The sequence below is a fragment of the Triplophysa rosa genome, linkage group LG2, assembly GCF_024868665.1.
Source record: "Triplophysa rosa linkage group LG2, Trosa_1v2, whole genome shotgun sequence".
Classification (NCBI taxonomy): Eukaryota; Metazoa; Chordata; class Actinopteri; order Cypriniformes; family Nemacheilidae; genus Triplophysa; species Triplophysa rosa.
Window position 1 is genome coordinate 15,869,860 of NC_079891.1, and position 120,444 is coordinate 15,990,303.

The 120,444-nt window shown below is 39.5% G+C and overlaps 5 protein-coding genes across 8 annotated transcripts; 3 read left to right on the forward strand and 2 right to left on the reverse strand.

Moving 5' to 3' along the window:
• Positions 1 to 40,246: 40,246 nt before the first annotated feature.
• On the reverse strand, positions 40,247 to 45,895 carry mob1ba (MOB kinase activator 1Ba). Its single transcript, XM_057357499.1, has 6 exons — positions 45,709 to 45,895; positions 43,892 to 44,058; positions 42,619 to 42,712; positions 42,394 to 42,527; positions 41,863 to 42,026; positions 40,247 to 41,617 (listed from the first exon to the last, which is right to left on the reverse strand). The coding sequence occupies exons 1-6, from the start codon at positions 45,720 to 45,722 to the stop codon at positions 41,540 to 41,542; spliced, it is 651 nt and encodes a 216-aa protein (XP_057213482.1). The 5' UTR covers positions 45,723 to 45,895; the 3' UTR covers positions 40,247 to 41,539.
• Positions 45,896 to 46,243: 348 nt separating this feature from the next.
• grsf1 (G-rich RNA sequence binding factor 1) lies at positions 46,244 to 48,849 on the forward strand. Its single transcript, XM_057357383.1, has 9 exons — positions 46,244 to 46,552; positions 46,681 to 46,822; positions 46,937 to 47,092; positions 47,212 to 47,346; positions 47,436 to 47,574; positions 47,893 to 48,017; positions 48,113 to 48,213; positions 48,430 to 48,565; positions 48,720 to 48,849. The coding sequence occupies exons 1-9, from the start codon at positions 46,337 to 46,339 to the stop codon at positions 48,770 to 48,772; spliced, it is 1,203 nt and encodes a 400-aa protein (XP_057213366.1). The 5' UTR covers positions 46,244 to 46,336; the 3' UTR covers positions 48,773 to 48,849.
• Positions 48,850 to 49,258: 409 nt separating this feature from the next.
• rufy3 (RUN and FYVE domain containing 3) lies at positions 49,259 to 90,993 on the reverse strand. Of its 4 annotated transcripts, XM_057357261.1 has the most exons (19): positions 68,034 to 68,655; positions 59,398 to 59,457; positions 57,347 to 57,520; positions 57,048 to 57,165; positions 56,861 to 56,962; positions 56,640 to 56,763; positions 56,394 to 56,458; positions 56,225 to 56,290; positions 55,260 to 55,329; positions 54,993 to 55,085; positions 54,703 to 54,786; positions 53,753 to 53,920; positions 53,323 to 53,420; positions 51,144 to 51,263; positions 50,866 to 50,989; positions 50,674 to 50,750; positions 50,540 to 50,579; positions 50,383 to 50,454; positions 49,259 to 50,025 (listed from the first exon to the last, which is right to left on the reverse strand). In XM_057357261.1, the coding sequence occupies exons 1-19, from the start codon at positions 68,209 to 68,211 to the stop codon at positions 49,882 to 49,884; spliced, it is 1,977 nt and encodes a 658-aa protein (XP_057213244.1). In that variant the 5' UTR covers positions 68,212 to 68,655; the 3' UTR covers positions 49,259 to 49,881. The 4 variants fall into 4 exon arrangements, with proteins under 4 accessions (XP_057213244.1, XP_057213234.1, XP_057213226.1 ...); XM_057357251.1 differs by lacking the exons at positions 59,398 to 59,457; positions 68,034 to 68,655 and adding an exon at positions 90,532 to 90,993 and having other exon boundaries at positions 50,555 to 50,579; XM_057357243.1 differs by lacking the exons at positions 59,398 to 59,457; positions 68,034 to 68,655 and adding an exon at positions 90,532 to 90,993.
• Positions 90,994 to 103,012: 12,019 nt separating this feature from the next.
• Positions 103,013 to 103,925, forward strand: LOC130568569 (C-X-C motif chemokine 11-6-like). The gene is made up of 4 exons (XM_057357524.1): positions 103,013 to 103,164; positions 103,267 to 103,393; positions 103,492 to 103,575; positions 103,684 to 103,925. The coding sequence occupies exons 1-4, from the start codon at positions 103,107 to 103,109 to the stop codon at positions 103,706 to 103,708; spliced, it is 294 nt and encodes a 97-aa protein (XP_057213507.1). The 5' UTR covers positions 103,013 to 103,106; the 3' UTR covers positions 103,709 to 103,925.
• Positions 103,926 to 110,101: 6,176 nt separating this feature from the next.
• Positions 110,102 to 111,025, forward strand: LOC130568578 (C-X-C motif chemokine 11-6-like). Its single transcript, XM_057357534.1, has 4 exons — positions 110,102 to 110,197; positions 110,320 to 110,443; positions 110,563 to 110,652; positions 110,753 to 111,025. Exons 1-4 carry the CDS (start codon positions 110,140 to 110,142, stop codon positions 110,763 to 110,765), a joined length of 285 nt encoding a protein of 94 aa, XP_057213517.1. The 5' UTR covers positions 110,102 to 110,139; the 3' UTR covers positions 110,766 to 111,025.
• Positions 111,026 to 120,444: the final 9,419 nt, after the last annotated feature.

A 120,444-nucleotide genomic window follows, 5' to 3' on the forward strand; every position in this document is an offset into this window, starting at 1 on the left:
GGTATAGACTGAATTTACTGAACCGAAACGTAAATCCGGATGTGATCGTTGAGTAAATGAAAGTTGTATTGTTGAGATTATAACCGTAGGTGAATTGTGAGGGTCACCTTAACGAGGTTTGTACACGTGTTTGAAACGCTTATGTTGAAGTGATATTGATCATTTAAGTTCATTCCACTGTAAGTCGTGTATTCATTCCAGAGGGTGTTATAAACAAGGTTGTGGTGCACCACGAGGTAATGTACAGAGACAAAGTTGTTGGAATAACATTGTTTATTTGTTTTTTTATTTTTCATATGTTGTTGATCATTTGTCTTTTGCTGAAACCAAATCTGACATCCTGCAAGAAAAGCAAAGTCAATGATTAAATGTTACAGAAAATCTTACAAGAAGTTTTGTTGTGGAACTTAATTTGGAGTAGGGGCGTCTCACTTGCTCTGTTAGGAATCGGTGGGTTGGGAATGTGACTTAAACTTGTAGTATTGCATCACATATTTACACTTCAGATAGACACGTATTGACACAGACATTTTAACTTACCTGAAGCCATACACATCGGTCCCTTTGGTATTTTATACAGCAGAGTAAGGTAAACCGTGTACGCAAAATACACTGAGACTAAAAGTACTAGGGAGGGGGACCCAGATCCTTTCCTCTTTGAGTCTTTCAAAGTAACCTAGCAATTTCCCCTACAAGGCGGGCCGAGTACGCGCCCGTTACATAAGGATTGAGGGTTTTGCTCGAGGTGCCACTGTTACACTCTCGCCGACTTGGTTAGGGAGAAGCGAATAGTCAGCAGAAGTCTGCAGTAGTGCGTAAGTCTGCTATTTACCCTGTTACCTTGTTTTAACTGTTGACTCGACTGTTGCCTGTTGTTAGTTAAGATTATTTGTGCTTGTTATTTAATCTACTCCTTGACTGAGTGCTAAGGTGTTAACGTTTTTCTTCCATTGGGTACTGTGTTACTGAAGTCACATTAAGTTGCCATTAGCTGCTCATTACGGCTAGACATTATAGTTTTGCACCTAACAGCACGGAGCTAGTTGATCGCTGTTTGATCCGTGGCCCATTCAAGTCGTTCAGGCTTTGTTTTGCTAATCAAGAAGGCGTGTTCAGCTGTATTCTGTGCACGCTAATCTCAACACATACTTAAGCGGTGTCTCTTACCGCACCAGCGGTAGCGTCAGCCCTCGTGTGCAGCCCTCCACGTGTGAAGATCGTTGAGTGTAACAACCTGTGACTCTACCTGCGCGACTCCACCTGCGCGACTCCACCGAGCAAAGACACCGGCAAGACACTTTAGTCAACATTAGTCAATTAACATACCTTTGCTTTCATTTAATTGTATACTAACATCATGTGTTTCCATTTTATTCTTGTACTCCACCGCAGGCAGTGTTCTCACCCAAGGCACAACGCACTCACTCTCACGCACGTCCCATTCACACCTCCCCTTCTACACATCTGTCTCTCTGTGGGTCTCTGGAACTCTCAGTCAGCTGTGAACAAGACTGACTTCATCCATGCTTTTGCTAGCCAGTCTGACATTCACATTGTAGGTCTTACTGAGACATGGATTCGTCCTGAAGACTCAGCCACACCCGCTGCTCTCTCTACAAACTACTCCTTCTCTCACTCTCCCTGCCAAACTGGAAGAGGAGGAGGCACAGGTTTGCTTATCAACAATAGTTGAAAATATTCCCCACTACCTTCTCTATGCAACAACTATTCATTTGAATACCACGCTGTTAATATCACTTCTCCCACTCAGCTCAGTGTTGTTGTAGTTTACCGCCCCCCAGGTCCTCTTCACAACTTCATTGAAGAGTTAAATGGGCTGCTCTCATCATTCCCGGAGAATGGCGGCCCTCTTGTAGTCTTTGGGGACTTCAACATCCACCTGGAGAAACCCTATTCTTCTGACTTCCACACTCTCACTGCCTCGTTCGACCTCACGCACCTTGCCACAGCCGGTACTCACAGATCAGGAAACCAGCTTGATCTCATCTACACCCGTAACTTCACCACAGATAACATTAAAGTCACACCTCTTCACATTTCTGACCACTTCTTCATCACTTTCAATATGCTCCTTCCTACATGCACTACACCTACACCACCACCACCAGTTTATATTAGACGGAACCTTCGCTCTCTCTCCCCTTGCACCCTCTCTACTGAAGTGACATTCTGTCTTCCCTAGCATCTCTAGATGTTGACACTGCCACCGACACCTTATGCTCAACACTTACATCCGGTTTATATAACCTTTGTCCTCTGTCCTCTAGACCAGCTCGTGCCACCCCCTCCTGCCCTTGGCTGTCTGACATCCTCCGTGAACAACGGAGTATACTCAGGGCTGCTGAAAGGAAATGGCGCAAGACCAAGAATCCTGCTGACCTAAGGTACTAACAGTCACTACTCTCCTCTTTCACTGCTAGTGTTACCACAGCTAAAACATCTTTCTATACCACCAAGGTGAGCAATGCACCTAACACTCGGCAGCTTTTCAAGACATTTAACTCTCTTTTTTGCCCCCCTCCTCCCCCGCAAACTTCATCTTTGACTGCAGAGGACTTCGCTGTATTTTTCACTGAGAAAACATTGTCCATCAGCAAACAATTCTCAGCACCTCAGACCTTGGTACACACTACCCTCACTTCAAAAATTGAACTCTCCTCTTTCGCCCCACTGACTGACACCGAAGTCACCAGACTTCTCTCCAGCCACCCCACCACCTGTCCCCTTGACCCAATCCCCTCCCATCTCCTTCAGGCAATATCCAGCACACTCACACCTGCACTCACACACATTATCAACCTCCCTGCTCACCGGCACTTTTCCATCCACATTCAAACAGGCTCAGGTCATGCCCCTACTTAAGAAACCCACATTGGAACCCTCTACTACCGACAGTTACAGACCTGTCTCTCTCCTACCATTTATTGCAAAAACACTTGAAAGTGCAGTTTTCAACCAGGTGTCTTCCTACCTATCCCAGAATAAACTACTGGATGACATGCAGTCTGGCTTCAAAACAAACCACTCCACTGAGACTGCACTGCTATCAGTTACAGAAGCACTGCGGCTATGCAAGGCGGAATCTAAATCCTCAGTCCTGATTCTGCTAGATTTATATGCAGCGTTCGACACTGTCAATCACCAGATACTGCTTGCAACCCTGGCATCACTAGGAATCTCAGGCACTCCTCTCCACTGGTTCAAATCCTACCTCTCCGGCAGATCCTTCAGGGTGTCATGGAGGGGCTCGCTGTCCACTGCTCACCACATGATCACTGGGGTCCCTCAGGGATCGGTGCTTGGACCGCTGCTTTTGCATCTACACGACATCCTTGGGACCCATCATACAGCTCACGGCTTCTCCTATCACCGTTATGCTAACGACACCCAGATTTACATCTCATTTCACCCAGACGATACCACTATAGCAGCTCGCATTACAGCCTGCCTAGAAGACATCTCAGCTTGGATGAAAGAGCATCACCTCCAGGTGAACCCTGCCAAGACGGAACTACTAGTGTTTCCGGCACACCCAACGGTGCAGCACAATCTCACCATCCAACTTGGCAATACCACAATCACTCCTTCCAAATCATCCAGGAACCTCGGAGTCAGATTTGATGAACAGCTGTCCTTCAATTATCACATTGCAAAGACAACGCGGTCATGCCGATATGCCTTAATCAACATTAGAAAGGATAGACCTTATCTCACTGATCATTTTTCACAACTCCTTGTCCAGGCCCTGGTAATCTCAAGGTTGGACTACTGCAGTGCTATCCTTCCTGAAGTCTTCCTGAAAAGGCAATCAAACCACTCAAACTGGTTCAGAACGTAGCATCACGCCTCGTCTTCCAACAGCCCAAAAGGCTCTTGTGACACCCCTTTTCATCTCTCTCCACTGTCTACCGGTTGAAGCCTGTATCAGATTCAAGTCACTAATGCTTGCCTACAGGACTATCACTGCATCTGCACCGGCTTACTTTCACACCCTCCTACACCCCATCAAGAACCCTGCGTTCAGCAATCGAGCGGCATCTTGTATTGCCTTCTCAAAACGGCAGTAAATTGCTTTCCCGCTCATTCTCCTTCACAACTCCTTCCTGGTGGAACATTCTTCCTAACTCAGTCTGGTCAACCACATCTCTCACAACATTAAAAAAACTACTTCTTACCCACCTCTTCTGTGAATACAAGACAAATGAACACCAAATGAAAGACAAATGAGTGAAATGACTAACCCTCTCTCTTTCTCTCAACAGGTATTGGTCTGGTTTTTGTTGAAACTAGTAACTTTGTATTAGCACATATTGTAGTATTGCTCCTGTATGACATATCGCTTATTGCTCCCTGAACTCTCTGTAAGTCGCTTTGGATAAAAGCATCTGCTAAATGACTAAATGTAAATGTAAATGTTAACAACCCCGGAACATGAGTCTGGGCTTCCCTTTTATAGGCAAGACTCCACTCTCTTCTGGCAATCTGGCAACCATTACCAAGTAAGTATCACAGTTAATTTGACACTTTTTGCATTAACCACCTTTAACATCATGTAATAACCAACATTGAATGTTACTCTTTGTTAGATTTAATTTCTGCATAAATAAATACAAGCCCACAAAATCAAGAATTGTGAAGTGTTAAGCTCACTTTACATTACTGGCTATAGGGTAGGAGGAAGGGATGCCTTCTGGCTATTCCTGGGAGGAGGGGATTCCTTCTAAGCTAATATACCTTATTTGGTGATTCTGTGAATCCCTGGACATGAAACCTGCCAGATGTCTTTTGGCACCGTATATAAAGACTTGTAGTTTCTAAAATAAATGAGTTCAAAAGCTTGATGCCTCTCTGTGTCTTGTTTTTGTGCTGCCAGATCTGCAGAAGAATTCTCTCACAACATCCAACCTATTTATGATTTGATTTTACTGGTGATCCAAAACACAGAAAGAAATTTAGTGTTCGTAAGGAACCAGAAATTTAACACACCTCAATAATAAATAGCACATACATATGTTATTCAACAATAATAACATAACACTCAAACTCTTCAACACAGAATTCACACATAAACCCCATATACACAATGCTATGGTTTCACCGGCTGCACTGCGCGATCACACCTTGGCGGCCGCTCTCCCTTCGGCCGCTCGGTTTGGCCGCAGCGTGTCCGCCGAGAGACCAACTACTCCCAGACAACAAACAACTGCACAAAACAAGACAAGATACAAGTTATGTGTATGTGTGAAGCGATCGGTTATAAAACTGATAAAACTGAGGGGAAATGTAGTGTAGGGGAATGTCCATAAGCCATCGGACCAGCGTGTGAACCCGCTTTGCCTGTGGCAGAAACAGCAGGTAAGGAGGGAATGGAGAGTGAATGGGGCATGTATGCATGTGTGTATGTGTGTTTGTGCCAGTGCTGCTCCCTCAGCGGTGACAAGCAGACAGGTTTGTTACAAGAAGCTTTGGTCCATGTCCCTGAAGATTGTCAACAGAATTATTTGGTTAAACCAAATGGCATATTAGATTTATACGTGCTGGAACTCACAATCATTCAATTAAAAGGTAACATGTTTACATTTATACTGTATCATAACAATTCTTTGACACACAAAATCAACTTTTTAGTTTTATGAGAAATATGCATCTAATTATGGGTTTATAGTATTCTCCCTCCCAAAGTAGACTGATTTCCAATTGACTACATCCTGCTGATGCAACCACAAAGATTGTATTTTTTCCGGTTTACACGTGATAGATCATAGGATCTGAATTTCTTAAAAGCAACCTGTTTGTGTATTTTCTAAAGAAGATGAAATTCTGACTTGAGAGTACAGACATGCATTTTGTGTTGTATTTAATTTCTTTATTATAATTCTTTACTATTTTCCCTATGTATTTACTTTATTAGTTATAGATTATATTCATTTCAATCTAGTTATTATATATATTCTATATTACTTTTCTTAATGCTATATTCTACATTCTGTTGGATGCGGCATTTGTATTGTCTTCACAAGTAGATATGAGCGATTAAAGTTTCAAGATTTTTTTATTTGTCACATACACAGTTATATAGAGTATGTACAACCAGTAGTGAAATGTAGGTCAGGTCAGCTCCAAAGACAATGCAATTATTATAAAATACAAACACAAAATGAAAATATAAATAATATAAAGACAAAGGTATATGTAGTCTATGATATAAGTAAACTGTAAATATTTACATCAGCAGGAATGTTCAAGAGAATGTGCAAACAGATAGTAACACAAGGTGGTTACTTGGCAGCAACAAGCAGTCAGTGCTGTGTGCAAGTAGCAATTTCACTATATTGGATGTTGAATGTTCTTATAGTACAATGAGTGAGGTCAAATGATGTTTAGAGACCGTTTAGGAGCCTTAGGCAAAAAAAGCTTCTCCTAAGTCTCTGTTTTAACCATCAGGCTACGGAAGCGCTTACCAGATGGCAGCAGGGAAAAAGACAGTTACCATGGTGGTTGAAGTCTTTTATGATTTTTGCAGCGTTTGAGGTAGATGTCCTGCTGGGATGGTAGAGCAGACCCTAAGATGCGCTCAGCTAAGCGTACAACTCTCTGCAGGGCTTTGCAGTCTTGGCTGGAGCTGTTTCCATACCACACTGAGATGCAACTTAACTAGTTAAAACACTTTCTATGGCCCCTGAATAGAACGTTTTCAGGATTGTTGGTGAAACCCTGAATTCCCTCAGCTGTAGCAGATGGTACAGTCTTTGCCTGGCTTTATTCACCTGGTCCTCTGAAATGTTCACACCGAGGTACTTGTAGCTGCTCACCCTCTCCATAGGGGTCCCTTTGATCATAAGGGAGTTTGCGGTGGTCGTATTCTCAAGGTTCATTATAACTTCACAAGACAATGTTGTGAAGCAGCAATTTTCCACTGTCTATGTTGGTATAATAACACCTGCTCAATGTGTTTCTAGTCTGACGGAGATGGAATGAATTCTAGACAGAGTTCTAGACAGAGTTAGAATGGGCATCTGAATGCAACTATGTTTTTCTCTCTACAATAACTTTGCTCTTTTTATTTTTATATTTTTGTCTCCTGCCTGCTGTCCTTCCCCTCTGACATCTAAGTCTGCAGGATAGTTAGATCTATCGGTTTGGGCATATGAACAAGATGAAACAGCACTACGGTATAATTTTGGATCAATAACAAGATAGATTATACTATCAGATCTACCATATGGCGTTGTCGGCAGGATGGTATCATTTGGAACCATCACACGTTTTAAATGTGCAAATTGTCCCATATAACATCCTGTTCAGAGGTTCAAGGACAATGGCATCTCTCCCATTAAAAAGTAATACTTAACCAACAGAAGGTGTAAGCAAAAATCGAAGATCCATCTTGGTGCAATGCTCTATATACTCACTATCGGCCCATCGATTTTATACTTTAGACACAGTAGTGGGGATGTACAGTAGTTGGACTTGATGTGTGACGGCCATGAGAATGGCATAAACTGCTTGGTTTATAATAAATGTAAAGTTTTTCTTCCAAGCAAGATCTTCCCAATAAAGTCATTTTTTGAGTAGAGCTTCCAACGCAGGAATTCGTAACTATTTTACGAGGTGGCTACTTCATATGAATTCATGCAATGTTATTCGTACTGTACGTTTAGTATAATTTGCTTTTGCACTTGTGACGTTAAGTTTAGGGGTGGGGTTAGGGGAGGGTCTTCCGTATCGTTTTTTATAACAATCATATGTTTTTGAATGATTCACATCATATGAATTCATACAAATTAGCCACCTCGTAAACTAGTTATGAATTCCTGCGAGTTCAGTGTGGTAGACAACCATTTCTGACTCGTAGATGGTAAAAACCCACATCTTTTTTCCATCCCTTGTGAAATCTTGGGCAAACCCATCTGTTCTTCTCAAAATTCTGCATTCTATAAATAGACCTTTTACACAACATGAGTCACCATCAAAGTTGGCAAAGAGTACATGCAAATACACACAAAAATTCAGAAACAGCTTTTCCAGAATGCAAGGAAAACAACAACAGAAAAAATAACATTTAAATACAAAGATAAAAGATCAACATTACAATTAAAAGTAGGCATGCACGATAAATTATCTGCCATATAAATTATAGGAACAAAAAAATATTGTTTGAATCAAACTGTTGTCTGAATGCTTTCTATCTTGAGACCAGTTAGACTTGTGGCTATTAAGAAAACTCTGGAAGAACATCTATATTTTGTTTATTAAATAAAAATGATACCAGAAAAGTTTAAAAGTTAAATAATCTTTAACTAGTATAAAGTAAGCAGTTGTCCACTTTTTGCCTTTTGTTTCAGCCTCTTTTATATTAATATTTAGATATGGTATATAGGCAAATATTGTCAAGAGAGCAGTGGTAAGAACCCAGATGCAGGCAGCGGTACGGGGTAATAGACAAGACTTTAATTTATATACACAAACAAAAACCCACGATGGAGGGCAAAGACAGGATATACTACATACACAAAACTAGTAAAACAAAACTTCTCACGTGGGAGACAAAACCAGACAGGCACCTGAAACAAAACTAAATACCAAACCATAAACGAGACCAGACAAGGACCATACACCAAGGTAATCCTAAAAACAAGTACTTTGGGAGGTTCGAGGAACTAAATACCACCACAGCAAAAAAATCCATTCCTCGCCCAGAAGAGCAGACACTCTGCCTGGACCCAGCTGATGTCCGGATAACCCTGAGGAAGGTCAATGCCCGGAAAGCAGCTAGCCCTGATAATATACCAGGAAAGGTGCTTAAGGAATGTGCTGATCAGCTGGCTGGGGTTCTCACAGATATTTTTAACATCTCCCTGCACCAGGCTGTGGTACCAACCTGTTTCAAGACTGCCACGATTGTACCGGTACCCAAGAAGACCACTACCTCCTCACTCAATGACTACCGCCCAGTAGCACTAACACCTATTATGATGAAGTGCTTCGAGAGGCTGGTAAAGGACCACATGGTTTCCAGACACCCCCCCACATTCGACCCGTACCAGTTTGCTTAACGTCCCAACAGCTCCACAGAGGACGCCATCTCCTCCACACTCCACCGGAGCCTAGAACATCTGGAAGGGAAAAACACACATGTGCGGATGCTGTTCCTGGATTTCAGCTCTGCATTCAACACCATCATACCACAACATCTGATAAGCAAACTGGCCCCCCTTGGATTTAGTACCCACCTGTGAAATTGGCTGCTTGACTTTCTCACCAACAGACCTCAACGTGTGCGGGTGGGAATAAACGTCTCCAGTGTCATCTCCCTGAGCACCGGTTCCCCCCAGGGCTGCGTTCTGAGTCCGCTGCTGTTTACGTTGATGACCTATGACTGCTGCGCCAAGTCCACTACTAACCACATCGTGAAGTTTGCAGACGACACGACAGTAGTGGGCCTCATCAAGAATAACGATGAACAGGCCTACAGAGAGGAGGTGAAACATCTGGCAGACTGGTGTGAAACCAACAACCTGGTCCTGAATGTCTCAAAAACAAAAGAGATGATTGTGGACTTCAGGAAGAACCAGCATAGCCACACTCCTCTCATCATCAATGACTCAGCAGTGGAGATTGTCAGCAGCACCAGGTTCCGGGGGGTGCAGATAACCGACTCTCTCACCTGGTCAAACCACACTGGCACTCTTGTAAAGAAGGCCCAGCAGCATATGCACTTTCTGCGCCGGATGAGGAGAGTGCACCTACCCGCTCCCATTCTCACCACCTTCTATAGGGGAACTATAGAGAGCATTCTGACCAACTGCATCTCTGTCTGGTCGGCGGCCTGCAGTGCCTCTGACTGGAAAAGCCTACAGAGGGTGGTGAGGACAGCTGAGAAAATCATCGAGACTTCACTTCCTCCCCTTCAGGACATCGCAAAGAAACGCTGTCTGACTAGAGCTCAAAACATCGTTGGGGACCCCTCCCACCCCCACCATGGACTGTTCTCACTGCTGGCCTCTGGAAGGAGATTCCGCAGCCTGCGGAGCAGAACAACTCGACTCAACAGCAGCTTCTTCCCATATGCCATAAGACTGCTAAACAACATATAACTATTCCCCCTTCCCTCCCCCTCCTCACTCACACACCTACCCTAGACTGCTCTTATAGGATCTCTACCCCAAAATGAAACTGTGGAATATATTTTATTGTATTATATATATATATATATATATACGTATATACTGTATATTATTTTTATCAATGAAAAAGTTTTTTATACATAGGCAACTACTCTACTAACTATTATTTTATAGGTTTTATACAAGGTTTCTGTCTCTTTTATATTGCTTATCTTGTGTTTTCTGGGACTGTGTATACTGCCTTTTTTTATTCCTGTTGTGCTATGTGTCAATTGCAACGAAATTTCATTTTTGATGAAAATCTAAAATGACAAATAAAGTCAAGTCAAGTCAGTCAGTCAATCCAAAATGGGTATCCACAAGAGCAGGTAAAGGACCCGCACACGACAGTACACAAGAAACACCATATACAATGACCAAGCACAGGACAATGAAACGAGAGGGCATTAAATAGGGAACACAAATGAGGGATAATAACACAGGGCAGGTGAGGGTAATGAAACACAGCAGGGAAGCAATACAGGAAATGAGAGGGGCGGGGCCAATGACAGGACACGAGAAAACACATGGAGTGTCAAAAGATAAACACCCCATGGCTTTCTCACACTAAACCAAAGGCTTTGTCACGACTCTGCCACAAGACCAAGAAAACCATGACAAGATGAGGCAGAGTCGTGACAAATATATTGGTTATTGGCTTCCAATGTTAAATAATTGTCGGTTAACCCGCCAAAATTTACACATCCCTATACATAAAATGCATCCCTAATTAAAAGGATCTCTCTGTCTGTTAAATAATGAATTTGTTAACACTTAATTATTTTAACTCGCATTTGTAAAATTATAAGTCACAACATGGCTTAAAGATATGTACTTTATGGGCTGGACTGTATGGGCTTACATCCTGTGTATGTGCCGCGAAAGTGCAAAGAAAATCTCCTCGAATGTCCTCAATTTGTTTCTGACATTCTCTAATTACATTTACATTTAGTCATTTAGCAGATGCTTTTATCCAAAGCGACTTACAGAGATTTCAATGAGCAATAAGCAATATGTCATTCAGGAGCAATAATACAATAGGTGCTATTACAAAGTTACTAGTTTAAGCAAAAGCTAGACCAATACCTGTTAAGAGAAAGAGAGTTTTTTTTCTTCATTTGTCTGTAAAGTATTCACAGAAGAGATGGGTTTTAAGTAGTTTTTTGAATGTTGTGAGAGATGTGGTTGACTGGACTGAGTTAGGAAGAATGTTCCACCAGGAAGGAGTTGTGAATGAGAATGAGCGGGAAAGCGATTTACTGCCCTTATGAGAAGGCAATACAAGATGCTGCTCGTTTGCTGAACGCAGGGTTCTTGATGGGGTGTAGGAGGGTGTGAAAGTATGCCGGTGCAGATCCAGTGATAGTCCTTGTTACGGCCCGGCTCGTTCAGACAACATAAAAATTGTCAAGACTGCAAGGTGTTGTTGTTAACAACATTTATTGCAAACATCAAATGTCTATAGGTTAAATGAAAACAACAACATCGACTAAGGCGGGAGAAAAACACATAACAAATCTTCGGGGGAAAAAGAAATAAAAATAAACCCAAAATAGTTTGACTAAATCAGTCTCTCAGTATTGTGTGTGTCTCTGAGTATCCATGAGTGAGAGCTAGCCAGAAGGTACACGCAGATCTTTATTTCCTTAGCCACGCCCAATCCAGGTGACAATGATTTACCCCAGGGCACCTTCCTCCAATCAATTTATGGCCAGTACACAGACTGGTAGGAATGCAGAGGGTCGTCACAGTCCTGTAGGTAAGCATTAGTGACTTGAATCTGATACGGATTTCAACCGGTAGCCAGTGGAGAGAGATGAAAAGGGGTGTCACGTGAGCCCTTTTGGGCTGTTGGAAGACGAGGCGTGCTGCTGTGTTCTGAACCAGCTGGAGTGGTTTGACAGCCTTTGCAGGAAGACCAGCAAGGAGAGCATTGCAGTAGTCCAACCTTGAGATTACCAGGGACTGGAAAAGGAGTTGTGCCGCATGCTCAGTGAGGTCTAACCTTTCTAATGTTGAATAAGGCATATCGGCATGACCGTGTTTGTCTTTGCAATGTGACCATTGAAGGACAGCTGTTCATGAAATATGACTCAGAGGTTCCTGGCTGTTTTGGAAGGAGTGATTGTGGTATTGCCAAGTTGGATGGTGAGATCGTGTTGTACCGTGGGGTGTGCCAAAAATACGAGTAGTTCTGTCTTATTTTAATTTTTTTATTTACTTAGTCCACATTCCTGTTAAAACACGTTGTGCACCTTTATCTTGGCTGTTGTCCATGATCCTTAGTTGTCTAAGTCAGGAACAACAATTGATTTAAGCTTGAACACATAACTCTGCTTTAGGTTAATGTCTGAGGCTCAACACTAAAGTCTGAACCGGTTAGCAGATCTAAGAATAAGTGCCTATCCTCTCCTTTTCCTGTAACTGCATTGATTTCCTTTTGTTTCCTGCCTTGTTTGCTATCCTCACTATTCACATGCTTTTCAAAGCTCACTTAGTAATGGGCTCAGTAGTCCATTAATATTGGGAGACAACGTAACCATTCAGCCTTACATTTTAAAAGGCGCTTGTTCATAGACAAAAAAAAAAACAGTAACAGATGTAATGCTAAAGAACACAATTCAAAGGAACTTTTATATAACAAATCTTTTACAGTTATGTTTATACACTAAAACTAGACATTGAGACACAAACAAAACCTGAAATCCAGGTTTTTCATTCTAGTAAATATTTTTGCTCAATTTACACCCACGTCTGTGTCACGGTACTTAAGTTGAATCTAACTTAATCTAATCTGTCTTGTTGGTTACATCTTGCCTCGTATTTTTAGTTCCTTGTTGCATTTGGTAATGTATGTTTATCACTGTTTCATTGAAACTAAAAACTGGCAGGGTAACATTTATTCTCCAGAAACATTCCAGACTTTAGGACGCCTACAGTATCTCTGATATTCTCTTTATAACATCTGCAAACACTTTTACTTTCTGATGACTCTAGATTTAAGTTTTATTGAAATATTTTATTTATTTTTTATTTATTTCAAATACATCTTTTATTATTTCTCACAGATTTTTTACAGGTTTATTATATTGATTATTATATTACAATTGTTGATTTGTTCGATTTTAAGATGCATGAACTATTGAAGCTTTTATCAACTGGATGTGCCCATCAACACTAAACTGTCAAACTGTCAAATCATAGTGCATCTAAATATCCATAGTGCCATTTAGTCATTCTGCCATATTAAATGTCCCAAATGAGCATGAGGGAAACATTATAATAAGTGCAGCCGTAATGGCTTCCTTGATAGCCTTGACGAGACTCTTGGCCCTTAAAGGTCCAGTGTATGAAATTTAACAGCATCTGTGAAGTTGCAAATTTCAACCAATGGCTCACTCCACACAAGACTTTAGATGACATCGCGTTTTCGCTTCTTTCCAAAAAAAGATAACGTATTTACTGCTGTGGAGCAGTTTGTACATTTAGGGCTATTGTAGAAACAACATGGAGAATTTCAAGGGAACCTGCAGTGTATGTAGATAGAAAAAGCTCAGTCTAAGATAATAAAAACATAACGCTTCATTAAATTCTTTATACACCTCTGAAGAGATATGCATATTTTATTGCATTTCTGTCAATATATCCTGCAAAAAAATACACATTGGACCTTTAAAACACTTTCTGGATATACAAACAGTTTTTTCAATCAGATGTTATATTCATAGCTTTGTTAAGTATGCATGTCACATTTAATGTCAAATGTACATTAAACGTACATTAGCAATAGTATGTGTATAAAAAGTTGACTGTAGAATGTCAATTTCTATGGACGTCAAGATGTACATTAGCAGCAGTAACTGTAAATATAAGTGTCTGTGGGATTGTAAACAGATTTTTAGGCATTGCCTAAAATAGGCAACATCATAGTGAATGCCAAATGGGCAAATCCATGCATGCAAGGAGTCAAGGATATACTGTATGTAAGAACGAAACTTGGAAGGTAAGAAAGCATGAGACATCTACAGTTTAATATATAAGAATAAAATAAGATTAAAAGTTTCTATAGTACACTAACTCCAGTGGTAATGTGATTCAGCCACTGATACCTTTGCAGTAATTTTCATACTGTAATTCTTATTATTATTAAGACTTTACAATAAATTTCATTAGTTTATCCATTATCTGACACGAACTAACAACTGTCATGGCTCTGCTTCCTTAGTCAGGTTTTTCTTGGTCCTGTAGCAGAGCCATGACAAAGTCTTTGGTTATGTGTGGAGAGAAACATATTGTTGTCCGTTTGACAATAATATACGTTCTCTCCAGTGTCTTGTCATTGGCCCCATTCCTCTCGTTTCCTCGTTATCTTTCCCTGAGTGTTTAATGTCTCACACCTGCCCCATGTCGTTATCCCTCGTTTGTGTTTCCCATAAATACCCTCATGTTTCTTTGTCTTGTTGCTCGTGTATTACATATGTGTGTGGTGTCCTTGCGTTCAGTGTATCCCTGTTCTTGTTTGCCTCCCTAGCCTGCTGTTATTGCCTGTTCCTGCTGTTTTCGTGAGTCTAGTAAGTGTCCAGTTTAGTTTATGTCAAGTGTGGTTATCTTAGTTTAGTGTCAGTTAGTCTTCGTCCTGTTTATCCTGTTATTCTGTTAATCTGTTATCCCCATCGTGGGTCTTTGTTTTGTTTCTTTGTTTTGTACCATTAAAATCTGTTTTGTTAACCCCTTCACTGCCTGCCTGCGCTTGGGTTCCTCTGCCAATCCGTGACAACAACGAGCAATGTATTTTTCAGCATTTATTAATCATTGTTAGGTAAGTAATGTTAACAAATGAATCCTTATTGTAAAGTTTCAAATTTTTTACCCCACAGAACACTTTTTAATGAAAACATCAACACGTTTCTCAAAAGAGTCAATGTAGGACTCACAAGATTAGTAATGTGAAAACTTTTTATAAAAGTATTATTTAAGCAATTATTTATGCAATTACAATTAAGTACAATAATAATTAACATTGTTGTGGGAAATTTGACATTTGCAATCTACGATCTCATCTGTACGTTTTAGTACAATATGCCTTTGCCCCTAGCTGTTATGTTAGTTATGTGATCGGGGTGGGCCTTTGGTATGTATATTGAAATTTTATTGTGATGTCACAAACTACTTGGTTATAAATTTTATGCTAAAGTGAACAGCTGTTTTGTGTAACGGCATAGATTACATCAATTTTCCTTCAGTCTCTAAAGAATGTTCCAACATTCTGTCACTGATGTCAGGATTGAATGAAGTGTTCCTGGAAAATGTTTTCAGAGAAGATACCTGAATCTGGTTCACGAACCAACATGTCAGAACAATGTTTTCAAAGTGAATGCAAAAGCAGTGTACAAAAACTGATCCTAAAATTCCAAATCATGTTCCTAACATTTCACCTGTTTAATTTTCTTATTTTTTTTACCCACAGATCAACATGCATATATGTTTATGTCGAGCCATTCTATTCAATTGCGTATAAATAACACACGCTGTTGCAATATCGTGTAATACGTCCGCCAAAGTTCAATTGTGTTAAATTATTTTTGCGTGCATTTGATACGCTAATTTTAGCGTGCGTGCATGTTAAACACCAATTTGTTGTATTAACCTGCCCAAACCCTAAAGTCAAAGTCAAAGTCTGCTTTATTGTCAATTCTGATATATGTACAGTACATACATATAGAGGATTAAAATTGCATTACTCTAAGACCCATGGTGCATACAAAAACACTAACAAACAGAACACAAATATATAAAAAAAGATAGATAAATACAGATTATTATTTATATGTAAAATACAACTTTACAAGCAGGCATATTTAAAATAGAAAAAGATGGCAGGTAATGGCAGATAGAGTGCAAACCAGTGAAATATACAACAATGCAGATGTGAGGTAGTGCAAAGAGCTTATTGGTCTGTTTAAAGTGACAAAGAGAGCATTCTTTGTTTAACCTATCAGAAGAGGTAGTTGAAGAGGGGCAGACCGATGCTGAATGAGGTAGTGAGCAGTCCAATGCTGCATAAAGTGACTAGTGCGGATCGGTTGTATGTTGTGGTGGGGGGAGTGGATGGACCTGCGGATGTGGTCAGAGTTTAGTGGTGCATGGGGCACGAGAGGGGGTGGGGAGGGGAGGGAGTTTAGCTTCCTAAACCTTATGTTAGTGTGCGTGCCTATTATAACCTCTACCCAAACCTGACAGTATTATTTTAATTTATGTAACAAGAAAAGTGACCTAAGATATTTAGTCTTGTTTTATGAAAGAAAATATAAGAACTAGGTAAGTTTATGTTTAAAAGAAAATTGTAAATGAGATCTACAGTAAGTTACTGGCAAACCTGCTGCAAAACTACAGCAATGGTTTACAGTGTACGACTGAAAATTAAATACAGGATATTTGGAGTTCCAAGAAAAGTCCCTCTCTTCCTAGAGAGGAGATGACACATGACACAACACGTTCAAGGACATCAAGACCTGCAGTTTACAGAAACATGGCTGACTATAGGCTGGTGACAACTCATTCTAAATGCATTGCAAAATAATTAATCTACTTTTCTTTGTTCCTTTTTTATCTAATAAACCGAAAAGGAGGTAGTATAATTTTAATTGATTTTTTATGTCTTTAATTTCATCTTCCGTTATTGGTCTAAAGTTTTTTTTGTTTATAATCAGTGGCCTACCTCTTTATTTATTTTTCTCATTTAAATTTTTTTTACAATACAGTATAATTGTATATGAGTAAGTAATGACTATACTATTAATGCATCATTTCCTGGAGCAACTTTTACACATTGTTTTTATAAGGTCTATTGTATTTTGCTAACATGCAATTTGTATAATATGGACATGCAGCAGTACTCTTTGGGTCCAAATTTTACTTTGGAGATTAGAATTGAATGACATCATCTTTGTGTAATAACATCCAGCATGACTAAAAACCACAGTTACTGAAATAGTGACAATTTCCTGTGACAACTACATTTAGTCATGTAGCAGACGCTTTTATCCAAAGCTAACCCCGGTGTCAACCACTCACTCAACGTCTTTTTTCGGGTTTATTTGTAAAATCACAACAAACAAACAAAAACTTTCCTATGTTCCTTACAATCAATATGTTCTATGAATTAAACAATCAGAGGTTGGCCTGACAACTATTGTAAAAACCTCTAAAACATATTGATCAATATACTGACGTTTGAAAGGAAGAGGGTTAATATTACACTTTTACTCGTATCTCTTATCACACCCCTTTCAGAACTTCTTTCTTGTTTTTTCTTTAATAAGGTGAGGCATAATAATGAGAGCATATTACAAAAACATTGCCCAATTTCAGTTCAGACCGCAAACCGCAAACTCACTCACAAGTGGGCATGTTTACAGACTCACAAAATAAAAAACATAATGAACAGCAGATGTTATTCTGAGCGTATGAGCAGGCAGGAGGTTTTTCATCTTCCTTTAATTTGAGTAAAGCGGATCTTTTAATCACTTGTCTGTTGCACCAGGGGCGATTCTAGGTTTTCAATATTAGGGGGGCTCAGCCTCCAAAGAGGATATATATATATATATATATATATATACTGTATATATACGTGTATATATATATATATACACTCACCTAAAGGATTATTAGGAACACCATACTAATACGGTGTTTGACCCCCTTTCGCCTTCAGAACTGCCTTAATTCTACGTGGCATTGATTCAACAAGGTGCTGAAAGCATTCTTTAGAAATGTTGGCCCATATTGATAGGATAGCATCTTGCAGTTGATGGAGATTTGTGGGATGCACATCCAGGGCACGAAGCTCCCGTTCCACCACATCCCAAAGATGTTCTATCGGGTTGAGATCTGGTGACTGTGGGGGCCATTCTAGTACAGTGAACTCATTGTCATGTTCAAGAAACCAATTTGAAATGATTCGAGCTTTGTGACATGGTGCATTATCCTGCTGGAAGTAGCCATTAGAGGATGGGTACATGGTGGTCATAAAGGGATGGACATGGTCAGAAACAATGCTCAGGTAGGCCGTGGCATTTAAACGATGCCCAATTGGCACTAAGGGGCCTAAAGTGTGCCAAGAAAACATCCCCCACACCATTACACCACCACCACCAGCCTGCACAGTGGTAACAAGGCATGATGGATCCATGTTCTCATTCTGTTTACGCCAAATTCTGACTCTACCATTTGAATGTCTCAACAGAAATCGAGACTCATCAGACCAGGCAACATTTTTCCAGTCTTCAACTGTCCAATTTTGGTGAGCTCGTGCAAATTGTAGCCTCTTTTTCCTATTTGTAGTGGAGATGAGTGGTACCCGGTGGGGTCTTCTGCTGTTGTAGCCCATCTGCCTCAAGGTTGTGCGTGTTGTGGCTTCACAAATGCTTTGCTGCATACCTCGGTTGTAACGAGTGGTTATTTCAGTCAAAGTTGCTCTTCTATCAGCTTGAATCAGTCGGCCCATTCTCCTCTGACCTCTAGCATCAACAAGGCATTTTCGCCCACAGGACTGCCGCATACTGGATGTTTTTCCCTTTTCACACCATTCTTTGTAAACCCTAGAAATGGTTGTGCGTGAAAATCCCAGTAACTGAGCAGATTGTGAAATACTCAGACCGGCCCGTCTGGCACCAACAACCATGCCACGCTCAAAATTGCTTAAATCACCTTTCTTTCCCATTCTGACATTCAGTTTGGAGTTCAGGAGATTGTCTTGACCAGGACCACACCCCTAAATGCATTGAAGCAACTGCCATGTGATTGGTTGATTAGATAATTGCATTAATGAGAAATTGAACAGGTGTTCCTAATAATCCTTTAGGTGAGTGTGTATATATACAGTATATAGATATTTAAAATATATATATATACAGTATACATATAAAATAATATATATATAAGGACCACATACTGTATACATTCAAAAATAAATAATTAAGATAGAATATACAGAAAAGCATACAAGATATTATATATCACATTAATCGATCAATCTGCAACATTTATAATTCAAAGTGACAACAACAGCCACAAATCCATATAATAAATGTCACAATCAACTCCTGAGTCATTATTTAGTAGAAGGAATAACTTGATGTGATGTTTCCCTGCCATACACTCTGATTAGCATGAGTGCTGTCACTCCTGCGTATGACTGCATGTTCATCTATCACATCCATACGTTTTAAATTAATAATAAAAATATCTGAAAATCGACAAAGAGCTTCTAGGTACACTTTTGTTTCATCAGAACTCAGAACAATGAATAACACAGCCGCACCAGTCTGCAGGGGCGGAGCTACATGGTGGCCATGGGTGGCCACGGCTACCCCTGAATGACGGATGGCCACCTATCTGGCCACCTCTATTGTGCGAAGCAGTTTTAAGATGTGTGTCGGTGTTTACTGTGCAGATCATTTAGCGTATGCACTGAAAGTAACGCGAGAACATTACTCTCGTGTTAATATGATGTCATACGCTGACGCACTGACGCAAACAGTCTGAGCGCTATAGCTGAACAGCTGCTAACCGCTTCTTGACAGTGTACTGTCTGTGTAACATGGAAGTTCTTCACGAGCAGAAGGATCAGGTCAGTAAAATCAGTTTTGTTTAACTGGATTTCATTCATTAATTACATTTTCGCCAAAGTTTAAGTTGTGGTACTGCGATGTTTATTTTCTATAAAAAATGCTAACTTACTGCAAACGATAGCTAGCAAATTATTTTAAAATAATGTTAGCACATGAAAGCATTGCAAATAAATTGTTTACTTTACGTTCTTTGTGTATGTTTTTGACCAGCAAACTATGTGTAATGAAGAATTGGTGTAAATTACAGTAGAAGTTAAAGAATTTATGTCTGTAAGGATTTTTTGGTCACCCTAATAAAATCACTGGGTCTTACCTGGCCACCTCTAAAATAAAGTTCTGGCTACGCCCCTGCCAGTATGAACTACAGTAACTCTGGACATTTTCCAAATGGCATTTATGCGCCCTTGAAGGGCCCTTCGCGAAGGGGACGCCATTTGTAGGGGCGTTCCAAACAAAAGTGAACACCTGAATTCCTTTGCGAAGGGTCCTTTCAGAAGTCCGTTAGCGAAGGGCACATGCCATGGTCACTTCAAGGAAGTGGGTTTCGTTTGTGATCACATGATCTTGGAACGCGAGTTCTCGCAACGCATTTTGAAGCAATGATGCGGGATTTTGAAGTTAACTACGAATGTAAGTACAATCATTTAGTTTGTATTTGTTTTATACTATTTTTGTCAGTGATACATATGATTTAACATAGTTAGAATATAGTAAAAAGATAATTTAGTTTATAGGAAAGTATGTTTAATATGTTAAAACATAGCTACTTGTTTATAGGTTTCCTTTATCATATATTCCCTTTATTAATACCAAGTGGAGTAAAAAAACAAAGTGAAATAAGACATTACACAATATTTAACAAGAAGTATTAAAAATGTTGTCTATTTTCAACAAACGAGCGATGGATTCAGAGTGCACGTGCGGCATTGTCAAGCTAACATTTGGCCAGTCATTCCCTTTGTGAAGGGAGTTCCAAACGCATACACGAGAGACAGTAATGCCCTACACCCTTCAAAGAGTTAACTTCAAGGGCTCAGCCCTTCGAAGGGAGTAGGGCATAGGGAAATGGGCATAGGGCTCTCAAAAATACAGTCAGCTCTTTGTAACTAGGTGCAGAAAAATAAAACATAACATCATCATGAATGACACATTTCTGTGCGCTACAACATCATCATGATCGTGTTATAAAGTATGCCGTCATTGGAGTGAAGTGCTTTCATTTTGCTGGAGGTAATGTAAATGACAAACGTTAGTTAACGAGGGGTGAACGCAGACAAAACTTTTTACAGTGGATGGTAAAGGGTCTTGTATCGCTCCCGTATCATATTCAGCTGCAAAGAATGGCAAAGAACTATAACAAAGAATGGCAAAGATGCAGATGTCATGTTAATGCACACACCTTGTAACAGACAAAACTTTGTACACACCTTACACACCTTGTAACGTTACTCTGCTTATGACGTTCACTCCACTCTGTGCTGTTGTGTACTGAAGAATGCGCTTGCTAAATAATGCAGCTACGTGGACTCAGAGTCCACGTAGCCTGAGAGGTGAGAAGCTGCGCCTGGAGATGTAGTCGGTTAGTTCTCTAGAAGACCGCTGACTGTGATGACCACTGACCGGAGCGCTGATGCAAACTGCTGGGGAAGACAGATCAGAAGGAGAAGCGAAAAGAACAAGGAAGGTGAATCATACGAAAACACGAGGGTGGGGCAAATGACGCAGACACAAGCACGAGGCCGGCCGAAGCTCGGTGACAGCCATGTGCTCGACAAAAAACAAAACAATCCCCGTGCCAGGTGATGACCCGACCAAACCGTAACATAATTCATCAGTATATGTAGTACAGCACAATATCAGTTTGTCCTTCTTATCTTGTGACATGTGAAACATTATTTATTTATTAAACACCCCTGAGTAATCCAAACTGCCTGGTTTCATTATTAGGAAAATAATCATCCAGGGGGGAGTTGTCATCAGGAGCATTAGCTCCGAGAACCAAGTCCGGTTGGGCCAGTAAGGCGCAACTAGTAGCACTTGATGCTCCTCTTCCCTGACCTTGCATAGGACCTGTGCAATGAGGCTCACTGGAGGGAAGGCGTACTTCTGCTTGTCCCGCGGCCAGCTGTGCGCTAGGGCATCCGTGCCGAGGGTGGCCTCGTACAGGGAGTACCATAGCAGGCAATGGGTGGTGTTCAGGGAGGCGAACAAGTCTACCTGTGCCTGCCCGAACTGCACCCAAATGAGCTGGACTGCGTAGGGGTGGAGTCGCCACTCTCCGCGAGGTGTCGACTGACGAAAGAGCGCATCGGCAGTCTGGTTCAGGTCGCCCGGGATGTGTGTGGCTCGCAGGGACTTCGTCACCTGTTGACTCCACAGGAGAAGGCATCGCGCGAGTTGTGTTAACTGTCGTGAGCGAATTCCACCCTGATGGTTGATATACGCCATGGCAGTTGTGCTGTCCGACCGGACCAGCATGTGCTTGTCCTGCACGAGAGGTTGCAGCCTCTTCAGTGCAAGTAGCACAGCCAACAACTCCAGGCAGTTGATATGCCAACGCAGGCGGGGGCCCGTCCATCGACCAGACACTGCATGCCCGTTGCACACGGCACCCCAACCCTGCAGGGAGGCATCTGTCGTCACCGCGAAACACCTCGAAACCTGCCCAAGGGGGACCTACATCCGTAAAAATCCGTAAACAGAACCCGACTCTGTAACCAGTGCTAGAGTGGTTTCATGTGCAGGTCGATTGCCATGAACCAGTCCTGACATCTGACAGACATCAGGATGCGCTTCTGCGTGAGCATCCTGAACGGCAGCTTGTGTAGGTGCCTGTTCAGAGTACGCAGATCTAGAATGGGGCACAACCCCCCGCCTTTCTTGGGGACGATGAAGTACGGGCTGTAAAACCCGCAGAGCATCTCGGCTGGAGGGACGAGCTTGATCACTTCCTTCGCTAGAAGGGTGGCGACCTCGGCCCGAATCACAGGAGCATCCTTACCTCGCACGGAGGTGGAGAGGATGCCCCGACACTTAGGGTGCCTGCGTCGAAGAGGGCCGGGGCAGCTGGGGAACAGACGCCGCACGGGACCTCGATCGCCGGAAGGCGGCTGGGTCGCAGCAGGGCAGGATGTGTTTAATCGCCTCCATCTGCTTCTTCACTTCCGAGAACTGCTGTGAGAAGTCCTCGACAGTATCGCCAAACAGCCCACCTTGCGAGATGGGTGCGTCGAGAAAGTGAACTTTCTCAGCGTCACGCATCTGTGCAAGGTTTAGCCAGAGGTGCCTCTCCTAGACCACTAGTGTGGACATCGTCCGACCCAGGGCCCGCGCCGATTTTCAGTTCCTCTAAATAGCAACGCGCCAACAATGCGCCTGAGCACATCTCTTTTTTAGACCAACATGCCCATGAGCGCACAAATGAGCGCAAATGCATTTGCTATTTAAACAACGCGGCGCAGGATGGGAAAATGAGAACTGCGTAGGGCGTAAACTAGCCAAAACACTTGCGTTGCAAATTGCGCCGGGTGTACAATATGGCCCTGAGAATATAAGCACAGGGAGACAGAGAGAGCCGTTGTGGCACTGGCTCTCAAAGGAACATTTCACCCAAAAATGAAAATTCTGTTTTCATTTACTCACCCTGAAGTTGTTCCAACTCTGTAGAAGTGTCTTTATTCTGATGAACAAAGAGAAAGATACATTATTTGGAAGAATGCTTGTTAGTTCTTGGCCCTATTGACTATACTATGGTATAGTCGGTCCAGTCAACCACATCACTCACAACATTCAAAAAACGACTTAAAACCCATCTCTTCTGTGAATACTTCACGGACAAATGAAAAAAAAACCTAACCTTCTATCTTTCTCTCAACAAGTAGTGGTCTAGCTTTTGTTGAAACCAGTAACTTTGTATTGGCACCTATTGTATTATTGCTCCTGTATAACATATCGCTTATTGCGCCCTAAACTCTTTGTAAGTCGCTTTGGATAAAAGCGTCTGCTAAATGACTAAATGTAAATGTAAATGTCTTTGCTCTGTTGAACACAAAATAAGATATTTTGAAGAATGTATAGGACAGCAAACAGTTCTGGGGCACTTTTACTACCATTGTCATTATTCCTATGGTATTCAATGGTGAACTGTTTGGTTCCAAGCATTCTTCCAAACATTTTTATTTTTGAGCCTCAGAAGAAAGACATTTCTACAGATTTGGAAAAGCTCGAGGGTGAGTAAATGAAAACAGAATTGTTATTTTTGGGTGAACTGTCCCCATGTGTTTTCTTCCACAGTTTCTTGTGTTATTTATGATTTAATGAGGATTTAAGTCTAACCTCACAGTAAAAAAAGGCTTTGGTTTTACTTCCCTTCAGAAACCTCCATGGGTCTGTAATAGTAATGCTTGTTCATTTAATAAATTCCTACAAATTGTATTTTATAAGTGAGGAAAATTGTCAAAAAAGTTTTGTATGCTTATTTTTCTTTATATATATATATATATATATATATATATATATAGTATATACAGTATATATATACATATACATATATGTATATACACTGTAACCAGGGAACTTAGTGGTTAAGCTGAAATACATTGCAAATTAAGGTCTATATGAAACTGATACAAAACAAGGAACAAAAAATGTTTATTCTTGTTCTATAGCGTTCTTATAGTGTTCGAAGTGCACAGATGTGGTTTTAAACTCTTCCTGAACCCTGTCAATATATACATCACGATGGCTCATGCTGGCTGTTAGTTCATGTGTTCAACCTGGGGACACTCAGATTGACAAACTCAGCTTCTGTTTAGTGCCTTTTCTAGCTCATTATTGCAGTGGATCATGCGTCAGCAGCTGTTACAAAGATCCAGATGTAGTCCGTTGGTAAATGTTAGGCCCAGAATTTATTTGATCTTGCTTCTCCAGCCTCTTCTTTTGAAAAACAATTTGTGTGTTATTTAAAAAAAGGTGAGCCAAAATAAACTACTGGGATGTCAAATAAAAACCCAATAACAAAAAAGAAAGCCCCAGTAAACGTGAAGATCAATCTTGTCTATAAGTTTTTTGATCTCTTGGATACTTTTATCCTCTGGCAGGCTCCGAAAAATCTGTTCATTGCTGTTTTCTAGAACTGAAATGATTTGTGGGGATTTCAAAGACAAAAGGAGACATAAAAGTTTTCACCTGTTGACTTTCCTATTGAAGAGGGAAGAACAATCAAAAACATCTTGGCTGTATTACCATGGAGATTCAACAGTCAAACAATAACAGAGGAAGAATGATATGAGGTATGTGGCTGGTGCATATCTTTAAGTCCAAGGAAAAGTACATGTGCAGACTTCTATAAGCCAATAAACATCTATTTTAATGCACACTATAAAAAATGTCATCTTCAGGGCAGAGTAATTTTTTCCTACTTGTATAATATTTATACAAAAACATCAAAATCAAACACGCACAGGGTGTATTCTAGTGCTGGTGGCATAGTGATGCCTCAATAGTAGTTCCTGCACTTGCTTGATGAGAAATAAATAATGTTTATGCTACAAATGTGTCATATTTCCTGTCCATGTACTGAACCCTATCCCAGATTTACGTGTTTAATATATACATTTGACTCATATGCATGTTTAAAATAAAAAAGTAAGGCAAAAGATTTAACTGTAAACTGTTCAGATGTATATAAAATACCATTACTGGTTGACATACATCAATTTGAACTAAATTTTAGAGAATATAATAACATTTTAAATAAAATGGGGATTGGATATTTTGGAGAAGCATTTTGTCTGCCTAGCTAGCTGTAGATGTAGTGAACTTGCTGTGTATGCTTGAACTGGACTATTATTATTATTTGTTTACTGTCATCATATCGATCCCAGGGGATTGCACTTACTCAAAAACAAATGTATAGCACAATGCAATGTAAGTCGCTTTGGATAAAAGCATCTGCCAAATGCATAAATGTAAAATGTAAATGTAAATGTAGGGATTTCTGAGTATCACTTAGACAAGGTAGACTGTCTATTTCACAGACAGAGACATGCCGTGCAATGATTTGTTTATTACTGCAACAGCTCTGGGATATGTGCTATTTCTCAGTCTGTTTGTTTTAGCTTTGATTGCCCTACACCGCCAAAAGAGAGTAACAGTTCAAACAGATGATGTGCTGGGTGAGATGGGTCTTTCAGGATGCAAGCTTTCCTATAGCAGCGGGACCTGTACAGCTCATCTAAAGAGAGAAGCTCACATCAAATAATCCTCTGAGCTGTGTTAATTATCCTCTGAAGTGTTCTCTTTGCTCTGGCCGTGTAGCTAGAAAACCACACAGGGATGCAGTATGTCAACACACTTTCCACAGAACTTCTGTAGAAGGAAATCAGTAGCTCTTTGGATAGAGAATTATTTTTCAGGACTCTTCTTGAACGATATAGTAGTGTTGGTTTTCCAAGTTAGATCCTCATCCAGGTACAGGCCCAGAAATTTAAAGGCTGATACTCTCTCCACACTGTCCCCATGCGCATAGGCAGAGGGACAGACCTGTTCTTCCTAAAGTCCACTACTATTTCCTTAGTTTTCATAGTATTAAGGACCAAGTTGTTATCGCTGCACCATGCAGACAATTTGACCACCTCATCCATGTATGCTACCTCATCTCCCCCAGTGATGAGCCCGAACACTGTTGTATCATCTGCAAACATAATGATGGAATTGCTTGGATAAGTGGAGGTGCAGTCGTATGTGTAGAGAGTATACAGCAAGGGACTCAGCACACATCCCTGAGGGGAGCCGGTGTTAAGGCTGAGTGCTGAGGAAAGGTGGGGTCCCACTTTGACTCTCTGTACACGATCAATGAGGAAATCCTTTATCCAGTGGCAGGTGAGGTATGGAAGACCCAGATTGTATAACTTTGTTACCAGTCTGTTTGGAAGGATCGTGTTAAATACTGAGCTAAAATCTATAAAAAGAAGCCTAGCGTAACTGTCCTTCTGTTCCAAGTGGGTTGGTGTTGTATGGCGGGCTAAGGCTATAGCATCCTCTGTAGACTGGTTAGTCCTACATGCAAACTGATGTAGATCGAGTGTAGGAGAGAGTCTTTGAGTAATGTGACTTCTGACCAGTTTCTCCAGACACTTCATAATGACTAAAGTAAGAGCCACTGTCTGATAATCATTTAGACTGTTAATGGTGGACTTTTTTGGAACAGGGATAATGGTTGATGATTTCAGACAGTATGGAACCGTTGCCTGTGCTAAGGACCAATTAAATAGTCTGGTAAAAACCACCATAAGTTGGTCCTTTAGCACCCGCCCTGTAACACGGTCATGTCCAGCTGCTTTCCTGGGGTACACTGTTCTAAGAACTCGCCTCACATCCTGCTCTGTCACCATGAAGAAGTTGCTGTTGTCAACTAGTGGATGTACTGTAGAACATTCTGCCGTTTTTTTTTCCGAAGCAATTCGGCTCCTCCGCCAGCGCTGTGTCACCCCTCACAGCGTAGGATCTGGTTTTGTAGTTGGTGATAATATCGACTCCCTGCTACACCTGCTTTGCATTGTTGCTCTGGAGGTGGTCCTCAATTTTATTTTTATAGTGCAACTTGGCTCGTTTTATGCCTCTTTTCAGATTTGCCCTGGCTGCACTGTAGTGATTCATGTCACCAGATCTGAAGGCGATGTTTCTATTCCTCAGTAAGATCTTTACTTCTCTTGTCATCCAAGGTTTTTGGTTGGCATACACCCGGATTCATTTTTCAATGGTGACAGAATCTGTGCAGTACTTGATGTACACATGTAGTGTAATCTTCCAGGTCCTGGGCTTCAAAGATACTCCAGTCTGTGTTATTAATCAGTCTTGCAGCTGTGAGGAGGCACCAGCAGGCCATATTTTGACAGTTTTTGAGGTGGGGGGTTCTCTTTTCCTGATAGGTATGTAGGTTGGTAACATGAACAGGGACATATGATCCGACTGACCCAGATGGGGTAATGATATAACTCTTGGAGCACCTTTTTCAAGTCTACGTGATTAAAATCCCCCGCGATTATGTGTACTGCCTCCGGATGTTTATTCAGTTCAGTGTTAACTGCGCTGTATAGGAGGTTAAGGGCTAATTCAGCTTTAGCATCCGGGGCTATGTATACTCCTGTAATCAAAACAGCCGATGACAACTCTCGGGGTAGGAAAAAAGGTTTGCATTTAACTGTCAAATATTCTAGATCCGGAGAGCAGTGACTGTCTACAGTCTTGGTGTTAGTAGCCCATTTTTCGCTAATATAAATACAAAGACCCCCACCTCATTGTTTCAGTGATTGTTGGTTCCTGTCATGGCGGTGTAGATCGAAGCCCTTTAACTCCACAGCTGCATCGGGTATTCCAGGGTGAAGCCACGATTCTGTTACTAACATGGCACAGCAGTCGCCAATAAATCTGTACTCCAGCTGAAGCTGCAGCTCGTCCATTTTATTCACAACAGACCTGCCGTTTGTGAGAAAAAGGCTTGGGAGTGGAAGTCTGTAGTAACTAGTAGCTAGCTGCTGTAGACTAGTAGCTGTTTGTTAACAAAGGATTATTGAACGTCCTGCACTGCGTTTAAGGTAACTGTTGTTTGTTAAGTAGCTGTTGTTAGCACCTAGCCATCTAGCTTGAGCTACTTTTCACCTAGCACTTTTAGTCACTTTAAAGCCTTGAGCTGTTAATTGAGCAAGTGGGCTCAGCTCTGAAGCAATCACTGACCCATTAAGCAATCAGGGAGCCTGTATTATATTAGCAGTGATTTCCCTAGTGTGCAGCAATCCTCGTGTGAAGACCGACGAGGTAAAGACCTCCGACTCTACCTGCACGACCGATGAGGTAAAGACCTGTGACTCTACCTGCGAGACCGACGAGGTAAAGACCTGCGACTCTACCTGCGCGACCGATGAGGTAAAGACCTGAGACTCTACCTGCGAGACCGACGAGGTAAAGACCTGCGACTCTACCTGCGCGACCGATGAGGTAAAGACCTGAGACTCTACCTGCGAGACCGACGAGGTAAAGACCTGCGACTCTACCTGCGCGACCGATGAGGTAAAGACCTGCGACTCTACCTGCGTGACCGACAAGATAAAGACCTCCACCGAGCAGCGACACCGGCAGGGCATGCCACGCTAAGCTTTCATTTATTTTTTCTTTCCTTTACTTTCCTACTGTCTATTGTTTTGTAATGCTACTAACATGTGTTTCCAGTACATTCAGACTGTCCACCGTAGACGCACTTACAAACGTACACAGCGGAGACCTCAGCACCATCTTCGGTCACTCTGCACTAGCCCTCCACAGTCTGCTTGTCTGGCTGTAGGGCTCTGGAACTGCCAGTCATCTGTCAACAAGGCTCACCAGTCAGTCTACTCTCAATGTTCTGGCACTGGCTGAAACATGGATCTGTAAAGAGAACACTGCTACTCCATCGGCCCTCTCCAACAACTTCAACTTCACCACACTCTTTTTCTTTCTGGGCGAGGAGGGGGAACAGGTTTGCTTGTTTCCAACACTTGGAAATTCACTCATCTGCGTTTTCCTTGCAGCAACTCCTCATTCGAATACCATGCAATCACCATCACTTATCCATCCAAAATGCATTGTGTTGTCATCTATCGCCCTCCAGGTCAACTGGGAAACTTCTTAGAAGAGCTTGATACGCTGCTGTCCTCTATCCCTGAAGATGGAACTCCTCTGGTAATGCTAGGCGACTTCAACATCCACCTAGACAAACCACAAGCAGCCGACTTCTTAGCTCTCCTCCCCTCGTTTGACCTTCACAGGGCCAACACCCCTCCCACCCACAGAGGAGGACAACAGCTAGATCTTGTTCTGACTCGTAACTGCACCGCTAATAATATTCTATTTACTCCCCTGCATGTCTCTGACCATTTCTTTATAAAGTTCACTGTAACACTCCCTGTAATCTCACCTACCCCCCAACCCTGTTTCTTTCCGTCGTACTCTTCATTCCCTCTCTCCCACTTGCTTTTCGTCCATGGTGTCTTCCTCCCTACCCACCACAACCCTTTACTCATCTCTCAACGTTGAGGAAGCTACTGATAAGCTCTGTACAACCTTAACATCCTGTCTTGACAGTGTCTGCCTTCTTACCTATAGGCCTACACGTGCTACACCCTCTTGCCCCTGGCTTTCTGAGACTCTTCGCGACCATCGGACCAAGCTAAGGGCTGTGGAGAGGAAGTGGCACAAGTCTAGAGACCCTGCTGATCTCTCCAAGTATCAACATCTTCTTATCTCCTTCGCTACTGATATATCTACAGCCAAAACCAAGTACTTTCAAAACAAAATCCAAACTGCATCTAACCCGCATCAACTTTTCTCAACGTTCTCCTCTCTTCTCTGTCCCCCTTCACCTCCTGCCAATACATCGCTGACTGCTGATGACTTTGCCAACTTCTTCACTGATAAAGTGGAGACCATCAGCAGGCAATTCTCTGCTCAACACATCCCTGATCTCTCTCTTACCCCTTGCTATCCTCAACTCCCTTCTTTCTCTCCCCTCTTGAAGACTGATGTCTCCAAAATACTCCTTTCCACCCGGCCTACTACATGTCCCCTTGACCCGATCCCTTCCGACCTCCTACAGGCTATCTCTCCGTCTCTACTGCCTCAACTCGCACACATTATAAACACCTCCATCACCACTGGTACTGTCCCCACCTCATTTAATCAAGCCCTGGTAACACCTTTACTCAAGAAACCAACATTCGACCCCTCAGTGATCAGCAACTACAGACCAATCTCACTCCTGCCTTTCCTTCCCAAGGCCCTCAAAAGGGTAGTATTTACCCAACTCTCTGCCTATCTCTCACAGCACGACCTTCTGGACAGTCAGCAATCTGGCTTCAAGAAAGGACATTCTACGGAGACCGCTCTCCTGTCTGTCGTTGAAAACCTACGGCAGGCAAGGGCTAAATCCTTGTCATCTGTCCTTATTCTGCTTGATCTCTCTGCTGCATTTGACACTGTTAACCACCAGATCCTGCTGTCCACTCTCTCCAAACTGGGCATCTCTGGAACTGCACTCAACTGGTTTGACTCTTATCTCACAGGCAGATCCTTTAAGGTATCCTGGAGAAGCGAGACATCCCGATCTCACCAGCTGACAACTGCACAGTAAAAACGACAGTGTTAAAAAAGGTCAAATGAACACTTACAGTGTATATATAATCCACACTCTCAAGTGTGGATTATATATACACTGTGAGAGTTAATTTGACCTTTTTTAACACTGGCGATTTTGCAGCGTGGAGTTCCTCAGGGATCAGTTCTTGCTCCTTGCCTCTTTTCTATATATACCACCTCCCTGGGTCCAATAATTAAGGTACATGGGTCTCATACCATTTTTATGCAGATGACATGCAGCCTTATTTCTCTTTTCAGCCAGATGACCCCACCATCTCTGCCCGTGTCTCTGCCTGCCTTCTGGACATCTCTTCTTGGATGAAAGAGCATCACCTACAACTCAACCTCTCCAAGAGAGAACTCCTGGTTATACCGGCCCAGCCATCAAATGAACACCCCCTTACCATTCAGCTCGGATCCTCAACTATAACACCAACCAAGTCTGTGAGGACCCTGGGGGTGATGTTCGATGACCAGCTAAAATTCCCCTCCAACATCACAGCAACCTCTCGAACTTGCAGATATGTGCTCTACAACATCAGAAAAATCAGGCCGTTCCTGTCGAAGCATGCCTCTCAGCTGCTAGTCCAAGCTCTGGTCATATCAAGACTGGACTACTGCGATTCTCTACTGGCCGGCATTCCAACCAATGCAGTCAAGCCCTTGCAAATGATCGAGAATGCAGCTGCACGTCTAGTTTTCAATCAGCCTAAAGGAACCCATGAAACACCCCTCCTGATTTCACTTCACTGGTTGCTAGTTGGCGCCCGAATTAAGATTAAATCTCTGACACTGGCCTTCAGAACGATAACTGCAAATTCGGCCATTTCCATTAACTCAGTGCTCCAGGTCTACATCCCCTCCAGTCATCTTCGGTTTGAAAATTAGCGACACCTGGTTGTTCCATCACAGCGAGATCGCCAAATCACTTGCAAAAACCTTTACTCATTCGGTTCCCCTGTGGTGGAATGAACTACCAGCCTCCACCCGAACTGCAGCATCCTTCACAACTTTCCAAAAAAAAAGCTCAGAACATACAGTGAGGGAAATAAGTATTTGATCCCCTGCTGATTTTGTAAGTTTCCCTACTTACAAACAAATGAAGGGTCTATAATTTTTATGGTGGGTTTATTTTAACTGATAGACACAGAATATTAAAAAAAATCAGGGGAAAAAAAAGTTATATAAAGGTTATAAATTGATTTGCATTTCAGTCAGTGAAATAAGTATTTGATCCCCAAGCAAAACATAACTATGTACTTTGTGGAGAAACCCTTGTTGGCAAGCACAGAGGTCAGACATTTCTGATAGTTGGTCACCAGGTTTGCACATGTGTCCGGATACATTTAGTCCACTCCTCTGTCAATCTTTAAGGTTTCTTGGCTGTCGCTCAGCAAATTGGAGTTTTAGCCTCCTTCACAGAGGTTCTATAGGACTAGGGTCTAGAGACTGGCTAGGACATTTAATGTGCTTCTCCTTAAGCCACTATTTGGTTGTCTTGGCAATATGTTTTGCGTCTTTGTCATGTTAAAGGCTCATCCATGACCCATCTTCAGTGACCTAGTTAAGGGGAGGAGGTTCTCGTCCAAGATTTTACGGTACATGGGCCCGTCCCTCAGCCCCTCAATGCGGTGAAGTCATCCTGTATACCTGTAGCAGAGAAAAAGCCCTAAAGCAGAATGTTTCCAACACTGTGCTTCTCTGTAGACATGATGTTCTTGGGCTCATAGTCAGCATTTCTCTCCCTCCAAACACAGGAGTCCATTTTGGTCTCACAGCAGTGCCAGCACTTTCGCCAAAGCCTTTTCTGAATCATTTTTATGTTCATTGTCAAACTTAAGACGAGCCAGGCGGGCCTTCTTGGGCAGGAGGACCTTGCGGGTGCTTCAGGATTTCAGTCTACTGTGGCATAGCGTGTTACCAATGTGTTACCAATGTTTTGCTTGCTAACTGTGTTCCCAACTGTCTTGAAATCATTAACAGGCTTCTTCCGTGTAGTTCTGGGCTGATCTTTAACATTTCTCATGATCATCTTTACCCCATTGGGGAAATATTGCAGGGAGCTCCAGAACAAGGGCATTTGATAGTTATTTTGTATATCTTCTATTTCCAAATAATCACACCAACAGTTGTCTCCTTCTCACCAAGCTTCTGTCTGTAGCCTATTCAAGGTTTGTGCAGGTCTCCAATCTTGTCGCTGACATCCTTTAAAACCTATTTGGTCTGGACCATGGTGTTGGAGAGGTTGAACTGGAAGATACAGATTCTGTTGGCAGGCATCTTTTATATACATAACAAGCTGATTTAGGAGTACTTTCTTAAAGTGACAGGACTAATCTGTGGTCCATATAGGCACATAACCAATCTGTGGAGCCAGAATTCTTGCTAGTTGGTAGGGGATCAAATACTTATTTCACTGACTGAAATGCAAATCAATTTATAACCTTTATATAACATTTTTTTCCCCTGATTTTTTTTAATATTCTGTGTCTATCAGTTAAAATAAACCCACCATAAAAATTATAGACCCTTCATTTGTTTGTAAGTAGGCAAACTTACAAAATCAGCAGGGGATCAAATACTTATTTCCCTCACTGTACCTGTTCCACATTTATTTGACTAACCAATAACTTTGTCTGTCTGTCTGTCTAAAAAAATCTAGTTGTTCATTCTCTCCTTTGCATACTCCAGCTTTAATCCTCCTAGTAGCATGGCCTTGTAAACTAAGGGCGTTTTCACACCTGTGTATCGATTACTTTGTTCCGAAACCGGGGGTTAAATCGCTACAATATTTAAATTTATTTTAGTTCGGTTCGCATTCACAAGGCAATATTTCCAAATGGACCAAACTTTGCTAATAAAAGTCACGTGCGAGTAAACTCTCATTCGATTGGTCGGAGTGCATCTGTTTATTTTCCGGCCAGTAACGCGAGTGATAATGAGTGTCAGCTGCGCGTTGTCTCGTGTATCTCACAGCGGAGCTCGGGAAGCATAAAAGGAGGAGAAGGACGAGAGAGAACCAGGCCTGGATTTTATGTTATGTTTTATTGTGTTTGTGTGGCCGGCAGTCGACTGTGAGGGAGCTGTCAGCACTTTACTTTCGTTTTGTTGTTTGTTTATTTTATTAAAAGTTTGGTTTAACGTTCGCCGGTTCCCGCCTCCTTCCTTTGAACATTGTTACAGGGAGCCATTAGCAAAACAATCCCTTTTGTGTCACGCAACTTTACATAATTACCCATCATACATTGTGATACAATCTGGTTCGTTGGTCAGTTGGGTCGGATGGCTTTCACACGTCTACCGAACCGCTCCAGAGTTCGTTTGCAGCCGGGTCGAGACCACCTTGTTCAGGCGGTCTCGGAGCGATTGTTTTGGGGCGGATCCTAGCGCGATTGCCGTGTTCACATATGCCTAAACGAATCGAACCAAGAGAGAAAACGCACCAGGTTCCGCCCTAAGGGTACTGTTTAGCGTGTTAACAAAATGCATATATGCTCTTCTACTTGTAAATCGCTTTGGATAAAAGCGTCTGCCAATTGAATAAATGTAAATATTTTAAAGCGGTACAGAATAAGTCACCAAACTCTGGAATGCTCATTCACTTTTGAGCAAAAAAAGAACTGTCTTCCACCCTATAACTAAACATTCTTACGTGTTCTCCATATCACCCTGAGAATGAAAATAAGTCATCATTGCACATGAGTTAGCACAGCATTTAATGATAAGAATGTATTTATTTGTCTTTGCAAATGAGATTCTTGATAAGCACTTGAAATGATGCCAGTTCATTCCGGTCAAACAAGTCCAGCTCTCAGAAAGAGAGTCTGTATGAACGTTAGTAAAACTTGGCTCAGAGACTTAAGGAGGATCTAACTGTCATGTTCAAAGATACGTCAGGAGATGTATTAGATGGTTTAATTGCCTATTGAGAACATTACACGATTACAAAACATAGACACTGTGTATTCATTGTGCAGCTGATAAAAAGGAGGGCCCATTGTATTCGTGTCAGATCCCATTCATCACAACAGATCCCTTAAATTCAAACAAAATCAGCTTGTCATATCAGAACGAAGCAATATTACAAGGGTGCTGTTGTACTGAATATTCTCACAGCTTTAATTTGACCACATACTTGTGCCTTATTACAAGTGTGCTTATATTCAGTACAACGGAATTTGAAACTGAGAGTGTGATTTAAAAAATATATACTATATAAATAATAATATACGTATATATATTATACACGGGGCTGTGAATGCTTCATTCTGATTGGCTGACGAACATTCGATGGGTGTGCATTATTTTTCAGTTAAACGCACACCTATGAAGGTGTTCCAGGTCTGCTGACCGCATTACAGTCCTATCACTTCGCCAAGTTTAGCCATCTGTCCGCCAGTGAATATGTATCTAACAACAGACAAATGACTGGCAAATTCCATTGTCTGAGAAGAAATAAATTAATATTATGGACACATGGACATTTGAACAACAATGGCGAGAGCACTGTACAGGACTGTTCAGACGAAAAACTAAAGCATTATCAAAGTAACGGCAAACTACATGTACACAGTCAGCGGTTAAAGATAAAACCACGAAGCACAAAATAACAACAACAACTACAAGATGTTAAATCCGTCTGTAGGGGATGGGTAACAGGGACTTAAAACACACAGCAGGAAGCTTTCTATGCCACTGCGAGAACCGCAGCTGGCGCAGAAACCTCCATGTCACTTTTTTCTCTTAATACTTTTCTTATACGACAGGGGTGTTAAATACGACGAAAACAAATCAAATATAGATACTTGTCTTTTCACTCTCAGTGAAGCAAACGCGTGTGCATGTGCACTGTCTGTCTTCCTCTCGCTCTCGGAAAACGGCATATGCAGCTCAAGCAACGCCTTCAGATGAGATGCGTAAGAAATTAGTCCTACCAGCAAGAGCATTCCGGGACAAATACCATACAAATGTCTTGACATAAAACATCGTAACAACGTCTTGTGGTATCGGAACAACGTCTTGTGGTGTTGTGACCGTGGTATAAGCGGAATAATTGACTCCGGTCCGTTCAATTATCGAAAGTTAATGCACACCCGAGGTGTAACGGCCACATCTCGGGGTGTGCATTAACTTTCGATAATTGAACGGCCCGTCGTCAATTATTCCTTACATATATACTGTATATTATATTTATTATTTATATCTTTGACACATTTTTTTTAACTTTACTCCATCAACAAGAACACTAAAAATGAAAATAGGATTGTGTAAAGAATTTGAGCACCATGCTTGGAAACAATGTAAACATACACAAGCAATACAACGTTTAGGGAACAATAAATTATTCAGTAGCCTACTGTCTAGTAAGACAAAAAAAAAAGATGTAAAATCAAATCTTTATGAGGTAATATCTCTTCTAAAATACCTATACAAAAATAACCGAAAACATGATTAAGTCCTGATACAAGTACATATCTGTTATGAAACTAAACCTTCAGACAATAAACTAAAGAAAGGGGAAACATACCTGAATGTAAAAAAATTGCCAAGATGTCTTTTGGAGGAGGAGGTTTGTGTGGTTTGATGAAATCATTGGAAGATAGAGTGGAAATGCATGCTTTAAAGAACACAGAACATACAGAACAGGGATGTCAGACATACTTCCAGCAATGCATCTTCAGCGTTGTTAAATTTCTTGTTCCTTACGAACACTAAATTTCTTTCTGTGTTTTGGATCACCAGTAAAATCAAATCATAAATAGGTTGGATGTTGTGAGAGAATTCTTCTGCAGATCTGAGAGCACAAAAACAAGACACAGAGAGGCATCAAGCTTTTGAACTCATTTATTTTAGAAACTACAAGTCTTTATATACGGTGCCAAAAGACATCTGGCAGGTTTCATATGTCCAGGGATTCACAGAATGACCAAATAAGGTATAGCAGTTCGGACAAAGAATGTTTATCTTAGAAGGAATCCCCTCCTCCCAGGAATAGCCAGAAGGAATCCCTTGCTCCTATATAGCTAGCAATGTATTCAGTGAGCTTAACAACTTCACAATTCTTTATTTTGTGGGCTTGTATTAATTTATGCGGAAATTAAATCTAACAAGCGTATTCAGTGTGTTGAGAAATCAGAACCAGGTACATTTGCACAATATTGCTCCTTTCAGCTGGGGAGTTTAAAATGATAGATTTTAATACATTGACTTGAGACATGCATTAAAAACCAGAAATATCTCAACCTAATGATGATTCTATGATGAACTAAATATTTGTTTAGCATGTTCAGAGTTTTGGGCTGATCTTACACAATTCAACTCTATTACATTTTAGCAGTGTTGAAGTCTCGAGACTCGGACTCGGTCTTGAACTCGGTCTCGAGACCCTATTTTAATGGTCTTGGTCTTGTCATGGACTTGTGTGCATTTTGACTCGGTCTCGACTCGTACTTGAACATGTTCGGAATTGGACTTATGCCCGAGTCCACTCGAGTCCCATCAAAAATATTAAATACATTGAAAAGACGTCCCTTTATGGGCCAAAAATGAAAGTTGTTTCTATAGCTTTTCATGGCGTCTCCTGATTGTCTAATATTGATGTCCAGTCTGTACAAAGTAAAAACTGGTTGAAATTTTGAGTTTACAGATGGAAATAAATTAAGTGAGACTCTTTGAAATAAACTGAGTTGAATGATTTGAGTGCAGTAAGATAGCAAGCAACCATTGAATCAAGGTTAAAAATTGATGATTTGTCAATGTTCATTGCAATGAATCAGTATCACTTTTGTACCTGCAAAAATCACCATTATTGTGATCTTTTTTAGCTTTAGTTGAGCTCTTGGCTCTTCTATTTTAATGTTAAATTAGGTTTCCTTCAGCCATAACTGTGTTAAAATAAATTAGTTGTAGCAAAGAGATGATTACTTCTGAATGGTAATGCATGCATTTTAAAATTGTTTAGATCACTGTTAATAATTGGGTTTGTTTTATTAATGTGTCAGCTCTGTGGATCTGTAGTTTGATATACTGTGATTTTTTAGGAATTAACATATTCGCAATCTGTTAAACCACTTTAACACACAACGACATCAAGAATCTGCATATGAAACTCAACAATGGTGACAATCAACAAAAGAAAGCTTCATGCTGCAATGCATGCTGGGTGATCTGTTTATCTGAATTATTTTGATGATTGTCATCATTGTTGAGGGTTGTATGATGAGGGTTGATGTCAGTGAAATATGTTTGTTTATTTTCTCTCAATACTTGTGCATTGACTAGCCAGAGCACTCAGACCAGTCATCAATTGATCAATAATGTTTAAAACTAATACATTTTATTACAGTCTGACAATTTCCATGAGAACAACCCCAACTTTTGTAAAAGCATGTCACAGTGCACAAGTGTTTTTATAACACTATTACATGACCTGAACAAGTTAATTTAACAAAAGTCAAGGATCAAGAGCCCAACTAAAGCAAACACTGATCATAATAATGGTTATTATTGTGGGTACAAAACTCATTTCACAGAGTCTCATTTCATTTATTTCCATGTGAAAACTGAATAAACTCTAGATTTGAACCAGTTTTTACATTGTACCAAGGTCCCCTGTAAGTCAATATCAGACGTTCAGAAAACGTAATAATGGGCCAATGGGGATGTCTTTTTCAACATCGAAAGATGCAGAAAAGACGTCTTTTGGACATATCTTTGGTCAGGGGGAAGTCATAATTGTAATAAAATTACCTTTACAACACTTACTATGTGACCTTTTTTACCCTCAACTAATAATATTTTTAAACTAATATCAGTCTAAGTAAATAAAACACAGTGTACATGCCATGGTATATTTAATGCACTGAGCACTCTATGAGCTAGCTGATTGATGTTATGCTAACCTCGTGTAACACAACAGGACACAAACAGTTTTATTGTTTCCACCAAACATTTAACATATTCTTGAAGATTTCTATAGGTCTCGTCTCAGATCTCTTGTCCTAGGACTCGGACTTGACTCGGACTCGACCCTCTCTGGACTCATCTTGACTCGAACTCAACCTACTCTGGACTCGGTCTTGACTCGAACTCAACCTACTCTGGACTCAGACTTGACTCGGACTCGAATGAGCTGGTCTCGACTACAACACTGCATTTTAGGTCAAGATGTGACTGGATTGATCCTTAATGGCATTATGCTGCTAAACCATTGTCTGAGTCTAAAGTCTGAGCCATTGTTTTTAAACAAAACAGTGGAAGAATTTAATTATTTTGTCAAAATTATTCAAAAATAATTTTCATATCTACTAAAATAATCATCACTACTTCTGCCTTAAACTGTTTACTGTATATTAGATTTGGAATTCAATCTCTTCAGTGAAGCACATTTCAATCATAGATGTTCAGTCTCCCTCTTCTGGGAACCTTTAAGGAATGCAACTGAAAATGTTCATTTGGATTGAGCAATAGAGGTAAAAAGGCAAACATTTCTTCATTTTAATAATAATGCTGTACCATATAAACAGCTCAACAAAATATGAAACAATAATAAATGCATCCTGTAAATGCAACAAGAACATTAATTAATAATTTCATCTCATTTAAACAACAATTATCCGAGACGTCAATACCATCAAAATCATTAAATGGAATAACAAGGCAGATATTGAATAAAGTGCAATTTTCTAGTCATAAAAAGCATTAAAAAAGCTGACATTTCCCATTACTCGCTGAATCATTTAAACCTGGAGTAGCTATAGTCTTCCAGGCATTTCTCTAGGCAGACACTGCCCACACCCGAAACATGACTACCATGGCCACGTGCTCTTTGACTTCAGGTGTTTTCTTTAGGTAGAGGTGGAGTTATGGGAAAGAAAATATGGGAAAGGCTAGACAAGTATACTTACAGGAAGTGTTATGCAATAGAGAAACTTAATTTGACTCAATGCTTGCTTGCTTGTTGATGAACTGTTTACAGTAAATAAATAGATATCTGAGGCAAATAACATTTATAATGCATTGTTGTTGTGACTTTTTTAATGTTTGTGGAGTAGTAGTCTAAAAAGATTTGTACAATATGTTGTGTATTGGCATACTGTATTTCTTTCCTTCGCATATGACACTGTATAAAACAGATTATTGCATTTTATTCTAAAATAATATGCACAAATTTAAGTTTGAACAGATTTACCTTTATATAAAAGTAATAGTCATTTTATATAGCCTAACTACTTGTATGAAAAAATGGAAAAAGGCTAATCTTTTTAAACAAGGTTTATTATCCTATAAACAGTATTCAGCATTGTACCACAAAAGTTCAGCAAGTTAAGCATTTCATGTTATTCCAATTGCATACCTTTCTGTTTACATTATATACATCTTGCGCTCAAAAATGTGTAGTACATTTGTCTATGATCAATCTTGTACTGTTTTAAAACGGAGTGGTTTAAAAATCTTTTAAGCCATTAATTCAGAATAATTACATTTTCAGTAACATTCATATAAATGAACATTCATGGGGTGAAACTTCATGAAGACCAAACATATACAAAGTTTAAATTATAGCAGATTGTAAAATTTACACATTTTAAATGACATGAAACGGGTTGAATTTTCATTCACCTCATAAATTGTTGTTAAAGATTTTATTATGGATGCTTGAAATACTTAGGTCACAGAACAGCTGGGCAAAAAGCAAGAGAAATGCATAATTTTCATTAGGTTTATTGTGGGCCTGTGTTTGGAGTAGCCACTGACATCCATGGAAAAACTGTGAAAAGAATTCAAATGCCTGGTATATAAGGGGGTATCTACAAAAAAAAAATAATAATAGGAAATACCAATCTTGCATAGTCAGCTCATTTTATCCCAGCATGTATCAGACAAACCTTGAAACACTGGGAGTCTGGCTCATCAATATACAAGTACTTTCCAGAATAAACATAACAGTATAAAAGCATTTTGACATAACCGCAGGCCCAAAGGTACATTTCTTCAGTGAATGGTGTCACAACAAGCAAGGGGACATTCACTGAGGGCTAGATAAAATAGGATGCAAACAAAGCTGTCCCACTACGGAAAGTGAAACAAAATTTCCAAATACCTAATGAGACACAAGTAGTAGTTAAAAAACAGCCAAGACTTTTACTCTTCATATTTGTGAAAATTAGTGTATGCTTCATTCAGTATTTTTATCTATAAACATCTAAATAAATCCATCAAGAGAAAACAACATAACACTAATTATCATCAATACGCATGGTACTCCTAAAAAGTCAAAAGCATAATAAGTGGTGTTTTTTTGTACAAATGTTAACATTTGAAAGTGGACATATCAGGCACTTAGATAGTGTTTGAGACAACGTCAAAAAGACTTTAGTATAATTCCACTGTGACCTTGACCTATGGTTGAGTTGTAGCTTGTCAAGGGATTTTTTGAGTCAGCCTATTTCCAACTCTGAGGAAACTTTCCCACACACCTGTCAAAAACAGAGAGTAAAGCCAGGCTGTCTGTACACAGAAATGGGAAAAGATGTGCTGACAGGAGCAGATTTATCTGTCCTTGGATGTGAGCTTCTCAATCAGCTCCTGAAGGGGTGCAAGTTCTTTCCTGTCAATCAAATTAAATTCCTAAAAAAGAGAAATTAAATCAGTAGTCATTTTAACATTTAACATGTTCAGCATTAACAACATAAATCAATTACAAGACTTGTATTGTAAATATTTACTAATTGTTTAAAATGTAATAAATATTATTTAGCGTAAATATATAAATGAATATGGAGTTGTTTGGTCTAACAATGTAAAAGACCAATCACAAAATAAACAAAAGCATGCAGCAAAACACAAACCGGCATGCTTCACACATGACACACCTGAACAAAGAAGATAAAGTGCTTGAAAGAGGTGTTGAGGTGCGCCTCCTCCTGCAGCTGGATTACAGAATCAAAGTGCTGGTGGTAGATGTGAGCGTAAACACGGAACAGTCTCTTCAAAATCGTCTTGGCCACCGACATGAAGTTCTTTGGGAAAGGAACCCCTGTCAGTCACAGAGTTAAAAACACTTAAAGCGTCACCTTGTGTCCAATTCACTTATAATTCAGTACACAGTTCCTTCGACGCGCCTTTACATATATACAGACACAGTTTATCTTTAGGCATGGATTCTGAGTTTCATGCTTAAATATTTACTGAAATAATAGCTATTAAAATGTGATTGGCTGTTGGCTTGTGTTTGGTTATTTGTTCAACAGATATTTTAGGATGGGCTATTTTTGGACCATAGAAAACTGGCATCATGCCAAATCATGAATACCAAATGTCATGATAAATTAACCAAGAGGCCCAAGAGTTTTTCAAAAATGAAAAACAATGCTTGTAGCCCTACAATGAAATTAGTATAATACCTATTTTTGAAGGGAAAAGTGTTTCATCGTCAAGCTGATCTTGGACCCAAGTCATCAGGTAATCAATGTATTTCGGAGCTGAACATTTGATTGGCTTTTTGATGTTGGTGCCATCTGCCCAGTGATATTCATACCTGCAGATAACACACAAGAAACACATTTCATTTACACATGTACACACACACAAACACAATGTTTGCAATTATTTATTGTGATAATACTTACTTGGGTCCAGCAGACATTAACGGGCAGCTTTCCTCAGTGCAGAAGTCTGTGATGGTCCCATACAGCATGTTGATCTGGTTGAAGAAGTCAACAGCTATAGGCAGTAAACACATGCAGCATTACAGTATGAACATACAAGATCAACTTTACCCGTGGATAATTTTTCCTCACACAATAACTGCACATTTGTAAATGTATATACACACACAGGGCCAAAAGCCATAATACTTCATTACTCTGTTTCTAATGGTAAGTATGAACTGCTAGTCGCCAGCAGTTGTCTGGTGGTCTTTTCATTTATCATGACTCATAAATGGTACATTTAATTTATAAATTCATTATATGAACTTTAGGGTATTGTTTTGTGTATCGATCACAAACACAAGTGGCGCATCATTTCAATGAAATCTTTCAAAAAGACAGAACCAAAAGACTTCTAATGTCAAATCAGGTAATGCACTAACTGTGCTAAACAACAGCCAATACATTTATAAGCACACCACTTGTTCATCTACTACAAAATCCCTGAAGTTTCATTGATTCATTACACACCAAAAGGGGTTGAGAAACCCCCGACTGGGACACCCTGCAAATTATACAAGAGATTCTGGGAAACACCCACCTTTACATGAGCCTCAGTAATTACATGAAACCAGAAACTCTGGCAACATCAACATTGCCAGAGTCTGTATTCACTGAGGCTAATGAATAGAGATGGTTCCACTCTTATATCTCTATTGTTATAAATAGAAGAAGCCACGAGCTCTGAAGTTAAGGTCGCAATGCTGTTCTTGTTAAATGGATTTCTAATCAAGTAGATTTACTTCCAAACGAACCAAAGGATTCAACATGAATACATTCCGGATTTTGCTCCCACTTTGTATTATGCGTCTTAAAATACTGCATACTTGCATAATAAAAAGCATTATAATGCATACAATACATTTGTATCAAATAAGTACACTGTTGTTATGCAGGAACATAGTATTTAAAGGAACCTGATATAAAGTGGGTCAGTGATTTTTACTGCAATTTTTTATAATCTCAGGTAAGTATGCAGAATGAACATCAGTTCATATTCCTTGGTTTATTTGCCAAAGCTAAACAGGACATTAAACCACGACCAAAAGAACTGCAAAACAAAAATGCAACTACACTCAACTGGTACAGCTAATCAAAAACGAGCAAGACCTTCCTTCTAAACTGAAAACGCTATTTTGAGAAGCTTCCAGATTCGGCTAGCGTGTCACACCGATGAAAGTCACATGCTTACTGTTGACTGCCACCCATTCATTAAGATCTTCTCCATCGGGCAGCATGACAGCCATGCGAAGGTTTCCACTGCCCAGCGTGGCCTCTGCATGCTTCAGGAGCTCGTACTGGTGCGAGCCCTCTGGAATGTTCTTCTTTGGCTTGAACGTCTTCGACGAGCGGCTTCCACTGTGGAACGACAGAAAAGTTTGAAAGCAGCAGTTTTAGATGTAATGTGGGGTATGAGCTTGGAAGACAAATGATATCCTTGAACTAATGTACTGTATTTGAATCTGACGACCGTTGTTAAGAGATTGGTTATATTGAAGATAACTCTAAACCACTGATTCAGTTGCCCTCTTTATGGTCATTTTTTATAATATTGCAATTTGGTCTGTTTGGCTCTCGTGTAAGATTTTGTCTGGATTATTAGTTTAAAATAGGGGAAGCATATTACAGCACTGCAAGCAAAACTCCTGAATCAGCATAAAAAAAGAACACATTTTTCTCAGTGCAGCCAACTCATGATATAAAATAATTAAATAGCATAAGAACAGATAACTTATTTGGTGAGTTCATTTACAGCATTTGCTTATTAAGTTAAAAAAAAAAAAGCGGCTACCAAATAGTATCGACCTTTCGCTCTCAGATGACAAGGCACAGCTTAGTAAAATCTTTGCAAAAGTCACTGCTCTTTCAACAAACAAACTACTCGAGAGAGTAGAAAGCTACATTGAGATTGTCAACCGTCCTCCTTAAACATCTATGCCCCCTGCTGAACACACAGATTCAAGTCTACAAGCAGCTTTATAAATTGCATAATGTGATGAACAATGGATGGATTAACTGTAGCTGAGTTACTGCTCTTCATAAACTGACTCAACATGTATCACACATGAGGTCTGGCCTATGTGCTTTTGTTTTTCTATCAACACCACAAAGCCTGTCTTCACCGGTTAAACAGCTGCTGTTTAGCATGTCCACCTGTTCAGACAGAAAAACACAGGACAGGGTTTGCACAGTAAGTGATGAAACAGGCGCAAATTAAGCCTTAAGATCAATTGAGCATTTAAATTCAGCGAATTATCTTCCCTTGTGCTTTATGTGGGTCCTGTAATGCATTTCTTCTCCGGAAACGCAAGTGATGCATTTTAATACGCAACTTAATGTTAAAAATGACTTGTATCACATCCGATGATTTCTGAATGGCACAGCATAAGTTAAAACATAGCCTACTTCTGATTTGTATGGAAAGCAGAAGAGATTTGTACAATGTAAACTGCTGACAAGTTACGTTTTTGCTTCTGAAGACATTACGCCAACAGACAATATTTTAGCTAGTATCACCCAAGTTGTTAGTATATACCGGGTACTACTTATCTAGACACTTGTAGGTGTCGTGAATGCGTAACAAAATAACATTTATTTAACTCCCAACTCTTTTGGGGTCACGTTATTGAATCATCTGAGCAAAAATAATTGTTTCTATCACTTCAACGAGAACATCCGATTTACACACATGACAGTCAGATCACAGAAAACTAAGTAAACAATTTATGCTTCACGCAGCTGTTTCATGGGCTCATGTAATGGTCAAGTATTCTTCAATAGCCAGAATACAGTGTCATATGACGGCTACGCACTAACGTTACCATATCGTCCTGCGACAATATTAAGCAGGGTTTTTCTATTAAGTTATTAAGGCGCAGTTTTAACATATCAAGGCTGTGAGTCACGACTGATCATGTACATACAGGTTCTGTGCAAAAGCAGTATTTTCTGCGCTTGCTTGCTAACTAGCTATCAATGTTTCCATGTACACAAGCCATTCATACTCACAATAAAAAGCTCATCTCTCTTTGAAGAAACGCGTTGGGCTTCGGAAATCGATATTGATCCGTTATTTTGACAGTCAGATGATGTAAAAGCCAGATATTTCAGGATCAATGTCCTTAACAATCCAACAACAATGATCCTGTCTGTGCAAAAGTTCTCCTTCCTATCCAAAGTCTCAACAAAAGCCAAATCTCGCGATAATACGAACTGCGCATCCCTCATCCACAAGAGTCATGACTTAAAAAACTGATTGTCTGGTTTATTTTTGTTCGTGACTTTAGAACATTCAAAACATTCATATATTATAAAGATAACAATATTTTGATTCAGCAATTCGACCTCATAAATTGCGATAAACAAACTTCCCATTTGCATTAATGTAGTCGGCATAAAACCATAGCTTTAATCTAAAAACATTTTAAAATATAACTATAATAATGTTTAGTTCACATGAATGTTTATTGGGTTGAGGACTATTATTTTGAAAGCACTGTCGTGTCCAAGTGCGCGCGTGCTTTGTACGTCATTTTGTCCTCTGATGACATAGGTCAACGTGGGTTGAATCAATGCAACATACAAGCAGCTTATGTTGTAGTATAAAGTTAAATTTGAAAGATTTAGACCTTATAATATGTCTGTATTCAGCAGGAGCTCGTTTGTGTTGTCTTTTTTCCGCTGTGTTAGAAGACAGCAGTTTTCCTGCTTGGAGTCTTTTGATTATATTAGAACTGCGCAATCCGCAGCAGCAGCAGGAACTCGATGTAGTCATTCATGGTCAGCGAGGTGTTTAACAAACTATAACACCAAACATATATGGACATCATACCAACGAAATCTGTCTTCTGAGGTACCATTTGTGTAGCGTTATAATTTTTTTTTCAGATCATCTTCAAGCATGACTCAGGAGTTTTTGTTGTGCTATTGCAATTCTGGTTGACATTTTTCTCTGAGTCTGACACTATTTGATGTTTTTAGGCACCATCTAAAGAAGATGAGTACCCACCTTTACCAGAATACTCTCCCACTGAAGAGACCCAGACTAAAGAAGTGTTCGTCATCCGTGCCAAGGGTCTTCCTTGGTCATGTACTTCAGAAGACATAATGAGCTTCTTTTCAGGTACATTCATGATTATTGACAACAGATTTTAATTACATATGTTCTGCCTGTGTGCTGTTTCCCTATTTACAGTATATGATTGATTATATGATTTCCATTTAATTCCTTTAATAGATTGTAGGATCCGTGGTGGAGTTCAAGGAATCCATATTATACACAATAGGAACGGCAGGCCGACTGGACAGGCCTTCATCGAGTTAGAGCACGAGGAGGATGTTGGCAAAGCATTAGACCAGCACAAACAATACCTAGGGCAGCGCTATATTGAAGGTAAAGGGAATTTGGAGGCATACCCAGATAAAGTTCTTGGCTTGGTGTAAAAATGATAGAAACTGTGTGTTTGTGAGATGAATTGTTCGCTGTGCTCAGTTATAAATGTCATGTTTCAGTGTATGAGGTCACAAACAAGGATGCTGATGCCATATTAAAGGCTACAGAAGAAAGTTCAGAGTCAGATGGAGTGATCCGACTCCGAGGTCTTCCCTTCAGCTGCACAGAAAAGGATGTCATTCAGTTTTTCTCTGGTAAAATCCTATAAAACATGTCACATAAATATTGTTGCGCTGATGAAAATCTGGTGTTTAATTTGTGCATTTTGCTGTTTTCGAAACAGGGTTACAGATTGTGGAAGATGGAGTTACAATAATCTTAAATAGGAAAGGCAGAAACTCAGGGGATGCTTTTGTGCAGTTTGCCACAAAGGAAATGGCAGGCAAGGCCATAGAGAGAGACAGAGAGGTCATGGGAAACAGGTGGGTAAATCATGAATGAATTTATAATGCAAAATGTTCAGTATTTGTATATATTCGATATGCTTTCCTGTTGTAATTTTTGCACAGTTGTCTCTGAATGAGAGACGTTTATGCATTTGGCAAATACTTTTAACCAATGTGACTTACAGTGCATTCATTGTGTACATTTGATAAATATGTGGAATCTGTAGCATCCTACTACTGCTGAATTTGCATAGATGAGTGTGATTTTAAAGCAACTGTTTTGTTTTTAAACATATGCTGTGGTTGACTATGTAATGATTAAGTTTGACATACTGTTTTTTATTATATGTACAGGTACATTGAGATCTTCCCCAGCAGAAAAAGTGAGATCCAGGCACAGAATGGAAGAGGGCGTAATGTGACTTCAGAAAACACAGCCAGTGCCATGCACACATCCACATCGCACAAGGCGAGAACTGGTGAGATGTTCATTGAGTGAATTATGTCCTGTCCCTTTACACCCAAACTTGTGTTATGCCAAGTGTAAGGTCCCTGTGTTTCTTTCAATGCTCAGCAAACCCAGTGTCAACAACACATCACAGTTCCTCTAAGCCTGATAACCTCATTCACATGAGAGGTTTACCCTATGGATGTACAGCAGATGACATTGTAAAAGTAAGAGTTCTCTTGATTTTAATTTATGCCATTAAAACTATGATATGAACTTTAAGTTGGTGTATTTTCATCTCTCGTTTTTTGCTTCTTATAACAGATATTTAACTGTTATATATATATATATATATATATTTATTTATTTATTTATTTGTCACCAATGACAATTTGTTTTTTTTCTTTCTACACTGAATGACCAAAGTGGTATTTGTGTTGCAGTTTTTCTCTCCCATCAGACTGGACAGAGTTCTTATAGAGTATGGTCCTGGTGGACGACCCACTGGTGAGGCAGAGGCCTATTTTACAACACATCAGGATGCAGTAGCAGCCATGTCCAAAGACAGAGAGTACATAAGTAAGTGATACAAAATAACGAATTTGTGTTCAATTTATATCAGTGTAATTGTTGCCTAAAAGTATCACTTGTAGAAAACATTGTAAAAATTCTATAAGTACAAACATAACAGTTAACCATGTTTCCTGGTATTTTTGTTTTGTGTGTCATCCAGTGGAGCGATACGTTGAGTTGTTCCTGAATTCACCACCAACTAAGGAAGAATAAGACCAAAGTGAACTTATTTTAAACCGTCCTGTAACATTTTGTGTGATGACTCAACATTAAAAGATAATATTATAAAATTGCCTTGAATTATTTTGGGACAGTAATAGTAAGAGCATGTAGGCATGTAGTTTATGCAAATTTAAAGTAAGTTCTGGCTTCAGCCAAAAATATTTTCTTGTCAAGCATTTTATTCATACCAGCAGTTTGCATTGGGTAAGTTATGCATGTAACCATAAACTTTAATCAATATAATTTTATGTATAAAATTCATATAAATGTGTCAAGGAATGTCTGCATCGTAATTCTTTTGCCTCCAATACTTGTTCCCAGTCTTTTTGTGTTAAAGATGGAATTTAAAAGCATTTGTAGATATAGACTAAAAAATTATAAAAACGAATTAAATTATAATATATTTAATATAATTAAGCATGTTCTTATGTCACCACATGATCAACTACCTATATAAAAAATAAACAGACTAAGTAATCCACATTATAATAAAATTTTATTGTAACAAGCAGGCATAAAACTACCTTTCAACTCTTTCAACCTTACAGTATTTTACAATTAAGATCTTGATTTTGGAACCTGAGCCAAGTTAAGTTATGAGCTTTGAAAGAACATTAACAAGTTTCTTTGTGTACACACCCAATATGTATTATAAACTCATGAATGTTAAATTTGATTATTCAACCTTTAGTACATGTGCTTTGCTTGTTCAAGTGTTTAACAAGCTAAAAATTATATTTTGTATATATCCTCTTCTTTTGATTTTTTTTATTATTATGCTGTTTATCAACACTTGAAAAACATAAATGGCATGGGGATAATTCAAGTAAAAGACCTGCATTAATCCACTTGGTGGACAGCTTCAGTCACTCATCCTCACGAATTAAATGTTGATATACTCACATTAAACAATCTCAAAGCATTTTAAACAGCTTATATCATACATCATCCCTTTTTGGCAAACACTGGGTGCAAATAATTGCGATGTCTGGTACTGATTGATTACCAGAATATTTTTAAATCTAAATTGCACTTAATCAATTAATAACCCGTTACTGGTGCTGATAGAACAGTCTATGCTCTCAGGAGGAGGCGGTGTCTCAGGATGGTGTGGAGGCGTACTGCTGCAGTAACCGCGAGTAGCAGACATCACACACGTGTTCAGGGTTGATGGAGGAAGGCAGAGGAAGTTCTTTAGCCACGCAGTTCTCACAAAACACACCACTGCAGTTCTTACATTGCTTCTGAAATTGTTTAAAAAAAAGCAGAATGTATCACTAATGCACAAAACTGCTATGAGAAATATGACCATCAATAGTGTGTAATAAATATTTTGTAAAATACACAGTGGGGTTTCCAAGTCCAAGACCACATTGGAATCTGGGATTTTAAATATTACATGTATACATAAACATATATTTGTATATCTTATATTTTAAAGGAAACGTCTGACTTTGTTAACTGTACAAAATGACTTGTCTTTGCTTCAATTAAAACCGTTTACATTCTGTTTTAGTCATTGGGTTAAAACAATCCATATACATTTAAGAGGCTTAATAAAATCGTCTTTACATTTGCTGAGGTACAGATTGCGTTGGTACCTTAGGTGTGGTCAGTGAGTTCTGGTTTTCACACATAGGACAGATTAAAGGGTCTATGTCTTCAGACTGATCCTACCAAATAAGAAAAATGTTAAAACAACATTACAAGGAATTTCAGATAATCTAAGGTAAATAAAAAATTATAAGGATAACTGACAGTTAAATGCAGCACCTGTTCGCCGTCATGTGACAGTGTCCTAAGAAAAAGACAGTTTTGGTTTCCTTTTGATAATAATGGACAAGATAAATGTATACAGTTTAGTATCTGTTTCAGCATTTATAAAGACTTACAAACTAGATCCAAGGCTCGACTTTTCCTCAAGCACAGTGCGTAGTGTGTCATTTTCTTTTCTGACGCTTTCTAACTCCTAAATAAACCAGAAATAGTGAATTTCAGGAAACGGTATGTTGTACATATAGAGCAATAAACACGAGAGAAACTTTCAGATCAAAATAACTGAGAACTCACAAAGCAACTCTCACCTTTCTGATCTCCTCCACATGTTGTTTCATATCTCTCTGTGGTGGCGTTTTTCCCAACAGAGAATCAGAACTGTGGCTGCCGTGATGCTCTCTCGATTTCCTGAGATCTTGCTCCAAAACTGATCTATTGCACATAAAATTTCATTGTACAGTATAATAACTTATCTGCATTATATCTGCCATTTGTTAGTTTCTTTAGATACCGGCACTGGCCATCTTAAACCGGTCAACCATTAGTTTTAATGTCTGGGAAACCCCATTAACATCAATCTCTTTACCTCTGTTTTCGTAACTGTTCCACCTCTTGCTGCAGACTTTCAATCTTGTCCCCAAACTCCTGCTTGAACAATCGATTAGCCTCGTCCGCCAGATCTCGCTCTCGTTCCGCCTTCTTACATCTGAAGTTGGGCCACATTAACTTAATGAGGTGAAATGAAAACTAAAACCCATGGAAAAGGAAGATGAATGAAATCATAAAAGCATATTGAAGAGCTAATTGAGGAACGTAAAGGACAGTTGGAACACAGGAGGATGCTCACGGCTAGTGCAGAAACAGTAAACGCTAAAGAAAGCAAAGCAGTCTGACAAGGGTCTGTTTTTTTATTAAGCTATGTTTGTACTACAGTTCACATCTACGTTATGTTTACATACACTTCAGTCCATTCACAATGTAGATGATTTCATCATCCAGATGTTGGTAGATTTTATAAAGCCGGGTGTTAAGTTCTTTTAACAATTGGCATCAACTTCCAGTGTGTTCCAAAGCTTTAACGTTAAGCTTTGAAATAATTTAGGCACGCGATCTTGCATCATTTCTTGCAAAAAAGCTAACATAACCTCCTGAATATGCCTTGAAGAATCATATTCAGTTAGTATGTTCGGCTCGAGCATCTCTCAAAGCACCCAGCATTGTGAAACTTAGGCAAGTTAGTCAAATATTCAGGTCCAAAGTTTTTAAACAAGGGTTGGAACACGGTCAATGAGTGTTAACAAATGAACCTAATAATATGGTGTTGCATACTTTTATCTGTACAACGATTGTATGTTTTTCTTAGGAATGTATCCCCATGCTGTATTGAACTGAGTTATGGTTTTATTAAGGAACCAACATTCTGCCAGCCTCTTTTACAGTATTGAGAAGTAGAGAAACAGTATAATAGATATGCATTTCCATGACTTGAAATGTACATAACTGACCCCAAGCCATGTATATTTGGAAACAGGCCATTTGTAAGATTGGCCGAAACAGTTGCGTTTTACTTCTTCTAAAACACACATAGGGAGACTAGAGACAGGAGCACTGAGTTGACTGTACAATATTGAAAGATGATGCGGGGGACACAAAAGCAAAGTCCGTAGTTTTCAGTCCATAACAAAATAACGGCAATGGATCTGAAACCCAGTAATAAAATAAATACCCTAAGTCATCTATGTTATGCTAAATCAAACTGAAGATCTGTTTTTTTATTTAGGCATTTTGGAAACTATCCGGGTGCAATAAGTTTATTGCTGCCTCTGCAGGAGTTTTTCAGCAGCTGTGTTCAAGTTCCGTGCCTGTTTGGCCATGTCATTTTCGCTGCTCATGGCAAAATGAGTAGAAACAGAAGAAAACAAGCATGGGAAAAAGACCAAATGAAGAAAAAAGACCAAAGAAATGATTCACAGAAGACAGAGATGAGGAGAGAAGTTACTGTAGGACAAGATTATTGCCATCCTTTGGGAGGCAGTAACATTCGTGAGAATTGAAAAAAGAAATGTGAACCTGTCTTGCAATCTTTTTGTTGTGCTGCTGTCCTTCTGAAACCTTGTATCTCCATATTTCGTAATTATTAGTCACCCTTTATGTTTGTCAATGGGTTTTGTAAACATCTCACTAATATAAAGTATTAATAAGTGCTTGTCAACTTTGACGACACAGTATTTAATCATTTAAAATGTGTTTTTTCTATTTCCTGAAAAACAGAGAATTTTTGACATACAAGGTTTCAGAAGGACAGCAACGATATTATGAACGTTAAATACTGTTTAACTAAGCAAAGATAATCTGCCTACCCTAAATAATAATCACCTTCCTAGGAAAGACATTTTACAGTATTTACCGTGGGGTCCTAAATCCCGAGACCACATAAAATCTGAAATTTACAACTGAATTCAAACCTGTTATTTAGTTTGAACAATGCCAAGTCAATGGAAGGTTGTCATTACTGCAAAATAAAAGGTCACTAAGAATATTTTAGCAAAATTATGAAATAATTTGATTTGACTTTGATACTATCATTGATAATGGGAAAAAGTGGAAACAATACATAATTTAATAGATCAACTAGTTTCCATTAGTAGTCTCAACTCTTGGATCTCATTGTACATAGTAAATTCCTCAATGCATAAATGCTTAGTTTAAAATTGTTCCTGGTTTACAGTATGTGTGTATGTGAAGAGTCAGTAAGATATTCTCACCTGCTCTCCAGCTGTTTAATGGCATTTGCCATCTGGTTTGTTTTCTCCTCCAAGCGGCCGATGATGTCACTCTTTTGTTTTGCACTACCCTCAGAACTCTACAAGTCAAAAACACACCAATAATACATGACATTTCACATAAATTACATAATCATGGTAATAAGCATGGACATAAAATACACAGGGGAAACATTTAATCAAATGAAATTCATCCCTCACATTTTTTGAGCAAGTGTGTTCACATGTCTGATGGCTTCACCCCGGTACTTACAAATTTGAATGTTTTTAATCTGACTAAACTTAATGTGTATTTGACTTGTAAATACATTAAGTAATCTTCTAATAGCAGGCATGTTGTGCTGGGACTGGGGAAAGAGGTTCCATGCTGTGTTACAATGGAAGGAGGCTTATTTATGAACGTCTCTCATACCTGTGACTTGACAGAAAGCTCATGGTTGAGTGTACGCATGTCATCCAACTGCTGTCTGAGCTCCACCAGAGCGTCGTGTTTTTCACAGATGTCTTTCTCCAACATCTTCATAGACAACTCCATCTCCTGCTTCATCCCTATCTGCAGCTCTAGCTCCTTCTCAACATCCTAAACGATAAGGATACTAAAGGATTTAGCTGATCAAGAATTTTCCTTAAAGAGAACAGTAAATGTTTTAACATCCCCAATGACAGATGACAGAATTTCACAGGCGCTGTACACACAGACAGAAGCATCATGCTCTTTCATTTTTTGTAGATTTCAAATTTAAAGGGACAGTTTACCCCCCCCCAAAAATTCTGTCATGAATTACTCGCTCTCTAGTTGTTCCAAACCTGTATACATTTCTTTGTTTGGCTGACACAGAGAAGATATTTGAAAGAATGCTTGTAACCAAACAGTTCTTGGCCACCACTGACTACCATAGTAGAAAAAAATTACAATATTAGCCAAAAGTGCCCCAGAACTGTTTTCTTTCATACATTTTTCAACTATGGTAGTCAATGGGGTCAAAGAACTGTTTGGTTATAAGCATTCTTCCAAATATCTTTCTCGGTGTTCATCAGAACAAAGAAATTTATACATATTGGGAACAACTCAAAGATGTGTAAATGATGACAGAATATTTATTTTTGGGTGAACTATCGCTTTAACTTTCAAAAAGCATCAATAGTATTTTTCCCCCAAAATATTTTCTATACATTGAAAGTTCATGGTGATCACTTTTGCTTGATTAAAAACAGCATAGGCACAAGCTTAACAAATACAGAAACATCAACCTGACTTACACTTTCACAACATGTAAGTCATTACTATGTACTGTACAGTATAGCCACATCTGTTTAATGGTGGCATAGGACTGTCACTTATACACTTATACTTTTACCCACCAGTCTGAGCTGAGTCTCCTCTTTGAGCTGTTTGCGAGTTTCTCCAAGTACTTGACCATTCGCAGTACCCTCTGCTCTTGATGCCTTTAAGAGGAATACAGGTCAAAATTTCAGACCAGAAAATATAACCACCCATACCGTGCAACTGTGTAAGTTTACAGTTTAAAAGTAAGCTTGTGGGTTTTGCTAAGGAATGAGCAACAAGAACAGAATGATTGCTATGCAAGTTAATAACTGTTAACAATCCATACTTCAACACCATTAGTGTGGGTTAAAAACCAAAAATTTACCTTGCGACTAGATTCCACTAAATAACAGCTTTCCTCCTTCACTCTCTCCAGTTCCTCATGCAGAGTGATGATCCTGTTGTTTGCGACGGCAAGCTGAATAAAAGGTTAGCTGATGAATTAATGTGTTCAACTGAGCTATTATCACATTTTCACTCAGGGAAACAAATCTCACAAACCCAGTACAACACTAAAATGTGGACAGAGTGCACAACATTATATCAATTCTGTTAATAATCTTGTACTGAACAAGTTATGAATGTTACCCACTTCCTCCGTAAGTTTTGTGTTGGATTTTTCCAATGCGTCTACTTTGGCTTGCAGGTTATTCACTGACGCACTGTGAAAGGGGAATTTAGATGAGAATTTGAGATTAGTCATGCAGCAAGACAAGACCACACCACCATTTGTTAAAGGGATAGTTCACCTAAAAATGAAAATTCTATCATCACTTATTCATATATATTCATTATATCCTCTTGTCATTTCAAACCTCTATGACTTTCTCTTTTTTGCAGAACACAAAAGAAGATATTTTGAAGAATGTTGGTTACTGAACAACGTCAGTGAATGGTGCCCATTCACTTGCACTGGCTTTGTGTCTGTACAATAGAAGTGAATGGGTATGGTCACGCCGTTGTTCGGTTACCAACATTCTTTAAAATATCTTCTTGTGTGTTCCTGTTACGTCCGAGGACGTATTTAATGTGTTCATAATTATGCATGTGTGTTGGATGTGGTTTTGTGTGGTGTGTCTCTTTCTTTTTCTTTCTCTCTCTCTCATCACTTGACAGGTGCTCCAATCAGCTGTGTTCAATCCGGTGAGGTTTGGGGTGATTGGATGTTGACGGGAAGGAGTCGAAATATAAGAGGTGGTGGATCTGTGGAGAAATGAGAGACTTTCTCCGGTTGCCCAGATTCATTTGTTGTTTAATTGTGTTGATTCGTTGATTAGTAAGTGAACTCATGAGTTTGTTGTGTTCTTTGACAGAAAGAGAACTGAAGTTGATTAACATATTGTTATTATTTTTTACTTCTTATGTACCTAGGTTTGTCAGTATTTTATGATCTTTTTGATTTAAGGGAATGTAGGGGGAAGGGCGCCGTTTTTGTTTAAACTTCTTTTTCTCCTGGTTATGGTCAGATAGGAAGAGAGGGAAGTTTTATGTACTTTATTTTCTATTTGAAGGTGAATTATCACGTTAAGAGCTGATGTTAGGTAAAGTTGACTGCACCTTAAATGTCTGTTCAGCTCTTCAACGTAGTTCTTCTGGTCAAGAATAGCTGTGATCTGTCCGTCACTGCAATCAAAGAACAACTTCAGAGGAGCTTTCCAAACCAGATCTACAAAACCGTATGAGACTAACACATCTGGCCTAAAATGAAAGTTAAATGTGAACTCACCCCTCTGTGCTTTTGCTGCTGTGAGCTCCATCTTTCAGATACATGGAAAAATCAATGACTCCAACCTAAAGAAAGTACAAAAGAAAAACTTCTTCCCTCACAAGTACAAAAGAATTCACCTGTTGGCCATTACGTTTTATAGAAGTGTATCCAAAGAATCTCAAATGCATCTAGATACAGCTGTTTTTCATTATTTGTGGTCCTTCATTGTCTCAGTGTGTACAGTAAACAGTAAGTAACAGATACCTGTGAGTCTAAATCTTCTCCCTTCATGCACAAGTTAGCATCAATGACATTTAGGCCCACCAACAGCCCAGCGATCACTGCTCCTTCCTCCTCCATCATAAGAGCATTGGGCTCATAGAATTCACTGAAGAACACAACAGTGGCAAATACGAGTACATTAGAAAACTGTGGAAGCAAGACCACAACTGCAACAAATGGTTAACCAACATCATGAACTGCACCTCAGCAAATCTTTTCGGTTGATGATGGTCTTCATATAATCTGAGAGCTTCTTCTGCATCAATGCCAAGCGAAGCCACGCTCTGCCTCTTCCTAATGGAGTTCTGGGAAAAAGAATAACTTCAGAGTCATAAACAAAAACTTAAAGTGAAGGAGACACCATGGTTGGGTTAAAAGCATTTTTCTTACTTGAGCCCAGGAAGGTCTTTGACACTGGCTGTGATCTCCCCCGCTTCTGGAGTCAACTTTTCCACCAGCTCCAAAGGACCCCAGAAAGACTTATTTTGACCAAGGAATGTCTTCTTACCTTCAAAACAAAATATTCAGAAAAATATTACATAATGTAGATTCAGATTTACTGTACATTAAACCTCACAACCATGATGTCATCTTTTTTTGCATAATCAAAACACTAAAGGACAAACATTTGGACCAGAGGTTCTTAATCTGAGGATACACCCTTTAGCTTGAGGAATTGCTGTGCTCACTTTTAAGTCCGTGTTTCAGGCAGTGCTCCATGACGACGAAAAACTGCTGCAGTGGGGCGTAGTCCGAGTCCAGCGTGCGTCCCAGGTTCAATGCAGACTCAATCAGACCCTTGATGCTCAGCTTGGCCATGTTCATCAGGTTAAGCCTCTCGATGGCAATAGGGTCCTTCGGATCTAGAGTTAAACAGAAATCCAGGGAGGGGGATGCATTAAAACATTGGACAAGCTATGATGAAATTCTATCACTTTGACTAAACAACGTATTTATCAGGTCTGCGACATGAAGAAAGCAGTATATGAGGGTCTGGGTAAGTGTTTAGGAAGACTACAAGAGAACTTTCTATTGCCTGCCCTGTAGCAACATGGTTTCTCCTACACCTGGCAATACCTGGTAAAATGTTCCTCAGCTTCATTTCAAACAGCACAGAGATTCCCACAAAAAAAGCATTCTTTTCAGAGTTCCAAATCTCACTCCAACCTACAACAAATCAGTTTTTTAAACCAAAAGTCACTCATTTTACTGAATTAAATTTCAAGTTTCTGTTCTCAAGCCTCACCTTGCCTGATCTCACCCACAGTAATGCAATCACGACAACACTTACAGGAACAGTTCAACCAAAAACAACAAGTTTTTAACAATGTGGGAAACCAAACAGTTCTGGGACACCACCGACTTCCATAGTAGACGTCTTTCCTAATATTGTAGTCAATGGTGCCCCAGAATGGTTTGGTTACAAACATTCTTTCAAGTTTCTTTTATTGCGTTCAGCAGAACAACAAAATTTATACGGGTCTAAAACAACCTGAGGGTGAGTAAATGATGACAGAATTTTCATTTTAGGGTGAACTATTCTTTAATCCATGTCTGCATTAGCCAACAGCAGTGACTGTTTATATCGAGAGATGACCCCACAGTATAACCAAAATAAGTTTAGTTTTCTCTTTGAAAAGGCTTGGGTGTATTTAACAAAAGCACAGAAGCTTGACTCAATGCCAAATAAGCTCATCTTCTCAGTGAATTTTCAATGCACAAAAAAAAACGTTTATTAACTTCTTAAGTAGTAAGGCAGGAAATATAATTCAGAAGGCATTTGAATTTTCACGACACACTGTGTGAAAATCAAAATGATGGCACAAGAGAGGCTATCAGTGTAAATCTTGTCATTTAATCAGTTCATTTTCAACAGCCATTACTCATACAGGAACGTAGCATACTAATGCTCAGAGTTTAAAATGAATGCACCATCTTTTAACACTTATGCGATGTGGTTTTACACCTAGCATGCTGCTAACGTTGAGAACTAATTTAATATTGCAACACAAGCTCGGCAAATGTCAAAACTACCAACGTGATCTCATGTAATTCGTAAAAAACATAAGATCATGAGAAAAAAGCTATACTGAGGCCCCTCCCCTAACCCCACCCTAAACATAACGTCACTTGGCCAAAAGCAAATATTACTAAAATGTACAAATATGATTGCATGAATTCATGAGTTAGCCACCTCGCAAAATAGTTACGAATTCCGGTGAGATATGTGTTGAAACGACACATCACAAGAGACAGATTGTTTTAGAATTATGAGGAAAAAGATACATTGAAATTGAAACTCTCAGACAGTCTGCAGTGGATAAATCTGAAGAACTGTAAACTGCTAGCATGAAATGCTGGTAACACCATGCAAGAAAAAAGCCAAATCAGCCAGAAAACAGGGTGCAGTAGTCATACAGCCAAGACAAACGTGAAGGGTGAGACAAAACAGGCCATAAAACAGCAATTCAGCCAAATGAATATCCAGATATTTTGCTATCAAGTAAAATAAAACAAAACCATTGACTGAAACTGAAAGGGAAAGAGAGACAAAGAGATGCAAAGAAGGACAACAATCAGCATAAGGGCTAAAGGTGCCAAAGCTGTGGTGCCAATGTGCCATTCGGGGAGGCTGTTCTTCAGTACAGACAGGGCTGCACGCCCACGCCTGCTCTAGTTTTAGGATGGTGCCCGCGACTGGGATGAGGTGGACTGGGGAGGATGAAGCCACTATACGCACCTTTAAACTCATCAAGCATTTGCATTTGCTCCACCAAATCTGTGAAATCCTCCCATGAGTCTTTGCAAAAGGCAATGGAAAACAGAAAACAAAGCAGAAGAGGATTGGGTCATGCACATCGTGGGAGTAAACCAAAGTAACAGTAAAAGGGAATAAATTTTTTGGGTGTAACAAGCATTAAAGGTCTGTTCAAGCTAATGCTCTTTTTCTCTCAATGCCATACTGCACTGCAGCAATGCTTTCAGGCTGAATGTGTCTGAAACTAATAATAGCTACAGGAGTGTTGATAGTCATTACAGCCATCCAAATGTGTCAACAATTCTGAATCAAACTAAATGCTTTGAGTAATATTTGGAAAGCAAAACAGTCACAATTCAAACTACACTAGACAATGTAGTATCAATAACAATGCTCTATTTGTCCTGTAAGACTCTAGTGGCAACTTATCAAAAAACAATCCCTCAAACAAAATGCCTCAAAGAAGAGTATTTTCCAATCCTAGCAATAATAGTCAGATTGTTCTATTTATTCATAATATGCTTCCAGGCTTTAAGAGTACGTTTACACAATGAAAAACGGAAAAGTTGTTCCTTTGCGTTTTTGAAAAGTTTCACATACACACGGCAGCTTTATCAAAACGATCTGCATTTACATGGATCTGGGGAAATCAGTAAAAACGCTGTATTATGCATGCCAGGCCAGTGGATGGCGCTGTTGCGCTATAAAGAAACCCTACGTGCCTGCCAGTGTTGCCAACTTGGCGACTTTCAGACCCCTTTAGCGACTTATTTTTTTAAAAGCGACTAGCGACAAATCAAGCTACTTTCTGAATAAACTTTGGCGACTTAGTGAAATATTCGGCTTCACTTCTTCTGCCCGGTGAGAGCAAGTTTTTGCTTTCCCAGCGCAGCACCGCCTCTCTCTGTGTCTACTCGGTTCAGTGAGCGGCAGGGAGAAGCAGCACATTCAGTTCAGAACCAGTGATGGGGAAAGTTACTTTTAAAAGTAACTAGTTACAATATAGAGTTACTCTATAAAAAAGTAACTACATATGTTACTTGGGTACTTTTTGTGGAAGTACTTTTGCATTACTTTTTCTCACCTAACTGATGCTCATGCTTTTCCAGACTTTGCGGTTCTTTAGTGTTTAACACTGTAATGCATTTAACAATCCTATATACTATATAGTAACACACCTTTATTTTCTTTAAATACACATTTCAAATATTCCTGACCAGTAGTCCTCCACCTCATCAGAGCTCGGCCTACTGTTGACACTGCTAACGTCTTGGTTACGGATGTAACCTCAGTTCCCTGATGGAGGGAACGAGACGTTGTGTCGAGCCGACAGATGGGGTTCGTCCCTGAGAACCAATCGCTTCCGACTTCTTAGAAAAGGCCAATGAAATTGGCGAATGAAATTTGCATGCCGGACTCCGCCCTCGGATATCCGGGTATAAAAGGGAGACGGCGTGATGGCAGTCATTCATTCACCTTTGTACTGAGGAGCCTGAGACCTCTCACGACTGCTGCAGTGGGCAGCACGTGTTGTGGCAAGAAGGACACAACGTCTCGTTCCCTCCATCAGGGAACTACTACATCCGTAACCAAGACGTTCCCTTTCTGGCGTATAGCCACCTAGTGGCCAGGGCCCTAGCCTGAGTGATGGTCTTAACCGCCGCAGGGGGTAGGCCACTCAGGATCTCCTCATCTCGTCCAGGGGCCAGACATGGAGGTTCCAGAGGTCTGGCCTGGGATGCCATAACGTGCCCTTCCCCTGGGAAAGCAGGTCCTTCGTCAGGGGAATCGGCCGGGAGGGAGCTGTCGTCAAGAGCATTAGCTCCGAGAACCAAGCCCGGTTGGGCCAGTATGGCGAAACTAGTACACTTGATGCTCCTCTTCCCTGACCTTGCACAGGGTCTGTGCAATGAGGCTCACTGGGGGGGAAGGCGTACTTCCGCTTGTCCCACGGCCAGCTGTGCGCTAGAGCATCCGTGCCGAGGGGGGCCTGGGATGGGAGTACCCTAGCGGGCAATGGGTGGTGTCCAGGGAGGCGAACAGGTCTACCTGAGCCCGCCCGAACTGTACCCAATGAGCTGGACTGCGCGGGGGTGGAGTCGCCACTCTCCGCGAGGTGTCAACTGACGTGAGAGCGCATCGGCTGTCTGGTTCAGGTCGCCTGGGATATGTGTGGCTCGCAGGGATCTGCTCGGGCGAGTCGTGTTAGCTGCCGCGAGCGAATGCCACCCTGGCGGTTGAATACGCTATGGAAGTTGTGCTGTCCGACCGGACCAGCACGTGCTTGTCCTGCACGAGAGGTAGTAGCCCCTTTAGTGCAGGTAGCACATCCAACAACTCTAGGCAGTTGATATTCCTGCGCAGGCGGGGGCCCGTCCATCGCCCCAACACTGCGTGCCCGTTGCACACGGCACCCCAACCCTGCAGGGAGGCGGCTGTTGTCACCACGACATGCCTCGTGACCTGCCCGAGAGGGACCCCCGCGTAGAAAGGTCATTGAAGACAAGGGGTTAGGGTGCGTCGGCAGAGAGGCGTAATCACCATCCGCCTGCTGCCGGTGTGCCACGCTCTCCATGGAACTCGACTCTGTAGCCAGTGTTGGAGCGGTCTCATGTACATCAACCCGAGGGGTATCATCACCGCCGAGGATGCCATGTGCCCAGGAGCCTCTGAAATTGTTTCAGGGGGACCGCTGACTGCTTGAAATATTCCAGGCAGTTCAACACTGACTGAGCACGCTCTGTAGTCAGTCACGCTGTAATGGAGACAGAGTTGAGTTCCATACCAAGAAATAGGATGCTCTGCACAGGGGAGAGCTTGCTCTTTTCTTGGTTGACCTGTGGTCCCAATCGATCTAGGTGCCGAAGCACTAGGTCCCTGTGTGTACATAACAGATCTCACGAGTGTGTCAAATGAGCCAGTCGTGAGATAGTTTAGTACCCGCACACCTCTCTCCTTGAGGGGAGTGAGGGCGGCTTCCACGATCTTCGTGAAGACTCGTGGGGACAGGGACAGACCGAAAGGGAGGACTCTGGACTAATATGCCTGACCCTCGAAAGCAAACTGTAGGAAAGGTCGATGACGAGGGAGAATCGAGACATGAAAGTAAGCGTCCTTCAGGTTGATTGCCATGAACCAATCTTGACATCTGATAGATGCCAGGATGCACTTCTGCGTGAGCATCCTGAACTGCAGCTTGAGTAGGTGCCTGTTCAGGGTACGCAGATCTAGCAACCCCCTTTTTGGGGACGATGAAGTACAGGCTGTAAAACCCGTTGAACATCTCGGCTAGAGGAACGAGCACGATCGCTTCCTCACCAGAGGGGTGGCGACCTCGGCCCAAAGCACGGGAGCATCCTTGCCTCTGCCTGAGGTTTGGAGGATGTCCGAAACTTGGGCGGGCGTCTGGGGAGTTGGACTGCGTAGCCGAGACAGATCGTATCCCGTAGTCACCGTGACGGTTTGGGAAGCTCTTGTCAGGCTCCCAGGGACCGAGACAGGGAGGCTAGGGGTACGTTCTGCTTCATCGACCTCCTGGGGGGTGGTTCGATGGCTGGCAGTATGGATCCCTCGCCGTGGGGGGTTCCCGGAGAGGAGATCGGCTCTGATGTTTTACCTGCCTGGCGATGATGTAGCACAACACACCATCGATTGAGAGTGCATAGGCTGATGATTATCCTCAACATTGGGTCTTGCCTCAACGTTGAGTTGCCGAACACCTTTGTGTAGCGGGTGAGAGCGGCTGTGATAATGCCCAGACGATGATGTAGCGCAACGCACCATCAATTGAGAGTGCTTAGGCTGCTGATTATCCTCGACATTGGGTCTCGCCGTGACGCAACGTCGAGTTGCCGAACACCACCGTGTAGCGGGTGAGAGCGGCTGTGATAAGCACCCAGAGAGAGAGAGAAAACTCTTAGAAGTGGGATGTTGGGACGGGGCAGGAACCGTCCCGGATCGACCAATCAGCGAAGGAATGGCTGGGGTCGGGCCCAAAGGTATTCTCGATCTCCCTGGGGTCTTCCCATGAGGGCCGCTTCGACTTCCGCCACAGCTGCTGACGGGGTGGTGGTCTCCTCTTCGATGTCTTCTTCCGGGGGGGCGCCTGAGTGGGGGGCGCCGAAACCGGAAGGCGTCGAAGAGGACCAGGGCTGCTGGGAAGCAGACTGTGCACAGGATCTCGACAGCCAGAGGGTGATATCTTGATATCCTCTGTCTGCTTCTTTACTGTCGAGAACTGCAGCTCGACAGTATCACCAAACAGCCCCCCCTGCAAGATGGGTGCGTCGAGAAAGCAGACTTTCTCGGCGTTACTCATCTGTGCAAGGTTCAGCCAGAGGTGTCTCTCCTGGACCACAAGTGTGGACATCGCCCGACCCAGGGCCCGCGCGGTCACCTTGGTCGCCCGTAGAGCGAGGTCGGTGACGGCGCGGAGTTCCTGCATAAGCGCTGGGTCGGTCTTACCCTCATGAAGCTCTCTCAACGCCTTGGCCTGACCTGCAGGATGGCCATAGCGTGGAGAGAGGGGACAGCTTGGCCCGCAGCAGAGTAAGCTCTCTACATCTTGGATGCTGAAAAACCTACATGCTTTGGACGGGAGTCTAGGTCGAGCCCCTGGGGGACATCGACGTATCCTCTAGCTGCCCCACCATCGAGGGAAGAAAGGGCGATGGAACTAGTTGACATGCACGCGCCGAAGGGGGCGTTCCAGGTCGTACTAAGTTCTTCATGCACTTCCGGGGAAACACGGCACTGGGGGCGAGTACGGCTTGGAGCCGCTCTCAAACCCGAGGTACCATGTATCCAGCCGCGAGCGTTGGGAGAGGCAGTGCGTGCACTGCAACCCAATGCCGGCGGTCCGGGGAAGCATGGCTAACATTTCGACGTCCGCTTCTTCCTGGGCTCGACCCCCCGAGGGAGAGAGCTCCGAGGAATCGTCGGAGTCCGATGCCAGTAAGTCGCTCTCCGATGCTGCAACGGACATCTCATCATCACGCACCGTTTCCGAATATGTGGTTGAGGAACAAGACGGTGGTACCCTCTCATGGGGAACGGTCAGACGAGCGAGACGAGGTGTGAACGGCCCGCGAGCCGGTGGCTGACGGATTAGCGCTCACAGTAATCCTCATATCACCCTCGCTGCTCGCCGTAGCGGACGGCAGGGCCGTAGTCCTGCCGTCACGGAACGAGAAGCAGACGAGGTGGTGGAGTCCCGTGGGAACACAGCCACCCGTGATGCAACGTCTGAATCGTCAACCGCAGAGAGTGCGGGCAGGACGTATCCACAAGGGCTGCCCCAGCGTACTGGAAGCAGACCTCATGTCCGTCCCCCTCCTCGATGAGTGTGTTGCACCCACGAGAACGGCGGGACATGCCACGCTGGAGAAATTTGCTCTTTTAGAGAAAAAACTTGAACACTTCTGGAACCGCCGAGACGCCCAGGGGAAGTCGCCGCAGGAAGGGACAGTCCGCTGCACCACGTCGTAGAACCGGCAGTCTTGTAGTTGCTATCTTGTAGCGAAGTCTGTTGATCATGAGCGAAGGCTCCGAAGAACAAAAGGTGAATGAATGAGGCACGCCGTCTCCCTTTTATACCCGGATATCCGGGGGTGGAGTCCGGCATGCAAATTTCATTCGCCAATTTCATTGGCCTTTTCTAAGAAGTCGGAAGCGATTGGTTCTCAGGGACGAACCCCATCTGTCGGCTCGACACAACGTCGAGAGACCGACAGAAAGGGAACTTCGGTGTCACTCTCCATATTTATTGTGTTTTGACAGCGCGGCTAGTTGCACAAGATGGCGCCGGTGAGCTTTTGGGACGGCAGAGTAGTTTCCAGTCATATAACACCGTGTGGGAAAATGAGGATTTTTGGCCGGCAAATATGGGTGTTTTTTTTTTATTTAAAAAAGTAATGTATAAGCGATATGACAGATCCTCTTTGCATTGCTGAGCACTTCGTTGAGCCAAAACAGCTCAATAGTGTTATACGAAATTATGATTAATCTAACATATAATATGTTACTAATATTATAGATTATTTTGAGGGGAAAATGACATTTAACATATTATGTTGTATATATGCTGGTATTTGGTGAGGAGACTAACAGATGACAGTTGTTTCCTTTCTTTCTCCCATGCTCCGCCCACTCCCCAACCCTTCTTCTAACAGTGACCATTCCCATTAAAATCTGCAGATCTGTCTGTGCGTGCAGCGCCACAAATAGTCAAACACATCTTATGTTTACATTCACGAGGCATGAGACCATTGATTGCTGTTGCGTGTCATGACTTGCGCTAATTTCGCGATCTGAAAGTTATCTTCCAAACATGACCGGCATTTGCAGGACAACTGATTGCTCATGACTCATGCTAATTTCACGATCTGAAAGTTGTCAATTGAGCATGACCGGCATTTGCAGGCGTTTTGTCCATGGTGGCAAGTGCGGCCACACTATAGCTCCGCAACTGAGCTCTGGCCTCACATCGCTGTGTCAACGGTTGCCAGATTTGCGTAACAAAAACGAAGCCGGAACACTGCAGCACTGCAGACATGGCAACACTGCCTATAGGGCTCAGCATACTACACTTGAAATCAAAAAACGACCGTCTGTGACCTGATTTCGAACCAAATCTGGTCCAAACGACAATTCATTTCACTAGTTCGCAGCAGCAAACCAAACAGAACTCTCCGGGGAAGTTCGTGTTGGCCGGTAAACACCCTCGAGCCACCATTGGTCCATGGCCATTACGTAATAGGTGGGTGTGTTGTTTGTGTGGCCACGTGCGCAGAGGCTATTTGGATATGTCATGTAAACCCCGCCTCCAGAAACAAAGGGGTGTTGGATTGTTCGAAAACACTATATCGTCTCTCAACGTTTTCGAGCTTCGTTTTACCCCAAAACGCAGAACGAAAGCGCAATCGCCTGGACTATGCTGAGCCCTTATGTCTGACTAGCGACTGTTTCTGCGCAAGCATGAGCGATCATGTATACACTACTTTTAATTCAGAATTTCACTTCTGCAGTTAAAAAATGTTCATATAAATCAATGATTAGACTGAAAAGTAACTCGAGTATTGATATGTAAATTTATAAAGTAACTGCGTTACATTACTCGTTACTTAAAAAAGTACTCTTATTACGTAACGAACGTTACTTGTAACGCGTTACCCCCAACACTGTTCAGAACGCACTGACGCGTGAATGAGATACGCATGTACAAACAGTGTTTCCAAGAACTAATCACTTATTGACCTTGTTTGTTAATTTATGATTTAAAACGCGATGACTGTATGGACGCATAAACATTAACACAGATGGAATTAGCTGTTCAATAAAAGTGACCGCTAGTTGAGTTCACTCACTAATACATAGTTTTTGTTGTCTGCCAACAGAAACAGAAAAATAAGTAATTAAGAACCTATTTATTGTGCATTTGGGTGTACTGTTTAATATAATCTTAATATAAAGCCTCTAGGTTTTTATGTGGCTTGGCTGTGAGGAACAAACAAATCAAACCATAAATGACAGTCGATGAGGCAAAACTCAGCAAAAATGCATTACAAAATAACATTGGCATGCAGTAAAACAAGCCTTCTTCACATATTGTATCGGTGAAAATGTCAACATGACAGACTATTAATAATGAAATTAGAAATTAGAAAAGGACTAGTCTAAAACATCTCCAAAGTAAATCTTATTACATATAGGGTATTTATAAGTTTGTGGGGGCATTTTAAGTCAGTTCTATCCCAATGTAAGGAGACAAAAGGTTTTTAAAGCTTGAACATGAGGCAGTGTCTGAAAAGGCATAAACAACAAAAAAATCAATTTGGATAAAGCTGTAAAGACACTTTATGAGATCGTTTTGTCAATTTCCTATCTTAGTACATGCCTGTCTTGCTCTTTCATTGCAGGGGAAATATATTAGACGGAGATGCGGCTTGTTCTCCGTGTGGCCTCTGCTCGCATCTCACTGCTGCCAATTGATCAATCCATTCAAAGACAATTCAGACCATCTCCTGGGCAACAGTACTGTTCCCAATTTGCAGGGTAAACCCTGGCTCTACAGTAACGGACTGCATTAGTAGAACATAAAACAATATATTGTGAGCTCCGAACACTATGCAAAAAAAAATGTTCTTTAAAATAAGGACATAAATAAAACAACAAATTATATACATTTGTAAAATGCCTTTTATTTTGTATTAAATCATATAACTCTTTGCACAAAACTAACTACCGCAAATTAGAATGATATTTTCTGCATCTAAAAGTCAATGCTTACTCAAAAAAATTGTATAATGATATTAATAACTTAAATAGAGCTATAATCTGTCAGTTATCTGTCTAAAGTTATTTCTATTAAAATATATTTTGTACTTCATTTGCTTAACTGTTTAATCAGATTAAAACTTTAAAACTGACAGCTTAGTTATAGTTTATGAATTGCTTCTAGAATCATCCACAAGAAAATAAACTGTAATACACATTCCATAAAACTACACTTCCAAACATGCCCGCAGGAATGCTGGGAGCATGATGGTGGAAGGCTAGGTCAGCACCGCCCAGTACGGTAAGAGCAACAGAGGCCTACTAGTGATGCTCTGCTCGCCTACCTTCATGAGCCGGCTCAGGATCAGGCGTGAGCGAGATGTCGTTAAGCTCCCGCAGGCACAGCCATTCCCCATCCACCGACACGCGGAAGTTACATAGGTAGATGGTCTCCCTGGCAGCCTGTGTGATTTTGTCAGTAGTGGGGGTGGGGGCCTCGCTATGGGGCGTCAGATCGGACATGGTGACTCAGCTGATAGCTGCTGCGATGACAATAACAATCTCGATGGCGGCCCTCAGCGAGACGGATGCAGTGCAAAACACAAGCAAAACAATTAAAAATCCAGTCCAACCAACAGTCTTCTCTTCTCCAGTAGAAAGGAAGAAGGAAAACAAAGGAGGTGGCAAGGAAAACACACTAAATATCAGACAGCAGTCCGAGGCAAATCTGACAGAAAGGATGCTATTCTTCTCCTGGAGCTCAACAGCCTCGTTGCAAGAACAAGCAACAAAAGCTGAAATCCGGCATGTGAATAAAGGCTTCCCCGCTTCTGCTCTGGCTCGGCAAAGCCAGGGGATTGAGATGCTGTGTGAGTCGAGCTACACTCAGAGATGTCTCTTTCTCTCCAGCTCCCTCTCTCTCAGCCCCAACTAGCATTAATTGGATTGGCTGAACACACTGCAAATGGGAGGGTCTTGACCAAGATGGCTGCTGTGATGCTGAGGAGGATCATGGGAGTCACGTGAGCAGATGGTGACAGCGAAGGGGGCACAGCACCCGAGGGGCCTGTTGGAGGCGGGGGAGCTGGTGTTATTGAGCCACAAGAGAAACATGAAGGCCTTAGTAATCGAGACTAGATTTAGATTCTAGCTGATAAAGCTGCTGTTTATTAGACAAAATGTTTTAGAGAAGCAAGGCGCATTAGGTGCAGATAAACATGACATGTCACAGATGAACCAACCTATGCAAGGCGTCTCAGACGATACAAGAAAATATTTTGGAAACCAGTAAAACTGGTCATAAATTTTATTACTGATTGATTGTTAGGTAGATTTTTATGCTCTTTAATTTTATATTCATATACCTATTATTCAAACCTTATTAATTTAATTTCAACCTCAAATAAGCACTAATGCAAAATAACACATTTTGTAAAACAGCTCCATTATTAGACCTGTAAAATAAAAAACATGGCTCAACGTATAAGGATTTTTAAATAGGCCAGTTTAGGCCAAGCTATTGGGAAACACAAAAACTCAAGCGTCTTCCGAAAGACCCGTCAAAATAAAAGTCCCGTTAAATTGAACACTCAGACAAAAAATACTGTGGTGTACTATAGTATTTGCTTTTGAAAATTGTAGTGCCCTTGTAGTGAATTGATAAACACTGTATACTATAGTAAAGTTCATAAACACTATAGTATCTAAGAATTTTACTGCAGTTTACTATAGTATACTACAGTAATTTATGTGGACAAATATACCACTATTGTATAGTTAAAAAGGAAAAATACACAAATGAGAAATATTCAAACAAATTTAGGTAATCTAAAATTATATGGCCCTAATTAGGGCTGTGACGGTGGCAGTTTTTTACTTATTTTGGGAAATATATATTATTTATATAAATAATATTTATATTATTATATTTGCGTGTAGCAACCACATGACGAGTGGAAGAGAAATATAGACCTTATTTAAATACTTGAAATTGTTAAATAGTTAAATACTTGAAATTGAAATATGATATCTGAAATATATGAGGATGAAACATCCGTCCATGTTTAATGCGCAAATCCAGTGAAACGGCACACTACAGCACATAAAACATTTAAATAAACATCAGTAAATAATGAAAACTTAAATGATATAAGATAGTTAAATATCAAATAAAAAAGCTCTTGTTGCAGTGACAACTTCAGTCAGTCGCGTATTAACCCTTACAGTCCTTGACAATTCCATTTGAAACAAACTGTTTAAACCTACCTTGGCTTTCCTATTCAGATTGCCATAAAAACGTTACTTTTTCCAAGCGGGTCATAGCCGGTTTTGATTTTATGTAACTGTTAATTTTACAACAAGATCCATTGCAGAACCCACAGAATAACCTGGGTTTTGCCGGGCAGGCCCGCGCTCGAATGCGCCAACGGAAACGTATGCCAATAATTTCTGTTAATGTCAAATATTTTAAATGAAACCATCTACAACTGAAAGGGTACAAATAGCAATCCTGATCGCAACTATCATTTTTATTACACTTATATTTGTCACAGTGACGTGAACTACCGCGAGTGGCAGCTCACCACCGTCATGGCACTTTACCACCGCGGTGGTGCGGTTGTCACGGCCACCGTCACAGCCCTAGCCCTAATTTATTCATCTGTATGTAACATTAATGTCTTTTGTCAGTTACCTGTTTATTCATGATGAACTGCACTTGCATTTTTTTTTTAATGATGACAAAATGATTTATACTTGTGCTTCTACAGTTTGGCCTGTGCTACCAAACTTTAAACCTTTCTAGCACCAGTGCTATATAATTACTGCTTGCCTTTGTTTTATAGCAGTCACGGAGAGTAGGCCTATAACAGGGTTTTTCCTGCATAGAGAAATTGGAGGCGGCGCCTCCGTCAAATGTCGTGCCGCCTCAGGCTCTCGCCAAAATTATGTTGCGAGCCTTCACAAGAAATGTTGCGTGCATTTAACAGACTGTCATTTGTAACTGCAGTTGCGACATTACGCCACAGTGGAGGCGCTGTTTCGTTATCAGCACACTGAGGCGCTAAAAAGAGTTGCAAAACAAGAGCCAGCCTGTGTTTCACGGCTGTTTGTTTTGCATCAAAATACATGAAATTTATTGAATTAACATGACGTACATCATTGTAATGTCTTTAGCTGTGCAGTTGGATCGTTGAATCAGCATATACTGTACACAGCGAGTTCGCCAGTATGAACGCACATTGCATTCAGAATGACTCGCACACGAATGACTCATTTGAACCGATTCATTTAAACTATTGAACTTTTCAGTCACTAGCGAATGTAAGAGATCATTGAATCATTTAAAATGAACCACAGAGAATGCAAGATGTGAATGAGCTTTGCTCATTTAGTAAGACTGGTTAATTTAGTTGGCTATTGTGGGCTGAAAAGTTAGTTGAAATGATAAAAAAGCTTTATTTGATTAAAAAACAATTCTGTTTGGTTGAATAAAAGTAATGTTTTATATAACTTAATAATTGTCATTTTTATCTAATTTTATTAGAACTTTTAATATGTCAAACTCAAAGTCACTTTGGCCACTTAAAGGTACGGTAGGCCTACGTGTGTGTGTACAAGATCAGGGTGGCACCACCTCAGCCTCATTTTGAGACAGGAAAAACCCTGCTATAACCAAATTCAGGTGGCCAAAGCAGACACTAGTTAAAATGCTTAGAAGCAAACTTGACCAATCTAGATCCGGAACAATTATATTGAGAATTCAAATGAAATACCATTTTTTTATCGTTAGACAAGTAATTTTTGTACTCGGACAAGTGAATGACAAGTTTACTTGTCCAAAGGACAACCACATGATAATGCTTAATGTCAAGCCCTGAGTTATCTATCGTCCCCCAGGTCAGCTTGGACATTTCTTGGAGGAGTTGGATACGCTTCTGTCATCCTTCCCCGAGGATGGTACTCCTCTGGTGGTACTTGGAGACTTCAATATCCACCTTGAAAAACCGCAGGCTGCCGACTTCAACAACCTGACTGCATCGTTTGACCTCAAGCGAGTTCCCACTTCAGCAACTCATAAGTCAGGTAATCAACTAGATCTTATCTACACACGCTACTGCTCCACTCATCAATCCCAGGTCACCCCGCTGCACACGTCGGATCATTTCCTCATCACTCTTGATTTCGACCTAACTTCCCCAGACACTACACATGCCTCCCCACTGGTCACATGCCTCTTCACTGGTCACATGCCTCCCCAGTGGTCACATTCCGACGCAACCCATGTACACTCTCTCCCTCCCGCTTATCCTCTGCGGTCTCCGCCACGCTCCCTCCGAACAGCTCTCTCTCTTGGATACTAACACCGCCACCGACACTCTTTGCTCCACACTTACCTCCTGCTTAGACAGCTTATGCCCCCTTACATCTAGGCCATCTCGTGCATCCCCTTCTGCCCCCTGGTTATCTGATGTTCTCTGTGAGCATCGCTCAGGTCTGCTGAGAGAAAGTGGCGCAAATCTAAAGAACCCGCTGACCTCTGTCTCTATCAGTCTCTCCTCTCTTCTTTCTCTGCTGATGTCTCCTTTGCGAAAACTCAGTACTACCATGCTAAAATCAACAACTCGCCTGACTCTCGTACTCTTCTTTGCCCGCCTTCCCCCTCACCTGACGTCCATCGGACTTAACAGCTGATGATTTTGCATCTTTCTTCGTAAAGAAAACTACCACCATCAGCAGTCAGTTCTCTGCGCCACCACCGCCTCTTGATCACGGCCAAACCCCCGACACATGCTCGCTCCCCTCTTTCTCCCTCCTATCTGAAGATGATGTTTCCAAGGTCATGTCTTCGAACCACCCAACGACCTGCCCGCTAGATCCCATCCCCACTCATCTCCTCCAGACCATCTCTCCATCGGTTGTTCCCACTCTGACCCACATTATCAACTCGTCTCTCACCACTGGTACATTTCCCGCAGTCTTCAAAGAAGCCCGTATTACCCCACTACTGAAGAAACCCACTCTTAATCCTGCACTGTTAGATAACTACAGACCGGTATCTCTCCTCCCCTTCATTGATAAAACTCTTGAGCGTGTTGTACGTAATAGTGTTGGCTCGATACCAAAATTTTGCCTTTGGTACGGCACCAGAATCTAATACCGGTAATATCGGTACCACATCGGTACCATAGGTGATCAATAACCAGCCCCAAAATAAATTATTTGAAAAAATATTAAGAAGACTGCATGAAACTGCTGTAACTGCTTTAATGCATATTTCATATATTATTTTTATATTTTATATAGCACCATTTTATTTTTACACTGTATTACTGAAAAATGCTTATAGACTTATCATCATAAACCCACAAATATGAACAATTAAATTTTTAACAACAATTAAATGTTTCAAGTAGGTCTATTTAACAGTAGCATTCAAGATAAAAATAAAACACTGCACATTCTTCACTTCTATAAAATAAATATGCAATGACTCTAAATAAAGCTACAAAAGTTTCATTTTCTCTAATGGTTAGAGATTTTTAACCTAATGGTTAGAGAGTCTGACTCGTGACCAGAAGGTTGCCGGTTCGATACCCAGGGCCGGCGGGTAACGACTGAGGTGCCATTGAGCAAGGCACCTTACCCCTACTTGCTCCCCAGGGGCTGCAGTGATAGCTGCCCACTGCTCCGGGTGTACATGTGTTCACCACTTGCTGTGCGTGTGTTCACTACTCTCTGGATGGGTTAAATGCAGAGGTCACATTTCGGGTATGGGTCACCATACCTGGCAAATAGGTCACTTTCACTTCACTTTAAAACACAACGGACTGTGCTTCTGTGAACCTTTTGTGTTTTTGACATAACTGAGTGTGTATTTGCCAGTATAAAAACATATACAAGACGCAAAAGAGAACTTCATGATGATTAGTAGGCTAACTGAGATGTCTGGAACAGAGATAACGTTATATATGCTCTGTATGCCGTTGAATGGGGGTGTACAGACGCATCGCTAGGGCTGTCACGATTATTAAATAATCGTCTCATCGTGATTGTTTGACCTCATCGCGATGGTTTCAGATCATCGCAATTATTGCACATCTCTATAGAAGACACTAGGGGGAGCTGTAGTGCATCTGCATATTGCATATGTGGTTACTAAAGCATGGTAATACTTGTAAAATGTACCACCACAACACAATCACTTAAAAAAAAAAAAAAACATACAAATTACCTGCTGTACAATTTAATATTATTTAAGCAAATCTCAGTGTGAAAACCAGTCTACCAAAATTTCATTAACATAGAAATGAACTTTTATTGTAGTCTTGCAAGTGAGAAAAAAACAGACTAGAAGCTTTTCTATGACTGATAGTATTTTAATGGTGGCTTCAATTCACACCTGATCAATTTACTTAATTTACAAGTATTTGGCGGTTGTATTATTGACAGGTAAAAGCCTAAACCTTAAATATATGATGACCCAATTTTTTCCTATGTATTTCCAATAAAAAAACATAGTCTTGTATTCAGAACAATATGGTCGTTTCAATCGCTGAATCAAAAATGTATGAGAATTAAATGTCAAAGCTCAAAAACAGACAATTAATCGTCATAATCGCCAAAGCCCTAAAACAGACAATTAATCGTCATAACCGCAATGATTTATTAGACAATTAATCGTCAGTCAAATTTCATAATCGTGACAGCCCTACGCATCGCAGCATGTAGAATATACATTATACTGTAAAACAATCTAAAGATCTCTCAGCAAAAGTAGAAAGCCGAATTTGTAATAAATCACTCACGGTGTCTCAGTTTAAATGGTCGCAAAAGTGTTTGTAGAGCGATTCATCTTGTTCTTCTATGTTGCCGGTTCTGAGTCGGTTCTGTGGCATACTGCCACATAGCGGTGAACTTTGGAACAGCAGTGTTTCAAGTACCGAAACAAGCAAAACTCTGGTATTGAACCGATTGAAATCTAACATGTACCGGTAAATTTCCAGAGGTTTACCGTGCAACCCTAGTATATAACCAGCTCTCCTCTTTTCTCACGCAGAACAACCTCCTGGACAGCAACCAGTGAGGTTTCAAGAGCGGTCATTCCAGCTCTCTGTCACTGAAGCCCTGAGACTGGCAAGAGCTGCCTCGAACTCATCTGTACTCATCCTACTGGATCTATCTGCTGCCTTTGACACTGTTAACCACCACATCCTCCTGTCGACCCTCAAGGCTATGGGCGTCTCCGGAATGGTGCTACAATGGTTCAGGTCTTACCTCTCAGGTAGGTCATTTGGAGTATCCTGGAGAGGTGAGGTCTCTGAGTCCCAACATCTCGATACAGGGGTGCCTCAGGGCTCAGTGCTTGGGCTGTTGCTCTTTTCTGTATACACATCTTTTGGTGCTGTCATTCGGAAACATGGCTTTTCCTATCACTGCTATGCGGATGATACACAACTCCACCTGTCATTTCAGCCTGACGATCTGACTGTTTCTGCACCCATTTCAGCATGCCTGAGCGACATTTCGCTCTGGATGAAGGACCATCACCTGCAGCTGAACCTTGCTAAAACAGAACTGCTTGTAATCCTGTCCGACCCTAAGATCCATCACAACTTCTCCATTCAACTGGGCTCATCAACAATCACATCTTCCAGAACGGCCAGAAACCTGGGAGTGGTGATCGATGATCAGCTAAACTTCACAGATCAGGTTGCCAGCACCACTCAGTCCTGTAGATTCATCTTCTACAATATCAGGAAATTAGACCTTTCCTATCTGAGCATGCTACGCAGGTCCTAGTCCAGGCTCTTGTTCTGTCCAGACTGGACTTTTGCAATGCGCTACTAGCTGGACTTCCTGCTTGCACAACAAAACCTCTAGATGATCGAGAATGCAGTGGCAAGAGTGGTCTTCAATGAACCGAAGAGAGCACACGACACCCCTCTCTCTTCATTAAGTTACATTGGCTCCCTATAGTCGCTCGCATCAAATTCAAGACTCTGCTCCTGGCCTACAAGACCACCACTGTTTTGGCACCCCTTTATCTTCATTTACTAATGCAGACTTATGTACCTGCCAGATCCTTGTGCTCTGCAAACAAACAACGTCTTGTGATGCCATCCCAAAAAGGTAAAAAAAATTGCTCTCACAACCTTCTCTGGATCGGTTCCACATTTGTGGAATGATCTGCCTGCTGCTACAAGATCAGCAGATTCTGTGGCCATCTTTAAGAATCGGCTGAAAACACATCTCTTCCGTCAGCACCTAACCGATCATTTCTGACTTCTATATCTTTTCTACTCTATCTATATATAAAAAAAACTTAGCTCTGTACACTGTAGTAGGCTTTGTGAGACATGTTTTATTGCACTTATGCTTTTTGTTTTCCTAATGTTGACCCAATTGCTTCCATTGTTTACCCAACGTGTAAGTCGCTTTGGATAAAAGCGTCTGCTACATGACTAAATGTAAAATGTAAATGCAATAAAAAATCTAATTTTCAACATCAGGGCAATGATCAAGAAGTTTGAATGGAATGGAGATGTTGAAAATCAGCTTAAAACAGGATGTGTGTCTATATTGTCTCAATGCACAGCGAGGAGAAGAATCTGAGTGGCCAAAGACTCTTCAAGGAGCAAAGATGGAAAATAGCAGTAATCAGTTGAATTTTGGGGTCAGAAAACTTTTCATAAAAATAAAGGAAAACTGCACCTCCATCACCACAAGTTGTTTGGGACACTGTTCAAGAAACAAATCTTCTGCTCTCATGCAGAACTCCACCATATTAATCTACCATACTGGAACTTCAACCAGGACTGGGTTATGGGATTGCTTTTGTGCCAATAAAAATGAATGCAAACTTTTAAAAAACGAACAAAATTATACAATGAGAAAGAAAAAAAACACTTTGATAATGAAAACAATAAACTCAATTGCACGAATGTGACTTGATTTTCAAATAAACTGCTATTTTTCTTAACAATTTTCTAAGTTTCGTTTTTGCAAATAATAGTTTTTAATTCGCTGCTAGATTTTTCATTTGCGCTTTCCGAGTTTTCGTTTACGCTTCTCAATTTTTCGTTCGCCTTTCTGGCACAAATCTCACGTGTAGGCAGGACTTATGGCCGCTTTACGCTGATTGGCTAGTGAGTTTTTGATTGATAGCTCCCTGACAAGGAAGTCGATACTGAAGACAGTGCAGTGCAACGAATCTTAGAGAACGATCTGCATGCTGTTATCTTTATTGTTTGTACTTAAAAATACTTTCTTATTTAGTTAGTATATTAGTAATTGGTATTTGAAGTAGGTAAGTCATGCGTGGTGTGGATCCAAGCGTCCTCCTCATCCTCAGGTAAATTAATGTAATTCAGATAATAAAGAAAATCACTAAAGTTGTATTCCTGTACAGTATCAATTCTGTCTTTACTAAGCGCGTTCATTGTGTGCTTTATATTTTTTGTCAGGTATTATTTTATGGCCTATTAAGATAATTTTCTTAAAAAGGAACAAACAACTTGCATTATAACATCCAATAAAGACACGTTACAGATTATTGGGTTGTGAGAAATTAACGTGCTAAATGAAAACATTGCTGCATAGCTACTGTACAGAGAAACTTTTAGCGATTTTATTATCTTGGTTACATAAATGTACCTGATGGTGACTTGTGTCCAGCTGAGGAGGAGGATGACGATGTCGCTCTTGCATACAGTCTCCTTTTAAAGAATTAAGTCCACGTATAAATTAAGTACTGTATCATTCTTTTTAAACTCATGGTGAATGTACAGTATTATACCCCTTTCTTTACATTCACAGAAAGTACACCTCATAAAACACTACCAATACATTCAAATGACATTTATGTTTTTTAAACGCTACAACAAAACAAATTCATAAGATGACACAATTAGAGGCCTTCAGAATGTTTTATTAATTTAGTCTGCCTTTTGCAAACAACAATTTCATTATGTATTTACACACCTACATAAAACAGGTTAAAGAAAAGCAGAAGAGAGACTTCTTAAACTATAAACAAACATTTAAAGATAGAAACGATACATAAAATGCCACCACGATTATAATCTATAAATTAGAAATATGAACTGGAAGCATAACACTTTATTGTATATCTCCTCAAAACTCACTAGGCATCTCGTTTTCCTGATATCATTGAAATTATAAATTATAGACTGCTGACTTGACGGCTCTAAACCCACGTAAAGTTTGCATGTGAATATGGCTATCTATCCTGTATTTGCTCGACGTTGGCTTGGTTGTTACGGCGTCATAGAGCCTGAGCGTGTCCCACTTTTAAGTGCGTGAAAGTTGCTTAATATACTTACAAAATAAGAAAGTAATTTAAGTACAAACACTAAAACAATACAATACAGAAAACCGAAAACCGATTGCTCTCTAATCCGCTGCACTGTCTTCAGTATCGTCTTCCTGGTCAGGGAGCTGTCAATCCAAATCCTCACTAACCAATGAGAGTAAAGTGGCCATAAGTCCCCCCAACGTGAGATTTGTGCCAGAAAGGTGAACGAAAAATTGAGAAGCGTAAACGAAAACTCGGAAAGCAAATCTAGCGGCGAATTCAAAACTATTATTTGCAAAAAAAAAACGAAACTTAGACATATTGTTAAAGAGTACATTCCTCAATATTTTTAAGGGCTTATTTTGGTTTATGGAGTGTCCGACAACAAGTTTATGTACATACATGATGTAAAAATACTATTATTTCGTAATAATAAGCAGTTTTTATTACCTTACTTCTTGACTGACTCTCAAATGATTCGTTCCGCGATTCATCTGTGTAATCTCCGCCTTTCCGCCAGCGTAGTCTGATCTGATTGGTCAGATAGTGTAGTCTGCTGTGATTGGTCAGATGGTCTAGTCTGCTGTGATTGGTCAAATGGTCTAGTCTGCTGTGATTGGTCAAACGCGTTCAGCATGTGTCGCAAATGGACCGCCTATCATTACTGCTGTATTACGGTTTGCAGGTGGTTGGATATTAACAGTGTATAGAGAGAGATGGCGTCGATTTTACCTTACCAGTTCGAGCCCGAGTCTGACGAATCATTCTTTAATCCTTATACAGATGCCAGTAAGAAAAAGGACTGTTTTAGACACTTCTCTTGTAACAGTTAGTTATCACGGCATACAGTGTACGGTGTTCGTATCTTCAGATGTTATTATAACTATAGTACACCACGCAGTTCTTGAAATAAAGACTTTGCGAGTTAATATGGTTGAACACTTACATTAGCGCAACGAGTTTATAGCTAACGTTAGGTAAACAAACAGTAACAACCCCAAAAATAACGGTAACGTTAGCTAAACACAGACATGAGATAACGTCACACAAATTTAATTTTAAGTAAAGACAAAAATAAAGAGTCACAGTTACAGGTTGTGATTCGGTGGAGCTTACAGGTCCAAATAAAGTTGGTATTGCAACATCTTTTAAGGAAAGACGTTTAATGTATCCTGCAGTAAAGGCGCCAAGATTGATGAAGCAATCTTCGGTAAAATGACGCGCGCAAAGTAAAACGTTCGGTTTATACTCCTTTGGTGTCGTTTGAAAAATAAATAGTAACCATTTTTTCCTCAGAAGTTCTTCCTTTGGTAGTGAAAATAAGACTGACTTAGTTTCACTACATAGAACACAGCTTCTCTTAGACATGATGCACACGTCAAGAACGAGCTAGTACAGTGTTTGGGGAGGAGAGAGTTAAGTTTTCGCAGTCAGTAGGCGGGGATTTTTCTAGTGACGTAGGTACGTTGTGGTTAAAGATTCGGACAGGTCATGACTTGTTCGCGTGATTCAGAGTCGATTACCTTTTTTATAAGCTAATAACTTTGTTATTCGTTCACCTTCGGATTTACAACTTGGCAGATTGCTTACATTCAAACACGGCAAAATTAAACACTTCATGAAATGTATTTTTTATGATCTCGAGGAATGTACTCTTTAAGAAAAATAGCAGTTTATTTGAAAATCATGTCACATTCTTGCAACTGAGTTTATTGTTTTCATTATCAAAGTGTTTTTTTTCTTTCTCATTGTATATTTTTGTTCGTTTTTTAAAAAGTTTGCGTTCATTTTTATTGGCACAAAAGGAATCCCATAGTTCTATAGCCATATGAAATGAAAAATAGTTTTTTTTGGCAGCAATAACACAAGATAGGTCTGGTGCAAACATGGATAAAAAAATGCCCCATGTCCACAGTTAAACATGTCAGCAGATCTTTATTATTGTTTTGAACCTACTTTTATACCAGAGGTCTTGGACATCTTGTTCAGATACATGGCATCGTGTTTTCTATTAAATACCAACAAATTAAAAAAAACCCTGACTTGCTGTTATAGAAATATTATAATGGGTCATTGTTAGATCTTCCATCAGCACATTGGTTCATAATAAACATCAAAATCAACAAAAAAAATGTGTCACTGAACGCAAAATCAAGATCCTGCCATAGCCATCCCAGTTCCCTGATCTGAACACTATAGAAAATGAGTGGGATGAACTGAAGATAAGAGAGCACCAACATTTTAAGGATCTTAAGAGATTCTGAATGAAGGAATGGACTCGGATATAGGCTTAAATTTAATGTGCAGAAATGTTATATTGTGCAAGCGGCGCATTCACTCATTTTCGTCTACCCTCCTTTAAAGGGGTGATTTAACACTGTTTCATGCATTCTGACTTCTTTACAATGTTAAACGTGCTGTCTTCTAATGCTTGACATGGTCATCTTGTCAAAAAACGAGTTGGACGTATTACGTAGTATTTCTGTGCTCGATACACTCCCCTAAGTTTCGTATAGGTTTCGGAAAGTTTTTTTCGAACATGAAAAACCGTTATGTAACAACTTTTCCTAGTCCCTTATTGGGCAATTCTCCCGGAAAAGCACACCCATGGCAAGGCGAAAGAAATAGCCCGCCCACGTGTCATGTGACGAACGATAGGAAGACCCGCTTAACATCAAGATTGGCTGCGCTGTGGGCCTGCAGCTGCAGCTCGTTAATCTTGCGATAGTGAGAGAAGTTGATGTGTGTTTGTTTGTTCATGGCATTTCAGTGATGGATGTTATATAAACATGGATATAACTAGAGGTGCACCGATTGACCGGCCAGAGACCGGAATCGGATGGTTTTTCGTATAATCGGCCGGACCGGTGACCGGCCGGTCAGTCTCATGTCTCGCCGATTCCAAGTCGATCTTCTGTTGCCTGTGATGCAGGCAAGAATGTCAGTGCACTCAAAGCCGCAAGTAAACATGTAAACGTGCGCGCGCACAGCCTGTCTTTCACGGCTTGTTTATACTCGCATGTGTGTCCACCGGACCGCGAGTCTCTGCTGACTGACGCGCATCTCTCATGTCCGCTGACTGCACGCGCGTGCACACGCATCATGTATTGTACAGACAAAAAGGTGCACTGTAGTTCATCTCTCGCTGCTCCGTCTACATGGGGTATGTATGCCAACAGTGATGCTATTAGCATCATGCTAAACTCTGACACATGCTAAACTCATGTTGAAGTCGTTCACTCTGTGTAAAACAAACGTAAATTCCATTCAACCTGATTGCTTGTCTTAAGTTAAAACTGTGTTAATTTCACCTAGGTAAAATGACATTCAACACGACTTCTACTTGTTTCTAGAAATCCAAAATATAAAAAAATGAATAAATCAACCAATATATGTGATATATATCTGATTGAGTTCTTTACTAACAAAAAACTGCAAATACATATACATCTTTAGAGTAGAATTCACTCATAAGATTTTTAACTTTTTTATTGAAGTTGCGGCAAAAATCAACCCACTTCTTTTAATACAGACCCAAGATAAAGACAATTTATTTTACATTTCAGAAAAAATGAAATAAAGCAATGTTAGTTTCATAAACAGAAACAGACAAGAATAAAGTTGAAGTATTTTATTGTTATCTTAGTACAAAAATGAAAAAGGTAAATTAAGTGACATGTTTGGTTATATTTTATTATTTGTACTTATTTTCAGTCACAGAGTTCTTCAATTTAAGAGTTGTTTGGGAAAGAGAAGATTCTGTCATTTAATGCAGCTTGGAGAACTGCATTTGGGGAAATTGTAATGTTCAATAATTTATGTAATGAAAATTTAAAAAATGTGTATTGAAGAAAAGTTAATATGGTTTTATATACAATATACTGTCAATTGTAGTTTGTGGATAGAAAATCGGAATCGGCAGGTTTCACTTGTAATAAAATCGGAAACCGGAATCGGCAAAAAAACTGCAATCGGTGCATCTCTAGATATAACGATGAATTTGTAGATCGTTTGAAACTGATTGATGGAGCAGTCCCAGCGCTAAAAGATGCCAGACATGAATCGCACGGTAAGTGAAACTAAAGCCCTATTCGGATGGTAATTGTTTCTCATAAGGATGTCTGTAAAAATAAATCTGCTTGGCTCCTTGGTGATAAAACTTATGCATTCGGACAAACATAAATTCACAGTGTAGGTGAGCTTGTAATCCTGCGAACCCCAAAAATGCACTTCTCACGTGCTCATAAACATGAAAATTCGCATGGATTTAATAATAATAAAAATGATATTTTAAAATGTCAATACCGAATGTTTTCATGTTTTTTCTTAAGCAGCGAACCTGATCTATCGGTCAAGTTAGCTAGAATTTATGTGAACTTTTTTTAGGGTTTACATTTATTTGCGTAGATCCACGATAACCACAAAACATTGTGCTTTTGTAATATAAAGAAAGCCAAAAGGACGCACTTTCTGCCGTTTGTGAACTGTTTCTCTCCGTTCGCAGAAGCACTTCAGGTGCGTGTGTAATAAGACGTTATGTCAGAATCAGATTAAGAAGGGGCTTTATAACCAAGTATGTTTACACACACAAGGAATTTGACTTGGCGACAGGAGCTTAGTGCAGAAGAAAGTAAACACATGGTGCAAACATGAAAGAGGTGAAATAAAACATTAAGATATAAAAAAATGAAAATTAAATAATAACAGTAATGCATTATATACAAAAGTGAAACGTATAGACAAAAAAGAACAAATAATTGTTTAAATGAATGTGCAGATGTGTTATTTACAGGATTATCGTATTGTTTCTTACAATGTAAAAAATTATGTGAGTCATGTTGTGCTTTTTATGCTGCCATTTACGGTATTTTCAGTGCATCAGACACTATAAACCCTGAATCTTCTAAAGAGCAACACAATGAGGTGCTTTTAAGTGGTCAGAACGGACTTACAAAACATATTTTGGATTTAACACCTGTTATAAACTCAGAGATGTGGATTCGGACGGCAATTAAATTACTGCACGACCTTGGTGTTTGTCAAAAAACAGTAGGTAATTTGGCCGGGGATTTTACTGCGGATGGTGGGAGAAAAACACAGACATTCTGGATTCGGACAGCAATAAAAATCACCATTAACCCCCGTAAATGGTGAAAATATCTTACGTCCCTATGAAAAACAATTACCGTCCGAATAGGGCTTAAGTCATATGTCTGTGTTTTGTTGGCAATCGGCGCGAAGTGCATAATGTAAACAACACACGAACTTATAGTGAATCAACAGTTATGCAGGGATAATATGAAGGTATTTCAGTAGCAAAACTTGAGAGCATGTAGATTTTAATTTGTGAACTTGTAAAGTACGTATTTGTACCTGTACACTAAAATGTACACTCACAGCCCCAATGTCAAAACTTGTAAAATAAAAAATTGAAGTTGAATATTGAGATTTGCACTCATGGACAAAACTCACAAATCTGTCTTCGGAATTTGAAGTTGCAGAAAAATAGTCACAAACGTGTAAACTGGCATTTACTAAAATACATTGGCAGATACAAATGCATAGCACATATTTACACGTTTTCCTAGATTCAGATTTGAATTGCAACCACAAATAGGCATCTACAACCTCTCAAATCTGTCACTGCAGTTTCAAATCTTCCCGCCTTGACTTTTGCTACTACTTTCGCGATAAACCCGTTGCAAAACTAACTTGTGCACTTGAAAGCTCAGAGGCAGAGAAAGAACGGCATTTGATGACGTCACGCAGCTGAGCCACACCGCCCCCTAATGGCAGGAAAAACCACAATTTAAATCACTAATACAGTATTTAATTTAAGATGAAACTCTAAATCAATAAATACATTTTCCTTAACAAAAATACTACTTACGGCCACTTTTTTTACTATAAATTAACTTTTCTATTTTATTCTGCAGTATATCTTTGTTCTATGTTTGTCCTTTATTATATATTTATTGCTTTTCTACCCCATCTGCAAAATATAATTTTTTTACAGGTACATACTGTATGACAATAAAGATCTTGAATCTGATAAGGGTGATGTATAAATTAGCAACCTAATTAACAACCTAACTTAGCTGAAGCAAGTTCGCTGACGATAATGATCAAAATTAAAAACAGAAAATGTACAGTCAGCCTGTCATTGTGTAAGACTCTTATATCAGAATGATCAGAATCAGTTCTTGTATAACACTGAAGGGGTTTACACTGCGTTCCAAATTATTATGCAAATGATATCTTTCTCTGGTTTTCCTAATTTGTCGATGCAAATGACAGTCAGTATAATTTTCAAGTAATCAACAGTTAGGGTACATTTGGAATTTTATTGAACAAACCTCCCACTGACAACAGTATTTATTTAAAAAATGAAAAACTCAAAATGCACTGTTCCAAATTATTATGCACAACAGAGTTTGAAAACATTTCATAGGTTGTAAAAAACTGAAAATGGTCATTTGTTGAATTTGCAGCATTAGGAGGTCATATTTACTGAAATCAAAAGCTATTTCAATCAAAAACATCCTAACAGGGCAAGTTACATGTTAACATAGGACCCCTTCTTTGATATCACCTTCACAATTCTTGCATCCATTGAACTTGTGAGTTTTTGGATAGTTTCTGATTGAATTTCTTTGCAGGATGTCAGAATAGCCTCCCAGAGCTGCTGTTTTGATGCTAACTGCCTCCCACCATCATAGATCTTTCGCTTGAGGATGCTCCAAAGGTTCTCAATAGGGTTGAGGTCAGGGGAGGATGGTGGCCACACCATGAGTTTCTCTCCTTTTATGCCCATAGCAGCCAATGACACAGAGGTATTCTTTGCAGCATGAGATGGTGCATTGTCATGCATGAAGATGATTTTGCTACGGAAGGCATGGTTCTTCTTTTTGTACCATGGAAGAAAGTGCTCAGTCAGAAACTCTACATACCTTGCAGAGTTCATTTTCACACCTTCAGGGACCCTAAAGGGGCCCACCAGCTGTCTCCCCATGATTCCAGCCCAAAACATGACTCCGCCACCTCCTTGCTGACGTCGCAGCCTTGTTGGGACATGGTGGCCATCCACCAACCATCCACTACTCCATCCATCTGGACCATCCAGGGTTGCACGGCACTCATCAGTAAACAAGACTGTTTGAAAATTAGTCTTCATGTATGTGTGGGCCCACTGCAACCGTTTCTGCTTGTGAGCATTGGTTAGGGGTGGCCGAATAGTAGGTTTATGCACAACTGCAAGCATCTGGAGGATCCTACACCTTGAGGTTTTCGGGACTCCCGAGGCACCAGCAGCTTCAAATACCTGTTTGCTGCTTTGCAATGGCATTTTTGCAGCTGCTCTCTTAATCCGATGAATTTGTCTGGAAGAAACCTTCCTCATTCTGCCTTTATCTGCACGAACCCTTCTGTGCTCTGAATCAGCCACAAATCTCTTCACAGTACGATGATCTCGCTTAAGTTTTCGTGAAATATCTAATGTTTTCATACCTTGTCCAAGACATTGCACTATTTGACGCTTTTCGGCAGCAGACAGATCCTTTTTCTTTCCCATATTGCTTGAAACCTGTGGCCTGCTTAATAATGTGGAACGTCCTTCTTAAGTAGTTTTCCTTTAATTGGGCTCACCTGGCAAACTACTTATCACAGGTGTCTGAGATTGATTTCAGTGATCCAAAGAGCACTGAGACACAATACCATCCATAAGTTTAATTGAACAATATAAAATTAAATGTTTACGACACTTAAATCCAATTTGCATAATAATTTGGAACGCAGTGTATTCTGCGATAACAACCGACTGGATGCATTATCCTGCGGCTAGTAATTATCACATGAGAAAATAATTGTACACTAAATATTGATTAAATATGTTTAAGCTCATCTGTTAAAAATCCAAACCTTCCATGAGAAAAGAAACTTCCAGGTAAACCCACAACCCCAATACTGTATATGGTGGCATTGCACAGTCCTGCATACAATTTCTGTTCATTTTCCCTTTATTGAAAATAACAAAAAAATATAAAAAAGTAGAAATAGCTTAAAAGTGCAATAATGGTCAATAATACATTGCTCACTGAATTTAATTTACATTTATATTATACTACCAGGAACGTGTTTTTTTATATTAATATAATATTGGTAACATTATAACTAAAGCAATAATAATTCTCAAGGGTTAGGCTTAGGGCTGTGCCGATAAACAATATCATATCGAATCGCGATAGAATGTATTTCAAAAACGATGATAAACTATCGCCATTTTGACTCGACATGGATTAATCTTACAGTCTAACAGAACGCAGAAATAAATGCAACAACAGTCAGTCAGCATGCAGCTTTTATCATGCGCGTCAATGTACAAAGTCCATTTCATACTGCACTTGGCAAAGAAAACTCAACATGAGGAGGAAAACATTACTGGAAGCGGAAACAAAGGTGAAACTAACCTCGAGTTGTCATCACGCGGTTTATCAAGTGTCTTATTTTTTTCGCAATCGCCGGTTAAACAAAACAAACTTGAGGCGCTGCCCTGTACAGATTAGAGATGTAATGAAGTGAGTTTGTGTGCACATTAAAATATTGAACCTTGCATGTAAGATGCTTGCATGATTAAAGAAATGTACTACAGTTTATGTGAGATGTCTTTTTGAAAGACTAAGGTTCACTGAATGCATTGAATGAATCTCACTACTCGAGCAAGACATTATTGCAGCGTTATGTATGTGCGCAGGTGCTGAGCCAATGGCGTTCGAATGTACACAGTAACGGAGCCCTTTCATTGGTTGAATGTACTGAATGAACACCCCCTTTACTTAACGAGTCAATTGAATCTAAATGAGACTGAATGAACTGGTACATGTTGTTTATGGCCTAATATCCTCTGTGTTGCAACAGTGCATTAATTTAATTGAATTTTAACTGGTTAAAGGTTAACTTTTGTTAATAAACTGTATTTAAAATAGATTCTTTTAAATACAGTTTTTTAATTAAATATATATCAAAATAAATATCGTTATCGATCAATATAGAAAAAAACTATCGAGTTTACTTTTTTGCCATATCGCCCAGACCTAGTTAGGCTATAGAATCATAATGTTGAACCGTGTAAATGTACATTTTTATATAGTATATCAATGAACATTATAGTATACATAACGGAAAATGTGGTCAGCATGTCATTATATTTTAAAACAAACCATAGTACACAAAGTATTATCGATAGTATACAGAATGATATCATTGAAATACATTACGAAATGATATCTATACAAGATAGTATAAGTCATGGAATAATTATACATGACAGTATATATAAGTCTGATGGTTTCGCTTTAGTTATTTAAACATTATTTAAACTATTATTTGCTAGATCCTTTCATTGTGATTTTTCCCGCCATTAGGGGGCGGTGTGGCTCAGCCACGTGACGTCATCAAATGCCGTTCTTTCTCTCGCCTCTGAGCTTTCAAGTGCACAAGTTAGTTTTGCAACGGGTTTATCGCGAAAGTAGTAGCAAAAGTCAAGGCGGGAAGATTTGAAACTGCAGTGACAGATTTGAGAGGTTGTAGATGCCAATTTGTGGTTGCAATTCAAATCTGAATCTAGGAAAACATGTAAATATGTGCTATGCATTTGTATCTGCCAATGTATTTTGTAAATGCCAGTTTACACATTTGTGACTATTTTTCTGCAACTTCAAATGCAGAAGACAGATTTGTGAGTTTTGTCCACGAGTGCAAATCTCAACATTCAACTTCAGTTTTTTATTTGACAAGTTTTCACATTGGGGCTGTGAGTGTACATTTTAGTGCACAGGTACAAATACTTACAAGTTCACAAATTAAAATCTACATGCTCTCAAGTTTTGCTACTGAAATACCTTCATAGATAATGCGATGGTGTATCGTATTGTGTGCTCGTGATTTAGTTCCTCCCCCCGCACACCCCCAGGAGGTTGTCTGATTTCAGAAATAATCGTACAACTGTATCTTTTATAAATGTTATCAAACTAAATACTCTTCGAAGATACAAAGTCTGCAATACTACTCTATATGTACTCAAGAAGATTAATATGAGATTGGCAGAAACTGCGCGTTCAACCTGAACTTTAACCATTCTATCAGTACCCCGCCCCCAAAGACATAATTCGCGGGTGTAAGAGGCGCATTTAATGCTATGATGAAGCAGAAGGACCGACAGAGCAAATGAGTGAAGCGCTCAATCTTGCGACTGAAACGTTTTGCCGCCTGCAGAATACAAGAATGTCCCCGGCTAAGGTACAAAACAGCAAAGATAATGAAATGTGTTGCGTGTATTGTAAGCTTGTGATGCTAATGCAGGAAACATGTGTTTAAACTTTAAAGGTGCCATAGAATGGAAACTGTAATTAAGGCATGGATTAATAATAAGAGGTCTGTACATGGAAATGACATATCATGAGCCTCAAACACTATTGTTTTCTCCTTCTTGTGTAAATCGTGTGCATGCAAAAGACCACTGAAAAAGTGGCCAATCCCAACATAACACAGACTGTGACGTTACAGTTGGGATGTACGCCCCCAAAGTTGCATATACCTGCCCATGTTCTAGGCCAGCCGGACGGGTTGTTGCTATTGTTGTCATCTGTGCAGTGCAAGATTCTCAGTTATAAAAGCGTCTTCTTTATACAACGCAAGCTGCGCAGACACGCATCTTCTTTATACAGTTATAAAGTCAGGCGTGCCTCTTAACTGTATTACAGTGATTCTTTACCCATGAATGTGTGTGTGTCTACATCCATGTAGAATAGATTTAAGTTAAACTACCTGTACATACAACGTTAATACTGCAGACTCGTGCGTGAAGTTCAGAGTAGAAAATAATTAATTATATTGCACGTGATGTTACAGCATATGGCTATAGCGATTCTCGGGTGTGATCGACTTGCATTAAAGAGCTTTATTTTCACAGTTATTTCTAAAGAAGAATTTTTCACCATCAAAATGTGTGATTTCCATTCGGTTCAATAGCATTGTTAACGTTCGGTGCCTCCAACATGGCCGACTTCCGGATTGATGACGCGTCGTGAAAACCCTCTATATGTGACCCTGGACAACAAAACCAGTCTTATGGGTCAATTTTTCGAAATTGAGATTTTTACATAATCTGAAAGCTGAATAAATAAACTTTCTATAGATATATGAGTTGTTAGAATAGGACAATATCTGGCTGAGATACAACCGTTTAAAACTCTGGAATCTGAGAGCGCAAAAAAATCAAAATATTGAGAAAATTGCTTTTGAAGTTGTTAATCAGGGGCACTGTGGCAGACCATCCACTCACAAAAATAAAGTTTTTATATATTTAAGGTAGGAAATTTACAAAATATCTTCATGGAACATGATCTTTATTTAATATCCTAATGATTTTTGGCATAAAAGAAAAATCGATAATTTTGACCCACACAATGTATTTTTGTCTTTTACTAAAAATGTTCCCGTGCTACTTAAGACTGGTTTTGTGATCCAGGGTCACATATGGTAAAGTGTTACATATACAATAAAAATAATTAAACCATAAACAATGATTTGTATTCATTTCTAATTTATTTATTAATGTTTTAAACACATTAGAATGAAGTTTTAGTGATTCTTTTTTCTTACCTAACCCCATGACTCTGGTGCTACCAAATTAAGGGCTGGTGCCGCCAACTGAATAACTTGGTAGCACCAGTGCCACCTCTCTCAAATGTTTGTCTAGAGTCCTGAGAAATTAGATATATTTTAGTTATTGCTATTATTGGTCACACTGGTCGTTATACATCATTGACCCACATACCACACAAATCACATCACCTTTAGTTAGTTATTGAACTGTAAAAATATTTTGGTGCACCACATTGCAAAAAAGAAAATGATGCTTGTGCAATAAATATAAGACAGTTTGCAAAAACCTGTAATTTGTTTGACATAAGAAAACAATTACTTTGCAATTGCAACTATAATCCTTTATACTATAATAATCATTAAAAACATTACGCGGTTGTCTTAAAATCTAATGGGCTGCCTTCTTTTACCAAGTGACATAAATTTTTGTCATAACAAGTGTCGTTCTTTAAAATGCCCAACATGCTGTTCATATAGGCAGCTCATACATCACTGACAGTGCCACAGTGTATTTTACATCTCTACTAAAGCCAAAACGGAAGTAACGTTACCTCAAAATACTGTAAGCATGAGCTCGGCCGCAGAGGACACTCTGGCTGTATTATGAATGCTAAATATGCGAGACTTAAGTAATAAATTGCAGAAAAATAGGCTATAAAAGACAGTCCGAAACTGAGCCGCATATTGCAAACGTGCAAAACGCTAGACACTGTAGTGGCTGTCATGTTGCAATGTTGTTGACATTGAAAAAAGACAGGGAGAAATGCTGGACGTATCAAATGCTGCTGCTGAAAGCTCATGTGTAACAAACACTACCACTGTATGTAAACTGAAGCTATAAACAAACGGTCATATCATATACTCACTTCTCGTTTTCTTGGTCTTCTCAATTTGGAAATCATATCGCACTGGTGCGGCAGAAGCGCTTGTCTTTGAAAACTGTATACTTGAGTTATAAGTTAGCGCCTCCTTAAAGTAAATGACCGAGGCCGGAGAAAGCGACTCCTCCGGACTATTGGCTATATGTCCATCGTTTTCCTTCATGTGGGGTTTAAGGAATTCATTAGATGAACGTAAAGTTTTAGCAACTTCGGTGCTCTGGTGCTCCGAAGCTGGTGAGCTCTGATCCGCCATCTTCAGTTCAAATTCATGTGACCGCTCTGCGTCAACACAACTCTGTGCTCAGCAGTTTAACACTGATCTCTAATACACAACATCATCACGTATTCTGTAAGGCTTTTTTAGATAGTAAGCCTCTGTCCCATGTACTCCTGGCCAAGAACATGAAGAAATAAAAATGTGATTCAAAAAAGGTCATGTGCTCAGCTGTGACGTGGTACCTCAGCTTGATGAGCGAGCTCAGTTTAAAGGAACAGCAGTTCCGTTTCATTGACCCGAATAGAAAAATATGTTATTTGTCGTACACAAATAAAGAAACAATTTGAAATACCAGCAGTTTTTTTCTACAGAAATAAAATAAACAGTTACAGTATTAACTTTTTATTTTATAAATTATTTTAACTATATGGTGGAGAAGCAGATTTGGAGAATGGATGGCGATCCATCATTTTCATATATTACTGTATAGTTGAGCCACACTGAAAAAGCCACACTTGGTTTTTATTACGTAGAGAGAAGTTCCCGCAAAATCAGTGCTGCCAGCATTTGTCGGTCTTGAGGAGGTGCAGATTTATGGACACCGCTATACATTTTAAAATCTGTGCTACACTATTACTTGTTTTCTTGAGGGTGAAAATTAACAAAGCAAATTTTTGATTAAGAGAATCTACAGAATTTACTTTAGTTCTTTGTTACAAGTATGCATTGTCCAATGCAACAGCAGAGGGCGCCGTTACCTTTCGTTTAGTCTTACCCATCTTTGTGACCCTAACATAAGTGGATACAATTCCCAAATAAACATTTAATAAAGAAAAAACTTTACTCAAAACTGTTTGGCAACTTCCTGTCCATCAAATATAACATTTTTGTTTTGTTACATGTAAGGAATAATTGACGACGGACCGTTAAATTATTTGAAAGTTAATGCACACCCCGAAGTGGTAATGCGGCCACGACGCGAAGCATTTGCAGGTGTGTAACCACAAAAATTTTTGCACAGAAACGGGTGTTATACTACTTTATTAATAAATGATTGAATTAATTAAAAATACATAAAAGACCAATATATAATTTTCATAGCACTGTAAGTAAATGGGAGAGTGGGGCACAGCCTAAAGCTTGAAAAGCTTGTTTCTAGGTACTGTTTCTGTGCAATTACAGCAAAAGTGACAGAAGTGCAAATGTGCAAATCTTACCCCATGGTATAGGGTTCATTGTAACAGACAGAGGGTTAGTTGTAACACTTGCTAGAGATTTTTGTTGGAACACAAATCAATATTATCCTATGTATAAACAAGAGGTGGATATTGTTTGTACATCTACATATCCACACAGCATCCAGCCATCCCTCATCTAACCGTCCTAAGTTCTATTATCAACACAGATTTATGCATTATGAGAAAATGCTGCACAATATCCAAAACCTCATAACTGTCAATTACTTCCCCTGATATTGTAATTTCAGTTATGCTTTCGATTAATAGAATTGATGTGGTTTTCAACTAACCCCGCTGTGTAACATTTTTGTTCAATGCCCAGTTAACAGTTTCTAGGAGTGGTTGACATGTTTCAATATGATATTTTTTAGGCAACAAGACAGTGATTAAGATAATATAAGGTTGGATTTGATGACTTACACACCCAACTGAGAAATCGAAAGAAACATATGTTGACGAAATTTACTTTCATTTACTTTTCATATGCTTTGTCCAATACTGCATACCTCCATGAAAACACATCAAAAAGCACAAATCACTTGACCCTTTGACTATGTGAAACATCCATGTAAAAGTTAACCTCTTGTTAGTTTGAAAATGTCATGGTCCAGGTCAGGTCGGAGCATTATCGGGCACGGGGTTTGTTTTGTTTTCTGTCGAGCACGTGGTAGTCGCCAGCTGACGGCTGACCGCATGCTTGGTGTCTGCGTCATTATCCCCAACCTCCTGTGTCTGTAAGTCTCCTGCACTGGTGTTTTTCCACTCCACGTCACACACCTGTATTCATTTTGCCCATCTAGCATATCCATTCCCCTAATTGCCTCACACCTGATAAACCTTCTCTCGGTATGTTCCCATTAAATACCCTCATTGTCTCTTGTCCTTTGTCTGACCGTTGCTTGTGATAGCCAGTTCAGACTGCCCCAGACGTAGTTGCGACTTGTCTGACGAAGTTGTAATTTCCCCTTAGTCGTATCATAGTCTTAGATCCAGTTCTGTCTTGTCTTGTCAAGTGTGTAGCTTACCTTCTTCTGTTACCTCGGCTGTGCTCTTCTTGTCTCCGGCAGCTCTCGTTGGCGCTCCACTCGGCTACCTCCGGCTTCAGGCAGCTCCCTGCTGGAGGAATTCCGATTATCTCCCTCTGCAAGGCCGTCTGCCGAACTCTCTGCACGGGTCCCGGGTCGAGTGAGGTCCCCAGGCGCTTCCGTCCACCACCTATCGCCAGAGACCTATCCTCTGCCCTAGCCGCCATGTTCAACCCCTCTGGGGTTTTCAAGTTCTCACCGCCGCGGACGGTAACGTTTGTGAGAAATAAAACCTTCGGAATACACCGCACTTGGGTCGTCCTGTGTTTCTGTCATGACAGAAAACCCAGCTAAAGTCATGTTTGTGGGATTTACTGATTTCTACAATCATCCTACATGTAAAAAACATTCTGTGAAAATATAATCTTGATATCTTTAACATTGACTGAGTAAGGCAATGTCAAAGATTGAAATCATAGTGACATTAAGGGTTGAAATCAAATGTTGATGCTTATCTCATGATTAGATTATGAGAGTTTAGCCTGGATTTCACAGATCATTCCTTTAATGTTGATATTTAAATGTCAAAACATGGTGACAAAGTGTCTGTTGCATCTGGCAACTTTATCCCCAGGTATGTTGCAGAGAGCATTTTATTGTAAGATTGGACAATAAAAATATACCTTAAGTACAGTGTGTGCTTTATTTACGGAAAGTCTGTATAAAGAAGTATTCCTCTGCTGTTGGGGGATCATCAGCTTTTCTCTACTTCTCAGATTAACTTTTGTGTTTTCATATTGCTCTGTGGTGCCGTGAGTCTTACAGAGTGTGCAGGTAAATTAGTATCTTTTGACTTTTATTACTTTGACATTACACACACCAATATTTTGAGTAAGGATAACACAGAAGTAGAATTTAAAGTTGTAAAATTTTCATTATTGATCAATTTACACCAAAATTGAAACACACAATATGTTTTAGATCAGATGGTTAAAAAACATTAAATACATGGAATTCAATGTAACATGAAATACATGTGAAAAATCACATTTTTACATATTTAATAACTGGGGTCTCTGAGCCCCCAAACAAATAATGTGACAATTTCTAGAGTGGACATTTCAATTATGACAAGCTCTTTTTAATACTTTTTATTTGATCAATATTTGCAAAACCCAAAGACAAACAGGGCGACCAATAGAAATGTTGGCCAATATCATGGCCAATCAGAATTAAGAATTAAAAATGACTTTGTAATAAAACAGCATTTGTTGATATGTGAATTGTTAAAGTTAAAATTATTTATTATAATTGCATTGTTTCACAGCAAAATTGTTAAGTGTTAAAAAATGTCAAATTAACTCTCACAGTGTATATATAATCCACACTTTGAGAGTGTGGATTATATGTACACTGTGAGTGTCATGCACTTCTGTATCGGTATCTGTAGTGAACTGAGTCTACAGAGAGTAAACCATGGAACCAGCCAAGAAAAGAGGCCGTTCGGAAGTCTGGCAGGATTTTCAAGTTGTATCAACAAACAAGGTAACTAATAATATGTGTCTATATTATCAGTAATAATGTGTATTGTTTGCATATTTAATATAAAATATATAATAAAATGTATTATGTTAAGTAATAGGCCTATATAATGTACAGTATATGAAAAGAATTACAATACATTAATACATGTGACCTCCTGGTTGAGTGCCTAATTTGTTCTCAACAGCTTTCTTACAATAACAACACATCCTCAATGTTGAGACATTTTAGAGTTAAACATGAGAGCACATCTACTGCAAGTGGACCATGTTCTATCAACAAAGGTATAATGCTTCTGATCAGTCATTAATTTGTTTGTGAATTGCTGTCTTTACAATGAGATATATTAAGTAGTGCATAGTTATGTATTACTTGATTTACTGTATTTTAAATACTTTTCTGTTTTTCAGGGATCAGAAAACAAATGATTGATGGGGCCTTGGTCAATATGATAGTTAACAATTACCAGCCATTTTCAATTGTTGAAGATTCTGGCTTTAAGGAATTTGTAGGAATGTTGGATCCAACCTACAGTTTTCCGTCCCGCCAGGCATTAAAGAAAATGGTGGATGAAAAATACAAGGAGGCCAAAGAGAAGGCAAAAGAAGAGGTGAAAAAGGCCAGAGCTGTAAACCTCACATCCAATATGTGGACATCTCTTCATATGACATGTCATTTTATAAATGAAAATGATCAGATGTCCACAGTTTTACTGGGGGTGGAAAAGTTTTCAAATGCTCACTTCTGCAAATATAGCTGAAGTGAAGACAGCTTTGATGGAGGAGTGGGGCATTCAAAACAAAGTTAGATGTCTGGTAACTGATGCTGCTGCCAACATGACAGCATGTGCCAGCATCCTGAATCTGCGCCACACAAACTGCATAGCACATGCTCTAAACCTGGTTGTGAAGAAGGCAATAGAACAAACACCAGGATTAGTGGATATTACACTAAAGGCAAGAAAAATTGTTGCTCATTTCAGGTCCAGCACAACAGCAAGAGAAAGATTATTGGTGTTACAAAATCAGATGGGCAAACCAAATCATAAGTTGATCCAGGAGGTGGATACGCGTTGGAACAGCACATATGCCATGTTAGAGCGTCTCTTTGCTCAGAGGGAGCCAGTAGGTGCCGCTTTGGTAACTTTGAAGACAAACCTCACACCTTTGACTTCAGAAGAGTACCAGATAGTAAATGAATGTCTTGGTGTAATGTGTCACTTCAATGAGGCTTCCACTGAATTGTCAGAGGAGAAGAGTGTCAGGGTCAAAGGTTATTCCATTAATACGAATGCTGAGGCATGCAATTACCTCAAAGACCTCACAGGTTCACAACTGCAGACGCCACAGTTGAAGTTCAGCGCTACCTCAGTGACCCAAATATTCCATGAACAGACGGTCCCTTGCATTTCTGGGCTACCCAAAAGGGTGTCTATCCCCATCTTTATTGCCTTGCTCTAGAATTTTTATGCACTCCTGCCTCCTCAGTCCCATGTGAGAGAATATTTTCAAAGGCAGGTGAAGTAGTAAATAAAAAAAATAGACTTAGCCCTCGCAATGTTGAACAAATCCTGTTCCTTAATAAAAATCTTTAATTTCTTGTATTATAAAAAAATTACTCCCCAGTTCACAAGCACTTCATAATTCCACAATAATGTTATTTTATTTTGATTTCAAATCCCTATATGAGCCTTACCTATGAACACATAGGTTTAGGACTAAGGCTAAAGTTTATGTGAAAAAGGCTGCATGTGTTGATCAAAGCAGATTCTTAAAGATGGTTTCACTTATGCTTTTAGGGGGCACACTAACGTGTCATGATTCATTTTCAGTCATTTTTCACTGTCATGTATTACTGTTTTCTCTAGAAGTAAACTAATAAGCTAATAAAACAAGTTCAGCTCAAATTAATGTTCCATGGTCATTTATTTCACAACACATTGTATATAGTCAAAATAACAATGACAACAATAATAACATTTAGGCACTTTTCTGCATCTTAAATGTACATACATGAATGAAAAACTACACACGAACTAGATATCCAAAAATCAACTTAAGCAGTCATCTAAACATGAGTCACATTATCAGGTATTTCCTTTACACAAAGAAAAAAACATGAATTTCAATTTTTTGTGGTTTTGGCACACTTTCATGTGAATGCCATGTTAACTAAATACTCATGTAAAAACTCATGTTTTTCACATGGAATTTCAGGGTTACAAAGGTTGTCTCTCTGCACAACTAAATCACCTTCCTGATGGGTCCTCTCTTCTTCTGGACTTTCTTCATTCTCTAAGCTTTTGTGCATTTCTGACTCTTTTTCAGAAGCATCTTCTTTCTCCAGCCTTGACTGACTATTATCTTTAGTTTTCTTATTAAAAAAGGACATTATGTCCTTAGGATTTTTTCTCTTCATTTTAACTGCAAATGGGAAAATTATGAAAATGTGTAAATGAAAAGAGGACTCTCAAATACACCACAAGTAATATACAGGACAGTATATAATAAGCTGTATTGATTACTTGAACCCTGCTAATTCCTTGGGAATGACAGACCATTTATTTTAATTATAAGGCAAAAGTGCATTTTATCAAAAATTCACCCCAATAAATGTAAGTTATATTTCATCTCATTTCATTAACAAATAAAATTTCTTTAGTGTGTTCAGCTGCTGATTCTTTGTATAGGCAGGAGTCACGACTGCTTTATATGTAGATTTAACATGCGCAACACCAGAAAATATAGGTCAGTATTTTAATATGATGTGTAATGATATGCATCTTCATTATATTTTTACAAAATATTTCCATTACCTGTATGATGTAGACGTAATCTCCCTAGACGCACAGACTCGACATTGTTTGCGTCTTGCTTGCGTAATCTTCCTTTTGGCACACAAGCATCATTACTGCCACTCGCAGGACAAACTGTGCATTGCACCCGAAATTGCTCGGTTGTGGTAAAACATTCCAGAAACGATTCCAGATTTAGAGGGGCCAGTGGGGTGGCCAAGTGTGCTGACACAGGGGCACTGGCCCCCTCTGCCCCCCTAGAACCGCCCCAGCTCCGCTGCGGTATCTTGGTGAAATGGATCATGCTCTCCGGTGCGGAATGCATGTGACCTGCGGATTAACTGAAAGTTTATTCATCATCAAGTAAAAGAATAAAACGCACTCTCGCTTGCTCTCCAGTTTCAGCTCCAACGTGTCCTCGCTCGCTCTCTCCAGTATCTGGACGAGCACAATATTAAAGCGTTTCCAGATCAACAATGACACTCAAAACTGCTCCGTCACACAGCTAACATTACAACAACATATCTTGGTATGTTATTATGTTACTCACATACTGATCCGAATCAAAGCAACCTCCTCGGAGGTGATTTTAAGACGATCTTTCTCTCCAACGACTCTCTCTGTTGGAAAGTATCTCCATAGATATCTGTGAGTACATATCTGCTAAAAGACTTAGTCCTAACGTGTCTCTGCTGTAAAGTCTTTATAATATTAGCGCAGGTCCTAGCTCCTGCCTGACTTTTATCCTTCTTTTTAAACTTAAAATCCACAAACCTATTATTTTATGTAATACATAAGTCATAGCTCTTTCTACAGTCTTTCTAATGCCCGCAAAATCTCTTCCCTGCGTCAACATGAGAACGACATGTTTTTGTACTGTGGTGGCCACCGTCGTGTTTGGACTGAGCCATTCGTGGCAAATCTATAATACAACACTAGTGGCTGCTGTTAATTAAGAACTGCGCCTTTAAATCATAACAAGACTGAACACCTCAAAATTGCAACAAATCAATTACATCTATTACAAGCATCCAAGACTCATTTAAGCTCAAGTGCTCATAAGTAAACCAAACTCCTTCAAAAAGGTCTCTTCAATATAACGGATAAATAAAATAATGTTAAGTAAAATTAAAAATTCAAAGCCTTTTTGCACTGGACATTCTGGTTTTGGCCTCATCGCCAGCTGAAGTCATGTCCTCATTTCATATAAACCACCAGCGATTGACAACTACCTGATACTGCACTTGTATTTACATAAAGAAGCCATGTTGACAAGTTTTAATAAATTAGGGCGAAATCCACAAGATTATAGTACCTGCCCTGTAAATGGCAATATGAATTATTCTGTAGCAAAAATAAACTGCTGAAAAAAATATATAGGTGCCATGCAAAATGTAATGTGTAATTGCATTAGTCATTACAAATGTAGTGGAGTAAAGACATATACTTGTTCAAAAATGTAGTCAAGTAGAGAGTAAAAGTTGCTAATATCTTTAATACCCAGTACAACTACAAAGTAGTCAAAAAGATATTTAAGTACAGTACATTTACTCCAATACTTTACACCACTGCTGAAAGTAGAGAATGTTGTAAAAATGCAATTGTGTGTCTTTGTTGTTTTTAGACACAAATCGTAAGAATAGAGGAAGAAAATCGAACAATGAGAACAATAATTTATTTTGAAAGATTAAGATATGATCCATAAATCCTCAGACTTCATAAAGCCTGTACTTTAAATTCACATCCACAAACACAGTGACCTTTGTTCATAAGACATCACAGATGAAAATGAAAGATATTTTTGTAAAATAATTCTTGAATAAATCACAAGCACAACAATGAGTAACTTGAACATGAATCAGGCAAATTTAGAAAAGATCTGTGTTCATTTTTATAGTTCCCTATGTGACAATTAACAGACCGTGTATAAAATCTTTCATAAATGTAATCCTTATAACACAAATCACAAACAAAGGGAGCTCCATAAAATGTCAACATTGTACAGTTTATTTCTCAGAAATGGGGTAAATAGGGAGAAAGTAACTAGGAGAAAACTGAAATTAAGCCAGATGCGTCACACCAGAAATCCCACAGAATTGTATAAAATGAAGCAATTCAGCTAATAACTCACATTCAGTCGTCGGAGCGGTTACAAAGACTATCAAGAAACAATGAGGACTGTGGCAGTTTTTCTTGTTTTTGCCTGCTTGACTATTTTTGCTGCTAACGGTAAGATTGCTTTTTCTATGTTTGTTTTTAGTATTTTTAGCCTCTCTCACAATTCTTGGTTGTTCAGTCATCATTTTGCTTCTCCTGTCCTCTAGGTCAGCCTGCGACTGGCAAACAAAGGTGTTTATGTCAGGGTCCTGGTTTGAAAAGAGTGAGGCAAAAACTGATAGAGAAGGTCGTAATCCACCCCGTTAGCGCTTTTTGTGGACGCCTGGAAGTTGTGTAAATTGGTTAAATGCTAGACTAACTGTATATTCCCCTAAAATAAATCTACAATGCATTTAAACAGTGTGATGCTGAAGAATGGTGCAGGGTCGAGATGTTTAAACCCAAAGTCTCCATTTACTCAAGACTTCATTGGGAAGATACAAAAAAGAAAAGGTGAGTGTTTCATTCAATTAAAACAGACCTGAGTTAATCCTTCATGTGTTAATATATAAAGCATAAATTGATTAAAAGTCTTTAATGAAGCATTTTGTTTTTGTTCTGTAGGAGTGCTTTAATGTGAAGTGGTTCAACTCCATTTCCATGTCAAGGTTGGTGCTGACTGTTATGTGTGTATTTACATAATGTAAATAAAATATGTTTTTCTATTATATAATTTATAAAAACAATCTCTTTTGTAATTCTTCTTCGTCGTTTTATTGTTACTAAATTGAAGGTTCCTGAGTAAACATCTCAAACGATGATTTGTAACATATAATATATGGCAGCACATGTAAGTAAATGCAAATATTTGGTAATTAGTACCATAGGCTCCAACTTTACTTCTCATGGTTCTGCCCCACCCTGTCTTGCTTTTCTTGACCTAGTGGCAGAACCATGATAGAACCTCTTGTTTTATGTGGAGAGAGACAGTTTTGGCATTCCACATACTCCCTCTCTGTGTGGCGTCTCTGTTCCCGCCCTTTCCTCTCGTTATTGCTTGTTAATTAGTTCATGTCCCGCACCTGTCCCCTTCTTGATTTAGTCCCCTTTATATAGTCCTCTTGTTTCATTGTCCTGTGCTGGTTCATTGTCGTTTGTCTGGTGAGTGCCTGTTCTGTGTTAGTCTAGTCTAGTGTAGTCATTTGTAGTTCATGTTATGTTAATCTTAGTCTTGTTAGGTGTATTTAGTCTTAGTCCAGTCCTGTTGTAGATTCCCCTGTTTTGTTTTGTTACCCCCATGTGGGTCTTTGTTTTGTATTTATATTTTATTAAATGTCTTGTTAACCCCTTATCCGCTGTCTGCGTCTGGGTCCTCTGTACTGTGTCCTTGTTCCCTCACCATTCGTGACATTACTGCCATAGGACAAAAACAAATGTAACAACCAAATGATACATGTAAAAAATAAACGTATACAACCCATAAACTGACTGGACACAAATGGAAATACAATTATAATACATTAAGTTACAATGGTACAACAAATTGAAATGTTTACAGCACTGTGATAAAAGAATAGTTTATGTTGACAGAGGTACAGTAGTGTCAAAGGAAAAGAGGGCAGTGTGTCAGAGGCTGAAAGCAATAATAACTTGCCAGTCACTGGCAACAGTCCAGGTATTGTCAGCGGGGCTAGCTCACCCTATCATATCCGAAACGTGCCCGAGCAGGTTTGACCACTAAAGCGATTTGCTTACTAGTGTGAGTGCTCTGTGTCGTGCTTGGGTGCAATTTGCTTAATCCTGCCCTGGCCCATTTGAAGAGGTAAGCTCGGGTCAGGTCAAGCTAGGCTTGGGCACGAAAGGATAGTCTCCAATGAAATGTTTTCCAACAATCTATTGGCTTCAGAGAGGTTGGAATAGGAAATCTGCTCCTCTGTCTTCTCTTAATTGTGTACACTGTTGCTCTTGACCAACAGTCTAAACAGTCGGGCTGTTAAGGTTACCAATGATCTCACAAACAAAGTCTCCCATTCTACCAATTTCTTGTACATCTGCTAAACTTGTTCTGGCAATATAGTAACAAAAGATAACTGCAAAGTATGTTTTTTTTCACAGTAGCCTGTAATTTCACAGTAATCCATAATTAATATAATATATATAATATAATTCAATTATTTGTCAAGTATGGTGACCCATACCCGAAATGTGACTCTGCATTTAACCCATCCAGAGAGTAGTGAACACACGCACAGCAAGTGGTGAACACACGTACACCCGGAGCAGTGGGCAGCTATCACTGCAGCACCCGGGGAGCAAGTAGGGGTAAGGTGCCTTTCTCAAGGGCACCTCAGTCGTTACCCGCTGACCCTGGGGATCGAACCGTCAACCTTCTGGTCACGAGTCTGACTCTCTAACCATTAGAATCACTAAGGGATTTTCAGAGAATTTAAGCAAAATTCATTGTGGAAAGAAAAAAGGGTGCAAAAGAGAGGCAGTGCTGTAAAGATTTTCTGGATTCTTTAAAATACCAAACCATGAATGGTTTTCTAAAGAACTTAAAGGTTCTTTGTGGAATTTAAAAGGGCTCATCATAGCATCAGGCTGAAAACATTTTGGTTACACAGAGAAATAAGTCAATTTAACTTCTACATTTTTTTGGGAGTCATACACATGTATTTTCATTTGCATACATTTTTATTATTTCTAAAAAGAGCTTTACCATATCTGTAGGTAAGGAGATTAATATAAGCATGAGTCTGCAAAATGCTTTTTTCTCCGATACCTCATTAAGAATATATAGTTTTTAAATTAAAGAGGTAAAACTGTCAATGTTGTCATACTGAACACTGATGTTTGGTGTTTTGTGGTCTGATTTTTCCCTCATGAAAGTAGAACCAACCAATGAGCTCATTTCTAAAGCAAATTATGATTTCAATGATGTTATTATTACATGGCTGTTTGGAATGCTTGATTCTGATTTACCAGTCGCGACATTTGCTGCTTCGTTATTCCCATAACCTCTCAAAACTAACCCAGATTCAGCAAATCATTTTGACAGGTTTTTGCTCAGACTTCTTTCTGTTCAGACTTTTTTATTTCCCTCATTTCAAGAAACGATAATTTAGGATATTTAAGCAAAGTTTGTCAACTCATGTATTTATTGGACTGTAAATGTTGAATCTGTCACTCATGCTGTTTATATTTAACTTGCAATATTATTATTAATTTTGTATTTGGTGTTTATTTATAATTGAATCTATTAATTGTTATTATTGGCTGAATGTTTACTTTAGCCATTAGTGTACTTTTGTGGTGTTATTATTTGTGGTTTTATAGTTTTTCATTAATATTTGTGTTTGTAGTTTGGTTGTTGATATATTTGTATGTGTTTAGAATTTGTTTTTTCTTATGTTTGTGCAAGGGGTTAATCCTAGTAAATAAATACAAATACAATAGCTGTAAGTGAAAGCATTTCAGGGAAATGTGAAATCCAAACATCCGTGCTTGTGAAATTTAAATTGGGAACTGTGTACTGTACATTAGATGCCAAAAAGGGGAAACTCCTGATCCTATGATGGATATATAAGCAGCTGATATGGAGAAGTTAAAAAATAAAATCATCACAACATTGAAACATTGAAAGCACAATGACGACTATTGCCGTTTTTGTTTTGCTAGTCTGTTTGCTTGTTGCAGATGTAAAAGGTGAGTGTTTTATTTAAAACATACTAATTGAACTGCTCTAGCAATTACTGTGTTATCTTGCTGTGATTAACCTTTGCCCATGGTTAACCTTATATGTTTTAGGGCAACAACAAGGTTCCCAAGGCAGATGCCTCTGTGCTGACAAAGGTGTGGATGTGGTTCCCCGAAAGATGATTGAGAAGGTTGACATTTTCAACCTAAGCCCATCTTGTGAAAAGCAGGAAATTATGTAAGAACACAATGATTTATAAATATTCATGTTGCACATTAATGATCATGTAGTTAAGCTGTGATCTTTAATAACTCACCTTACCTTCTCATATCCAGTGTCACTCTGAATAGTAAGCGGAAATGTTTGAATCCAGAGTCTAAATTCACACAGAATTTAATCAGGTGGATTCTTGAAAAGAGGTTAGTATTGTTTGTAGTTTGGTGTTCACCAATGCAATGACAAGGGCAATATTTTATTATTTCCTTAATGAATAAATAATGAGTAAAATATGTTTCTGTACTTTATAGGGCCCAGCAAGGTTCCTCAAGATAAATTTAAATCATCTTGTCATATCAAAAGACCCTGATGTCAGCACCAGCTACTTAAATATACTGCACCACTACGCATTTAATATTTATAAAGAGACATTATATTATAATTGTTTTATTGGTTATGCAATTGTTTTTAACACTGTGTAAAGTGTTTTTTTCTTTCATAAAACAAACAAACACTGTTGTGTTGTGCTACATTTGTAATCAGGACAACAAGTCTGGATCTGTTTATGTCTATTGTACAGTTTTGTCAAATAAATCTTTTTGTTCTTAAAAGAAATTGTTTTTACTTTGTCGCTAACATAATAACTTACTACAGTAAAGATACACTGTAAACATATTAAGTCTTTTTGGATGCAAACATTTTCTCCACTTTCTTACTTCCTTTCTCCTGTTCATATCAACTGTAATAACTTTATGTCAATATACAGTATAACTCAATACTATACATGACAACATTGTTTGGATGTAGTGACCTTTTAATAGGACCTAAATGCGAAGATTCATAAAACATAAAAAGATATCTGAACATTTAATTTGAAAGTGAAACGATAAATAAAGAACTACTGAATTATGACATTTAACATTAGATTACTTAAACATTGATCAACATTTTTATAATAAACATTATTTACAATTCTAATTCAAGAACACAGTAATGCAAGTGTTAGTCATAGTCATAGTCATAGTTATAGTTACCTAAGTACAGTACTTAAATATACCAGACGAGCGCAGAAACTTACTGGTCGCCTTAACTGACCCATCCTCTCAGTGCAGTCTATATAAAACCTTCACTGTAGAAACTGAAGAAAACAAATAAAATGTGGACTATTTACAGACAAGATGTATATATCCAAAAAGGTTTGTGTATGTTATGTTCATGTAAACGTGTGCAGTATGTGCATTCATTAAAAAGCACAGAAACATAGAATATTGTGTGTAAAAAAATAAAAAGGACTGATACTTGGTGGTATTGAAAGTGTGTCAAAATCCCCTCTATATTAAAATGGTTGTTTATGTTAAATGTTATATTGCTTACTCTGTATAAAGTTTCACCGCTTAGTAGCATCATTTTCAGACTCCTTAAGATTATTTGCATTTCAGATTGGTTTTTGTTTCAGATTCATTTTCAGTACAAATTGAACACAATGCCAGGGTAAGACTCTTATGTAAAGAGGTAGTGAAAATACTTCACACTGTTTCAATGAAATGAGAAGTTTTGTCTAACGTCTTGATTTGCAGATTACAGATTGCATGCTCAGTTCTCAATTATACATCAGAAGTATAAACAATTTTGAAATGTCGTCATAAGAATATTTTAATCTTTAAAATAAAAACAAAAGCTAATAGCGGATTAAGTTTTGTCTAATGTTCTGATCTGGGGTTTGGTTAAGCGGTTTGTTATTTAATCCTGCTGAAAGAGGCAACTTTTACCAGGCAACACCATTATCATGAAGGGGTGTGCAACAATGTTTAAACAGGTTTTAAGCTGAGTTTCTGAAATCAAATAGAAATTGTGTTCGTGATTATAACTTCTTTGATGAAACAGCGGTTGTTACAGATTCAACAGGCTCTCACACCACACCCGCACCCTGCTCACGCTTGCCAAAGTTTTAATCACCGCCACCTGCTCCTCATCATCACCCTCATCAACGGCACTACAAAAGACTCACGCTCACCCTCAGTCATTATCTGGTTTCGCATGCATACAGACTCAAAGTATTACCTACCAACTAGACTTACCTGGTCTCCAGTTAAGTCTTCCAAGTTCTCCACAATGGTAGCAATGATAAATGCCCGCCATATGCGACCTGTTAGACGCAGACGTGGGCTTGCATAAATATACATTTGAAGAACAGAAGGAAGAAAACTTGTTGATGGGCAGTTGTCTCAGAGACATTGAATGAAACTACCAGCAGGCTGCAATTGTCATACTTGGTTATACAAATAAGTACAAGTCGGAAACCATCTGCAGCAGATATGGGTTAAAACAAACCGTGGCCAGAGCAACAAGAAAGTCAAGTCAACTAGACTAAATATTTACCAATATTTCCTCCATGTATCAGTTACCTGAGCACTTGCCTCCTGTGGGTTCTTCTGACCATCAGACTATCTTGCTAAATGCAGGTAACTGGCCCAACAAACCTATGAAACACATTTATTGTAGAAAACGTACCTCCGAGACAATCATGGAATTGGGTCTCCTTACATTACTGACTTTTCTCAAATTCATGAAGCTACAGACGCTGAAGCTAAGGTTGGTGCCTTTACCTCAACGATCATATCCATCTTGGATAAAAAGGTTCCATTAAAGAAGGTCTCTATTACAAACACAGATAAGTCTTGGATGACTGTTCAAATTAAAGATCTGATAAAGGACAGACAGAGTGCATTTTGTTCTGGTGACAAAAGATCTTATATGAAATTAAAATCAACCATAGCCAAAAAAAATCAAGTGCGCAAAGAAACAATATTACCAGCATGAGGTGGAGGAACTACGATGCTCCAAGCCTAAACAATGGTTTAAGTCTGTGAAGGCTTTAATGGGGATGGAAGGAGAAAGGAGTGATGTGGTGCCTCAGGAGCAAAACATTGTGCAACGTGAGTGTGACATGGCGAGGCACTTTGCTTCTGTGTGGAACTTTGCAAGCCATACTTCTCTGTCTGAGGAAGAAGTCATCCGCAAGTTGTCAAATTGTAGTGTACCTCCTCTGAGTATCGGACAAATCAAAGCTAGACTTCGTAAAGTGAATGCAACGAAGGTTGCTGGTCCTGACTGCATTCCTTCCTGGGTGCTAAAGACTTTTTATGAAAAGTTGGCACCGGTGTTATGTGATATCTTCAATACGTGCATTCAACATAACATTTTTCCACAACAATGGAAGGAGGCTATAGTAAAAGCTGTTCCCAAAAAAGCAAAGCCTACTTTTCCAGTAGATTATCGCCAGATCTCATTACTCAGCTGTGTTGGAAAAGTTTTTGAAGGAATCCTCAGAGATGCCATTCTGGAGGATACAGTTACTAAGAGTGAACCATCACAACATGGCTTTATGAGGAATAGATCAACTGACACTGCTCTGATTCAAGTTTTGCAGCACTGGCATGAAGCTCTTAACAGTTCCCCCAAAATGGACATGCATGCTGTTTTTGTTTATTTCACTCGAGCTTTTGACACTATTGATCATTGTCGACTGCTACATTCCTTAGCTGACTTGCATGTCAGACGGCCACTTTGGCTTATCGTGAGGAGTTACTTGGATAACAGAGAACAAAAGGTGAAGTGGGGCTCCTGTGTGTCCAATTCCTTTCCAGTTCCAGCAGGTGTTCCTCAGGGGGGACTTCTATCCCCACTGCTTTTTGTCATCTGTATTGGATTCAAGCTTGGATTCACATCTGCCTCCCTCGGTAATTCCTGTGAAATACGCTGATGGTCTGACAATCACTGAGTTTCTAATTGGATCCCTTCCTGGACTCACTCAGAAGGCTTTGGATTCTGTAGTCGAATGAGGACAGGAATTTACATTGGCGCTGAATGGAGCTAAGACTGTGGACATGGTAATTAGTGCCAGAAGACAGGATAACATTCCCTCCCCTCCTTCTTCTGTTGTCTCAGGACACGCAATTAGTAGAGTTTCTACCTTTAAATTGCTTGGAGTTCAAACATCCTCTGACTTGTCCTGGGACGCCCATATTATGTACATGATTTCGAAGGTGCGCCCCAGAATTTACTATTTTTGTGCCGCAAAAAAATCGAGGTCTTCTTTGCGATGTTTTAGTGCAAATATATTTGACTTTTACGGCCAGTTCTTATGCAAGCCCAGTATGGGGTGGACTACCTAAAGGTCTCTCTGAGGAGTTAGAGAGAATTCAAAAGCGATGCTGTCATATCATAGGCATTCCGACTTTAACTTTTCCAACATTGAGTGAGAGGCGTGATGAAGCCACCATACGCACTTTTACTAAAATACTCGGGGACAGTTCATCACCGCTGCATTGTTTTCTCCCTCTGGCCCCAACACCTACCTATTCTCTTCGGCAGCACAAGACATTTGCTGTATCCAGAAGTAAAACTAAACGACATGAACTCTCCTTTATACCCCATGCTCCAAAACTGTTGTTTAAATAATTCACAGGTGTCTGATTGTATAATGTTTCTCCTGTGTATCTTTGTATTTATATTTTTAGTTTACATTTTACTATTGCTTGTATATTAATTTATTCTATTTGTATATTACTATTTTATGCCTTGTATGTTAGTTTTGGAGCATGTACAGTATATGTTTGACTCATTTCAGGGTCTTGTGTGGCAATATCCTGTCTTGTCAAACTTTAAATAAACAAACAAACAAACAAACCTCTGCAGGTTCACTTTAGTTTGACATGGTTTATATTATTCTCACTATATAGACTCACTGCAGTTTGCTAGAACGAAGCGAGGTGTCGAGGATGCAACAGCAACTTTATTAAATTTGGTGTTAAAGCATCTGGAAGGGAGCAAAACACGTTAAGCTTTTGTTTGTAGATTTTTCATCTGCTTTAAATTCTTTTTGGTCTTGATTTTAACTTAGTAGGCTGGGTTTTAGACTTTTTAACTGACAGAACTCAAAGAGTGAGAGTCAATGGCAGTTTCTCACCCCCTTTGACAACATAGACAGGATCTTCAAAAGGTGAAAAGATGGAAGCGGTTACAAGAAACATGTTAAGAAACTGGTGAGAACCATTAAATATAATTTGTACAGTTTTAGGCAAATTAGACTTTGTCTTCCAATGGGTGTAGCGAAAACCTTTATGCACGCACAATTTATTCTCATCTATCATACTGTTTAACATGCTGGAGTCAAGCAGGAGAGACAGTCGTCAAATCACTACACTCTCTTTATAAACAGACTCTAAACAATTTAGATCAGAAGCCTACTCATTTTCACCATTGTAGGATTCATAATTATTAACTTTTGACAATTTTTAACTTTTTTAAAATCTGTGTATGGTTTATAAAATTTTAAATGGTCCGCCCCCCCATATTTCGCAATGGACTATCTTCCTTCTCAGTCAAAGCTCTTACCAATTGGAATATTTTACCTGAAGAAATCAGGGTGTGTACATCTATTGATTTGTTTAAATTAAAATTTTAATCTTATTTAAAATGAACACAAATTTGTGACCATTGATTTTTTTTCCCCTTAATTTTCTTTCTTCCTCTGACGGGATGTGTATAAGTAACTCTATTATATTGCTCTAGTGTATTGTATATGTATATGCATGTTTTTAATTTATGTTTACCTGCCAAGGGACTGCGGATGGAAATTAGCCTGTGGGCTAAATGTTATAATTAATTAATGTTATAATTGTACATGTTCCCTTTCAAATAAACTTAAATAATAATAATAATAACTCCTCAACGTTGTGTTTTGTCTCCTTTATTATACATCTTATATACAAATGACTGTGTAAGCAATTACAAAAATTGGTATTTTTTAAAGTTTGCTGATGACAAAGTGATTGTGAGTCTCCTAGAAAACAATGAAGTGTGCCACGATGGCCCAGTGGTTGAAGATTTTATAAAATGGTGTGATGATGCTTGTTTGCAACTGAATGTATCGAAGACAAAAGACATGTCTATTGACTTCAGAGCAGCTATATATTCTTCTCAGGCTACATTTATTAAAGGTGAGAAGGTAGACTGTGTGGAAAGTTACAAATATCTGGGGACCTTATTGATAATAGATGTAAAATTCTATGTTCTACGTAAAAGGGGACAGCAACGCCTATATTGCTTAAGAAAACTAAGATCATTCAATATAGATATAGAACAATTCCATCAATGTCATAAATTGAGCCGGTAGTGTCTTTTTCTATTAGTTGTTGGTTCGGTAATCTCGGTGTGAAACATAAAAATGCTTACATGGAATAGCTGCTCTAAGTGGGAAGATTATAGGCAAAGAACAAAGAAGTCTGTCATTCTTGTTCAACAGAAATGTTTTGAGTCAGGCACGATCCGTGATCCTGGACAATGACCATTTTCCTTCAGGCTCACTTTATAGACTGCCAAAGATGAGAAGTAATCGATAAAACAACTTTGTTTCTTGTGCAATCCAGTTGCTAAATGGTGGAAAAGTAATTTATTTTAGTTTTATCCATATATCTTTTGTATTGTGTATTGTGTACACTTTTGTGTACCCAGCCCACCCCCCCCCCCCCCTTCAACCAGCAATGAGTGGCATGTATGAAAGCTTTTCATCAGTAAGTTTAGGAGAAAGCATTTCCGAGAAATAACAATAAAAACAGAAGCTAATTTGAAACTAAAACTGAGAAATGGCTCAGACAGGGGAAACCCCAGATCTAGAGTATTTAAGAGCTTGTAAACCCCTTCATTCATAATCTCTCTGATCCACATACCAGAAGCGAGGAAAGGACATCAAAACCAAAAAGACAATGAGGACTGTCACAGCTTTTGTTCTTCTAGCCTGTCTGATTGCTTTAGGAGTGAACGGTAAGTTTGAACTTTAAGAAACCAAGATAATCATACCTTCATATCAGCAGATTAGTTGAGGATTTGACAACTTAACTGGTATGAACTATGACTGACAGTCATGTATGTCATCTCTCTTGCAGGGCAGGACAGGTCCAAGGGCAGATGTATTTGTGCTGATATAGGAGTGAACATTGTTTTAAGAAAGAACATTGAGAAGGTTGAAATCATACCTCCAAGTGCATCTTGCGAAAGACAGGAGATTATGTAAGCAAAAACTTTTTTACATTTTCTACACGAATGTTTTTGTTGTTCAGCTATAACTATTTGTATTGAATAAATTTGAGTGACACATTCAACTCATTGCTTCTTTTGTTTCATCATAGTGTCACTCTGAAAAACGGCGCAGGTCAGAAATGTATGAATCCAGAGTCGAAATTCACTAAAAATATCATCCTGAGGACACTCGAAAAACAGTAAGAACACATCTGCTTTAAGTATTTATGCTTTACATAAATACAATGATTAAATCTGGGGGAAAAAATTAAATAAATAAAAAATGTCCTGTCTTCACAGGGGCCAACAGTAGGACGCTCTCAACATAAACTGCTCCAGAGAACTCATACACTGTCTGAATTTCAGCTGAATTTAAGCTCATTCATTTCTTTTTCTGTAAAAAGGCCTTGGCTTATTATTAATTGGATATATATAACATATTTTTTCACATTTTTTATTAGACTACTGAACAATGTGTCATATGTACAGTCTTTTTACAATTTGTTAATGATCGTAGTTGATTCTATTTTTTATTGTCCCTTTACAAAGAACTGCTAAATAAAGCTTCTAATTTAAATGCAAACGCTTCAGTTGAGATCTTGTGCATGTACTGTGTCATGATTCGGACAGAGAACCCAAGTGCAGACAGCGATGAGGTTAAACAAAATACTTTATTTATACAAAAAGCGCAAAGCAAAACCCACTAGGGGGTAAAACAACATCACACTTGAAAACTGACAATAAACAGACTCTAGACAATAACTTGACAAAAACTTCACTCGACTTGACTAAGAAAGACTAGATTAACAGGAAACTTCAGCAAAACATACAAGGATATACAAACGAACAGGCACAAGACAGGGCATTAAATAGGGTCAAAATCAAGAGGGGAACAGGTGCGGGGCATTAAATCATTAACCATCAATAATGAGAAAACGAGAGGGCGGGAACCAAGACGAGAACGGAGAGAGCGCATGGCACAGCAAAACAAACAATGCCATGTCTCTCTCCACACTAAACACGTGGGTACTGCCACGATCCTGACACAAGAAAAGAAAACCTGAACCAGAGGGCAGGACAGTACTGTATGTGTTTAGTGACTGTGAAGGGATTTGTAATAAATTAATTAAAGCAAAAATCATTTAAAGGTGCTGTGAATAATTTTTTGGAGGATCTATTAAAAGAAATATACATAACTATGTCTTCAGAGGTGTATAAAGACCTTACATAATGAAGTGTTATGTTTTTATTACCTTAGAATGAGGTGTTTCTATACACCGCGGGTACCCATACAAAGAATTTGTCATGTTGTTTCTACAGTAGCCCTAAACGGACAAACTGCCTACAGAGCATGTTTCATAAATACTTTATCTCCTTAAGCAAAGAAGCGAAAATGTGATGACATGTTAGTTCAGTGTCAGCCATCGTAATGCTTCGAAAGGGAGTGGTGGGGTGAGCCGTTCACTCTAAAAAATAGTTCATGGCATCTGTTGGCACAACTTAATTTAATGCATTGGTGCAAGTCAAAAATTAAATTATTTGGTATAATAAAAACTTTTAAGTGTGAAACTCTATTTTGATTGTTGAGGATCTCCATTTTCCATCATGCTTTCCATGGACCTGGATAATGAGAGTTAAAGTAGAAATTCAGTGTTATTTTATGGATTTTTATCAAGACGAGAACAGCATGAGACTTAAAGATCCAGTGAAATCAAAATGAAAGTTTTTTTCCTTTTATTAAAAATGAGTGAGCCTTAAGGACATCAATAAACTGATGTGCTTTTATGCGCTGACAAAATTCGCATTTAGGAGATATAACCGTTTAAAACTGACAGTCTGGCACTTGAGCTCAAATAAATCTAGAAATTATATGACATCACGCTATACAGTACAGCCTCTTGTCCAATCAAATCCGCTTTAGAATCTGAAGAGTCCCGCCCCCTTCACTACGAGAGATTTAATAAAATGAGCATATATGTTATCATTAACATAAATGTAAGGGGAATGTTGGCATATTAAATTGTAGGCTACACTCTAAAAAATGCTGGGTTGTTTTTTAACCCAACCGCTGGGTTGTGTTGGGTCATTTTGTTGGGTTATTTTCTCAGTGTTGGGTAGTTTTTTGTGTAACCTAATCGTTGGGTTACCGGTTGGGTCCAATTGAGTGACAGTTCAGAGAGTAAACCCCTCCCCATCCTCGACGCCTCAGACTAACTCTACCTTCGCGGGCATTTTGAATCACCTCAGGAACAAGCGAAGACGGGTGTTATTCGGAGAAAAAAGGTATGTTTGAGAGTTTTTAATCTATAAAACTGTTACTGTACATCAGAAAATGCACAAGTATGCAAAATTCGGCGGTTCACATTAGGTTTGAAAATTACCATCTAGCTTCGTTAGCTTTGGTTAGCTAAGGTTAGTCTAAATTCCCACGTTGTTATAACTTACAGCTTTCGAATAATTAAAACGTCCTTTATGGTCTACATTTCCTCTGAAATTTGTGACTTGTGTGAGTCATTTAGTTCGGTACGCATCTACAGTATATTAGTTTGAGGTCAACACGCCAGCGTCATGTCAAAAAGCAAACATCCAGCTAATCATATTTTTTTATAAATACTACTAGTTTTCGGTCACGGAACGTAGTTTTAAAAGTCTTTTAGACGAGAATGTAGTTGTTTAGACCTTAAATACGCGATTTATATATAAACATGCCTCTTTGAGAATTTGTTAAAACGCTGTCGGAGATGTGAGCTTACTGCAGTCAAGCCAGCCGCGGTTTGAAAATACACGGTCAGGCCAGCCGCCGTTTAGATTCTGATGCTCGCATACTGAGTGGTTTACGGTATATTCCAGAAACGCCGCTTTTAAAGCTTTTTTTAAAATGTAGATGATCTGTGTGTCTCGTCAATAACATATTTCTTGTCTTACGTTTAGAATATCTCGCTTTTGTCGTGATTTATGCATTTTTTGTAAGAATGTTTGCATTATCAATGCTGTATATTGTGAAAACAATGTCTCTGTCTGTAACTTTTAATTATTTATTATTTTAATGCCTTTTAGACCTTTGTCGTGCAAATAAAACGGTTTATGCAGTTAAATAGTTTGTCTATTATCTGTAGTCTTACGAAAATTGACCACATTTTTGAGGTAGAAGTGTAGTAAACATGTTTTTTTTGTGTATTGATTACTATAGGCAAACCATGGTTTTAATACAGTACCCATGGATTTGAACAGGTAATAAGTAGGTAGGCTACAGTATTTTTGAAAGCATTTTGTTGCGTTTTGTAAAAATATTTTAAATATAAGAATATATTATACTGGACTACAGAAACCTTATTTCTAATAAGTAGAAACAACTGATGGTGGGTTTCTGTAGGGGACATCCCACACTATATGCACACCATATATGGATTTATTTCACTGTAGCGTTTTGGAGAAATACACATTTTACAACCTTAAAGGGCCTATAGAAACATTATTTCTAATAAGTAGAAAAAACTGATGGTCGGTTTCTGTAGGGGCCATCCCCCACTATATGCACACCATATATGGATTTATTTGACTGTAGTGTTTTGGAGAAATACATATTTTTCCACTTCAAATTCCTATAGAAACATTATTTCTAATAAGTAGAAAAAACTGATGGTCGGTTTCTGTAGGGGCCATCCCACACTATATGCACACCATATATGGACTTATTTTACTGTAGCATTTTGGAGAAATACACATTTCTCCACTTCAAATGCCTATAGAAACATTATTTCTAATAAGTAGAAAAAACTGATGATGGATTTCTGTAGGGGCCATCCCACACTATATGCACACCATATATGGACTTATTTTACTGTAGCGTTTTGGAGAAATACACATTTTTCCACTTCAAATGCCTATAGAAACATTATTTCTAATAAGTAGAAAAAACTGATGGTCGGTTTCTGTAGGGACCATCCCATACTATGTGCACACCATATATGGATTTATTTTACTGTAGCATTTTGGAGAAATACAAATATTTCCACTTCAAATGCCTATAGAAACTTTCTTTCTAATGAGTAGAAAAAACGTATTGGTTATGGATGTAACCTCAGTTCCCTGATGGAGGGAACGAGACGTTGTGTCGAGCCGACAGATGGGGTTCGCTCTTGAGAATCTATCAACTTCTGACTAGTTTAGAAAAGGCCAATGAAATTGGCGAATGAAATTTGCATGCCGGACTCCGCCCCCGGATATCCGGGTATAAAAGGGAGACTGCGTGCTGCATTCATTCACCTTTTTGGTCTGAGGAGCCTGAACATCCCTCGACCGCTGCGGCGGGCGGCCAGCGTTGTGGCAAGAAGGACACAACGTCTCGTTCCCTCCATCAGGGAACTGAGGTTACATCCGTAACCAAGACGTTCCCTTTCTGTCGGTCTCTCGACGTTGTGTCGAGCCGACAGATGGGGTTCCTATGGAAAATACCACAGCGCTGTGCCGCGTCACAATCTCTAGCGGAGCGACATTGACTGGCCTGGGCGAGTCAGACGTGAGCGCTAGCGCGAAATTGTGACCGTCCAGTGGAGAGGTAGGGGGTCCCAGAGCTTTTGAAGAAAAGGTGGGAAGCCCCTGCCACCGGCCGTCATGGGCGGAGGCCTTAATTCTCACGCTCACGGCGGCCCGGGAAAGCATGGCTGACATTTCGATGTCCGCTTCTTCCTGGGCTCGACCCCCCCGAGGGAGGGAGCCCGAGGAATCGTCGGAGTCGGATGGCAGTACGTCACCCCCCGATGCTGCAAGAGACATCTCATCATCACGCATCGTGTCCGACTCCTGCTATTTCTCATCTTACGATGAAGATGACCCTCCTGGTGGCCCAACACCTTCGCAAGATTCTACAGCCTCCGCGTGGAACCGGTGTCAGCCTGAGTCTTGCATGGTACCAACAGGTAAGAAAGCCTGCGAAAGCACCTTCCCCCCTCATAGGTGGGTCAGTGTGCTATTTCCGCCTCCCTTCTTCCCCCACCGGATGAAGAACAGGCATTCCATCCATCACTAAACACTTCCTGGTGGCGGGCTGGGCGGAGCAGCCCTGCCTCCTCAGGCCGGGTATCAACTGAGTTATCTAGCGTATGGCTCTAACCGGACCTACTGCCCCACACGTAGTAACCCCCCCCAGCAGGGTGGTTCCATATCATGTATTTTCATGGTCTGGTTCCCAGGTTGGTAACCCACAACCTCCCCTAGGTGGGCCTTCACCTCTTGCGGTACTCCCTTACAGTCCGCACACTTCTCCCCTGCCGGCGAGACCATGTTGGTGTCTCCACTGAATTCCTCCCTATGGTAGGAAGTGGCCTCTGTAGCGCGTTTCCTCAGTGAGGAAATAGCGCTTCCCCAGTGGCCCTTACGGTGCCGGGCGGCTTCTCGCCATTAGAGAAAGAAGGCCTCCGCCCGTGACGGCCAGTGGCAGGGGCTTCCCACCTTTTTCAAAAAGCTCTGGGACCCCCTACCTCTCCACTGGATGGTTACAATTTTGCGCTAGCGCTCACATCTGACACGCCTAGGCCAGTCAGCGTCACTTGCTAGAGATTGTGACGCGGCACAGCGCCGTGGCGTTTTCCATAGGAGCCCCATCTGTCGGTTCGACACAACATCGAGAGACCGACAGAAAGGGAACGTCTTGGTTACAGATGTAACCTCTTTTCCCTGATGGAGGGAACGCGACGTTGTGTCCTTCATGCCACAATGCTGGCCGCCCGCTGCAGCAGTCGAGAAATGCTCTCAGGCTCCTCAGCCCAAAAGGTGAATGAATGCAGCATGCCGTCTCCCTTTTATACCCGATATCCGGGGCGGAGTCCGTCATGCAAAATTGGCCTTTTCAAAAGTTAGTCGGAAGACGATAGGTTCTCAAGTCAAACCCCATCTGTCGGTTCGACACAACGTCTCGTTCCCTCCATTAGGGAACAGAGGTTACATCCGTAACCAAGACGTTTCTATGGGCATTTGAAGTAGAACACATTGTATTTCTCCAAAACACTACAGTAAAATAAATCCATATGTGGTGTGTGCATATAGTGTGGGATGGCCCCTACAGAAACCGACCATCATTTTTTTCTACTTATTAGAAATAATGTTTCTATAGGCTTTCAAAGTTGAAAAATGTGTTTTTCTCCAAAATGCTACAGTAAAATAAGTCCATATATGGTGTGCATATCGTGTAGAATGGCCTCTACAGAAACCGACCATCAGTTTTTTCTACTTATTAGAAATAATGTTTCTATAGGCATTTGAAGTGAAAAATGTGTATTTCTCCAAAGCGCTACGGTAAAATAAATCCATATATGGTGTGCATATAGTGTGGGATGGCCCACTACTGAAACCCACCATCAGTTTTTTCTACTTATTAGAAATATAGTTTCTATAGGCATTTGAAGTAGAAAATATTGTATTTCTCCAAAACGTTACAGTGAAATAAATCCATATTGTGTGCATATAGTGGGGGATGGCTCCTACTTAAACCCACCATCATATTTTTCTACTCATGAGAAATAATGTTTGTATAGTCAATTATATTGGAATAATATTTTTCAAACAAAATGCTTTCAAAAACCATACTGTATAGTTAAACCTGTTCAAATCCATGGGTACTGTAATTGCATAATTGCAAACTGCATAAACCGTTTTATTTGCAGGACAAAGGTCTAGAAGGCATTAAAATAATACATATTTATACATAATAATACATATTTAAGATACAGACAGAGACATTGTTTTCACAATATACAGACAGAGACATTGGTTTCACAATATAACGTTAAAGCAATCATAATGCAAACATTCGGAGAAAAAAACTGCATAAATTACGACAAAAACGAGATATTCTAAACGTAAAACAAGAAATATGTTATTGACAAGAGACGCGGATCATCTACATTTAAATAAAGCTTTACAAGCGGTGTTCCTGTAATTTACCGTAAACCACTTAATATGGGCGCATCTGAACCTAAACGGCGGCTGGCTTGACCGCAGTGTGAGCTTCAGACTGTCAGCGGTCGTTCAGCACTCGTGGCTCCGCTGAGAGCAGCTTTATCTCGGCCAGTGCTTCGGGAATATGCCGCTGCCTCGTATAGTGGTTAACCTTGCGATATAATTAATGTTGGGTATATGAAACGAACAATCATTGGTCTTATTATTCTACGTGTTATTGAGTTAGTCGAATTAGTTTAAGTGTTGTGTTAACGTTTATAATATTTTATTTTTTAAGTCTATATTTAACTTTCTGTACTAGAGCCCTAGAGCTCACAGCCTCTGCCACTTTTCTTTTTTTCCCACTGACAGAATAACAGCTAATAATAATGGATAATTCTGTTCAGGAGAAAGAGGAATGGAACTTCGATGTCCTGATACTAAGCTTAAAGGTAAACTTTATTTTGGTAAAATGCAAATGTGTTTCTTTATGTTCATTATAACCCATTGTGCTCTGGGTAGGCCAGTTTTCTTACATTCTTCTCTTCTTGTCTCTTTTCTTCTCTTTTTTTCTCTTTATAGATGAACAAATTGATAAAGAAACCCTCCTGCTGGACATCCACTTCCCGAAGTGCACACCACACTGTTGTCTACTAACTCCCAGGAAAAGATATAGATCCTCTTCAGTAAGACTGCTCCGTGGATATGTCAGGTCAAGCAGTACTGGAACCAAAACAAAACGCTCTTTAAACTGTTATGTGAGTTCATATGAAGATGAAAGTTCTCAGACTAATACATTCCTTGCAAATGTCAACCAATACCATGAGAAAATAACGTTTTTACCAAAGGTTTTTACTGTACTAGCTGCACCGATATCAACATTTGGTGGTTCAAATACCCATGTGAGGTCTCTCTTCAAGTTAAGGTATTGTTTGTACATTTTAATTCACAGAAATCCTACAAAGTTTGTCACCTCCCAAAAACGGTGTCCTTTTTTCACATCCTAACGCGTGTTTATTTCCCTTTTTTTTAAATAGAAAACTTCTGCATAGATAGACTGATATTTTATCATATAAGTGCAGTTCTACCAACAAGGGTTTAGTAAAATATAAACAAATGGTTCAGTATATTGGTAACAAATACATTCTCTGAGTGTTTTTATGTCACATCCATAAGGCAGGATTTGCCCTAAAGCATTTTTCTCATGCCACTTTGTTAACTGTATTTTCCAAAAAAGGATGAGTTTATGAAGTGGAAAGTTGTCGAACTATTTATATTACTTGTGCCACTTTAATAACCTTGTTAAATGTATATGTTAAAATATAAACTAATGTAATTTATTGATGTTGGTTTTTTTTATGTTGTTCTGTTTTATTGTTCATTGAGCATTAAAATATTGCATGCTTTTTATGAATTCCTTTTGTCTTGCATTTCGATCCTTAATAAAACTTCAACTTTTGATTATTACTGTTGCTAGTAATTCTCTGTGATTTTATTATTATTTTCAAATATTTCGGGTTTGTTTTAAACCAGCAATGTAATTTTTCAGCAATAGTTGAGTTAAATAAAACAACCCAGCATGTTGGGTCAAAGATTTAACCCAACCGGCTGCATGGGTTAAAATGACCCAACACTGGTTTTGTCCATATTTGACCCAGCGTTGGGTTACCAAAATAACCCAAATTGGGTTGTTTTAACCCAGCCTTTTTTTAGAGTGTATCTAACTAGCCAACTTCACAAATGTTAGTTTGTGTGGTGAATCAATAAATGAGGGAGAAAGGGAGAGAAAACTTATACTACTATGTATATAATTGTTTTAGATGATAAGAGATGAGAACTCCTGGCCAGCCTTGTGAAAGTCAGGATAGAGACACTGCCAACAATATAAGTGCAACAGGTGCTTGATAAAACTGCACAAATGTTCATTGTTAATTATTATCGTTAACTATCAATGTCAATAATAGGCTCAACTTGCACTCATAAGTGTGACCCAGTGTGTGAAAACTAGGCTGAAAATCTAGTTATTAATGACAAGCATCAGAGTTTGATTTAATAATTTCAATATGATTTGCTATGTCTTTGACATGGCCTTAGTCAGTCAAAATTTAAAGATTATACCTTCGCAGACCATGCAAAATAATAATGCAAATGATCCAAAGCAACCTTGGGGGTGGTTTTTAGACAATCTTGCTCTCCAACGTCTCTTTTCTGGAAAGCCTTCCCCATAGTATCACGGGTGCTAACGCATCTCAGCAAATATTAAAGCGGGTCCTAGTTTCTGCCTAATTTTTACCCTTCTTTTTACACTAAATGACACTGAACTGTCACTGCTAGAGTGTGAACTGCATACACAGACAAAACATTTATCTCATTTAATAACTTCCCACCAAACTGCAGTCAAAACAAGTTTGGATAAAACTTGAGTCTGGTTTATATCACTCATAGTCTATATTCCCAGTTTAGGGCAGTTCCTTTTTGGTTCTTCTTTTGTGTACTTTGTATGCATGTGTGTATGTGGTTACTCTCCAAGTACTAGTAGTTTGAAGTATCTTCAGTGTTTTGATTTCATTTAAGCATTTAAATTTGTTCCTGCATTTTTTGGGGGAAGGATTACATACACATTACAAAAATGCATAAAAAACTTACAGAATATTTAGAGACAAAATTTAGAATAATTACAGACAAGTTATTGTCTGTGAAAACAACAGTATTACATTCTCACACTCACTGTTTGGGTGGGTCATTTTTCTCCTGTTGATATCACAACTGCATATGTTTGTGTACTATGTGTGCATTAAATACAAATATTGTGTATTTGAAAAATGTCAGTCATGCCTTTAAAATGAACTGATCCATTCTATAATCAAGAGATATCTTTTTGGGAGCATACCAAAATCACCACACTATTAAAATTGTATAATGTGTATATTACATTGCTTAATCTGCACACAGTTTCACTGCTTAGTATAGCGGCATTTTCAGACTTCTCAAGAACATTTACCTTTCAGATTTGTTTTTTGTTTCAGAATCAGATTCATTTTCACAACAACAGATCC

Excerpts from the sequence above, each read along its gene's own strand:
- grsf1 (XM_057357383.1), top strand. The coding sequence starts at position 46,337 with ATGTCTGTATTCAGCAGGAGCTCGTTTGTGTTGTCTTTTTTCCGCTGT. Across the intron at positions 47,347-47,435 it reads TGTCATTCAGTTTTTCTCTG|GGTTACAGATTGTGGAAGAT; the intron begins GTAAAATCCTAT and ends TTTTCGAAACAG. Across the intron at positions 48,214-48,429 it reads CAGCAGATGACATTGTAAAA|TTTTTCTCTCCCATCAGACT; the intron begins GTAAGAGTTCTC and ends TTTGTGTTGCAG.
- rufy3 (XM_057357243.1), bottom strand. The coding sequence starts at position 90,799 with ATGGCGGATCAGAGCTCACCAGCTTCGGAGCACCAGAGCACCGAAGTT. Across the intron at positions 56,459-56,639 it reads GAGAAGATTTAGACTCACAG|GTTGGAGTCATTGATTTTTC; the intron begins GTATCTGTTACT and ends TACTTTCTTTAG. Across the intron at positions 55,086-55,259 it reads ACACAAAACTTACGGAGGAA|CTTGCCGTCGCAAACAACAG; the intron begins GTGGGTAACATT and ends CCTTTTATTCAG.
- mob1ba (XM_057357499.1), bottom strand. Across the intron at positions 42,528-42,618 it reads TTAATGTCTGCTGGACCCAA|GTATGAATATCACTGGGCAG; the intron begins GTAAGTATTATC and ends TGTTATCTGCAG. Across the intron at positions 41,618-41,862 it reads ACTTTATCTTCTTTGTTCAG|GAATTTAATTTGATTGACAG; the intron begins GTGTGTCATGTG and ends TCTCTTTTTTAG.
- LOC130568569 (XM_057357524.1), top strand. The coding sequence starts at position 103,107 with ATGACGACTATTGCCGTTTTTGTTTTGCTAGTCTGTTTGCTTGTTGCA. Across the intron at positions 103,165-103,266 it reads GCTTGTTGCAGATGTAAAAG|GGCAACAACAAGGTTCCCAA; the intron begins GTGAGTGTTTTA and ends TATATGTTTTAG. Across the intron at positions 103,576-103,683 it reads AGGTGGATTCTTGAAAAGAG|GGCCCAGCAAGGTTCCTCAA; the intron begins GTTAGTATTGTT and ends TGTACTTTATAG.
- LOC130568578 (XM_057357534.1), top strand. The coding sequence starts at position 110,140 with ATGAGGACTGTCACAGCTTTTGTTCTTCTAGCCTGTCTGATTGCTTTA. Across the intron at positions 110,198-110,319 it reads GATTGCTTTAGGAGTGAACG|GGCAGGACAGGTCCAAGGGC; the intron begins GTAAGTTTGAAC and ends TCTCTCTTGCAG. Across the intron at positions 110,444-110,562 it reads TGCGAAAGACAGGAGATTAT|TGTCACTCTGAAAAACGGCG; the intron begins GTAAGCAAAAAC and ends GTTTCATCATAG.